The sequence below is a fragment of the Theropithecus gelada genome, chromosome 1, assembly GCF_003255815.1.
Source record: "Theropithecus gelada isolate Dixy chromosome 1, Tgel_1.0, whole genome shotgun sequence".
In the NCBI taxonomy this organism is placed as follows: Eukaryota; Metazoa; Chordata; class Mammalia; order Primates; family Cercopithecidae; genus Theropithecus; species Theropithecus gelada.
Genome location: NC_037668.1, coordinates 138,972,813 through 139,116,991, shown reverse-complemented (window position 1 = coordinate 139,116,991; position 144,179 = coordinate 138,972,813). Strand labels below are relative to the sequence as shown.

The 144,179-nt window shown below is 46.7% G+C and overlaps 1 protein-coding gene and 1 pseudogene across 1 annotated transcript; one reads left to right on the top strand and one right to left on the bottom strand.

Moving 5' to 3' along the window:
- Positions 1-29,310: 29,310 nt before the first annotated feature.
- LOC112613665 lies at positions 29,311-29,659 on the bottom strand (annotated as a pseudogene).
- Positions 29,660-87,452: 57,793 nt separating this feature from the next.
- Positions 87,453-143,750, top strand: STUM (stum, mechanosensory transduction mediator homolog). Its single transcript, XM_025355712.1, has 4 exons — positions 87,453-87,654; positions 138,405-138,584; positions 142,262-142,270; positions 143,599-143,750. Exons 1-4 carry the CDS (start codon positions 87,453-87,455, stop codon positions 143,631-143,633), a joined length of 426 nt encoding a protein of 141 aa, XP_025211497.1. The 3' UTR covers positions 143,634-143,750.
- Positions 143,751-144,179: the final 429 nt, after the last annotated feature.

The following is a 144,179-nucleotide window of genomic DNA, read 5'->3' as shown; positions in this document are numbered from 1 at the left end:
TGCCTAGGATAGAGCAGAATTTGCCAACCTTGGCAAATTGACATTTTGGGCTGGATGATTCTTTGTTGTAGAGGGCTGTGCTGGGCATCGTAGGCTGCTCAATAGTATCCTTAGCCTTTACATATTCAGTGCCAGTAGGGTTCCTCACTGCAGTGCTGATGGTAGGAAAATGTTTTCAGACATTGCCACCTGCTCCCTGGGGGCAACATCACTTTGATTGAGAAGCACTGGTACAGAGTTTGGCTCGTAGAAAGTGCTCAGCAGATAGTAACAATTATTATTTACCGAATGAATGGGAGGCAGTAGAGTATGGTGCTTAGAAGCTTGTGCTTGGGCCTCTGACTGCCTGGATTCTAATCCAATCTCTACCACTTACCAACCCTGTGACCTCAGTTGTGTTATTTAACAACTCTGTGCCTCAATTACTGGTATGTAAAAAAGGAAATATAATAAGATGTACTTCATAGGGTTATTGTAAGGATTAGATGAGATCATCCAGATAAAGCATTTAGAATAGAATCTGCCATATTGGCCGGGTGCAGTGGCTCACACCTGTAATCCCAAAGCTTTGGGAGGCTGAGGCGGGTGCATCATTTGGGGTCAGGAGTTGAAAACCAGCCTGGCTAATATGGTGAAGCCTCCTCTCTACTAAAAATACAAAAATTAGCTGGGCGTGGTGGTGCATGCTTGTAATCCCAGCTACTCGGGAGGCTGAGGCACAAGAATCACTTCAACCTGGGAGGCAGAGGTTGTAGTGAGCCAAGATCATGCCTCTGCACTCCAGCCTGGGCGACACAGTGAGACTCAGTCTCAAAAAAAAAAAAAAAAAAAAAAAAAAGTCTGGATTATATTACTGAGAAGAAGGGGAGCATGGGTGCTGGGAAAGGCAATCAGCAGATCTTGTCCTAGAGGGTTGAGTAAGTTTTCCAAGACAGGGGCAGTCTCTACTACTAAATACTGTGATTTTACAGAAGAATTTTGAAGTCCAAACTTGTGAACCAGAGGAGGTACATCTAGGAGATGACTGGGGAGCAGATGGTAGAAGGAGAGTAAGTGAGGCTGTCAAGCTGTCCATATACTCTCTAGCTAGCCATTAGAAATCGACATTTCCCCCGTCTAACCTCAGACCAATATCAGATTAATACCCTATCCAAGCATCCCTTCCTTAACACTAACCCTAATCGCAATCTCACACCAACCCTAATTTTCTTTCTTTCTTTCTTTCTTTTTTTTTTTTTAAGACGGAGTTTTGCTCCTGTTGCCCAGGCTGGAGTGCAATGGCGTGAACTTGGCTCACCACAACTTCTGCCTCCCGGGTTCAAGTGATTCTCCTGCCTCCGCCTCCTGAATAGCTGGGATTATAGGCATGTGCCACCATGCCTGGCTAGTTTTGTATTTTTAGTGGAGATGGGGTATCTCCATGTTGGTCAGGCTGGTCTCAAACTCCCGATCTCATGTGATCCACCTGCCTTGGTCTCCCAAAGTGTTGGGATTACAGGTGTGAGCCACCATGCCCAGCACACCAACCTTAATCTTAACCTGATATCCATGCTGCCCCTGGGCCTGTGAAGATAACATCCCTAATGTGGTTTTGTACTCTCCTCCCCATTGTGCCAAGGCAAGGATCCTTCAATCTAATTGGTATCCTAACCTTAACCCTAACCATAGTCCTAACCCCAACACTAACCCTAACATTAACCGTAACTGACTCCAATCCTAATCCTCACCCAGACTCTAACCCAAATCCTGACCTTAACCTTGATACCAACCCTAACCTCTAATTCCCCTTCAATAATAACCCCATCTCTTACCTCAATTTTAACCTTTTTATCCTATTTTTTTTTTTTTTTTTTTGAGACGGAGTCTCACTCTGGCACCCAGGCTGGAGTGCAGTGGCCGGATCTCAGCTCACTGCAAGCTCCGCCTCCCGGGTTCACGCCATTCTCCTGCCTCAGCCTCCCGAGTAGCTGGGACTACAGGCGCCCGTCACCACGCCCGGCTAGTTTTTTGTATTTTTTTAGTAGAGACGGGGTTTTACCGTGTTAGCCAGGATGGTCTCGATCTCCTGACCTCGTGATCCGCCCGTCTCGGCCTCCCAAAGTGCTGAGATTACAGGCTTGAGCCACCGCGCCCGGCCCTTTTATCCTATTTCTAATCTTAACTGTAATTCCAATGCTAACTGTAACCCCTTCCTTAACCCTAAATTTAACCCTAAATGCAATCACAACTCCAAATTCAGCCCAAATTCCAACACTTATCCTAATCTCCAAAAAGAGCCCATTCTCCCTACCAAGGCAACTTTACCTCCACAGATGGGGTGTCTAAAAGGGCCCGGTTGGGTGGTGGAGAGAGTCTAGACCTTGGGCCTCATCCAGCCACCCTGCCTTGGCTCACTGGGGTTAACAACATTGGCCATGCAGGAATCACATTGGAATGTTATCATCTCAGACCCAAGACTGAAGCGTGAACACTGGTGGGAATTGCTCTATAAGATGGCAAAAACCTGGAATGCCATTTCACCAATTTGGTCTTCCCATTGAGTTTAAATATAATTGCAGCAAATTGTGCTGATTTGTATTTCACAGGCTTGGATTTACTGGCTTTTGAATTCATCATCTAAATGTGTGTAAATTATCCACTCTGGCCCAGAATCCAACAATTTTTATAAGAGGACTATAATTTTTGTAGGAGGGCTTTAAGCCACCTCCTACTAGCACTGACTAGCTGGGCATGAGGCCAACTGAAGATTAAAATGAAGCATGAAAGAGCATTACTGAAATTCATAGGAACAAGGACCGCTTTTTAGAGAGCAGAAGAAAAGCAATAGATGTTCTTGATTCTATACAATGCAACAAATGTTGCAGTGTAAGGCACTGGGATTGGCACTGCAGGAAATCAAACACAGGAAAAGATTGTTATTAGGCATCCGGCATGGGAAACGTGGGGAGGGGAAGCAAGACCCACGCAAACCATGTCTCACTCCATCAGCTCTCTGGCTTAATGTTACAGTACAAGAAAGGCCATCTTGTGCACCTCATAAAAAATGACCACTGTGCTGCCTGAGTCACGGTCCCACAGGAAACAGAAGGTACGTTCCATAGGGATTTTGAAGAGCATTCACGAAGAGGTGGGAGAAGGAAAAGGCAACTAACTAGGGACACTGAGGCTCCCAGGAACCAGCATCATTGAGAAGTCATTCCCAATCCTGGGCCGGAAGGGTAGGAGAAGGGCATGGTGTATGTGCATCTAGTTGCAACTGAATGACAGAAGAGGCTCTTCTGGATAGAGCTGTAATCCTAGAGGGATGCAGCCCTGCCTGAACTGAGGGTGGGAGTAAGTAGGGAAGACGCTCCTGGATCTCCCTCTCCTCTCACCAGTGGTGTATTGGAACTGACCCATACTGGTTTATGAGGACTGATTGTATGCAGCACATTCTAACTCCAGTGTCAAGTTGGCAGTTTGGAGTCTCTCATAGTGGGAGTATTTGCACCATAGAAATGGGCAAATACTACAAATCAGGACATTTTTTTCCCTGGAGAGCTGGCTGATAAGCATTGACTAGTGCACCACTGTGTCCAATTCACTCATCTCCTCTTCCTGCCTCTCACTGGCTGAATCCAACAGGAAGTTAGAGGGCAGGGGAGCTTCAGCTAAAGTCATTATGGGTCAGCACCTGCGGTCACAGAGCTCAGAGGCAGGAGAATGGATGGGAAGGAGGGGCAGCAGATGGAGAATAACCAACACGCCCCATTGGCACTTTTTAATTTTCTTGCTCTGCTTTAATTTTTTTAGGAACTTATCACCTTCTGCCATATTGCAGAGTTAATTGTTTACCATCTCTCTTCCTCACTAGAGTGGAAGCTCCATGAGAGAAGGGATTCTTCTCTAAGGTGTCCCTGGCACTTGGAGCAGTGTCTAACAGCTAGCAGATGCTCGGTAACCTGTTGAATGAAAGACTACAAGGCAGAATTTGTTGAATGGCTTAAGCAAAATTGGAAGTGCTGGGTTATGTGGGGGAGAGATTCCCTGCAGTGTGGAATGTGAGGTTCCCATGGAACACCCAGAGATAGATGTCTAGCAGACAGTTGGAAATGCAGAGATTGGGGCTGAAGATACAAGCTTGAGCAGCTGATTGTAGAGGACACCAGTCTGCTAGATGAAGGGACTGTTGGAAGAGAAGACAAATGACAAGGATAGAGACTTCAAGAATTCCTATACCTAGGAGGGAGCAGGAGAAGAAGACCCAAGGCAGCACACAGAGAAAAAGGAGAATGAGGATGAGGTGCGGAAGTTAAGGAAGGAACATCTCAGGGAGAGGAGGTGAGTAATGCCAATGGGAATTGGCATTCAGTCAACACTCGGTTGTTTGTGCTGAATGAGGTTGAAATGAAGCTTGAGAAATGGCCACTAGACTGTACGATGACTTGTGGCCAACACCAGGGTCATTTCAGATGGCTTAGGTGTGTTCAGGGTGGCATGGCTGTAGACAGGGTCATTTCAATCAAGTGGTGGGTTCAGAAGCATGATTCCAGTGAGCTGAGGAGTGAATGGACTACTTGAAAAAACATGATGCTGAGTGTCAGCAGCAGACGAGAAAGATCACATATTGTATGATTTATTTACATGAAATTTCCAGAATAGGCAAATCTAAAGAGACAGGGAGTAGAGGAGTGGTTGCCCAGAGCTGGGAGCATGGGGTGAGAAGAAATGGGGAGTGACTGCTAATGGGCAAAGGGTTTCTTGTTGGGGTGACGAAAATGTTCTAAAATTGATTGTGGGATGGTTGTACAACTCTGTGAATATACTAAAAACCATCAATTTTTTACTATATTCACACTTTAAATGGGTGAATTGCATGGTATGTTAACCTCAATAAAGCTTTTATTTAAAAATTAATTATGAAGTACTTTGTATATATAAATATATACCCTGTATGTAGTCTTCTCTAAGCTACCATTGACTGGGTGTCAGAAGTATCATTATTTTATGTACCACAAAAAGAGATAACACTCTACGAAATAAACTAAGGCTATTTTTTTTTCTTATCACGTTGATGTGAGATGCATCCCAATTTCAGAGAGGTTAAATTTAAAAAATGTGTACCTTAGAACAGATGAAATAAGGTGCATAGCATATATGTGTGGTTATGGAGGAGAAGGTGGGGCTGGATATAGGTGGTGAACTAAGCAAATATCAAAGAATGAGCACCCAGGATACCAATAGAATGTGCAGCAGTATAGCTGTAGCCCTTCATGTGTCCTTCCCAGTTCTATCCCTCCCCTGTGGTGGCCACCATTCTTGATTTTGTTTCCTTAAATGTGGCATAAGTATGCATAACAGAAAATTCACCATTTTAACCATTTTTAATTGTGTAGTTCAGTGGCATTAAGTCTATTAATACTGTTGTACAAGCATCACTCTCATCCATTTCCAGAACTTTTTTAGCTTCCCAAATCAAAACTCTGCACCCATTAAATAGTAACTTCCCCTTCCTCCAGCCCCTGGCAACCATCATTCTACTTTCTTTCTCTGATGTGGTTTGAATGTTTTGTCCCCTCCAAATCTCATTTTGAAATGTGACCTCCAATGTTGGAGTTGGGGCCTGGTGGGGAGTGTTTTGTCATGGAAGCAGATCCTTCATGAATAGCTTGGTGCTGTCCTATGAGTTCATGCGAGATCCAGTTGTTTAAAGAGGCTGGCACCTCCTTGCCCTCTGTCTTGCTCCTTCTCTGTTGCTGGCTCTCACTGTGTCATATGCAGGCTCCTCTTTTGCCTTCTACCGTGATTGTAAGTTTCCTGGGGTCTCACCAGAAGCAGATGCCAGCATCATACTGCTTGTACAGCCTGCAGAACTGTGAGCCAAATAAACCTCTTTTCTTTATAAATTACTACGTTTCAGATTTTTTTTTTATAGCAACACAAAGTAATAGTTTCTATGAATTTGACTATTCTAGGAACCTCAGATAAGTGGAATCATATAACACCTGTATTTGTCCTTCTGTGTCTGCCTTACTTCACTTAGCATAATGTCTTCATCACATTTTATCCATGTTGCATTATGTGACAGAATCTCCTCCCTTTTTAAGGCAGAATAATATTCCATTGTATGTATAGACCACATTTTGTTCATCCAGTCGTATAGTGATGGACGTCTGGGTTGCTTCCACCTTTTGCCTGCTATGACATTGTGTAAGGCTGGGCACAGTGGCTCATGCCTGTAATCCCAGCACTTTGGGAGGCCGAGGTGAGTGGATCATTTGAGGTCAGGAGTTCGAGACCAGCCTGGCCAACATGGTGAAATCCCATCTCTACTAAAAACACAAAAATTAGCCGGGTGTGGTAATCCCAGCGGGTGCCTGTAATCCCTGCTACTCAGGAGGCTGAGGCAGGAGAATTGCTTGAACGTGGGAGGTGGAGGTTGCAGTGAGCTGAGATCATGCCACTGCACTCTAGCTTGGGTGACAGAGCGAGACTCCATCTAAAAAAAAAACCAAACAACAATGACAAACAAACAAAAAAAGACATTGGTGTACAAATAACTGTTTAAGTTACTGCTTTCAATTTTTAAAAATTATTATTTTTTATAGAGACAGGGTCTTGCCATGTTGACTAGGCTGGTCTCAAACTCCTGGTCTCAAGTGACCCTCCCACCTCAGCTTCCCAGAGTTCTAGGACTACAGGTTTACACCACCATGCCGGCTTCAATTTTTTGTGTGTATATACCCAGAAGTGGAATTGTTGGAGCAAATGTAATTCTACATTTAATATTTTAAGGAACTGCCATTCAGTTTTCCATATGGCTGCACTATCTTGCATTCCCACCAGCAATGCACAAGGGTTCCAATTCCTCCACATTCTCTCCAACACTTTTATTTTCAATGAGTGTTCTTTAAAATACTAGTCATCCTAATGGGTGTGACTGCCATTTTGAACACACAGTTCCTTTGTTCTTCTTCATGATTTTACTAAATATATGTACCTCTAAATAATACATTGTTTAATTTCACAAGTTTTTGAACTTTATTCCAAGAACTCAATTCAACAAATATTCACAGAGCGTTTGCTGGGTGAAGGCAATGGCAGTGAATAGGATGGGTGGGTGAGTCCCTGCCCTACGGGGCTGGTGGCCTGGTGAGGACAGTGCTGTTCCTATAGGGAATTACGAGAAGGATGCAGTTCCAAAGGAGGTTTGCAGGAAAGAGTTGCTGGGGGTTTAACTTAGTTCACAGGGTCAGAGAGGGCTTTGGAAGAATCACATTAAGTTTGATGATAAAGAATAGGAACCGAATAGAGAACAGCTGTGTGGAGGGGAGGCTGGATCAAGAGGTCTTTGTTTTTGGAAGAGGAAATCTGCCCAAAAGAACAAGAGAGGGGGAGTGTGAACACACCCTTGTGTTGCCCACGTCCAGAGGAGACAGGCAGGTGGAATGTAAGTCACTGACCACATGGCCGGCTGCCACCTTTCTGCAGGGTTCTTAGAGGAGTTGGAGAGGTCGCCTCCCAGAGACACTGATTCTAAGGCCTGAAGGGACAAGCTCACCCCATAGCCTCACTCCCAGAGGCCTTTGCAGGATCTCTGGGAACATGGAAAAGCCAGATTCTGAATGAAGCAACTCTGTTCAAGTGGGCTGAGGGGTTGGGAGGAGGGAAGGGGAAGTGGGGTGCCGACAGCAGCAGAGTCTCTCACAACCACCCAAAGCACGATTGAGAGCCACTCCACCACCCCCTGCAATCTGCCGCGGCGGTCACCTTCTGCCTGGTTCTATTGATAGGCCCAGGGCACGTGTTCCCCTTCAGGATAAAAACAAATTGGAGATCATTAAAAGATCCTCTGTGTGCTGTGAATGGGGAGCTGTGGGGTAGGAAGGGCTCATGCCTTGGGGTTCCTGCCCTTTTCCTTTAACCTTTTCTCTTCCATGACCAATGTGCTGGCAGTCTCACAGCGAGTCCAAGGTTCAGGCCCTTTTCCACTGTGCTCCAGAGCCTGTGGGGTGGAGCTGGAAGGGAAGGGAAGGGAAGGTCAAAGATGTCTTGGTGTTGAGGAACCCGGGACCCCTCTGGAATGACCAGGACCTCTAGGGGAAAGCTGCACACTGCAGCATCAATTGGTTGAACTGATTTTGCAGCCAGACTTAAGTTCGAATCCTAGCTCTTCCACCTCTCAACTGTATGACCTCTGGAAAGTTACTTAACTTCTCTGAGTCTTGCTTGCCTCAACTATAAAGTGGAGATCACAGTTCTTCTCTGCAGATCAATTTGAAAATGAAAAGAGATAAGATATGTAAACTAATTGGTATAGTGCCTGGCATGTAGGTAGCACTTAATAAAAAATAGTTACATTCATATAATAGGATACCACTCAATAATAAGAAGGACTGAATTGCTGATATATGCAGCAATGTCAATGAATCTCAAAATAATTATGATGAGTGAAAGAAGCCAGACCAAGAAAGAATACAAACTGCCTGATTCCATTCATATGAAACTCTAGAAAATGCAAACAGCTCTAGTGACAGAAGGCAGATCAGTGGTTGCCTGAGGATGGGAATATAGGCCTGGGGAGGATTACAAAGGGTCCTTGGGAAGCTCTTGGGGGTGACGGCTATGTTCATTATCTCGATTGTGTTGATGTTTTCATGGTGCGTACATGTGTCAAAACTTACAAAACAGAAGACCTTAAATACGTGTGGTTTATTGTATGCAAATTATATCTCAATAAACATTTTAAAATCAACTCAAATGTAATGATGAGGGTGATGATCTTGTTGAATTATCCTTCCCCCACCACCCTCTCCACCCTCCATACCTAGAGGATCACCATTCTCAAAAACCACAGAACTTCTCCTGAGAGGAGGGGCTGACATAGAAACATCAGCAGAACTCCTCCAGATTCCTAGCAGGGAAGAGATTTGGAGAGAAAGAGCCCCAGGGGAAATTCTATGGGTTTCTGGGATGTGATCCCTTTTCACTGAGAACTACGGGCAGGAGGAGCCATGAGTAGGGGCTCCTGTACCTCTTGGGAGCTCACTCATCAGTTTATGGGCAAGAGGCTGTTGAGGGGGGATGCAAGGGGGGCACTTCTACCCTTTAACTTGGGGGCTGTGGACCCACAGATGACAGCTCTGGAAGTTCCCTGGGCCCCTTTAGAACTGTGCTTCTCTTCTGTTGTTTGTGCTCTACATATTTGTTAGATAATAGTGGCCCACTATGGCCATGATTGTAAGTCTGGAGCTGAACCTCGAGTGAAGGATCATTGGTTCTCATCAGAGTAGGTGTGAAGTGGAAGGACCAGATCCAATTCAAGTGCCGCACCCCCCACCTTTTTTTGAGACAGGGTCTCACTCTGTTGCCCAGGCTGCCGTGCAGTGGCACGATCATAGCTCACTGCATCCTCTCTCTCCCCGACTCACATGATCCTCCCCGCTCAGCCTCCAGAGTAGCTGGGACTACAGGTGTGCACCACCATGCCTGGCTAATTTTTTTGATTTTTAGTAGAGATGGGGGTCTCCCTATGTTGCCCAGGCTGATCTTGAACTGAGCTCAAGCAATCCTCTTACCTCAGCCTCCCAAAGTGCTGGGATTATAGGCACGAGCCACCATGCCCAACCAAGCCCATTTTTGCTCAGGGGAGACAGAGCCCCAAGGAAGCCAGGAGATTCTAATTCTCATGACCAGCTCCTCCTGCTCCTCCCTTGTATAGAGGCTGAGCTGCCCAGTGTCAGGCGCTGTGCTTGGACACAGGCTTCTCCCTGGCAGCCATCTGCGTGGAGCTCCTCGCTCCCAGCTGCCTAGCTCATGTTTGCCACTCTCCTTGCCAGGCTGGAAGGGCAGCCAGCCCATTGTCAGGTTCAAGGACTCAGTCAGGGACGCAATATCCCTGGGGTGCTTCTTGAGCTTGTGTGTGTTCATAAGGGGTGGTGGGACACAAGGAGACCTGAAAGACTCTGCCATGGCCAAGTTCCTAATCCCTGAAGGTGGCAGGATCCTGGTCTCAGAGCTATGCCAGGCCCCAGGCACAGGGTGCAGACTGGTGAGAGGCCCACAGGCTGATACAGACTGATTGGGTCTGGTCTACACATGTGTTTCTTTTTGTTCTAATTACTTTAGCCGCGGCATTAATCAGGGTTTGCCAGAGAAACAGAAGCACTGGAATAGGTAGATGGATGGATGAGAGAGGATTTGCTAAGGGAACTGACTCCTGCAATGATGGAGGCTGAGTGCCGCACACCATAGGCCATCTGCAAGCTGGAGAATCAGAGAAGCTGAGAGTGTGGCTCAATCCAAGTCAGAAGGCCCCATAACCAAGGAAGCCAATGGTGTCACTCTCAGCCCAAGGCTGAAGGCCTAAGAGTCCCTGGGAAGCTGCTGGGGTAAGTCCCAGAGTTCAGAGGCCAAGGACTGGGAGTTCTGATGTCCAAAGGCAGGAGGAAAAGGGCATGTCACTTGGAAGAGGGAGAAAGCATTCATCCTTCTTCTGCCTTTTTGTTTCTTCCAGGTCCCCGGCTGATTGGGTGATGGCCACCTAAGTTGAGGGAGGATCTTCCCTCTCAGTCCACCCACTCACACTCCAATCTCCTTTGGAAGCACCCTCGCAGACACAGCCAGAAACAGTGCTTCACCAGCCATCCAGGCATCCCTCAGTCCAGCCAAGTTAACACCTAAAATTAACCATCACAGTTACTAATATGGGAAAATTGGGGGACTACTAATAAAACTCAGATTCTCAGCTTCTTTGGATGATTGGAAGATCTGACATCACTGTGCCCAGCCAGCTGAATGACAATAGTTGTCTGGGACTGAGTAACAGCTGCCCTGCTAATAGTAGGAATAATAAGGATGGCAAGAGCTAACACAGAGCTCTGACGATGTGCCAGCACGCTTCCCATGCAATTCACTTACCATGGCCTCCTAGGGCCCACTTCCCTACTTAGGTCTCAGCCCCAGCATGTAGGAGGCTCCAGGTGTTAACCTCTGCTCCAGAGGAGGAAGGAAACCCTGGAGGGAGGAGCCCTGGGCCCCAGTTGGCCTCCAGGTTGCTGCCCTGGGCTGAAAGAACAGATCTTCTTACCACTGTGCCAGTCACTTTTCAGATCCATTTTAATCTTCTCAGTCCTGCCACTTGGCAGCTGCCGTCATACTTTACTCTCCACCTGCTGCCTGCTACCACTGCTCCTTGTCACTTCCAAACACCATCAGCCTTTTGATCTGGCTTTCAGGAGGGCAGAGGAGCTCCTTGATTGGGGCCAGACCCGTTCACCACATGTGACGGTTTAGGCAGAACTTGGGAGTGAGCTTGCTGGACTCATGTTGGTTTATTACTTAGGGAGCTTGGGAGGAAAATCCTTGATGAAATCTCATGCGGGGATGTAGCCTTGATTTTAGCAAGGCATTTGATGAAATGTCTCAAGTCCTGCAGCCAAGCTGAAGAAATGTGAGCCAGCTGGTAGCAGGATTTAAGTGGATTTTTAACTAGTAGAAAAACTGCACCCAGACAGATGAGATGATTGGATGCATGTCAATGTGGCTCACTGGAAAGAAAACAGAAAATATGTTTGCCACATGTTTAGAGAACAAGCCTTGACACACCGAGGTGGAGAGTCTCCATCCAGAGACAGCAAAACCCCCTTGAAATACCAGCTCTGCCACACACTGGCGGTGTGGTTACGGGCAGACTTCCTCTACCTCCTGGGGGCTGGTTTCCTCATCTATACAATAAGGATAATAGCAATACTATCTCCAAGGGGTGCTGTGAGGATTAAATGGTTCAATGCCCAGGGGACGCTCAGAAAGTGTCAGTCACTATGGTAGTGATCACGTTTGCAATGACAGGTTGCTATGGAGAAACTGAGACAGAGAACTAGGCTCTGAGTTCTAATTTTTCTCCTAGTTAAGTTAGGTAGGTATGTGTCTACCCCACTGCTGCAAACGCTAAACTCTGTTGTCCACCTGGGACAAAGGTAAGTGGGAAGGATACTCACAGGTCTCAGACCCTGTTGGGCACACAGCGACATGACTGAAGCCCAGATGATCACTGGGTGAGAGGGAGAAAACAAATTGTAACTAAGAATAAAATGGAAGCTAGGAGAAAGGGGACAGAGAAAGATGAGTGACAGCAAGGGAGGGAGACATAGAGGGGCTCCCTAACTTTGTCTGTTCATGGGGGAAGGTCTTACGGTTTGACAAACAATGACCTTGAGAGGGCTTGGCAGTGTCTCAGAAGGTATTGATGAGGTTCTATTTATTTATTTTTTTTACTTTTTAATTTTAGTATTATTATTTTTTTGAGATAGTCTTGCTTTGTCACCCAGGCTGGAGTGCAGTGGCATGAACATGGCCCACTGCAGCCTGGAACTCCCACTTTCAAGCAGTTCTCCTGCCTCAGCCTTCTGAGTAGCTGGGACCACAGGCGTGTGCTGCCACGCTCGGCTGTTTTTTTTTTTTTTTTTGAGACAGAGCCTCACTGTCACCCAGGCTGGAGTGCAATGGTGAGATCTTGACTCACTGCAACCTCCACCTTCCAGGCTCAAGCAATCTCTTGCCTCAGCCTCCTGAGTAGCTGGGACCACAGACACGCACCACCGCTAATTTTTTGTATTTTTAGTAGAGACAGAATTTCACTATGTTGTCCAGGCTGGTCTCAAACTCCCGGCCTCAAGCGATCCACCTACCTCAGCCTCCGAAAGTGCTGGGATTACAGGCATGAGTCACCATACCGGGCCCTGATGAGGTTCTAGAAGGGGTGGGTGACTGTGATAAGGTGGGTGCACAGCTGCCAGGGCTGCCCCTCACTTAGATCCACTGGAAGGTAGGACTTGAACACCGGATAATTTCCCAAATCCCCAAACTTGGAGGATGCCGCTGCTGCTGAGCTGTCTGTTCTCTGAGGGGGTCAGCAGCCCATTTCTCTGCTGAGTGTCTGGGAGGACTGTGCTCATGTTTGAACTCATACATGAAGAAGGACAGGTGGACTATTTTGCCTGAAAAGAGAAGTACTCCTTTTCTCAAAAGCCCCAACCTTCAAGCACCTGACACATAGTAGATGCTGGTTAAACATTGAGAAAAGGAAACAATGAAGCCTAGAATGGAAATAGGGGTGGCAACTCAAAAGGGACTTGAAAGTCTGTTCTGATGGTGGTGAGGACAAGCAGGGTTCTCAGGTAGCCAGCATCAACCCCTGCAGAGATCACAAAGCCCTTTTTTATAGCTATCAAACTATGATGTACCATTTTTTTTTTTTTAAATCACAGGGTCCTAAAAGACTTAAAACAAAAGCAGTAGATCCTTGCACTTTCCTGTCCCACTCCATAGAGACGACACTATTATGACTCCCCTCAAAGATACTTATTCCTGCATTGTTTGTAACAGAAGAGGTTTGAAATGAACTAGATGTCCACAAAAAGGTCAATGAATGCTATGCAGCAGCAGAAAAACAATAATGAAGAATCTATGCACCGATGGAAAATGATCTTGCTATATATTACCTGCAAAAAGCAGGATGCAGACGAGTTTGCAAAGTGTGCTACCAGTCATGGGAAAAAGGGGGAGAAAGATCTGTGTGTTGCTACTTGTGCGGAGCACTCACAGGAGGCCCAGGCAGCAACGTCACACTTGAGCAACGAGCTGAGAGAATGCAGAGTGATTCATGTGTATGGGCGTATGCATTATATACATTAAATCATTTTGTTAGATTATGAAAGAAACCCATCATATCTGTTGCCTCCCAGGCGAGAGAACAGGCTAGGAAACAGGGTAGGAGGGACTCATTATACTCTTCTATGTACTTCGGATTACTTAATTATAAAAAATAAAAGGTTAATAATCTCATTGTGGCCAATAGGCTTTAGGGTGGTCCCAAAGATCCCCCTATCCTGGTGTTTATGCTCCTTGAATGAGGACAGGATTTACATGGTAAAGGTGATGGGATAGTACTTCCCTGATTATGTTATATTTTACACAACTCCATCTTAGCAGAAGCAGACTGGAGGCTCTCTTGGGTGAGGGTAGGAGGGGGCATGATAAAGTCAGTAGCCATGTTAGAGAAGCAAGGAACTGGGGGTGGCCTTCAGGGACTTTGGGTGGCCCATAGACCTGAGGGAGGCCTCCAGCCCACTGCCAGGGAAAAGCAGGCACCCTCAGTCAAGCAACTACTAAAAAATGAATTCTCGGCTGGACATGGTGGCACACACCCATAGTCCCAGCTACTGGGGAGGCTGAGACAGGAGGATTGCTTGAGCCCAGGAGTTTGAATTCAGCTTGTGCATCACTGTGACATCATCTCTAAAAAACATTAGGTTAGTACTAAAGTAATTGCATTTTTTGCTATTATTATTTAATATTTAAAAAAAGAATTCTGCTAACAATCTGCTGAGCTTGGAATAGGATTCTTCCTCAGTTGAGCTCGGAATAGGATTCTTCCTCAGTTGAGCTCTAGATTAGAAAGTGGCCAGGCTGATGCTCTGATTTCAGCTGGGGGAGGAACTGTGGAGGACCTCACTTGAGCTGTGCCCAGACTCCTGACCCACAGAAACTGCGAGACACTAACTACGTACTGTAAGTTGCTAAGTTTGTGATAGAAAACAGATACCCTCTTTGAGCTGTTTCTTCTGGTATTTACCTCTGTATTTCAAAATAATGTGTTTATATTGCTTTTCTTCATTTATCAAGTTTAAAAATTATCAACTGATGTCCTGTTATGGCAAAGAAGGGTGTGTTCTCTTCCCATCCCACTCCCTCTGCTACTGAGCAAAAGAGGCTAGCTGCCTAATGTGCTAGAAACCAATGCTAAGACACCGGGTTTTTAAGAAAAGCTTTTTATAGCAAGTTGACTAACAAGGAGACAGGAGTCCTGCTCTAATCTGTCTCCCTATGCTGGCTCTAAGGCAGTGATTTTATTCAAAAAGGTTTATGGGTGGGTTTTGGGATTAGCAGTGATTGGATGGAAGGAAAGGGGAGGACTAGAAAGGCATGCATGCTTTAGATCTCCCCTTTCCTCCATTCCACCAATCCCTACCAGTGCAAGGAAAGGGTAGGTCCTCGGATGTGCACAGTTATCTCTTCCTGCTACTTCATGGATTGCATGTGTGAATTTGGGGAGCGTTACGCTGAAACACAGTGAATATTCAGGCTGTGACATCAACAAGTTCATTCTGTGCAAACTCCAGTTGGCCATATTAGTGCCCATCAATTTCAGCCAGTTTTTTTTTTTTTTTTTTTTTGAGATGGAGTCTCGCTCTGTCACCCAGGCTGGAGTGCAGTGGTGAGATCTCGGCTCACTGCAACCTCCACCTCCCGGGTTCACGCCATTCTCCTGCCTCAGCCTCCCGAGTAGCTGGGACTACATGCGCCCGCCACCACGCCCGGGTAATTTTTTGTATTTTTAGAAGAGACAGGGTTTCACCGTGTTAGCCAGGATGGTCTCCATCTCCTGACCTCATGATTCGCCTGCCTCGGCCTCCCAAAGTGCTGGGATTACAGGCATGAGCCACCTCATCCAGCCAATTTCAGCCAGTTTTAAAATCTCACAAGTAGAGGGAGTTTCAGCGTGTCAGCAAGTTATTTCTTTTTCTTACCTGCCATCCTGCAAACTCAAGAATTTCTGCTGGTCATTGGTTTCCTTAACTCTTTGGGCCTGGTTTCACCTCCTCCTACCCTCCTAGGATAGTGACTTTAATATCTTAATTAAATCAGTGGTCAGTGTTTAACTATTACAACAGTGTACATATTGTTTATGACAGACCAAGTCATGTGCAGTGATTGTATTTCCTTTCTTCCTTTGTTTGTCCTAGGATTAAGAATGGCCTCATCTAAAAGTTTATTTAGTGTTCTCTGTACTTTGCCTTATCTTTTCTCCAGTTGCTCCTGTAGCTTGGGCAGATGCCTGATGATCTTGTTTCTGAATGGCAAGACCTATCACTTCATGTACTGATCCCATATTCCCCCCGTGATCTTCCTCCTGCTCCAAACTGAGCAGCTTGCTTTTGAGGGCTGAGCACAGCTGTCATCCAAGGACTTGAATTCAATGCTCTGCTGACTCCCACCTCCTGTTTCCTGAGACCCACCTTTTCTTTCTTGGTCTACAGCCTAGTTTTAGTGGTGTATAGTCTCCAGCAGTTTCTTAAGACAGAGTGCATGAGAGGTTGGTCGATTTGTTGTGAGTCCCTGCACATCTGAAAAACATCTTTATTCTACCCTTGCACTTGCTGACAGTGGCTGAATGTAGAATCTCAGGTTGAGCAAAACGTTCCCTCCCTTTAGAATGTTGAAGACATTGTTCCCTAGACTCCTGGCTTCTAGAAAAGCCAATGCCACTCTGATTCCTGGTTTTCTTCCTGTGCCCTATTTCAGCTCCCCAGAAGCTTTTTGGATGTTTTCTTCATCCTCGGTGTTCTGAAATTTCAAAATTGGGGTAGGTCTTTTTAAAATTTGTAGTGATGGGCCCAATTTCCAATTGGGAAATTCATTTCTGTTCTAGGGATACTTTATATATATATTTAAAAATTATTTCCTCCTGTGATGGCTAATTTTAGGTGTCAACTTGACTGGATTATGGAATACCTAGAAAGCCGGTAAGGTATTATTTTGGGGTGTGTCTGTGAGGGTGTTTCCAGAGATTAGCTTGGGAGTCTTAGTGGACGAAGTGGGCAGATCTGCCCTTGATGTGGGCAGGCACCACCCAATCTGCTGTGGGTCAGAGAGAACAAAAACAGACAGAGGGTGAGTGTATGGAGCTGCCTGCTGGAGCTGGGAGGCACTCTTCTCCTCCTGTCCTTGGATAACACTTCCAGGCTCCCTGGCCTTTGGACTCAAGGACTTAAACCAGCACCTCCACTCCCCGACCTCACCCTGGTTCTCAGGCCTTTGGCCTCAGGCTGAGAGTTGTACCATCAGCCTCCCTGGTTCTGAGGCCTTTGGACTTGGACTGAATCATGACACCGACATCCCAGGGTCTCCAGTTTGCGGATGGCCTGAGTGGGATTTCTCAGCCTCTGTAACTGCATGAGCCAATCCCTCTAATAAATCCCTCTCCTGTCTGTCTCTCTACAGACATCCTATTGGGTCTGTCTCTGGAGAATCCTAACTAATATACCTCTCTCTGTTTTATTTTTCCTCCTTGTCTTTTAGTTCTCTTTTCTGGCAGATTTCCTTTTATTGAATGTTTATTTCAATGGTTATGATTTTAAAAATGTCCAAGAGTTCTTTCTTGTTCTCATATTATTTCCTTTTCTGTAAAGAGCAAAGTCTTCTTTGATTTCTCTGAAGAGTTCTCACTAGAGTTCCTTTTGAAATTTTTTTCTGGTCCTTGCACTGTTTCTGACATCCTTTGACACTCACCCCACTCCTGGCTTTGTTTGGATCTTTTCATGTTGGAGTCCTTCCTCAAATATCTGCTGATCTGTGACTGTTTGTGTTTCAGAGAGACCCGTAAAGCTGATCGGCAGCTCTGAATGCTTTCACAGAGCGTGAGAACTCATAGGGCTTTTGACACTGGAAATTGCCAAATGCTAGTAGGTAGAGATCTTGCTCTCTGGGGCATTCATCTACTCAAGAGAAGAACCCTTCTTCTCTTGGGACAGGGTTGATTCCCAACCCTTGCCTCGCGGAAGGTTGCAAGCAGCAGAAGCAAAACACGGGACTTTGGAATCCACTGTGAAATGTCTAGACTGCTGTCCTGAACCTAACCTTCCCCCTACCCTCTCCCCACCCACTCCCTGCCCCCTGACCCCCGCCTCACTTTGCCAGGTGTCCTGAAGTTGGGAGTTCTCTCATCTGCTTCACTGCAGAGCAAGCTTTGGGCTCTTGCCTGGGGCAGGGGGAAGAGAAAAGCCAGCTGCCCATCTGTGTGGGGTGAAGGAGGGAACTGGGGGCGTCTAGCTCAGCACACAGACTTGCACTTGAGCCCCTCTTCTTGGCCCTGCACTTGACCTTAACTTCCCCCTGTACCTGTTGCCTCTGAGTTCCAAGCCTCTCGGGCATTCTGCAGGGCAAATCAGTTTCCTGCTCATCTGGATCCCCCTTTGCAGGCACTTTAGCTCATATCTTCCTCTGCTAATGTTCCTCCTCCATCTGCTTTCTGTCTTCCAGACTTTGCTGAAATCTCTTATCTATAATCGTCTCCTCTTACATTCTCCTAGTCTTTGGATTTATGCTGTCAAAAATGCATTTGCTTTCATTTTAGTGGGGTTTTGGGAGAAAGGATAAACACAGGTAGTTACGTTTAGTAGGAATCTGCATTTCTTATTGCTTCAGGCTTCTCCCCCATCTCCTGATGGCTCCAAGCGGAGATTGTGCTCTCAAGGGTTATGACAGCTGCAGTCTCAATCCTGGAGCCCTCCCGGCACTCCTGATGGTGTTGTATCTTTGGAGTCTCATATCAAAAACTTAGAACTTGTAAGAAATAAAATGCCACCTTTTCTCCCACCCTGGGGACATTGTGACAGTGATGAGCAGAAGCCAGCAGCCTTTGCCTGTCAGGGCCACTTCCAGAGTGATGATGAGGCTGCTTGTGAGTGTCTTTGCCTGGACTTGGTCTGGCCTGGAGGAACCAGACAACAGAAGCTGCCCCCAGAGCAGGTGACGTGAAGGATCCTGGCATCTGATGACAGCAGAGGCTGGGGAGGCAGGGCTGGTGGCCCCCAAACACGCAGCTGTCGTGGAGGTGGAGGTGCAGACAGCAGGCACTGAGCACTGGGTCAGGAACATATGGTAGCAGGCAGGGCTGGTGGGCTGGGCTGACAGGCAGTTGGCCTCGAAGAAGTCCAGCCTCTGGTGGGGGGATTCAGCTCAAGGATTGGGGTCTGAATCTGGGGAAAGGGAGGATGCCCATTCCCAGGGGATGGCTCAAGGCAGGGATACGTAGACAGATGGTGGTAATACAGGGGACATTCTGGGGACTGAGACAGGAGCGAAGAGGGACAAAGGGACAGGCAAGGGCCTTGGCATCTGAGCTGGAATAACAGCAAGTTGGAAAAGCAGGCCCCCTGGGAGGGCCTTGGGACAGGGTTGATTCCCAAGCACAGGTCAGAATACTATCCTGAGCTGATGTCAGGTGGACACAAGGACTTGGAGGCAGGTGATTGCAAAGGAGCCTCCTCCTCCACCAGTACCTGAACTCGAGCAAACTTGCACCTCACAAGACGGAGGTTGGGGAGAGAATCAACTTTGGCATCTCACTAACTCTGGCAGGATGGGCAGGAGGGAGATGCACCACCCTGTGCTGGGAACCTGATCTGTTTGGTGGTGACACTGATGGTGTTGATGAGTTGAACTCAGGGAATGAGTTTTGTGGAGCAGGCACTTTACAGGCATAATCTCATGGAGTCCTCACATCAGGTCTCTGAGATGGTCTTGCCACCCCCGTTGTACAGATGAGGAACCAGGGCTCAGAGAGGTTGATCAGGTTGATCAGGATCACACAGCTAGAGAGCGGCAGAGCCAGGATTCAAACTGTGTCTGCCTGAAGCCAAACACAATCTCTTCTCGATCCATTTTACTGCCTCCCGAGAAGTGACTCACATTCCTTCAAGATATGAGTGGTTTCAGGATCTCTTGTAGAAACACCCAAAGCAGCCATTGACATTGCACAAGGCCTGGGATCAGCTGGGGGAAGGGTCTGCTTCTCTAATGACACAGCTCACCCTGGAACCCTGGTGTGTGACAGGCAGCTAAGCACAAGTGCTGTGTCTGCCTGAGGGTGTGGGAAGCACCCTCAGTTCTCTGGAGCCAGTAACAGGATTTAATTTGCAAGCCTGTCCTGAGCTCTCTTACGTCTGCCAAGTTAATTGGGTCTTGGGCATCTGTGAGCTGTGATGAAGTGTCTACATCGTGCAGGGAAGGCTGGTCCTGCTAGTCCTGTTAATGTGTCCAAAGCCCCAAACTCCAATCCATCTCCAGCTGTTGCCTGGAACCACGTCTGCTCAGGCTGTGAGGGAGATTCAGATAGAGGGAAAAGCTATATAGAGAGGTGACGATATAGATGTAGAAATAGAAATAGATATATGGATGTAGATGTAGGTATAGATACAGAGACAGATATAGACATAGGCATGGATATAGATATAGAAATGTGGATGTAGATGTAGTTATAGACATACATGTAGACATAGATACATATATAGATACATAGAGATCACCAGAGACAGCCCAGGCAAAGGTATACTTTGAAAATAGCTACCACTTACTGAGCTCACTTAATCCTCACAGCAACCCTGTGAAGTAGGATTTTGTTTTGTTTGTTTGTTTTTGTAGAGGGGATCTCACTATGTTGCCCAGGTTGGCCTCAAACTCCTGGCCTCAAGTGATCCTCCCACCTTGGTCATGCAAATTGTTGGGACTACAGGTGTGAGCCACCATGCCTGGCCAGATAGGAATTTTTATCCCCTTTTCTACAGATGAGGAGCTAGGGCTCCCAGAGGTTGAGTGACTTGCTGAAATCACACAGGGATGGAGATTAGGAAGGGGATCCTGATGGGTCCAGGTGTCATTGCATGAAAGCCTCATTTGCGGCCATAGCCTCCACTGCCCCCAGACCTCCTGCTCTCAGCCCTGCCAGCCTTGCTTAGCCTTCCGGGGCAGCAGAGAGGCAGCCCAGACTCCATCCTCCATGTAGCCTCAGTGAGGGAAGAAATGAGGTCCAAGGGGGGAATGAGCAAAGTAAACCATGGGGAAAAAGAGTTCCCAAAGGAGAGCATGTCCTAGCCCAGTTCTGCTTGTCACCCCTGCCCCTGTCTCCCCTTATTCTTTGGTTAAAGAACTGTTTTTCAGCCAGGTGCAGGAACATTCAGGATAATGGCATTTCCCAGCTTTGCTAGCTGTGCTGTAACTGAGTTTTGGGTTGATGGGGTGTAATTTGCAGTGGTTTGTGCAAATTCTAGGAAGTATCCTTAAAGGGAAGTGTCTTTTTCTGACCCCTTGTTCTTTTAGCTGCCTGGCATGTGGATGTGATGGCTGGTGCTCAAGCAACCATGGAAGCCACGTGTTGAGGAGGGCAGAGCAGTAAGAGAGGAGGGGCCTGGGTCCCTGGTGATGGTGCGTTGGCATACTGCTCCAGGCTGCCTGTTTCCATGAGAGACAAATACAGTCCTACCTTGTTGAAGCCTCTGGGTTTTCTGGCACAGTCAGGCAAACGAATCCTAATATTCAAACTGTTTAATTCCTTTCACTAAAGCTTACATCCCTCATTACACAGGTCCCACTGTTGTCCTCTAAATTTCAAATTTGTCTGTTTCAGATCTTCTCTACTTTGTAGGTTAAGTGAATGTGTTCAGGGTGGGTAGAGGTGGGTAGGAAGAAGAAAAACGAGTTAATTTTAATTTGGGAAAGCCAATGTGTGCCGTGAGGATGCAGGAGGAGCAGCCAGAAGCAAGGGGTGCTCAAACTCCATCAGCACCTGCCTGATCCCGGGTACACCTATGGCTGCCTCTCAGTGGCGAATCTGCAGGCGCTCTAAAACCTTCCTTGGCTCTGGGCAGGAAGCCTGTGAGGAAGCCCACCAGCTCAGGACTGAGCTCCGTGCTCCTTGCTGTTGTCCCTTGGCTGGTGGCTGAGCTGTGCCTGGCACAGGGTGTGTGCTTGGTGGTTATCTGTTGAATAAATGAGTGAATGTGAGGCAGCCAAGTAGAAAGGGGTCGCTGGAGAACCTCCTACTGGCCCACACGCCGGAAGGAGTGCACACTGGGATGGAGCCTCGGGAAGTTCCGCCATTTGCAGAAGGAGGAGCCTGTCCTCTCCTGTTGTGGGGTGGAACCTGGGATTCAATCTGTGAGGCAGGAAACTTATACTAGCGGGGCTTTCGCTACTTGCGCACAATGTGTGGTGAGCAAATCAGGGTAACTGGGATAGCCATTGCCTCAAAATTTTAACTTTTATTTGTTAGGAACATTTGAATTATTTTCTTCTAGCTATTTTTAAGTAGATAATACATTATAATTAATTATAGTCGCCCTCCTGTACTATCAAACACTAGATCTTATTCATTTGATCTAACTGTATTTTTGTTCTCTTTAATCAACATCTCTTAAACCCCACCTTCCCCCTACCCTTCCCAGCCTCTGGTAACCACCAGTCTACTGTCTCCATGAGATCCTCGTTTTTAGCTCCCACATGAGTGAGAACATGCGATACCTGTCTTTCTGTACCTGGCTTATTTTACTTAACATAACGACCTCCGGTTCTTCATGTTGCTGCCAATGACAGAATTTCACTCTTTTTTATGGCTGAGAAATATGCCATTGTGAATAGGTATCACATTGTCTTTATCTATTCATCTGTTGAAGGACACTTAGGTTGATTCCGTGTCCTGGCTGTTGTGAATAGTGCTGGCAAAAACATGAGGATGCAGTTATCTTTTTGATATATTAATTTCCTTTCTTTTGGATTTATACCCAGCAGTAGGACTGCTGGATCATATGGTAGTTCTATTTTCAGTTTTTTGAGGAACCTCCATACTGTTTTCCACAGTGGCTGTACCAATTTAACATTCCTACCAACAGCGTGTAAGACTTCCCCTTTCTCTGCATCCCTGCCAGCATCTGTTGTTTTTTGTCTTTTTGATAAAAGCCATTTTAACTGCGGTGAGATGATATCTCATTGTGGTTTTGATTTACATTTCTCTGATCACTAGTGATGTTGAGCATTATTTCATATACCTGTGATTCATTTGTATGTTTCACGAGATGTCTATTCAGATCTTTTGCACATTTAAAAATCAGATTATTTGTGTTTTTTTGCTGTTAAGTTGTTTGAGTTCCTTATATTTTCTGGTTACTAATCCCGTACTGGATGGATAGTTTGCAAATATTTTCTCCCATTCTGTAGTTTGTCTCTTCACTTTGTTGTTTCCTTTGCTGTGCAGAAGCTTTTTAGTTTGATGTCATCTCATTTGTCTATTTTTGCTTTCCTTGCCTGTGCTTTTTGAAGTCTTACCCAAAATATCTTTGCCCAGACCAGTGTCCTAAAGTGTTTCCCCAAAGTTTTCTTCTAGTAGTTTTATAGCTTCAGGTCTTAAATTTACATCTTTAATCGATTTTGATTTGATTTTTGTATATAGTGAGAGACAGGGGTTTAGTTTTATTATTCTGCATGTGGATATCCAGTTTTCCCAGCACCATTTATTAAATAAACTGTTATTTCCTTAATGTATATTCTTGATGCTTTTGTCAAAAATAAGTTGGCTGTAAATGCATTGATTTATTTCTGTTTTCTATATTGGTGTCTGTTTTTATGCCAGGATTATACTGTTTTTGTTACTATATCTTTGTAGTATATTTTGAAGTCAGGCAATATGATACTGCCAGCTTTGTTCTTTTTGCTCAGGATTGCTTAGGCTATTAGAGGTATTTGTGTTTCTGTACTTACTTTGGAATTGTATTTTCTATTTCCATGAAGAATAGCATTGGTATTTTGATTGGGATTGCACTGAATCTGTAGGTCACTTTGGGTAGCATTGACATTTAACAATATTAATTCTTCCCCTTCAAGACCATGGAATATCTTTCCCTTTTTTTGTTTCCTTTTCAATTTCTCTCATCAGTGTTTCAAATTTTCCTTGTAAAGATCTTTCACTACTTTGGTTATATTTATTTCTGTGAGCTGGGTGTGGTGGCTCACACCTGTAATCCCAGCACTCTGGGAGGCCAGGGTGGGCGGATCACTTGAGGCCAGGAGTTGGAGACCAGCCTGGCCAACATGACAAAACCCTATCTCTACTAAAAATACAAAAAATTAGCCAGGCATAGTGGTGTGTACCTGTAATCCCAGCTACTTGGGAGGCTGAGGCACTAGAATTGCTTGAACCTGGGAGGCAGAGGCTGCAGTGGGCTGAGATTGCACCACTGCACTCCAGCCTGGGTGATGGAGTGAGACTCTGCCTCAAAAAAATATACATATAGTTCTATGTATTTTATATTTGTTGTAGCTTTTGTAAATGGGGTTGCATCTTGACTTTTTTCCAGACTGTTTGCTGTTGGTATATATAAATACTACTGATTTTATTATGTTGACTTGTATCCTGCAACTTTACTGAATTTGTTGATCAGCTCTAAAGGTTTTTTGGTGGAGTCTTCAGGTTTTTCTAAATAAAAGATCATATCACCTGTGAACAAGGATAATTTGACTTCTTCCTCTCTGATATGAATCCACTTTATTTCTTTCTCTTGCCTAATTGCTCTGGCTGGGACTTCCAGTCCCCAGCTCTTTATTCCCCATTTGCCTCACTTGGGGCCACTGACTGTACTTCCTCTTCTCCCTTGCCTTCCTGTGTTGACTCAGCCCTACTCGGCCCTTTGCCAACTACTGAATTCAGGCTGAAAGAATTTAAGTAGACTTGTCCCAATATTCTGTGACTCAGTATCAGGCCATTATTGGTGGCAATCAGTCCTGATTTGGGGCCCCACTTCTCATAGGTGGGCTTCACCTTGTTTCCAAGACTCAAACCCTCCTCCAACAGAGTCCCATTTTGGAGCGCTGGACTCCTGTTTTGTTCCTGGGACCTGAGTCCCACCAGGGTGAGTGGCCTAGGCTGGGAGGCCTCTGCAGTTTGTTCCTTCCTTGTTCTTGGCAGGTCCTCCTCCCTTGGGAATGGAGTCCCGCTGCCCCCAGAAGCCCTCCCTGCCCTGGACTCCCTGGCATCTGGCCCTGTCCTTCTCTTGGGGCCTTTCTAACACCAATAGTTTAATTTAAACCATTCCTTTATTAATGTAGCTGAGTCATTTCTACATATCAGGAACTTCTGTGGGCACTGGTGATACAGCAGAGTATAAGACAATGTGGTCCCAGCCCCTGGGGAGCTTATAGACAGCAGTGCAGAAATAAATTAAACATAATGCTGTATGGTGGTCAGTGCCATGAAAATCCTGAGGGCTGTGTGCATGACCACACTTCAGGTAGCCTTGACAGAACCAGTTCTTCCTCCTTTCTTGCTTGTATTTCTCAAGAATAACTGTAGAAAGTGCTGGGAATGCAACATCCTGAGATAAGGAAGAACTGACCAGAACAGCCCAGGATCTGTTCCTGGCCTTCCTAGAATAGGATGCCCTACAAAACTTTAGCCCAGCAAATCAGGTTGCTGGTGGGGTTTAAATCTGCTTTCTGAGGTTCTGTAGCTGTAGTGCATGTGAGGGACGTGTAGACAAGATTCCATCCACCCTGGACAACTTTCCTGAGCCTCTGGGGACTGGTTCACCACAAATCTCAGGTTCCTACTGTCCCTTGCTGCTTGTGAGTGATAAACTTGCTTTATTTAACTTGCTGTGTGAGTAGTCTATTTCACTTGACTCATGCAAGTGGTAGAAATTGCGGCCCAAAACGTGGTGGGCTGAAGTGGTAACCAGAGCACAGCAAGCCTGCTTTGCACGGTGAGAGTGTTTTATAGGGGAACCTGGGCAGGTCTGAGGGGATCAGGGAAGGCTTCTCGGAGGAAACGATGTGAAAGTTGAGGTCTGAAAGAAGAGCAGAGGCTAGCTAGGTGGAAGGGGAAGGTGTTCTCAGGAGAGGTAATGGCATGGGCAAGGTTCTGAGGCAGGAAGGTGGGTGGCAGAAAACCTGAGAGTTTGAGCACAATCATTGAGGGGAAGAAGGGTGCATGGAAAGGCTGGAACCTGGGCAGGGCCTTCTGATGGCCCACAGGGCATGCCTGTCCAGGCCTCCCCCTGGTGTGGGCCTGAGCCTTGCCCCTGCACACCCAGGTAGATCCTATCCAGGTCTTGCCACTTCCAGTTGCCCACAGGTAAGGGGCCATGCCTTGCTGGGTCCCAAGTTCTCACATCTTATCTCTCCCTCCTCATAGACCCTTTCCTGTTGCCACACAAATCTTGGCCACACTCAACACTGCAGGATCCCGGGCCATTTTTTAGAATCTCTTTTAGGAGGGTCAGCTGCTTGCCCTTAGAACCTCAGGACGAGAGAAAAAAAAACCCAAAAAACAAAAAAGGGCAATCCCCTTCAGCTATACTTCAATGATAGGGACAGAAATTCTGGGTTTGATCTTCCCTGAGTTTTGTGGTGGCCCAGAGACTTGGCTGTGACTCAGCCCACTGCCTCTGCTACCTGTGAGCTGCCCACACTGAGGGGTGAGTCACCTGAAGCCCCCTCGTGGGCGCAAGCCTTGTGGGGAGAAAAGCTCAAAGAGAAAACATGAGAGGGACGTCATCACCAGGCCCTGCTGGGAGCTTCAGTACATCCTGCAATTCTGGAACCAGATCGGCTCTGTTACTTCCTTTGATTTAAACTTCTGTTTTCCCTCAACCCACTGGATCCATCTTTGAGTTATTTAATTCCAACTGTAATAAAAAATCCATTGAACCGCACACTAATGCAGTATGAGACTGGGAAGCAAACAGCAGGCCTGGGAGGGTGGAGCTGAGCAGAGCGGAGTTTACAGGGCTTTGTCCTTTTTATGGGATCTGCTACATAAAATCTGATCGCATTTTGACTCAGAATGTGGGGATGGGAGACATATTCTATTTAAACTGGGGACTTTATGGGTGGGAGGAGAGATCTGTGCTGTCCTTGCTGATAGCAAAGATTTGTCCTTTTCCTCAGACACAGCTACTCTCCTTGTAGCTTTTCAGGGTGTGCCGGGTCCTAGGCCTCCACCCACCTGTGTCTTAGGGACTGCTGGCTGTGTACCAGGCACCCTTACACTATTTACATCTTTAAATTGGAATCACAGGCTTTGACCTACTTCCCAAAAGTCAAATTGTTCTTACTGTCCTAGCTTCTGCCTTTGAGGCTCACTTCCCTCTCTCTGGCCTTGCTGCATGCCACAGACAGCTTTGACTTCTGACTTTTTGACTTCTGATCCCTTCCATCCACTGTAGAACTCTCCTCTGGACCTTTCTTCCAGCCAGTCTGGTTCACCAGAGTCCTGTTACTCGCCGTAGGCACGAGTGGTGTTGCCTGGCCTGGTTACAGGAGTCACTGAAAGAGAAAAGGCTGCCCCATTGAGCCCCCTGCTTTGGGGCCCACTGCTTCTGTGCCTGTAGAGCCTGACCTCACAGCCTAGCCCAGATGCAACTTTCCTCTGGGGTCTGGTTAAGGAGGACTGCCTCATCCAGGGTCCCAGGAGCTGCTTTCAGACCAGAAGTTTCCATGAGAGGGCTGGACCCAAAAGGAATTTCAAAACAATGAAAAACTGGCATGCCTGGGAGTGGGCCAAGCTCCAGGCCATCTCGCGAGCCCCTTGCAGGGCCAAGCGTTAACTCTTGAATGTGGGACTGGGGAAGCTCCTGGATTCCACTGGAGGGTCCTGAGTGGTCAGGTTGATGGGGCCTAGGAGGGGAGATGTTAGGGTAGCAGCTACTTGCTAACTTGTGGGAATATACTTCAACATTTTATCCACAGGTCAGCTGTACAGGTGCACACCAGCCTATGGGCAGTCCTGGTTGGTTCTGCTGAGCGTTCGTTGAGTAGAAAAACAGGTCTCATTTCTAGAGCTGCTTTCTCATTGGAACCGCATCCTCTTGAGGCTTCCCAGGGGCTTGTCAGGTCGCTGACCTCAGATTCCTGTCCTTATTTGTTCTTTCTTTTTTTCTTTCTTTTTTTTTTTTGTGGTTATAAGGAGCGGAGAGTTTAATAGGCAAGAAAGATGGGAGAAGGCAGAAGATAGAAGCTCCCCCATACAGAGACAGAGGGAGGGGGCCTCCAAAGCCAAGAGAGGGAACCCCAAGTGGGGCAGAAACCAGCGAGGTGTGTATATATAGAGACGGGAGGAGGTGGTGTCTGATTTGCATAGGGCCCAGGGGATTGGTTTGACCAGGCATGGCATTCATGTAGCCTGCAAAAAAGCTGGACCTCCCACCCTAGCCTTTTACTATGCAAATGCAGGGCGCCAAGATGTTCTACACATGTGGGGCTATGTGGGGGCGGCCATGTTGCCAGGAACATGTGGGGCAAGAAGGCGGAGGGAATTGCTATGTTGGGTGGACTCAGTTTCTAATGGACTGCATTTGCATATCAAAGGTTGCCAGCCTGGCTATAAGAGCTGCTGCTTTACAAGAAACTTTTCTGGAAATGCTTTAAAAAATGAAAACTTCCCAAGGACTCCTTTCCCTCTCTATCTGCTTAAAATAATCTCTTAATAACTCCTACCACATTCCTCCCTGTGGCCATATCACACTAACTGCTGTTACGGGGTTTTGGATGATGACTCTTTCTGGCTACTTCCTGCTGAAAAGGGGTGTTGAATGGGGAACAGCAGCTAGTGCTTCTCCTGGGGTGGATCTAAGGGTCCTCGAAGAATGGCATGTCCATGTGTGGTTCAGTTTGCAGCACCATTTGGAGTTTGATTGCTTCTGTGAGTTGGGTGATCCTCAACTCTTGAGGTCCCCAGATAAACTCAGAGCTTCCAGAGCTGTTAGAAAGTGACATTCTTTACTGACCACAGGTTAGGAACCCTGTGCAGGGATTTGTAGACAAGATATGAGGCCAGTTCTCCCCAAGGGGCTTTTATTGGCTCTGCATGTCCGGCTTTATTCCTTAAAGGGAAACACACCCTTTCAGTCAAAGCCTTGGTAAAATAGCCAGTTTTTCCAATTGTGTCCTGTTGACAAACAAAAATGATTCTTTTTTTTTTAAATTTAAATTTAAATTTTTATTTTTTTGAGATGGTGTTTCACTTTTGTCACTTAGGATGGAGTGCAATGGAGCGATTTCGGCTCACTGCAACCTCTGCCTCCCAGGTTCAAGCAATTTTCCTACCGCAGCCTCCCAAGCAGCTGGGACCACTGATGTTCACCACCATGCCCAGCTAATTTTTTCTGTGTTTTTAGTAGAGACAGGATTTCACCATGCTGGCCAGATTGGTCTCGAACTCCTGACCTTGGGTGATCCACTCACCTTGGCCTCCTGAAGTGCTGGGATTATTACAAGCGTAAGCCACTGTGCCCGTCCCAAAAAGGCATTTTAAACAAAAATTCTGACATTTGAAAACTGAAAATATGAGCCCAGGAGTTCAAGGCTGCAATGAGCCAATACTGCACACTTGTACTCCTGCCTGGGAGACAGAGTGAGACTTGTCAGTAAGAAAAAAAAAACAAAACTGAAAATAGAAAAGAGGGCTTTTACAGTGTTGATGAACTCATCTTAGAGTGCATGATTTATAAATACGTAAATATCCATGTATACTTTCACAGTGATAACTACTGGAAAAATGAGAATGTTAAAAAAGCCAATCTAAACAGAATCCTTCTAATTCTACCTGCCTCTTTATGTTGGTAATACCAGCTCTTAAGAGAGCTGCTGTGGTCTATGTCACATTCATCCCAGCCTCCTTTCTAATCCTGTAGCTGATGATAAAAATGTGATAAATCCTCTGGCTTAGCTTTGATGTTTTTTCATTAATTCACTTCTGGTAACAAATTGTGGCAGGTCTTCCACTTTCATCCCACCAGCCATTTCCATCACCTTCTAAAAGGGCTTTATTGTAACTGCAGCCCAGGAAGAGGTGGTTGGCCCAGACCATGGAGAGGGACAGCAGCTGGTCCAGGCAGCCACCACCATTGGGTGGGTCATGGTAGTCGGGCAGGTGGAGCAGGATGAATTCCATGAGGGCCTTCCATTGCTTCTCACTCTCTAAGTAGGAGCGAAACTGTTCCATGAAGTTGGCTGCCTGCCGTACCCCCGAGACCAAGTCCTCCACCGCAGCAGCTGCCTCGCCACCAATCATGGTGCCCACCATGCCAAGGACTGGATAGCCTGCCGCCATCAGAAAAATGGATTTTTATTGCACTGATGCAAACAGCTATATTGCCATAAGTTAAGAGTACTCACAAATAGTTTCCAAATTCTAGAGGAACCAGGCAGAGAAAAATAAACATCCTCCAAATTTTGTAAATAGTTTAAAACAATTTTCCTTGACTCTGAAAAACAAAACAAGGATCAGCAATATTCCAAACAAAAGTCAAAAAGTTTGCTTTCACTTTCTGAATGCAGTCCACTTAGTTAATTCTTGTTTTGCTTGATATTTGTGAACATGTTAGTTCTGTATGAGTCCTGTACATTCTTTCTCTATTCCAATGTTACAACCTTCAAAGCTATTAAAAACTTGCATTTGAGAGCACCTGTTAAAGTCCTTAATATAGCTTGATTATAAACCATCTTTTGAGAAGGAACAAAACAAGACAATTATCTGCCAATGGCAAAATTCCCGGCTAGTTACAGTTAAAAACAAGACTGACAAAGAAGTTTATTTCCGTGGTTTACAATAACTTTACCCTTAATTATGATTGATAGCACATACTTAGACATTAGCATTTTAGAAATCCCATACAATTTTGGAACATATATTAGTATTATTCACCAAAATATAACTTAAAGAAGATTGGAAATCATTTTGGCAATCTAATGTGACTAAACATGTCAAATAATCCTGTTTACCTCTTTTCTGAATGTTTCAGGGGCCCTCTGAACCATCCAAAATCCAGGCATCAGGAAGGATAATTTCCAGATTGTCATAAGTTATTTTGCCACAATGATGACTCAAAAGGCAAACACCTTTCATTAGCCTTTACTAGGACATGAAAGTTCTGTTCAAAGCCAAATTTTACCCTTGCTTTAGTTTGTTAATGTTAACCTCAATTAGTTAAAATGAAAGCAATTTGACCAGGAGGTGAAGTCTTTACAAACCTTTTATGACCCTTTTACTAAACAGCAGATTAGTGTCTTAAGACCTCCTTGCTATGCTTTTATTTCAATGCTCAATTTATGAAAAGATCATATAGATACTATGGGAGAAAACAGTGTAGTGCTTCTACCACGTGTTTCATTATAAGGCAACCCAAAGCCAATTGGCTTATTTTGTAATCAGCCCATCCCTGATGACAATCTCATCTCCCAGTGAGGGGTGGGCATGTTTCCTTATCTTCCAGGTGGCCAAGAGCATGCTTCTCTCATTTATAACTACTATTAGCCATAGGTTACAGTGCATTTTCTACCTAGTTATTACACACCAAAGCTCTCATAATGTGAAGTAATTTCTGATACCCCCAAACTCAAAACCATCAGTGCAAAACAGAACAGAGCCTTCGATTTTGAGAGAGATCCTTTTAAATCCTGGGGTTTCATGAGGAAAACAGAGGTTTTTTCCCCAAATGGGGTCTGTGGTGCCTCCTCTGTTTTTCCTAAGGAGTCCCATGCTACCAGAAGTTATCTTAGGGCCTCTCATGCATGCCTTAAGAGTGGTAAGACAAAAAAAAAAAAAAAATGGAGAAAAATCATTCAGTCGACTGAGAAGAAAAGAGCCTTTTTCCAGAAAAACAAGATCGAAGAAGAGAAAAACATAAAGGCCTTTTAAATATACCTGTAACTTGAATATCCACTTTTAATTAAACTGACCACTCTTTAAGAAAATCCTTTTAAGTTCCCTTGTTACTTGACTTGAGCCACACCAAGCAGTTAAGATTTTCAGCTTCTGAACTTTACAAAAAATAACCATACAAGTGAAACCAACAAGCCTTTATCGGGTTATGACTTAATGGCGAGTGTACAAGGTATTTTTAAAGGAGTGATAGGCAGCTTTTGAAACTGTTATTGCAAAATTGTGACTGAGACAGTGGAAGAGATTTGACCCAAACAGCTCCATTTTGTTTCTAGCCCTCAAGTTCTCCTTGCCCATCCCTGGGCGTAGGCTGAACCAGCTTTGGGAGGAGCCAGGTTTACAGTCTATAGTCTAAAACAAAGACGGTAACAGCCACTTCCCAAGGTATACTTTCCTCTTGCCTGGGGACCAGGCCAAGAAACTAGCCACAGGATTAGAAACCGTGGCCCAGGAGCCATGCAGCTGAAGGCTACAAGATTTTGACCCTCCCTAAACTGCTCTCAAGATCAATGCTTAAGATATTTTGTAAACCCTGCCCTTGAAGGATTAGCTGGAGTCATCCAGATTGACAAACTGGCTTGTTTGATTTTTGTGGCCTTCACTCAGGAACTGACTTAGCACAAGAAGACAGTCACCATTGTAAAATGTCAGAGACTAAAACAAAGTATTGCCACGTGGTTACAGGTCATGTTCCCAAGGACATGAAACAAGATGGAGGCCTGTAGCTAAGATTGTTACTGACAGTTTTGTTGGGCTGGCTTGAACAGCAGGCTTATGGGGTCTTGGGCATGCATCCTAATCTAAGATACTCTTTCTTTGACAGAACCATACAGAAAGACATGCAAAGCACACCAGATTGTTCACGGCTTAAGATCAACTTCACAAATCCTTTTTCATTAATTATAAATTTACAGAGAATATAAGCAATAATCCTTATTATTCCTTTTACTGGTTTGCACAGGGAGAGAGAAGTCAAAAGCCCAACTGGTAAGAAATGTTTACCCTTTTGCTGGCATATCAGGCTTCTGGGTTCCCTTCCCCTTAGCTCAACTCTAAGTCAAACATTTTAAGGTTTGGAAAATTAACTTTCCCGAGGTTGGAAGAACATTACAAAAGAGATAGAAGCCATTTTAAACCGCAAAAGAAGGAAAAACACTACAGAAAGGAATTCCAATTAGGGTTCTTAAGAGGTATTGCCTCTCTTCCTGTTGGGAATGGGGTTTCCCCTATTTCTTTGCCTTCCCTATTTTTTCTTTTCTTTAACCCTTTTGGACTATTATAGGAGATACATTGTTTATCTCCAAAATTCTCTTCTGCTTGCAGAGCTGCCTGTTTTAGCTGCAGTGAGGGTTTGACTTACCAGCAACATAACATCCCTCCGTGTGAGGTCAAATATCTGAGTGAAATGTTGGAAAGCTTCTATATACCTATCAGGGTCATCAGAAAATTGGCTTTAGTTTCCCTTTACTTGCCTAAGGTCCCGCAATGAGAAGGGAATTTGAAGGGCCCCAAATAAGGAGGACTGTCAGATGATTTCCCTGAAAGCTACTGTTTTTAATTTTGGGGAACTACTTTCCCTGGACCTGCCCAATGTGTTGCTAAAACAGCTGAGTTGATCTTACAACGCTTGCAGAGGTTTAGTAGAAATGCTATGCTCTTGTGCAAAATAAAATGAGTTGTTTTCTTTAAAGTTCTGAGGTTAAGGAAGTTCCAGTGTTTCAGAGTGCACTCCAGAGGGGTGCAAGCTGAAGATAATTTATTATCCATTTAGAAAAAGAAGTGAAAATAAAAGCATCCTCTTAGTCTCCTTCCTTTCCACATGACCCAGAGTAGAGGAGAAGACAGGGAGCGTCTTCCGAATGTCTTACCTACTCAGTTTCTGGATTCTGGAACTTCTAAAAATATGCCCCCACCATGGTTGTAGGCGTGGTCCTCCAAGTCATGGAACCAATGAACTAAGTGATGGGGCTAACCACATGTACCCACGCAGCCTTAGTTTATCTGCCTTGTGTGATTTCCCTTTGCATTCCTAGAACCCATGTGATTTGCCTGGCTTCCTCCAGAGAGACTGTGCTGCCTTTGGGCAACACTCCTTTAACAGAGGCAATGTGCTAGATTGCCTGCTATTACAGCCCGTGCTAAAGCACTTACCCTTAAAACAGTTCTGGTTAACTTCTGAACTTAAAATTCCCTTGCTAATTAAGTACTATCTTAATCCGAGACAAAATAGATGCCTTAAAACAACGTAGGAATCAAATGGCCGTTTTCCCACTGATGGGACAATATGGGGACTAAAATCTGGCTGCCAAAGACGTTTTACTCGTAACTGTTAAAAGCAGAAACTTCCCATTTTCGGAAGAGGCCTAGAACCTGATTTCTACTATGTGGCTTAAAAATACCATGTGCTCGCCAGAGAAAACGTAGGGAGAGTTACTGAGTTACTGCCTGCCACGATTCGCGATCTTTTCTAACAGAGCTGTTTCCCTGAACTGTAAAGATTCCTGCACATTAGACACATAGAGAGAGGGTAAGAGACCATGGATAAAAAGAGAAAGAAAGTTTGGTGACAGGGTAGCTGGCAGAGAGCCTTGAGATTAAAGGACAGATTTAACGTTGAAATCCGCTCCATATTCACCAGTCTGATGACTGAATTTCCTTTCCCAGCCAATGCACCAAAATGATACGGCTCTGATGAGTGGAGGAACACCAGGGCTCTTGTCTCACATTGAACTGGAAAAAATGACACGGACACACGTGGAGTGTTTTTAAGGAGCAGAGAGTTTAATAGGCAAGAAAGATGCGAGAAGGCAGAAGATAGAAGCTCCCCCATACAGAGACAGAGGGAGGGGGGCTCCAAAGCAGAGAGAGAACACCCCCCCATTTGGTCTTTCTTTTCTTTCTTTCTTTCTTTCTTTTTTTTTTTTGAGACATAGTCTCGCTTTATTGCCCAGGTTGGAGTGCAATGGCACGATCCCGGTTCACTGCAACCTCCGCCTCCCATATTCAAGAGATTCTCCTGGCTCAGCTTCCTGAGTAGCTGAGATTACAGGCATGCACCACCATGCCTGGCTAATTTTTGTATTTTTAGTACAGATGGGGTTTCACTGTGTTGGCCAGGTTGGTCTCAAACTCCTGACCTCATGATTTGCCTGCCTTGGCCTCCCAAAGTGCTGAGATTACAGGCGTGAGCCACCATGTCCAGCCCCTATGTGCTCCTTCTAAGAGGAGGGGAAGGGAAGGAAGAGAAGTATATGATGGTCAAGAACTCAGGTGTTGGGGTCAGACTATTCTGAGTTTGACAACTGGCTGTGTCACAAGCTGCGTGACCTTGGGAATGCTGCTGAACCTCTCTGAGCCTTGGTTTTCCCATCTGAAATGTGGCACTGATAATGCTTCTTTCACTGGGGGCCTATAAGGGTTCAGCTGTTCAAAATCTGTAAAACACCTGGCATAAAGGATGCCCTTAATTAATGGTAACTAATAATATTGTAATTAGTTTGACTCTGATGGCCCAACCTGACTGGTTTTTTCCCTCACCTGCCTGACCATGCTCATATTCAGCCCCAGCTCCTCCTGGGACTTACCCTATGCCACACAGTGTGCTAGACACAGGTTCGGAAATGAATACCACCAGTTACACATTAAATGCTACATGGAGCTTTAATAAATGAACAAGGTATTTGCAGATTACCACCCCCCTCCCCTCTCATATACCAACACCTCATCTGTCTTACATGCAGACGCTCCTAACTATAATGACCCATTTCCTATATTTCCATAGAGAACCCAAGAGAAAGAAGGGCCTGTGCCACACCAGGCCTGTGCCCACACGAAGGCAAGAGTCTGCTAGCACAGGGAGAGGCCTTTGGGGCAGAAGCAGCAAACAGTGTGGAGTGGGACAGCAGGGTTCCCTGAGCCAGGATCTGGAACAGGACTCCCAGTGACCAGGGCAAGGCAGGATCCAGCCCAGACAGGGAGGATTGGAGGGCGCGCTCTCTGGGCCCTGGGCATAAGGTGCTTACTTGTGGTTTCTTTCTCAAGGTGAGTCAGACATTTACTGCACTGAACAGGGCTTGTTTCAAATAGTCCACCTATATTAGAGTAGATATGCTTTATTTAATAGTTCTTCAAAGGTATGTAGTTTAATAGACTATCCAGTTAATCTGAGTTTCCATCGAACAACCTATCTTGTGTTGAATCAGAGATCATGTCTCAAATCTGGTCTCCCAGCTAAAACTGACAGCACACAATCTGCCAAGCGTGGATGGAGAAAGAATAGAAACCTTATTACTGGAAGCATTGTTTACACTTATAAACTCAATGCTACGAATAAGAATGGTGAAGAGTCCTCAGGCTTTTGAAATGGAGATAATTGATTGATTTTCTAATATTGATCATTTGCAAAACAATACTCATATATATTGCCTGAGACTGATGCCGCAAGTCAAAGTGATAGTTGGCCACATCGCTTTAGAGATACCCCTCATCATGCCCAGTACTGTTCCCTGTTACCTGCGCATTTGCCATGCCCTTGGTGTGACGCACCTGCAGGAAGGCGAGCAAGACAGCGCAGATGCAGAGCCCATATGTTTCTCACATTAGGAACACAAAGAGGTGAGGCTGCATTTCCTACTTGTCAAGCACTCAAGCTTAATTGGGCCAGAAATACTCTCTGGTTCCTGCTTCTGCAAGACAGATCTCGGCTGTCACTAAGCATCTGTGGTACCCAGAAGGGACAAATGGAGTTCTGTGGGCTGGAGGCTTTGAGAAAGAGCAGATTTTTCCCTCCATGCCAATTATGTGTGTGGGATTTGGTTTTCTTTGTGTATCCCAATCTTTGGCCCTAGGGCTGACATTCTGAGCATGCCTCTGTCCCTGGCACTCTGCTCCCACCACGATGCGTGGGAGGCCAGCTGAACCCCTGGCACTGCAGGTGTTAGAGCAAGAGGGTTCCAAGCAGGGAGGTGGCTGCTCAGGGAAGTTTCCAGAGGCAAGGGAAGTGGAACCTGAAGGGGTGAAGAGCATGGATGGAAGGGAAGAAGGGAGGGCAGGCAGGGGAGCAGTGGGAGCAAAGACAGGGTGGTAGCACATTAGTGCATTCACTTGTGCAATAGTATTTATTGAGCACTTACTGTGTGTGGCAGCGATCAAAGCAGACCCTGTTCCTGCTGTCAGGGAGAGAGAGGCAGACAACAAGCAAATGACCAGGTTTGATAATATCTGCAGTGAAATGTGCTCTGAAGAAAAATGGTGCAGAGTAAAGGGTGAGGAAAGGAGCAGGGGGTTGGTTATGGATGGGGCAGGTGGGGCAGAGTAAACCAGACCAGCAGGGCATTTGGAGGACCAGGCAAGGGAGTGGCTGGCGAGATGCAGGCTTAGGGACCATGATGTAGGTTAAAGAGTGTTGGTGGGACCTGATGGGCAGTCATTCTTGATGGTGCCCCCAGGGGCGGGGAAGGGGACTACTAGATGTTTGCGCTAAGCCCTCTGCTCTCTGAAATAATTCATTACCTTACTCCACGCAAGTCCTTCAAGCCAGCACAGAGGTGTCAGTATGTGGGAGCAACCAGTGATCCCACCACCATTTAACAGAGATGGGAACCAAACCCAGAGCAGGGATGTGACTCACCCAAGTTCACTCACCCAGAGCGGAGGCAGGAACTCGGGTCTCCTGACAGAGCTTTCTCTTCCCAGAGAGTGGGAGGGAAGGGTAGCACTGGCCTGGCTGGCCTTGCTCAAGAAGGTAGAAGGTGAGGGGAACAGGCAGGCCCTGGAGCCTCCTGTGGAGGCATGGTGTGGCATTGCCACCTGATCAGAGAGCAGAGGCGCTGCCCTGGTTCCCTCCCCATCTCCCATTTGCCTTCCCTCTATTGTTGCCTTTCTCTTCTCTCTAAAGCCCTTCGTGTATTTTCCAGGCAGGGCAATACGTGTGTGATGCAGGGGCTCAGACACGGGACTGGGCTCCCTAGGCCGCCTCTGATGGAAACTCCAAGATGCTATGACTTCCCTGAGAGCTCGTCTGCCAGGAAATGCCAGCCTCAGCCTAGAGCAAAGAGGAGCCTGACCCTGTGGGGGCAAGTCTGCGAGGAGCCTGACCCAACATGCGTGGGTGCTGCAAGGGGCGCTCCTGAGGTCAGAGGTTGTGCATTTTCCAGGCGGGTGCATGACTTGACTTTCTCTGCTCATTGAGCCAAGGCCTGGCTCTGGTGGAAACTGCCCACGTCATGAAGGGCCTACTTATTTCATCACAGGCCCGAGCCAGGCCAACACTGGCACTGTAGCTGCCTGCTGGAGTGATTCTTCAATCCACATGAAAGCCTGAAAGCCTCTCCTTAGAGACATTAATTAGCCCCCGATTAATGCTGGGCAGAAGCTTACCCTGATAGAGAGCAGGATTAGCTCCAGCTCTGGAGGCTGCCACCCATCTATCTGTAAATTGCCCAGCAAACCATGAAGAGGCTTCGGTCCTTTCTTATCAAAGCAATGAAACAGCTCAGTGTGGAAATTACAGGGTCTTTGGAGGTTTGCTGATTTCCTTGGCCTTTCATTGAGGACTGTCCCCAATCTGGCATCCCCAGCTGTGTCTCTGGCTCTCTCCCATTCCTCACCAGGGCCTAATCGCAATGCCCAGAAAACTCTCTCAAGAGCATCTTTGGAATGCTCAGGAGGGTGCCTCCATCAATGGAGATGCCAAGGTTTCCCTAAGACGTCTTCTCAGCAGGCTGTGCAGGAGTTTCTGAGGTGTGTGATGCTATCATGGTGACCCCTCATCCCTCTGTCCCCAAGAAGAGGACCTTGTTGTTCAGGCAGCAGGGATTTGAGTGGGGTTTGGGGGTAGAGCAAAGAGAGGCAGGAGAGGAAAGCAGGATGTGTGTGGTTCAGTGAGTGTGGGTGTCATGCCACAAGCAGCGCCCAGGCACCCACACTTACTGCCCGAGTACTTCGAGGATGAAATGTTGTGTATGGCATGTGCCTGGTCCTAAGGCTAACAGCAGAGGATGGCGGCCAGCCCCTCACACTGCAGGCAGAGAACCACAGCCGAGCCTCAAGCTGTCTCCACCCCAGGAGGAAAGCTGGACATTGGCCAGATCACTTAGCCCTCCTTTTCTTTATTTCAGCCCCAGGCACGCGCTTTCAGGAGGCCAGTATCCCAGGGTCTGTCCAGGGAAGAGAAGCAGGGGCAAAGGGCCCTCTACATTGCGGGCAGATGGTGCGAGCTGATGGGGGTCCCATGCATTCCGCCCCAGCAAACCCCAGACCAGGAAGATTCTCTTGAGTAGGGCAGGGCGGGGTGGGGCAGGGCAGGGCAGGGCAGGGGTATCTTTTTTTTTTTTTTTTTTTTTATATACTTTAAGTTCTAGGGTACATGTGCACAACGTGTAGGTTTGTTACATATGTATCCATGTGCCATATTGGTGTGCTGCACCCATTAACTGGTCATTTACATTAGGTATATCTCCTAATGCTATCCCTCCCCACTCTCCCGACCCCACAACAGGTCCCAGTGTGTGATATTCCCCACCCTGTGTCCAAGTGTTTTCATTGTTCAATTCCCACCTATGAGTGAGAACATGCAGTGTTTGGTTTTCTGTCCTTGCGACAGATTGCTCAGAATGATGGTTTCCAGCTTCATCCATGTCCCTACAAAGGATGTGAACTCATCCTTTTTTATGGCTGCATAGTATTTCATGGTGTATATGTGCCACATTTTCTTAATCCAGTCTGTCATTGATGGACATTTGGGTTGGTTCAAAGTCTTTGCTGTTGTGAATAGTGCCGTGATAAACATATGTGTGCATGTGTCTTTATAGTAGCATGATTTACATTCCTTTGGGTATATACCCAGTAATGGGATTGCTGGGTCAGATGGTATTTCTAGTTCTAGATCCTTGAGGAATTGCCACATTGTCTTCCACAATAGTTGAACTAGTTTACACACCCACCAACAGTGTAAAAGTGTTCCTATTTCTCCATATCCTCTCCAGCACCTGTTGTTTCCTGACTTTTTAATAGCTGCCGTTCTAACTGGTGTGAGATGGTATCTCATTGTGGCTTTGATTTGCATTTCTCTGATGACCAGTGTTGATGAGCATTTCTTCATGCGTCTATTGGCTGCACAAATGTCTTCTTTTGAGAAGTGTCTGTTCATATCCTTTGCCCACTTTTTGATGAGGTTGTTTGATTTTTTTCTTGTAAATTTATTTGAGTTCTTTGTAGATTCTGGATATTAGCCTTTTGTCAGATGGGTAGATTACAAAAATTTTCTCCCATTCTGTAGGTTGCCTGTTCACTCTGATGGTAGTTTCTTTTGCTGTGCAGACGCTCTTTAGTTTAATTAGATCCCATTTGTCTATTTTGGCTTTCGTTGCCATTGCTTTTGGTGTTTTAGTCATGAAGTCCTTGCCCATGCCTATGTCCTGAATGGTATTGCCTAGGTTTTTTTCTAGGGTTTTTATGGTTTTAGGTCTAACATTTAAGTCTTTAATCCATCTTGAATTAATTTTTGTACAAGGTGTAAGGAAGGGATCCAGTTTCAGCTTTCTATATATGGCTAGCCAATTATCCCAGCACCATTTATTAAATAGGGAATCCTTTCCCCATTTCTTGTTTTTCTCAGGTTTGTCAAAGATCTGATGGTTGTAGATGTGTGGTGTTATTTCTGAGGGCTCTGTTCTGTTCCATTGGTCTATATCTCTGTTTTGGTACCAGTACCATGCTGTTTTGGTTACTGTAGCCTTGTAGTATAGTTTAAAGTCAGGTAGTGTGATGCCTCCAGCTTTGTTGTTTTTGCTTAGGATTGTCTTGGCAATGTGGGCTCTTTTTTGGTTCCATATGAACTTTAAAGTAGTTTTTTTCCAGTTCTGTGAAGAAAGTCATTGGTAACTTTATGGGGATAGCATTGAATCTATAAATTACCTTGGGCAGTATGGCCATTTTCACCATATTGATTCTTCCTATCCATGAGTATGGAATATTCTTCCATTTGTTTGTGTCCTCTTTCATTTCGTTGAGCAGTGGTTTGTAGTTCTCCATGAAGAGGTCTTTCACATCCCTTGTAAGTTGGATTCCTGGGTATTTTATTCTCTTTGAAGCAATTGTGAATGGGAGTACACTCATGATTTGGCTCTCTGTCTGTTATTAGTGTATAGGAATGCTTGTGATTTTTACAAATTGATTTTGTATCCTGAGACTTTGCTGAAGTTGCTTCTCAGTTTAAGGAGATTTTGGGCTAAGACGATGGCGTTTTCTAAATATACAATCATGTCACCTGCAAACAGGGACAATTTGACTTCCTCTTTTCCTAATTGAATACCCTTTATTTCTTTCTCCTGCCTGATTTCCTTGGCCAGAACTTCCAACACTATGTTGAATAGGAGTGGTGAGAGAGGGCATCCCTGTCTTGTGCCAGTTTTCAAAGGGAATGCTTCCATTTTTTGCCCATTCAGTATGATATTGGCTGTGGGTTTGTCATAAATAGTTCTTATTATTTTGAGATACGTGCCATCAATACCTAGCTTATGCTTATTTTAGCATGAAGTGCTGTTGAATTTTTCAAAGGCCTTTTCTGCATCTAATGAGATAATCATGTGGTTTTTGTCTTTGGTTCTGTTTATATGGTGCATTACGTTTATTGATCTGCATATGTTGAACCAGCCTTGCATCTCAGGGATGAAGCCAACTTAATCATGGTGGATAAGCTTTTTGTTGTGCTGCTAGATTCGGTTTGCCAGTATTTTATTCAGGATTTCTGCATCGATGTTCATCAGGGATATTGGTCTAAAATTCTCTTTTTTATTGTTGTTGTTGTGTCTCTGCCAGGCTTTGGAATCAGGATGATGCTGGCCTGAAAAAATGAGTTGGGGAGGATTCTGTCTTTTTCTATTGATTGGAATAGTTTCAGAAGGAATGGTACCAGCTCCTCTCCATACCTCTGGTGGAATTCGGCTATGAATCCGTCTGGTCCTGGACTTTTTTTGGTTGGTAGGCTATTAATTATTGCCTCAATTTCAGAGCCTGTTATTGGTCTATTCAGCAATTCAACATCTTCCTGGTTTAGTCTTGGGAGGGTGTATGTGTCCAGGAATGTATCCACTTCTTCTAGATTTTCTAGTTTATTTGAGTAGAAATGTTTATAGTATTTTCTGATGGTAGTTTGTATTTCTGTGGGATCGGTGGTGATATCCCCTTTATCATTTTTTATTGCATCTATTTGATTCTTCTCTCTTTTCCTCTTTATTAGTCTTGTTAGCGGTCTGTCTATTTTGTTGATTTTTTCAAAAAGCTAGCTCCTGGATACATTTATTTTTTGAAGGTTTTTTGTGTCTCTATCTCCTTCAGTTCTGCTCTGATCTTAGTTATTTCTTGCCTTCTGCTTGCTTTTGAATGTGTTTGCTCTTGCTTCTCTAGTTCTTTTAATTGTGATGTTAGGGTGTTGATTTTAGATCTTTCCTGCTTTCTCTTGTGGGCATTTAGTTCTATAAATTTGCCTCTAAACATTGCTTTAAATATGTCCCAGAGATTCTGGTATGTTGTGTCTTTGTTCTCATTGGTTTCAAAGAACATCTTTATTTCTGCCTTCATTTCATTATTTACCAAGTAGTCATTCAGGAGCTTCAGGTTGTTCAGTTTCCATGTGGTTGTGCGGTTTTGAGTGAGTTTCTTAATCCTAGTTCTAATTTGATTGCACTGTGGTCTGAGAGACAGTTTGTTAAGATTTCTGTTCTTTTACATTTGCTGAGGAGTGCTTTACTTCTAACTATGTGGTCAATTTTGGTATAAGTGCGATGTGGTGCTGAGAAGAATGTATATTCTGTTGATTTAGGGTGGAGAGTTCTGTAGATGTCTATTAGGTCCGCTTGGTGAAGAGTTGAGTTCAAGTTCTGGATATCCTTGTTAACTTTCTGTCTCGTTGATCTGTCTAGTGTTGACAGTGGGGTGTTAAAGTCTCCCATTGTTATTGTATGGGAGTCTAAGTCTCTGTGTAGATTTCTAAGTACTTGCTTTATGAATCTGGATGCTCCTGTATTGAGTGCATATATATTTAGGACAGTTAGCTCTTCTTGTTGAATTGATCCCTTTACCATTATGTAATGGCCTTCTTTGTTTCTTTTGATCTTTGTTGGTTTAAAGTCTGTTTTATCAGAGACTAGGATTACAACCTCTGCTTTTTTTTTTTTGTTTTCCATTTGCTTGGTAGATCTTCCTCCATCCCTTTATTTTGAGCCTATGTGTGTCTTTGCACTTGAGATGGGTCTCCTGAATATGGCACACTGATGGGTCTTGACTCTTTATCCAATTTGCCAGTCTGTGTGTTTTAACTGGGGCATTTAGCCCATTTACACTTAAGGTTAATATTGTTATGTGTGAATTTGATCCTGTCATTATGATGTTAGCTGGTTTTTCCGCTCGTTAGTTGATGCAGTTTCTTCCTAGATTCAGTGGTCTTTACAGTTTGGCATATTTTTGCAGTGGCTTGTACTGGTTGTTCCTTTCCATGTTTAGTGCTTCCTTCAGGAGCTCTTGTAAGGCAGGCCTGGTGGTGAGAAAATGTCTCAGCATTTGCTTGTCTGTAAAGGATTTTATTTCTCCTTCACTTATGAAGCTTAGTTTGGCTGGATATGAAATTCTGGGTCGAAAATTCTTTTCTTTAAGAAAGTTGAATATTGGCCCCCACTCTCTTCTGGCTTGTAGAGTTTCTGCTGAGAGATCTGCTGTTAGTCTAATGGGCTTCCCTTTGTGGGTAACCCGACCTTTCTCTCCGGCTGCCCTTAACACTTTTTCCTTCATTTCAACCTTGGTGAATCTGACAATTATGTGTCTTGGGGTTGCTCTTCTCAAGGAGTATCTTTGTGGCATTCTCTATATTTCCTGAATTTGAATGTTGGCCTGCCTTGCTAGGTTGGGAATGTTCTCCTCGATAATACCCTGAAAAGTGTTTTCCACTTTGGTTCTATCCTCCCTGTTACTTTCAGGTACACCAATCAAACGTAGATTTGGTCTTTTCACATAGTCCTAGATTTCTTGGAGGCTTTATTTGTTTCTTTTTACTCTTTTTCCTCTAAACTTCTCTTCTCGCTTCATTTCATTCATTTGATCTCCACTCACTGATACCCTTTCTTCTACTTGATCGAATCGGCTACTGAATCTTGTGCATGTGTCATGTAGTTCTCGTGCCATGGTTTTCAGTTCCATCAGGTCATTTAAGGTCTTCTCTATGCTGTTTATTCTAGTTAGCCATTCTTCTAATCTTTTTTCAAGGTTTTTAGCTTCCTTGTGATGGGTTTTAACATCTTCCTTTAGCTCAGAGAAGTTTGTTATTACCCATCTTCTGAAGCTTACTTCAAAGTCATTCTCCATCCAGTTTTGTTCCATTGCTGGCGAGGAGCTGCAATCCTTTGGAGGAGAAGAAGTGCTCTGGTTTTTAGAATTTTCAGCTTTTCTGCTCTGGTTTCTCCCCATCTTTGTGGTTTTATCTACCTTTGGTCTTTGATGATGGTGACCCACAGATAAGGTTTTGGTGTGGATTTCCTTTTTGTTGATGTTGATGCTATTCCTTTCTGTTTGTTAGTTTTCCTTCTAACAGTCAGGACCCTCAGTTGCAGGTCTGTTGGACATTGCTGGAGGTTCCCTCCAGACTGTGTGCCTGGGTATCGCCACCAGAGGCTGCAGAACAGCAAATATTGCAGAACCACATGTGTTGCTGCCTGATCTTTCCTCTGAAAGCTTCATCTCAGAGGGGCACCCGGCTGTATGAGGTGTCAGTCAGCCCCTACTTGGAGGTGTCTCCCAGTTAGGCTACTCGGGGATCACTTGAGGAGTCAGTCTGTCTGTTCTCAGATCTCAAACTCCGTGCTGGGAGAACCACTGCTCTCTTCAAAGCTGTCAGACAGGGACATTTAAGTCTGCAGAAGTTTCTGCTGCCTTTTGTTCAGCTATGCCCGGGCAGGGGTATCTTTTACTACAGTTTAAGGAGACAGAAGTGGGAATAGGAGAGAAGAAAAGGTAAGGGTAGTGAAAAAAAGGGTATGTGAGGTGGACATCCTTCCTCTCCTGACTCCCGTCACCAGACATAGATACAGACAGAGGAAAAGGAAGGAGAGAGGGATCCTGGAGGAGGATGGAAGGACGCATGTCGGGATAAACACTCATTCCTTAATAATCACTCAAACTTGAACCACAAAGCAAATTGTGGTCCCTTATCACCGCTTTTGAAATACCATGATCATCAACAAACATTGAGAGTCTTCTCTGCTGGCTGTTCTGCTAAATGTTGCAGAAGCAAAAGCTGCCTTGGGCACACAGGCCATCTCTTTGGGAGAGAACTGTGCTGAAGTCAGTCCACATCCATGGTGAGAGGTGCACGAGGGACAAATTAGCCAACCAAGAACATGACTTTCATGATGATAAATGAATTGTCAGTATTACAATATTTTGGCATTAAAAAAAAAATGAGCTCTATTTTCCAATTGAAGTCTGAAAAAAGGTTTAGGTTTAGGTAGTTTCTTTGGGCTGGAAGGAACAGGAACATTTCCCAATCCATCATGACACAGCAGGTGCCCCAGGTCAAGAACCGGAGAGGGCTGGTGTGAGCATTCCCTGTCACCACCTTTAGGGTTCATAGTAGCCCCAAAGTTTGAACAGGCAAAGGGAACCACTTCATTTAGAGTGACCTAGGTTGTCTCTCATCTTGTAGCTGGGCAATTTAAGTCCCCACATTATTTCATCTCTTACGATATTGTCAGCATGTGAGGCATGTCCAAACCAGCTTCTTATGCTACACATTCTGGTCCCCAACACTTAGACCACCAGCCTTGCTGCTCAGAAGATGTAGGGTGCTGAGCCATGTGCCTCTTTTCCTGGCTGGACGCATTTCTACTTTTAAAAAGCTGGGAGCATATCATGTTGCTAGAAGCTATGCAAACAGATTGTTAAGTGAACACAGATTACTAATGGAACTTTAAGACCCATATATAACAAATTTATTCGAATACATATTCAATGATATAAGAAGTCATTTAAAACATAGTGTAGAATATTGTGAATAAGAAAGTTCATGCAAGTGGCTAGTCTTCATTGCTTTAACTCTTACCCTGGATATTGCTCTGTCCCCGTCATAGGCTCCTGCCATGCCCTGCCCTCTGGAATTAGTTGGTCCTGTCCTGGGTTCAGGGATGTCCAGAGCATAGCCCAGCCTTTGGGGTGCCAGTGCAGTAGGGGCCCCTTCAACCTGAATCTAGAGTCTGGAGCCTGTTCCTGCTGTTCCTGAGCCCAGGGCTCCCCTTGCAACCTGATTTAGTGAAGAAATCTTTATGACCTGTTGACTATCAGTCGTTCTAGGGAGGAGGACTTTCCTAACTATTGGCAGCTTCCTGTTTTGTCCCAAACCTCCCTTCCCCTCTATATTAGTCAGGGTTCTCTAGAGGGACAGAACTAATAATATGTATATGTATATGTGTATATATATAGATATACACACACATATGTTTATATATATATATATATAAATATATATAAAGGAAAGTTTATTAAGTAGTATTAACTCACGTGATCACAAGGTCCCACAATAGGCTGTCTGCAAGCTGAGGAGCAGGGAAGCCAGTCCAAGTTCCAAAGCTGAAGAACTTGGAGTCCGATATTTGAGCACAGGAAGCATCCAGCATGGGAGAAAGATGTAGGCTGGGAGGCTAAGCCAGTCTAGCCTTTTCACATTTTTCTGTCTGTTTTATATTCTGGCCATGCTGGCAGCTGATTAGATGGTGCCCACCCAGATTAAAGGTGAGTCTGCCTTTCCCAGCCCACTGACTCAAATGTTAATCTCCTTGGCAGCACCCTCACAGACACACTTAGGATCAATACTTTGCATTCTTCAATCCAATCAAGTTGACACTCAGTATTAACCATCACACCCTCCCCTCTCCCCTCAGGGCTGAGATCCTTGGCCAGTGGAGGACAGGTTCTCTTCCCCAAGGATGTCCAAGTGTTGCTTGGTGTTAGGCTCTGTCTCTTGCCAGAACCCCACTTACCTCCTGATTCTAATCCCATGACTGGATTACCTACCACCTGTTTGCAGTGACATTGCCTTCAGCTTCTTGGGATCCACCTGCTAGGCTGGGCTTCTATCTGTGGCCGGCCACTGAGCTGGTCTCCTTTCTCTTTCTGTGTCCAGCCACTGGGCCTAGAGCCTGGCTCTCTTGACTGGCACCTGACTTGGCTTTTGGAGAATAAGATGCCACCTGCCTTACTCCTGAGCCCTCAACCAGGGTCCGATCATGATGATGATGATAATGATGACAATGATAGCTACCACTTATGTACACATTGCCTTTATTAACTTTTCTTTTTTAACTTTTTGTGATGAAAAAATGTCAAACATATACAAAGAAAGAGAGAATAGTAAGGAGCCCTCATGTATCTATCCATCACCCAACTTCAACTATTATCAACTTTTAGCCCATCTTGTTTTCTCTATTCTACCCATTTTTGTTGCTCATTCATTTGTTTACTGGAGCATTTTAAAGCAAATTCTAGATATCTCACCTTTTGGTTATAAATGCACAAATATCTTCAGGTCATTTTGAATTGATAGTAAACATATATATATATATAAACCACCAAGCCATGATCACACCTAGCATAAACTCATTTTATTGTCTTTATGGAATTATCTTTTATCAGTCAGTTTGTCCAAATCAGGTGTCAAAGTCTATAGGTCCATTTAATTAAGTCTCTTAAGACTCCTTCATTCTTTCAGTCTGTAGTAGCCTGCTCTCTTCTTTTTCATGCCTATAATTTGCTAGAGAACCTGAGTGATTTGTCCAGTAGAATGCTCCACATTCTGGACTGGGATAAATGCTTTCTTGTGATGTCATTTAACTTGTTCTTCTGTATTCTGTATTTTCTTTTTAGCTGTTATTTAGGTCAAGAAACTTGATCAGATCCAGGCAGTCGTATCAAGGATGGAGAAGCACTGGAAACTGACATCCTGGAGGGAAGGGGTATTTTATCAATGACATTGTCTAGAACTGCTGGTGCACAGCGATGATAAAAAGCAGACTGACGTTGAATTGGTTTCGTTATTGCTGTAGAATTCTCTGCAAAATACCCTGCTATTGCCTATACACAACTGGATCAGTATCTCCCCTAACCCCTTCTTGGTAGGCTGCTGGATTCAGACTCCATGTTTAGGCAAGACTGCCGTGTAGGTGGTGCTGTGTACCTCTTACTGCATTACAGCATGAGACACAGGATGTCTGCTTTGTCTCTCTTTTTGTGATCAGGTGGGTTCAGGTCCTGCCAACCTGATGGTTTTAGCAGCTCAGATTCATTATTTTCTTAGGGATTGCAAGGTAGTGATATTTCAATTCTTTTAAGACAAGGTTTTACTCTGTTGCACAGGCTGGTGTGCAGTGGTGCAAACACGGCTCACTGCAGCCTCAAACTCCTGAGCTCAAGGGATCCTCTTGCCTCAGCCTCTCAGGTAGCTGGGATCATAGGTGCATGTCACTACTCCTGGCTCATTTTTTGATTTTTTTGTAAAGATGAGGTCTTGCTATGTTGTCCAGACTGGTCTCAAATTCCTGGCCTCAAGCAATCCTCCTGCCTCAGCCTCCCAAAATGCTAGGATTACAGGCATGAGCCACCAGTCTTCTGACTTATTACCTGACCATTATTTTCTATAAAGAATAAGTTTCTCTGCCGGGTGAGGTGGCTCACGCCTGTAATCCCAGGACTTTGGGCAGCTGAGGTGGGCATATCACAAGGTCAGGAGATCGAGACCATCCTGGCTAACGCAGTGAAACCCCGTCTCTACTAAAAATACAAAAAATTAGCCAGGCGTGGTGGCGGCGCCTGTAGTCCCAGCTACTCAAGAGGCTGAGGCAGGAGAATGGCGTGAACCTGAGAGGCTGAGGTTGCCGTGAGCTGAGATCGCGCCACTGCACTCCAGCCTGGGCGACAGAGCAAGACTCCATCTCAAAAAACAAACAAACAAACAAACAAAAAACTTTCTCTCCTTGCAGGCATTAGCTTGCTTGCTTTCTCTCTTTTCCTTCTTTCTCTTTGTTTGTTTGTTTCTTTCTTTCTTTTTCTTTTCCTTCCTTCCTTCCTTCCTTCCTTCCTTCCTTCCTTCCTTCCTTCCTTCCTTCTTTCCTTCCTTTCTCTTTCTCTCTCTCTCTCTTTCTTGTCTCTCCTTTTCCTTTCCTTTCCTCTTTATTTCTTTTCAGATGGGGGTCTCACTATGTTGACCAGGTTGGTCTTGAACTCCTGGTCTTAAGCAATCCTCTCACCTTGGCCTCCCAAAATGCTGGGATTACAGGCGTGAGCTGCCAGACAATAGCTTCCAGAGAAGGAGTTGGTACCCTAGCAGCCTAAAATATTGACCTATGCATTGTATTGCTTTTAATATCATTGGGCACACAGACTTTTATGTTTGATTATGCTATATGTAATCTCACATTTTTTAAAGTGAGAAAAATTATAGGTTTGTACCAATGCTTTCAATTCAAATTTAAGATTACAGGGTTTTCACTTAACTTGGTTGGGTATACACTTTCATTTTTTTTTCTTTGCTGAAAAGCGTGGTTTTAAACAGTTGTTACATAATTACTTATTTACCTTATTCTATAACTATAATAGTTTCAAAATAGCTAAACGAATATTGCTGCTAACAGTAAGATTACTGAATACAGTGTAAGATTTATTTGCGACTCATTTTGTCCTTAGAACATACCCTGCTAGGATTGTGTAATCGAAATGTGAAGTGATTATTTTCTTCGTGTTGTTGTGCCATTGACTTGATGTGCAGTTAGGTACATTTCTTTCCTCTTACTTTCAATTTTTAAGACTTCTTTTCTGCCTTTTTGATTTTTTAAAAATTTGTATTCAAAGTCAAAACTATCTAACAAGATATATTCAGAGAAGTCTAGCTCCTATTCATATCTGCTCCATCCTTTTCTCTCTCCCTTAATAGGTGGCCATTTTTATGAGTTTTTGGCTTATTCATTTAGCAATTTTTAAAAATGTAAGCAAATTTGTATATATTCCCATTCTTTCCTCCCATTTTGTAGCTAATGATGGTAACAATTTTTTGTCACTCTTTCCAATGAGAGATGCAGTTTCTTTCTTCTTTTCTTTTCCTTTTTCCCTTCCCTCCCCTCCCCTCTTCTCTCTTCTCCTCTCCTTTTCTTTGTTTTCTTTTCTTTCAACAGATTCGCAATTTGTCACCCAGACTGAAGTGCAGTGGCACAATGACAGCCCACTGCAGTCTCGACCTCCTGGCCTCGAGTGATCTTCCCACCTCAGCCTCCAGAATAGCTGGAACTACAGGTGCCTGGCACCATGCCCAGCTAATAAAAAAAAAAAAAAAAAAGGTTGTGGAGATGGGGTCTCACTATGTTGCCCAGGTCTCAAACTTCTGGCCCCAAGCAGTACTCCTGCCTCAGCCTCCCAAAGTGCTGGGATTATAGGTATGAGCCACTGAGTTACAGATGAAGTTTCTTTCTCCTCCCCTTAAACTGGGTTGGTCCCAACTGTTTTAACCACTAGAATGCAACAGAAACTGTGCTCTGCCTGTTCTAGGCCTAAGAGGACTGGCAGCTTTTGTTTCCTCCATGTTATGCTCACCCTTGAGATTCAGGATTCATTTGCCAAAAAATAAAGCCCAAGCCATGTGGAGACAGAGCAGTCCTAGCCTCTCAGCCTTGTCTGTCCCTGCCAAGGCACCAGACATACAAGTGAGTCATCTTGGATGGTTCAGACCAGCCACCATTTGACTGCAGCAGCATGTTATGTGATAGATAAGAATTCAAACAACAAATTAAGAACTGATTTTAAAAGCATAGGAAAAGAGAGTGAGAACTGACTCCCCAACATTAAAATAGTTCAGGAGAATAATTTTTAGAGGAGACTTTGCTGGAGGATGAGAAGGACAGCTCTTGTACCAAGAATGCTTTGTTCAACAGCTTTTTATCTCTATCTTCCTAAATTGGGAAAAATTAAAATATGTTAAGTGAGGGCATAGGTGTTTGCCAAAATATAACATCAGTTGTCGCTGAGTAGTGAAACTATGGGTAATTTCTCTCTTTTAAAATCTTTTCTATACTTTTCTATGCTTTCTCTGAGTATTTATTGCTTTTATCATGGAAAAGAGAAACATTACAGAAATGTTTAGGGATATACTGGGTCATTCTCTTTCCCACCCTTTGTTTTTGGTCTGATGAAGTCTGGTCAAAGAGACCACAAAATAGCACCCAGAAAGGAAAGAGAGATCCTCAGGGGCAAAATAAAATCCAAGGCCATAGGGTGGTTGGGGTAACAGGACAGAGCATCAGCCAGGGTCTATCCAGGAAACTAGGGCCCGTTAAAAAATATTCCATAGAAAAAACTCGTCCAGCTCATCAAACACGAAACAGCCATGGGGACCGTGCATTCAGCCATCCCTGGGATGTGTGCATGGGGCCCATGGCTTGGCAGTGGCTTGGTGTAGCTCCCATCTCAGGGATGGAGTGTTCCCAGTTAGCTGCTGACTGTTACTGGCTTCAACCCACATGCTCAGTTTGCCTGGCTCTCAGGGCTTTCCCCATTTCCTCATGTTAACCTGGTCAACTACTGAATCCATTTCCTATTTTCAAGGAAATTGAAAGATGTGTGGCTCCCTCCCACCTCCTCTCTCTCCTCTTTCTCCTTGCCTTTCTTCTTCCCTCCCTTCTGTCTTTCCTTTCTTTCTTCTTTCCTTCTAGTAGGGAAGGAGAGTAAGGGGATGTATTAGGGTTCTCACGAGAAAGAGAACCAATAGAATGTGTGTATGTATGTGTGTGTGTGTGTGTATTAAGAAACTGGCCTATATGATTATGGAAGCTGAGAAGCTCCAAGATGTGCAGATGGCAAGCTGGTGGCTAAGGAGAGATGGTGGTGTAGTCCTAGTCTGAGTCTGAGTCCAAGTCCAAAGGCAGGAAAAGAGTGGTGTCCCAGCTCGAAGATAGTCAGACAGAGAGCAAACTCTCCCTTACTCACCTTTTTGGTTCTATTCAGGCCTTAATTGGACTGGATCAAGCCCATCCACGTTGGGAGGGCATCTGTGTTACTCAGTCCAACAATTCAAATGATAATCAGAAACATCCTCCTAGACACATTCAGAATAATGTTTAACCAAATATCTGGGCACCCTGTGGCCCAGTCAAGTTGACACATAAAATTAATCATCACAGGTAGAAAAAGAAGAGGCAGGAGAAAAAAAGTACTAACCCTTTCTCTTTAGGTGACCAGCCACCTTATCTTATGATCCCTCTGATTCAGGCCTCAGAAATTCCTTGGGTCTTGTAGAGAGTCACTGTGTTTAATTCAAAGCGTTGCCTGGTTTGGCTTTGCCAACAAAACTGACCTAATTATCTTTCCATGATGGAGCCAGGAGGGTCCCTATCTGGTGATTAGGCAGCCTGTCTGGCTCAGGCCTGTGCAGCCAGGACGCTGTGCTGGGAGGGCACTGGGCGGAGGTGTTTTTCAGCTTCTGAACTCCACAGCTGGACTTCTCTCTGCTCTGAAGGGTTCTGGAGCTCACTACTCACCAGGGGAGAGTTGGGCTGGGGGCATGAGCAGAGCATATTGATGGAGGCAAGGCTCTGCTGCAGTGGGAAAGCTAGCCACAAGGCACTCCTTCAGATAATGACAATGATGCCTGGTTCCTAACTGGTGCTTCCTGGTCTCCAAATGCTCTCACATTTGGTCGCCTGCCCAGAAGCAAAGCTAGAAAGTTCTGTTTAAATGGTAACAATAGCTGCTTCACCGAGGAGCTCATAACTAGGGAATGCCTTTGATGTACAATTATTTTCTTCTAAGAAGCTCAAAGTCCCACATGCTGTGCACAAATCCATGCATCAGACACTAGCCAGCTCTTGGGTTTCTTAGGAGCCACTTCCCAGGTTATCACGTGTTGTCAGAGATGTGCAGATGTGTTAGAAGCACCATCGTTGGTCAGCTCTGAGGAATTATGGTGAACAGGAAAGGTGCTGGAGGATTGGAGCTGGGCAAACTTACTTAGATCTTTATAAAGTGAACAAGACAGATTTTAATATCTACCTTCTGGTGAATATGTCAACCCATAAGAAATGCTACAAAAATTATTAATTTTAAAATACCAAGGTAAAAAGCAGTCCTTGCTAGGTGTCATTGATTGTTTTTTAAAAACGAGCTCCCAGGGATTTCTCTGCAAATATAACATATTAAAATTGGATTACAGCATCTTCCATTCCCAAAATTGATACCATAACCAGACAAAGGATTTATGAGAAAAAAATTTTAGGCCTATTTTACTTATAAATATTGATGCAAAAACACTAAATAAAATATTAGCAATTAAAATACCAACATGGTTATCTTTTGTTTTTCGGAATCTTGTTCTGTCACCCACGCTGGAATGCAGTGGCACGATCTTGGTTCGCTGCAACCTCTGCCTCCTGGGTTCAAGCAATTCTCCTGCCTCAGCCTCCTGAGTAGCTGGGACTGTAGGCACCCACCACCATGCTGGGCTAATTTTTGTATTATTAGTAGAGACGGATTTTGCCATGTTGACCAGGCTGGTCTCAAACTCCTGAACTCAAGTGGTCTGCCTGCCTTGGCCTCCCAAAATGCTGGGATTACAGGCATGAAACCAGCTTGGCCAACATGGTGAAATGCCATCTCCACTAAAAATACAAAAATTAGCTGGGCGTGATGGCTCATGCCTGTAATTTCAGCTACTTGGGAGGCTGAGGCAGGAGAATCGCTTGAACCCAGGAGGCAGAGGTTGCAGTGAGCCAAGATCACGCCACTGCACTCCAGCATGGGCGACAAGAGCGAGACTCCATCTAAAAAACAAACAAACAAACAAACAAAAAACCCCCCAAAACACCAAACTATATCTATATCTATCTCTTTATATCTATCTATCTATCTATCTATCCAGATATGTTTAAGACTGAATAGCGAAAGGTTGCTTAAACAAGAGACAAAAAAAATTGGCAATAATATAAGGGATAAATACATTTGACTACAATAAACTTAAGAACATGTGTTCTTCAAAAGCTACCTTAGGGAAAGCAAAAGTAAAGAAACTATTGCAAACTGAGAAGAGATAGTAGACAACAATAGATTGGTGTCAAGAATAGATAAAAAACTTCCACAAACAAATAAAAAGATACAACCCTATGGAAAAATGATCAAAAGACATAAATGGCCCAGGCATGGTGGCTCACACCTGTAATCCTAGCACTTTGGGAGGCCAAGGCGGGTGGATCACTGGAGGTCAGGAGTTAAAGACCAGCCTGACCAAGATGTGTAACCCTGTGTCTACTACAAACACAAAATTAGCCAGATGTGCTGGTGCATGCCTGCAATCCCAGCTACTTGGGAGGCTGAGGCAGAAGAATTGCTTGAAATCGGGAGGTGGAGGTTGCAGTGAGCTGAGATCGTGCCGTTGCACTTTAGCCTGGGCAATGGGAGCAAAACTCTGTCTCAAAAAAAAAAAAAAAAAAAAAAAAAAGAAACATGTATGGCTGATAAACACAAGAGAAGATGTTCAACATCTTTAGTGGTCAGAGAAACACACATTATAATCTCTAACATTTGTTTTTACCTCTGTTTAACTGGCAATTAAAAATCTGACAACATGAAGCTTTAACAAGATTGTAGAGCTACAAAACCTCTTGGCCGGGCATGGTGGTTCACATCTGTAATCCCAGCACTTTGGAAGGCCAAGGTGGGCAGATCACAAGGTCAGGAGTTCGAGACCAGCCTGACCAACATGGTGAAACCCCGTCTCTACTAAAAATACAAAAATTGGCTGGGTGTGGTGGTGCACGCCTGTAATCCCAGCTACTCGGGAAGCTGAGGCAGGAGAATTGCTTGAACCTGGGAGGCAGAGGTTGCAATGAGCCAAAATGGTGCCATTGCCTGAGTGACAGAGCAAGACTCTGTCTAAAAAAAAAAACCGAAGAAAGAAAACAAAACAAAACAAAAAATCCTCTTATACTCATAAGGATGTATGTTTGTGAAACACATTGGAAAAGGGCTTGGCTTTCTCCTCTAAAATTGGACATCCACATACCCTATTACCCAGCAATTCTACCATTAGGTATATATTCAAAAGAAACTCTCATGCACAAAAAACAGGAGATTTGAATAAAAACACTCCTAGCGGCATTTTTTGCATTAGCAAAACCTGAAAATAACTCAATCTCCATTAATGCAAAAGTGAATGGATAATTGTGGTCTACTTACACAGCAAAATATTAACCAGCAATAAAAATAAATGAACTCAACCATAAACAACAGTATGAATAATTTTAGCAATATAATACTTGGTGGAAAAAAGTAAGTCTGAAACACTTACATACAATATTACATCCTAATTTTGGGGTGAGGGGTCTCACTCTGTTGCCCAGGCTGGGATGCAATGGCATGATCATGGCTCACTGCAGCCTCAACTTTCCTGGGCTCTTATCTCAGTCTCCCGAGTAGCTGGGACTACAGGCACTACACCACGCCTGGCAATCTTTTTTTTTTTTTTTTTGTATTTTTTGTGGAGACAGGATTTTGCCGTGTTACCAAGGCTGGTCTCAAGCTCCCGGGCTCAAGCCCTCAGCGCACCTCAGCCTCCCAAAGTGCTGAGATTATAGGCATGAGCCACCATGCCTGGCCTCATTTTTAAAAAATAATTTCTAAAGTAACTAAAATTTTATGAAAACACATCTTTTAGAAGCACACATAGATATAATAGAACTTAGTTTGAAAGGAAGGCACAGAGCTGATGGACAGAGGATTAAGAATGATTATCTTGGTCAGTGGAGTCAAGAGGATGTGATGGGGTGGGATCATATGTCAAGGTTATTGTCAGGATCCTAGCTTTTGTTTGGATCTGGTGCATTCACAGGTTCTTATATTATTTTAAATAACTAAGTAAAAACAAGCCATGTATAGACCAATAGTCAGGATGTGTAATAAACCAAGGACAATACTTAGTCCAGTTCTGTGTACTTGAGTTCCAACAAAAGAACAAAAAGTAGAAATGGAAGCCGGACAAAAGTTAGGTGAAATTGTATCATTTTTTTCAGTCGATGTCATTTTGGTTCATTTACCATGTCTGTTACATCCCAAAGCACTCTGCCAAGCAGTAACAATGGACTGAAATTCTCCTGGAGGGAGATGTCAATAGTCACTTGGTAGGCTGACTTCTCAAACTTACAGATACCCAAGCTGGAAGGGAGAATCTTGTGGCAGAAATAGTCTGGGTCAGGTTCTGCATGCTTGAATGAATTAACTCTGTTGCTTCTGCCCATGTGGTCACTTGCTCAGGATCTAAAGTTCCTAGAGAGAGAGCACCCATATGTTCAAGCAGGGTTCTCATTTACTTTGGTGCTGCGGTGGCTAGAGGAAGAGCCTTGCTGGCAGTCTCCAGGAATCACTTTGGCATCTATAGTGAAAGAACAGATGGAGACATTTACTGTTATTACCACGATGTCACACCATGGGGAAGAAGAGACGTTAGGTGGCCGAAACAGAGCACAGACTCACTGGATATATTTAAACATTACATTATTAGTGGTAATAACAGCACCTACCCTTTATTAAGTGCCTACCATGCGTCAGTCTCTTCAAAGACATTACTCTCTATCTTGACTATAAGCAGCAAGAGGACAAGGCTTCTGTCTTGTTCTACACTATATTCCCGGCATCTGGATCAGAGCCTGGTACATTGCATGCATTTAGTTAATATTTCAGTGAAAGGCCGCCCCGCCTCCCGGCAGTGTTGTGAGGCAGGCAGGCATTATTCTTGAGAGAGAGGTTGAGTAAGTGTGTGCCCTTCCCATGACATCACTCACCATGCTCCACTGATTCTGCTTCCTCAGTACCTCTCAGGTCTGGTCTCTGGCAGCTTCTCCCCATTGCCCCTCCCATTCAGGCCCTTCTCGTGGTTTGCCTGGAATGTTGCATGATCTCTCGCTCAGCTTCCTGGCCCCTAGCTTCCACATTTACAGTCTATTCCTTGCGTTGCCACCGTAGTTCCTTTTTTTTTTTTGAGACGGAGTCTCGCTCTGTGGCCCAGGCTGGAGTGCAGTGGCCGGACCTCAGCTCACTGCAAGCTCCGCCTCCTGGGTTTACGCCATTCTCCTGCCTCAGCCTCCCGAGTAGCTGGGACTACAGGTGCCCGCCACCTCGCCCGGCTAGTTTTTTGTATTTTTTTTTTAGTAGAGACGGGGTTTCACCGTGTTAGCCAGGATGGTCTCGATCTCCTGACCTCGTGATCCGCCCGTCTCGGCCTCCCAAAGTGCTGGGATTACAGGCTTGAGCCACCGCGCCCGGCCGCCACCGTAGTTTCTTTTTAAAAACATATGACTCGCTGCTTCTATGGAGTAGGGTAAGTTTCCCAAAAGGGATAGGAAAACATGTGAGGTGGTCCAACACTATGGTTCACGACAGAAGGAAAGAGTTCTGTAGTGCTGTGTGCATGCCATGTGCATCCAATATATGTATTCAGGGAATCATTATTGGGATCACAATTTAAGAAGGAGGTTAATTAAAACCCTACCATTTATTGGTCGCATACTTTGAACCAAATGTCTTGCCTATACCATTTTATTGAATTCTCACAATAATTTTTTGAGGTAGGCAATTCTGGTTCCACTTTACAGATGAGTACACCAAGGCCCAGAGAGGTTAGGAAGGTACATGGTCACACAGCTAGTGAATGGTGGTGTTAGACTCCCCCACTCCCATCCCATCCCTGAGCTTTCTGGCTCCCAAGTCTCCTACTCACAAATAAGCGCATCTGGAAGAATGTGTTCATGGCACTGGAGGATGCATTGGAGGAAAAGGGCTGACTGGACCCAGAAAAGAAAGGAAGAGCTGCAAAAAGTGAGTTCCTGGACCCTAGGAGAGCCCCCCCACCTTCCCTGTGGAGTCAGAGAAGCCGAGGAGACTGCTCCTTCCTTGCATGAGAAGTTGGGGGAATGACTTACGATCCCCACCTACTTTATTTTTTGGACAAGGTCTCAGTCTATCACTCACGTGGAAACGCAGTGGTGTGATCATAGCTCATTGCAGCCTTGAACTCCTGGGCCCAAGCAATCCTCCCACTTCATCCTCCTGCATAGCTGGGACTATAGGCATGTAGCACCACACCCGGTTAATTTTTAATTTTAGTTTTTTTGAGATGAGGGTCTTATTATGGAGCCCAAACTCATCTCAAACTCCTAGGCTTAAGCGATCCTTCATCCTCAGCCTCCCACAGTGCTGAGATTCCAGGCATAAACCACCATGCTGAGCCTGACATATGGTTTCATAGCTCTTTCTTTTCTACCTCCTTCTTCGCCATTTGTTTCTGAGCCACTCAATTCCAGTTAGCACTTCCACTGAGGAAGGGGTGGGAGAAGGGAGAAGCAGTGACTAGAAAAAACAAATTAAATTAATTAAAGTTAGTTAATGAATTTATCTCTGAGTAGAGGGACAGAGTGACTGAAATGACCATTGCTGGGAGTGGAAGCCAGTGGTTCCAGTCCCAGCCCTGCTATGGGCTATGTGGTCTTAGTGGTGGCACTCATCCACGCACATGTCACCTGTGGAATGTGGGGCTCAGGTTATATACTCAGTCCTTCCCTGAATTGTCAGTAAGTTAAGGAGGAATGAGCATAGATTGGTGTTACGGTTTCCCTACATGAATGTTCATGCAGCTTTACTTCTAAGAGCAAAACATTTGGGGGGAAATAAGGGTTTATGAGGTTTTTTTTTTTTTTAGTAAAAATGATTAAAAATTGCCTAGGGCTGGGACTTGGAATTGGGAGCGACTGCAAATGGGCACAAGGGATCTTTTTGGGGTGATGGAAATGTTCTAAAACTGAATTGTGGTGATGATTGCACAACTCTGTAAATTTATTAAAAACCGTCGGATGCTATGTAAATTATATCTCAATAAAGCAGTTAAGATGACTATAAATGCTGGAGAAAAAGATCCCATATCACGGTGGTTGCCTTACAGATACCTCACTTTGTGGAAGGCATTCTGGAAGAGGCGATGATGAGCAAACTACACTCCTATGTTTCTACAGAGCTGTTAAATTAGCCCAGTGAGGAGAGGGGCATGAATACAAATTGTTCTATTGCATGAAAGCATGTGGTTAAATGGTACCAAAGAAAGAAAAATCAGAATCAGGAGGAGGAATTTAGGAGAGCTTGATGAGATCCAAACAAAGATGAAAATCGAGGCAGAATCTGTGAGTGGCTAAAGACAGAAAAAGGAAGGCTGTGTAGTCCACGCGCAGTTCCACTGAATATTGGAAAAGGGCGGTGGGATGGGGTGGGGGGTACAGATACTGCACCCAGACACCTAGTGACCAGTTGGTCCAGGATGGGCCCAGAGTGGCTGTGGGGAGAGGAGGCTGCTGGCAACCACAGTTATTCAGCCATGTGGTTGTGGTGAGTGCCTGCAAGGCTGGGCTTTGGAACTGGGGAGGACATGGCTATCAGCTAGAAAGTGGCAGAACCAGAATTTGGGCTCCAGAAGCCACATTGGCCCTCAACCACAAAGCCACATTGGCCCTCAACCACAATGCCACATTGCCTGCCTTACTGAAAAGGAAACTGAGGCTCAGAGGGGCTGAGTGAACTGCCTAAGGTCACACAGCAGGAAGTAGTAGGGCTGAGATTTAAATTCAGGTCTCCTGGTGCCAAAGCTGAAGCAGATCCAACCAGTCTTGCCTCTCCACTGCTAAGGAGGACACAAGCACACAGCTAGTCCTGCTTTCATCCTCCTGGGACTCTGCCTGCCTGGGGAGGGACCAAGGTATAGCGGGAGGGGTCGAGGTATAGAGGGAGGGCTGGGCTGGGGCTATTCTTTCAGCTGCAGTCATCTGGTTGGGGAGAGCCATATTGAGAAGGACTCAACATGGCTTTCTATAAAGAGGAGGCTTGGAGCTCCCCTAAGTTCTCCTTTTGGGGTGCTTGTCATTTGTCCTGGCAGGAAATGGCTTGACTAGATGCCTGCTCAGCATCTGAAAAGGCTGACAGCTGTGCACAAGGAGAGAGCACTTTGCCATGTTCACCCAAGGAGAAGGGAAGGGCAAAGTCTTTCAACTCAACCCCTTCGCAGTGTGCCTTTCGGCCTTATGATTTGCTTTAAGAGCTCTCATTATTTTACTTAATGCAATAACACACACTGAATTCTTACTAGAACCAGCATTCAATCACGGCTCACTGTCCAAATTTATCCCTGAGCTGGCGAGACTCCTGAGCCAGGTGTACGTGTGTTCCATGCAATGCTTGACTCTTTCTGGAGTGATCTTGAGAGGTAAGCCAGGGACAGTGTGGGAGGAAGGAAGGGGACACTGTGTCCTGGGTATTATCATCTCTGCTGCATTATGAGGAGACCTGGGCTGAGAGAAGGGAATGCATTCCTCAGAGGCTGGAATGTGGCTTACCTTCTCCTTTCCACTCCTGCCGACACCCCTTCAGTCCCAGGACAGCAGTTTCTGCGGGAACCACCTGTCCTGCCACAGGGGGAATCCCTGTGCCTCTGTAATTCCTGTGACTCCTGCCTTAGCTCCTGGTCTGCCGCCCATTCCTAGGGCACATGCTGAACCCTGTGTTTATTCCCAGAGCAGTTCCTCTTCTGAAATCTTCACTTCCAATGCTTCACCTTCTGACCACAGTCCCACAATTTGCCTTCATAGCTGAGCCCTCCTGGAGAAAAATCAAGTGGCCTGTAGATTGGCCTGGGGCCCAGCCTCAGCAGGGCATTTGGCGTCACCCAGCAGCCACTTGACCTGGTCCTCTGGATGATTCCCCTTAATAACCATCCACACCTTCACCACTTTCTTCAAACTCTTCACCTCAATGTTGCCCCCTCTGTCACCTACTTTGGTGAGCAAATTGCTGTGGGTTGGGTGCCCCATGCACTTGCCACGTGGGTTTATAACGATTTATTTATGTGTTTGTTTCCCCAAGTCGACTGCATCCTTCTTTGGGTCAGGATCTGTCTCCTACTCATCTTCCTGTCCTTGTTGCCTGACCCAGTACCTGCAACCTCCTGCGGCTTAATCACTGTTGCCAAGTGAATAATAATAGATCAAGGGGTCAAGGCAAAGGCTTGCAGCAGAGGCTGGCTCAGGGAGATGACCCACACACTTGTTCCTGTGAGCTAGGAGGAGCTCAAAGGGCCTCCAGGGACCTCTATGCTGCTCAGCTGGCATTTAAATAAGAGAAGACCAGTAACTGCTCTCTGCATTCTAAAATCCTATGTTGGGAGATGAAACGCAAAATCTGAGGTCATTCAGTCCTTTATAGTACGGTTTCCATGGTGACTGTGACTGGCCAAGGCCTGGATAGGGACAGCTGTGCCTCTTGAGACCAGGCCCAAGTCCCACCTGTGTATGGAAGAAGGGCACCCTCGTCCTTTCTGCATCGGGCAGGTGTGCACGGGTTTCCAAGTCTTTTCTCTCCCGCTTCACGCACCCCGAGCAGCAGTGGAGCCATGAACTTCCTGCAGAGTTGAAAGCTTGGGAGAGCAGGACAGGACAGCCTAACCCTGAAGGACTGAGCTGCACTCACACAGCCCCAGACTCCTCAGCCCACCCGCAAGTGCCACCATCCAACGTCACTTGACCTAGGTGGACTGGGAATGGTTCCACCTCTTTCTTCTGGGAGTGGGGGTTTGAGGGAGTTGTGTGAAGACAATTTTTGCGTGTTTCTCACCACTATCCTGCCCCTCTGGGATATCACTGGGCTTTATGACAAAGAACTTGTTCTTCTGGGTCTCAGTTTCCTCATCTGCACAATGAAAGGGCCACACTCAACGTTGGCAGGTCCTGGCCAGGCGCGGTGGCTCACACCTGTAATCCTAGCACTTTATGAGGCTGAGGGGGGCAGATCTCCTAAAGTCAGGAGTTCGAGAGCAGCCTGGCCAACATGGTGAAACCCTGTCTCTACTAACAATACAAAACTTAGCTGGATGTGGTGGCATGCACCTGTAGTCCCAGCTATTTGGGAGGTTGAGGCAGGAGAATCTCTTGAACCCGGGAGGCGGAGGTTGTAGTGAGCCGAGATCGCGCCACTGCACTGCAGCCTGGGCAACAGAGTGATACCCTGTCTCAAAAAAAAAAAAAAAAGAAAAGAAAAAGAAAAAGAAAAAGAAAAAAAAGAAAAGAAAAAAATTAGCAGGTCCTAAATACACTGCATTTCTGTGTCTGCCAGCTCCTACTACCTTCTCTCCACACCCTTTCTCCACTTCCCTCTCTCCTCCTCCCTCTCTCCACTCCCTTCCTCCTCAACCTCCTCCATATCTCCTCCCCATCCTCTTTACCTGTCTTCACCTGGTTCCTGGTGACCCAGATCTCCTCGCTCTGCCTGATGGCCTCTTGGTTTCTCTGGAGCAAGCTCCTGGGAGCCTCCTTGACTTTCTCCTGGGCCTTTGAACCCTGCCCTAGTCCATCCTTGAATAGAGATGGGAGGAGGGAAAGAAAGTGGCAGACCAGGCTGCTATGTGGCATGCTTGCCCCCACATTATGAAGCAGAGATCTCTGGGTCTGTTCTCCAGGTGCCCCCCGTGCCCAGCCCAGTTCAGCTATGCCTCTTTCTCTTGCCTTCCGGGACTCATATACTAGGCCTTTTCCCTATTGTTTCCATCACAAACTTTTTGCCTCTGCTTTTTCCTCAAGCTAATTTTGCCTCTCCTACCTTTCTGTCCTGGCTCTGCCTCCCAGCAGTCTGGCTCCACCTTTCCCTCCTTAAGATTCTGTGATTTGGTGGACAACCCACAACTGCCCTGAACTGACTCCTTTGAAGGAGATTTGAAGTCTACAAACTGCCAGACTCAATCACTTGACTCAGTTCTCATCCTTCCCATGCGGGTGGCATCTTGTGGTCATCACGGAACATTGTGTCACATAGTTCATTGAATGCTGGGAAAGTGTCCAAATGCTTTCTGGGGCCGGGCATGGTGACTCACATCTGTAATCCCAGCACTTCAGGAGGCCAGGGCAGATCAACTGAGGTCAGGGGTTTGAGACTAGCTTGGCCAACATGGTGAAACCCTATTTCTCCTAAAAATACAAAAATTAGCTGGGCGTGGTGGTTCATGTCTATAATCCCAGCTACTCAGGAGGCTGAGGCAGGAGAATCACTTGAACCTGGGTGGCGGAGGTTGCAGTGAGCTGAGATCGTGCCCTGCACTCCAGCCTGGGTGACAGAGCTAGGCTCTGTCTCAAAAAAAAAAAAAATGCTTTCTGGGATATTCTTGTTGCTATTCCATCCCAAGCTCATCCCATTCTTCTCTGCTTGTGGTTTTCACCAGGGCGTTTTCTCTAGAGAACCATGTTCTAGGAAACCTTGCTGGCTCAAGCCCACATAGACCCTCCCACGGACTACCAAGGCTCAGAGCAAGGACTTCTCATTCCCCTGTGCATCATTAAAAACCACTGCTTTTCCTGCCACAGTCATTACATGCTAAACTCTTCTAATTTTTTTTTTTTTTAACATCTTGGGATATATTTACATGGGCCAGAGTATTTTCTTTTTGTCTTTATCTCTTGCTTGATATTTTACTTGTATATATGTTAGTTATCAAAACAATGAATTAATTCATTAGTATGAATTGATAGCCTCAATTGATAGCCAGTTAGGCTCCTTTAAAAAAGTATCATTATGGACTCATGGATTTATATATATATTTGACCTGTTTCAATCCACCACTGTTACTGTCCTTGTTGGTACTCACATTGTCACATCTCTGGCCAGTGGGAGCCTCTTCATCCTGGCTCCTGAGACCATTTTACGACTCTATCAAATCAAATTTGTCTTTGACTCTTTCCTCACTATCTTCTGTGACAAGCTGCTCCAGGCTGTATGATTTTCAGGGGCTCTGCTGCCAGTGATGGTTGCATGGTTGGATGACAAGTATTTTTTTAAAGTTCCTTATATTATCCCTTTCCCCAAGGCAGGGAGAAAGTGTGGAAAGGTGGGAGGCAAATCTCTTCTGTGTTTCAGGCTTACCCAGGAGGATTGAGCTGGATTACTTTTGACTGAGGAAAATGACAAGTCTCCCACCCAAAAGGGGGCAAAGAGGGGTTTCCCCAGCAAAGGTGAAGGGTTAGGTTTGGGGGTTTCCAAGGGTGGCAGGGAACGAGCCATGTTTCCTTGCAGAATCTGGGAGCTGCCAGACCTCTGCTGGGGTGGTCTGCGGATGCAGGAGGAGGCCACTTTCAGCGAGTTGTGGACCTGGGCTCCTCAAGGGGATCCCTATTCTCAGGGTTATCTGGGCAGCAACAAAGCTGCCCGTGGACCACCCCAGCCTTGGCAACAGGCAACTTAGAAACAATTCCATGATGGAAGGCTGGAGGCCCTTCCTGGTTTTCTACAAGTTAGGCTCTCTAATCTTGCACAGCCTTTGGGAGAGGGAAGCTGACTTTGACACCGCGCTGGGAAGTGGGACCCAGAGAAGGTTTAATTTAGTTTAAGTGAAGTCATGAGGCAGTTCTCATATCCGATGACAGTTGTCTGTGGCCATGTCCCCAATTTTGAGACACACCCTTTAACTTAGGACATTTTGTTCCCTAGTCCTAGGTCTCTGGGGAACAGGAGGCTGTCCTTTCTCCAGATGTGGAGGATAGGGAGAGAAGAATCTGTTGTTTAAAGCCCTTTATAAAGCTAGCAATTATGATTTCTCTCTGTGCTCCACTGCCCAAGAACTCCAGGCTCACCTCTGCTTCCCTTTCTTGCCCCACTCACCACCCCCTCCTCTGTCACACACTTAATTGTGCTCCATCCACTCGGAACTATTTGCAGATTGAGGAATATGTCACGTGCTCTCTTATCTCTGGGCCTTGGCACATGTAGGTATATCAGTTAGTATTAGGTTCAGCTGCATATTACAACAACAACAACACAAATAAGTAGTTTAAATCTGACATTTATTTATTTGGCGTGTGAAAGAAGCCAAGGGGTGGCTCTCCAGGGCTGATATAGCAGCTTCACAGTTGTCAGGACGCAAGCTCTTCTTAACTTTCTGCTCTACCATACTTAGTAGTTGGTTTCCATCTCAAGTTTGCTTTATGACACAAAATAGCTGCTGGTGCTCCAGCCATCAAGTCCACATTCCAGGCAGAAAGATGGAGGAACTTGGTTGTATCTCCTAGTTGAGTCAGAACGCCTTCCAAGAAACCCTATAAACTTGTATTTATATCCCATTATTCGTTGCTAGCTACAAGGGAATCTGAGAAATGTAGTCCTTTAGATAGAAATATTGCCTAGCAGGATAAAATGAAGTTCTAATCATCAGGAAAAAGAGATAGATAGATATTGGGTAGGAGCTAGTAATCTCTGCAATCAATGAATGTCCCTTCTCTTTGTTCAACTTGCTCTATTGACCCTTTTGCTCTCCACCTAGATAGAGCTTATTTTAGGAGACAGGCCTCTTGTAGCTACTTCCCTTATCCCAGACTTCCTTGTTATCACACTGTATTGCACCTGCTGCTCCACCTGTCAGTCTCCTCCCTTGAACATGAGTGCCTGGAAGGCTGGGACTGTAGGTGCTCAATAAAGACTGATGGAGTGAATGCTGGGAGAAGGCTGGGGCAGCCTCATCCAGGAGCATTTCACACTATTTATCCCTGTTCAGAATGCTATTATAAACTCCAATTGATCTTGCTATTTTTTCATTTCTATGTCATTACCACAAATATGTACCCAAACCTTGTTTTTGAAAGAAAAAACATTTCTTCCCCAAACTACTTGGGATGGCCCATGATTTGTACCTTCACAGCTTTGGAGAATGGCACATAAAAAACAGCATAGCATCCAAACCTATCTGAACATGGTCTGTAGGACAATAAAATAAAAAGTAATTTATAAGTGGCAAGGAAGCATAATTTTATTTTGTGAGGAAAGCCAAACTGTTCCATATAATTTGTCATTCAGACAGGGCTCTCTGACTTGCTCAAGCCAAAGGCTCCTAACTCCTTCCCATCTCTGACTGACTCCTGATTTAATTCTAAGTGGCAGAGCTCCCAGTATCTCCAGTAAATATGTTTGCTGTCTCTTGGCTTAGGTAGGTTGTCTATACTCTTTGTAAATGGCTGATCGAAGATGAAAAATTTTGGCCGTATTATCCTAGAAATGTGCTCTTAGAAAAACTCTATCAGTAGTTTTCAATTCTCTATCACTGTTTACCAACCCATTCCAAAATTTAGTTGCTTAAAATAACAATTTATTATTTCTCAAGATCCTGTGGTTTGGCTGAGCTTAGCAGGGCAGCTCTTCTGTTCCTTGTGTATTGCTTAGGTCACTCCTGTGGTTGCCTTCAGCTGGGAGCTTGCTTGTGATTGTAACATCCAAAATGGCCTCCCCTCATACCTCATTTTCCATGATGTGATTATTCCACATTGCATGCCTGTGTCAAAACATCTCATGTTCCCCATAGATATACACATCTACTTGTTTTTGGTACCCACAAACATCAAACATAACAAAAATTAGGAAAAAAAATGGACTACCCTTCTCCAGGGCCTCTCTCCACATGGCCTTGCACCATTCAGCAGCCTAACCTGAGCTTCCTTCAGCATGGCAGCTGGTTTCCAAGGAGGAACTTTCTGAGGGGCGAACCCACATTTGCAAGTGCCTCCAATTCTTTATGCCTGCTAATATCCCATTGGCCAAAGCAAATCATGAGGATAATCCAAGAGCCAATGAGAGAGGGGAATACACAGTCCACAAACACTAAGCGACATGTTTCCTTGGCCACCAATATAATAATCTACACAAGTGCCCTCTAAGGAGAATGGAACAGAAGAGGAGAAGACCCTGGAGTGAGTTGCATTCCTTTTAGTGTAAGTTCCACGACTTCATGATTTTAAGCTCCAGAGGCAGAGCCAGTGGATGAGGGCTATAAGGTGGCAGGTTTGGGTTTTAATAGGAGCTGCCTAACAGTGAGACACCTGCTTTGTTAGATAGTGAATCACCCATTGTGGGGAGTATTCAGAGAGAATCTAGATTGCCTCTTGGTGGGGATGTGTAAGGAATTTTTGCCCGAGCTAACAGCTGGACTTAATAATGGATAAGCTTCCTTTTAACTCGGAGTCTATTTAAAGCTCTCCTTGGAAGGCCAAGAATATTTGTCTCACAGAAAACAAATTCGTCAAGCCACTTGCAAGGTGGGGCGGGGAACACAGACCTCCAGGTGGAGAAGATCCCAGCTGTGGAAGGTGACTCAGTGTCTGCGGACTGGGAACAATCTTTGTGCTCTCATTGATTGACAGCTGCCCTGGGATTGAGAGGGCGGGACTTCCTGTCCCAACCAGCCCTGAGGGAAACAAGCAGGAAAACGTGACTGGGTCCTGATCAGCACCTTCCAAACAAGCTTCCCAGAAGTACTTCCGCTCCACACAGCCCTTCAGGGGCTGCCAGGGAAAGAGAAGGCAGGGGCGGGGGAGGGTAAGGGAGACTGTCTGGGGAGAAGCCAGTGACCTCTTTGCACTCCATGAGAGCAGCTCCACTTTGGTTCTTGCAGACTGAGTTTTCTTGTGAGATTTTTGTTTAAGGAAAAGGTTCCAGGGCTAAAATTAAAAGCTTTAAAACTACTCAGAGCAATTTTATCCATGAGAGACATTAAGTCAGCCTAAGTGCCCTGCTGCAGGTGGAGACCCGGCGTAGTGGTGGAAGACGGGAGTAGGGAGGCAGCCCTCCAGGACTTTGGTATTGAGGGAGGGCAGTGGAGGTGCTCAGGGTGGGGCAGGGGTGGGGCCGGGGCCAGAGTCAGCTCCTGCACCGAGGTGCGGTCTTGGGGTACAGTTTCGGGGGGCTTGGCCCTCTTACCCGGGGGTGGCCCCAGGTCTATCTAAAGGTGCTAAGACGCCCACAGATGACAGAGCCAGAGCCAGGGACCTGGGACGACCACTCCTGGGAGCACTGCGGGAATGTGAGGGCACCAGTGCAGCTCCAGGTCTGACTGGAAGATCTAGAGCTCCCCTAGATTTGGAGCTCGCCCTGCACTCCCGGCAGCACCGTCTCTGGACAAGCCTGGGAGCCCAGATCCTTTTGCTCCAGAGCGCCTGGCACGTCCTCAGGGTGAGGCATCCTAGTGGCGTGCTGAAGGAGGCCACCCTCCCATCTCAGCTTCAGGCAAGCGTTCTTAGGGTTTCAGGTCCAAAACACGACCCCTTTCCACCTCCAGACAAAAACAGAGTGGGGCCAGCAAGGTGGTCAGGATGGAATCTTTTGGACGAAGCCAGTGCCCCCTGGAGTGAGAAGCAGACCACTGTGCCACAGCTGGAGCCTGTCTTCAGCACCTCCCACCTTCTGTTCCAGGACACCCTCCCCTCAACCCCTATATTAGTCTTCTATTGCTTTGTAACAGATTGCCACAAGTTTAACAACTTGAAGACATCCATTATTCTATGGCAGTTTGTGGGTCAAGAGTCTGTGTACGGCTTCACTGCATCCCTTGCTCAGAGTCCCTTGGGCTGTATTTCCCTCTGGAGGCTCACCTGGGGAAGAAGCCACTCCCAGATTCACTCAGGCTGTTGGCAGCACTCACTTCCTTGCAACTGTACCAAGGGGTGGGGTTGGGGAGGGTCCCCCTTTTTGCTGGCTTTGACTGGAGGCTTGCCCTCAGGTCCTAGGCTGCTAGCTTCCTGCCACAAAGGCCTGGCCACTGACTTCATCTGCCCTCAGGAGATGAGGCAGTATGGTATTTTTGTACATAAATACATAAAAGGCACAGTAAAAATATGGTATTGTAATACCACTGACAGTCTCTGCCCTCAGGAGGGACCCAGCCCCTCTCTTTAAGGGCCGCCTGCCTGATTAAGTCAGGCCCACCCAGGACAGTCTCCCTTTAGATGAACTCAAAATCAACCAATTTGGGTCCTAAATTACCTCTGAAAGTGACTTCATTTTTCCCACAGTCCATTGGCTAGAAGCAAGTCACAGGTCCCACCCAAGCTCAAGGGGAGGGGGATATACAGGGTGTGAAGAGCCAGGGGATGGGAATCCTGCGGGGTGTCTCTCACACCCCTCTTTTGGAAACCTCAGGATCCGGTACCATAATCCCTTCCCTCACTTGTGAGGACACACACCCTGCACCCCCCGCCCCCTGCCCCCACCATGCACAACTCTTCCAGTCCAGACCTGTTCGGACCAGCTCAATTTTCTGTCTTATCCTAACACAAATTTCTCCCAGCCGTCAGACAAGATAGAAATAATTGGATCAAAGAAGTTCCCAAAGAGGACTCTGCATGGTCTCTGGGGCTTCTGCCTTATTCCAAAGAAGTGACCAGGGAAGACATATTAGGGGTCCATGACTAGTGAGTCATAAAAATGGTTTACAGTCAAGCGTTGCTTAATAACAGGGATTCTGTTCTGAGAGATGTGCCACTAGATGATTTTGTCCTTGTGCAGACATCATTGCGTTTGCCTGCTACATACCCAGGCTATATGGCATATAGCCTATTGCTTCTAGGCTACTAACCTGTACAGCATGTGACTGTACTGAATACTGTAGGTAATCGTAACACAATGGTAAGTATTTTTGTATTTAAACATACCTAAACACAGAAAAGGTACAGTAAAAATACGGTATTATAATCTTAAGGGACCAGTGTACTACTTCGTGTGGTATGTTGTTGACTGAAACGCCATTATGCTGTGAGTCTTTACTATTTGGATGCTGGGAAGGTGACTCTTAATCACTTTGCTTAGATCACCACTTACTTTGCCACCCAATAGGGCCATCTTTGGTAGGATTTTGGGGTTATGTCTGCTCCTCCCACCACCGCAGAAGATGACTGATCTGATAAACCACCTGCACTTTGTGTGTTTGCATTTTGCAGGGACCCAGTACCAAAGGAATTGTTCCAGTCTCCTCTATAAAGTGTTCATAATAATGATCATGGTAATAGTCCTATTTATTGAGCACTTACCATGTGTTGGGCATTGGGTTAAGCACTGTACATGGTCCTCATATCAACTTTACGAAGAAGGTCCTATTTTAGAACTGTGGAAGCTGAGTCTCTGAGAGTCTAAGCCTCTTGCCCAAGGTCACAAAGTTGATGAGTGGCAGAAGTAGGATGGTCCCCTCCCTGGAATGTCAGAGTTCAAGCCCGTGTGATACTGCCTCTCCTGATCCGAACACTTCCTGTCCTCAGTTGTTGGGTTTCCATGCCCTGCACACCTCCCTGGGCACAGCCATAGCTGGGGCTCTCTGAGTCAGCCCTTGACTGGCCTGGGAGAATTTACAAGGAGGGGCTGAGCCTGGGGCGAAAAGAGTTGCCCCTGGGGTACAGGCTGAGGGCCTTCAGGGAGCGCTTTGTCACACGGCAGCCCAGAGCCTCCCCTGAAGCCTCAGAGGTACTGCCATAAGTGAGAAACAAACCAACCTACGCCCAGGAACCAAAGGCCAACAGAGACCAGTCTGTGGTGCCTGCCAGAATAACAGAGCTTCATGTCCCCACGTGTCATCACAGGAAACATGAGACCAGGTAACTAATGGGTGCCAAAGCATCCTGGACCCAGTGTCCTGCCTCATGAAGCGGGGACAGAGGGACTGGGGAGCTGGAGCCAGGCTAGCTGGGTCAGGGGTCCCAGGGCTGGGCCTCCCGCTTTTAGAGCCAGAGGAAGTATCATTGAAGGACTTGGAAACAGAACACTAAGAAGACACTGGATCTTTGCTTTGGATCCATCTTAGCTGATTTGAGGATGTCCAGGACTGATAGCACCCGCTTTCTTGATTGGCTTTGTTGTTGCTATTGCTTTGGTTTTTAGTTCATGACTTGTTTAGTTAAACTGCAGAGTAGGGAGTATAATGGCACATGACTCACCTCAGTGGCCTGGTAAAGATGACCTTCAAGGAAAAAGGCATGCTCTCTCTGCCTCTCTGTGTCGTGCTGTCTCTCCTTCTCTCCCCAAGTCCACTTCTCTCCTTTTTTCTCTCTCCTTTCCTGTTTCTCTCTGGATTCCTCTTGGCTTCTCCATCTTCTAGAGAGTCATCAGTTCTGGGACTCCCACTGCTTCCGAAAAGACATCAGTGAATTGGGGAATGTCTGGGACAGCTGAATAATAAAAATTGCACATGGATAGACAGGGATTGATTGGTGCCTGAATGAGTGGGCGAATTCAATTCACATTGATCGAACTCCCGGGATGTGCCAGCCTCTGTACTCAGCCCTGGATGTGGGCGTGTGTTGCAGGGAAGCGGAGTTGGGGGCTGGGGGAGGAAGCTACAGAAGCCTAACCCTGGCAGTAAGGATTCTTAGGAGGGCAGGAGGAAGAGTCAGCCTCTCTGCCTCAACCAGGGGTGCTTGCCCTAACTCCACCGTGGTCTCTGGAGAGGGGGAAGCAGAGGAGATTGATTTTCAGTTTCCAGGGCACTGTCATCCTCTGTCCTTCTTAGCAAATGCCTCCCCCACCATCTTTAGTCCACTCTGTCATGTTCACTGCTGCCTGCAGTCCCCTTCTGTTTCTGTCAGAAATAGCCCGAATCGAAGGCAGTCTCTCCAGACAAGTGAGGGGACTGACACCTCTCAGAAAGTCCTGTCCTCTCCCACTTCTATACCCAAGTGGAAGGAGAGAAACCTCTTGAAGCTGAAGGAGGGAGTCTCATTACCCAGGACCCAAAGGAGACCGGGTTTTCATGAGTGGGACGATTAGAGCTCTGGAGGTTCCTTGCCCACCTTATAGATCCCATTCTCTAGCCCAAGATTAGAGGTCTGTTCTGGTCCTCACACGCTTTGCCTTAGGGCTGGAGAGAGGACTGCAGGCAACCAGACATCTGTGGTCATGGCCTGGCCACATGAACCATGGGAGAGAACAGATAGGGCATTTTGAGGTAACCTCATGTTTTTTCTGCCAGTCAGTTTGGTTTATTGTTCAGATGTGCTGTAATTACAGAGAAACCCAAACCTAATCCTCACCAGATTTAATCAGGAGAGCTGATTTATAGATTGATTGTAACTTAATAGATTTATTAGGAGCTGAGTGGGGCCAGCGTGTAATGGGCTGAGTGAGGCTGGCCTGTTGCGCTGGGAGACAGAAAAGAATGAAAGCCAAAAGCCAGGGAGAAAGGGAAGGGAGTTAGGAGGTGAGCAGAGAGAGAGGTAGGGGAGAGAATTCAAAGAGAAGAGATGGACCTGAGACAAGCAGAGGGGAAGAAGCAAGGGGAATTGAGTGAATGTGGGAAGAAAGCCTTTGGGACCAATCTTTCCAGCAATTCTTAGGAACTAGGCAGGGCTCATTATTTAACTTTTCTGAGCCTCAGTGTCTTTATCTGTAAAATGGGTGTAATTAATACCTACCTCATAGGGTGCTTGTGAAGATAAAATGAGATTGTGCATGTGAAAGAACTGGACATGTTTCCTGATACCTGGGGTGTGCAGGGGTCAGTGGGATAAAAGGAAAAGGGAGGAAATAGGAGAGACAGAAAAGGGAAAGATGACAAAAAAGAGAATATTGGCAGAAACGGATTCATAGATTATATATAACTACCATGGAAGAAACTGCTACACGCCCTCCCTATCCATTCTCCCCTTCCTCCATAGTAATGAGCTTTAGATACTTGATTTAGATTTTTTTTCTTTGAGAGAGGGTCTCACTCCGTCACCCAGGCTGGAGTGTAGTTGTACGATCTTGGCTCACTGCAGCCTTAACCTCCCGGGCTCAAGTGATCCTCCTGCCTCAGCCTCCTGAGTAGCTGAGACTACAGCTATGTGCCACCATGCCTGGCTAATGTTGTGACTTTTTTTTTTTTTTTTTTTTGTAGAAACAGGATCTCATTATCTTGCTCAGGCAGGTCTAGAATTCCTGGGCTCAAGCAATCCTCCTGCCTCAGGCTCCCAAAGTGTCATTTAGATTGTTTATTTAACTTTTAATTTAGAATAAAGTTTCCTAGCCTCTTTTGTAGTTAGATGAGGCCAGTGGATATAAGTGGAAGAGATCTATGCAGGGCAGGTCTAGGGGATGCCTTTGAAAGGAAAAGATGCACTCTCTCCTTCACTCTTCCCGCTGGCTGGTGCGCCATCTTGAGCCACGCAGACAACCCTTTCTGGCATCCTAGGAATGTCAGAGTGTTGAGATAAAAGGATCCTGGGTCTGTGACTCTGTAGCCACCACAGGAGCATAGGCAGTCCTAATGACTCTGGGGAATTAAGCCATTTACTGACCTAAAATTTTAGGAAAGAAAAAAATCAACCATTATCTTATTTAAGCCACTTTGATGTTGCATCTTTTTAATATGCATCCCCACCTTGATTCTAACTCAGAGCTGTCCAATCAAACTTACTGAGATGATGAAAATATTCTCTATTTACATTGTCCAGTATGGCAGCCACTGGCCTCTATATGTGGACACTGAACATCTGAAATGTGGCCGGTGTGAATGAGGAAATGAATTTTAAGTTTTAATCAATGTTGACTAACTTTAAATTTAAGTAGCCACATGTTAATAACTACTAACTGAAAGACTACTTGTTCTTCTCTGGAGACAACCCTCTTGCCCTTTAAGCGGCTTCTCCTTGAAGGGAAGAGACTTCTCAGGGAGGGTCCCCTTGGCTTCCAGGTGTGGTTCAGAATTCTGCCCACGTTTCAGCAGTGCACAGTCTGGGAGTCCTTGGTTCTTGAGAGGATGAAAGTCTGTCCAAGTTCAGCTGCTTTTAGACCAGAGAGGCCTCTGCTGGCTCTCGTGTTCTCTCTTAACAACCTTCCCCATTTTTCTCGGTACCCTGGTCATCAGCCAAAGCCATATCCACTTTGGAAAAATGTAAATAAAACTGTTGGCATAAGAAACGTGACTTGCCAAGGTAAAGTGCTAGCTCTGAGTGTCTACTGTGGGACTCCTTAGATCCCTAGACAGTAATCTCCTCCTCAGCCTTGCTAGAGCTCCTCTCAGCCTGTTTTTCTCAGATCATCAACACTCTAAATTCAGTGTGGCAAAGATTCTTCCTTGGGTCCTTAAAGGCTGTATAAGGTTGTCTGACAGTGACCCTTGTTCTTACTCTGGGTCCTCGGTCCCATCTTCTCCCACTCGGAGTGCTGTGCCCAAGCTCACCTTCCTGCAGGTCGGATAGTTTCTGCTGCCCTTCATCCCTCCCTTCTGACTTCCTGGAAGCACGAAGGTTTCCAAATACTTCTGTCAACAGCTAGCATCTAAATCCAGATGCCTGACCTGAGTATTCCTCTACTGACAAGGTTGCTTTCCCTTTTTTTAAAAATTAAAAAAAAAGAGAAGACTTACAGAAGAGAGGTCCCTTCCATTAGAACAGAGACCCACCCTAAGTCTAACAGGGCACCCTGGCTCCAGCAAGCTTCTCAGTGGGAAGATGGGAGGAGGGGGGACTCATGCCTTCACTTCTCTTATCAATCTTGGCTTTAGAAGCATTCTTCTCCCTCATCATGTTCTTCTGCAAACATGATACTATTATGGCTTCAGGGAACCAGTGGGGAGGACAAATGTCACTTTAGGAAGGAGGAGGAGAAGCTGTATCCACAGAAGAAGCAGGAAATAAACCACCTGATCCAAAGAGCTGAAATAAAAGCACTATTCTAATTTATGATCTAATTCCACACTCCTGGTCCTTTGGAGTGGGAAGGGTGGGTGTGGAAATTCATATTAAACAAATGGAGAATAGAGACACAGAGAAATGACTTGCTCTGACCACAGTCATGCAGCTGGGTGGAAGTGAAGGTGTGAGTAGACACCAAGCTGAGGCTCTGTCTTTAAGATCACATTTTGCACAAGTATGTTGCATCCAGAAAAGGCAACCAGAAGATAGGTTCTGGAAGTCAGCATGTAGAGGGAAGCCCAAACACGAGGCTCATGTAGTTCAAGACCGGTGACTTAGAAGGTTCATTGCCAAGAGGTCCACTAGCTTCTTCTAGTAGACCTTGGTCATTACAGTTATGTTTGTCTAGCATGCATCCCTACCCCCCTTTTCTGGTTGCAGTACCACCTATTTCTTTGGGAGTGCTTCTATCCACTCCTTTAGGTTTGATGGAGGGTGTCAATCACAGAGTGCCACCCATGACAGACCATGTCAAACTCAGTACTCAATCATGGTACCCTGGCAACAGTGACTGATCCAAGAGGTGGACCCATTACCAAAGATGGAACAATGAGAACCACTTCCCTGTGAGAAAAAAGTCTCTTTCTGCTGGCCTTGTTTGGAAGGGTGTGATTTGGGGATTTTCAGAGGCCATCTTCCTCACCACAAGGAGAGAGTCAGTCTCTGCAGACTGAAGCCACACACAGAGGGGAGCAGAACTGAGAGCTGAAAGATGGGGGGGGGGGGGGGGAAATGGGGAAGGGTGGAGATGGAGATATATATCGAGAGATTAGAATATTTATAGACATAATTTGAGCCCTTCTATGGACTTCCCAGCCATGTAAGCCCATTGTATCAGCTAGGGTTCAACCACAGAAGCAGAACCAGTAGAATAATGTAGATAGGAGAGGGGGAGAGAGAGAGAGAGAGATGGACTTATAAGGAATTAGCTGCACAATTGTGGCTAAACAAGTCTGAAGTCTGTAGGGCAGGTGTTCTGTGCTGGAAATGCATGAGGGGAAAAGAAAAGATGCACACACGAGACTTTTTTAAAAATTTTTTTTTAGGCGGAGTCTTACTCTGTCACTAGGCTGGAGCTCAGTGGTGCGATGTCAGCTCACTGCAACCTCGGCCTCCCAGGTTCCAGTGATTTTCCTGCCTCAGCCTCCCAAGTAGCTGGGACTACAGGCACATGCCACCATGTCCGGCTAATTTTTTGTATTTTAGTAGAGACGGGGGTTTCACCATGTTGGTCAGGCTGGTCTCGAACTCCTGACCCCGGGTGATCCACCCACTTTGGCCTCCCAAAGTGCTGGGATTACAGGCGTGAGCCACCACGCCCGGCCCACACACAATACCTTTTAAGGGTAAACAACCTTTATCCCACGTATATGGCAATACAGATATAATAAGCAAATGATATAAAAAGCAAATTGCAGTGGAAAGGGGTGAAGGGAAAAGATATGTACATATATATTTACACACCACCAGATTATGGAGGAAGCATCACCAGAATGGGAAGCAACAGCCTGGGCTCCAGAGTCAGCCACTGGTCCGTGCACAGACGAGGAGAGGTCACACGGAGCTTCAGCGCCGCCTGGGACCCTAGCTCTTTTGTAACGAGTTGTTTGGCATGAGGCCCAGTCATGAGGGCCCTTCGAGACTGGGCTCAAGGAACACAAACAGGTCAACTTGTTTTTGTGATTGTTGTTTTTCACTAACCAACGTACAGGGGCAGATTTCTCCGAAACATTGCTGGATGAATATACCTCAAGGGGCTCATGCAACCTGTTCCGGGACTCGGTGACCATTGTCTATGTCCATGAGTTCAAATTTAATATTTAACTTTTCCTCCACATTCGGCCTCAATTCGATACTCAGTTGTAGGATAAAACGTGTAAAGATACATGGGGAAGGCGTAGTTGATATAGATTACAGATACAGGGTAAGCACAGGATAATTAAAAGCACAATTAATAAAAACCATACCCACCATGGCCAATGCCAATGCTAGTTGGACAGCCAATTCACAATGAGGTCCCCATGGTTAGATTCTAACTGCTTTGTTTTTGCATGTCTTGGGCAAGGAGAATAATATTGTGAGAATCGTCAGGGATATACACACAACATTTGGCATGCAGTAAGGCACAAACCCTTCCTTGGGCTGCTGTAAGCATGTCTAATGCCATTTGATTTTGCAACACAACAGTACGCACCTGAGCCAATTCATCTGATAACAGCATAAGTCCAGTGCTACTATCATTAAGAGCTTTTTCTACATGCAAGCTTAATATTTTAATTTGTTGTCGAAGCGGTACCAGCAGTGATATGGTACCACCGCCAGGGAGTCCGGCGCATTTGTAACCAGCAATATTTGTAAGCCACTAGATTACTGGGGAGGGGAATATTATCCCAGATAGTGAATGGAATTAATGGCCACCCCCAAGTGCATCTCCCTGTTCAATTCGGGGGCAGGTATCACCACCCACAGGACTCACATACCCAGAGGGCCCCCCAGGGAAGGGGAAGAGTTCTACCGCAATTGTATTGCTGTAATGTGTAATTTAAGTAACAAAGGTGCTGTGTTTCTTTGGGGACACTGTTATTGATTTGAAGTATGTGCTGATAACTATCTGGTGGGAGAAACCCCAGAGTGGCATTGGGGAAGCCATTTAAGGCCTCCCAGCAAAGGGGGGGCCATATGGAGTCCAGCTACCAGTATGACAGGTTCCCAGTATATTCCGTTCCAGGCATATCAGGTAGGATACAAAGGCTTTTGACTCATTGGAAGGGTGGATTTTGCCTTTTGTTGCACTTGGGCAAGAATAGACTGTTTGGTTTGGTTAAAAGAAGTTCAGGTTGTACTACAAGTGCTGTTCTCCCAACCCCATTGGTAGTGACACAGCCACTTGGAAATATTAGCAGAGATAATATTCTAAGGTAATCCATTTGCTGCAGCCTCTGGCAACTCGACACATAGCCAACACTGACTGCAGTTGACCTCTTCTGCAGCAGTGGCTACCCAGGTGATAAATTCATTCTCGGCCTCAGACACAAAGACACAGGTGGTGACCATGAGTAGAAAGGTTCATTCCCTGTAATAACAAAAGTGGAGGGGAACATGATATCGTTTTTTCATATTTAGGAAATTGTACTGTGCCTTCATTTTCTGCTCCCATAGCTACAAGGTCACCAGTCTTAGGGGCAGGATCTGATGGACGCTGTACCCATATTTTGGCTCCAGGATTTAAGCCACGTGTACCAGTGGATCTGAATACCCTGGTTCTGTATGTAGCCTCTGTTGGGGCAGAGATTTCCTACAGGGTTAATCGCTGACAAGGTACCACTAATAATTGAGCAACCGGTATCTGCAGCTCCATAGCAAAAGAATCTGGAGTGGTATTGTATAAAATGACCTAACTCTCCCTGGTAATCACTGTCAATTATACCACTGTGTACGGTAATACCCCACATTACAAGACCTGATTGGAATGTAATCCACCCATAATGTTTGCAAGGTATAATACCTATAATAACTCCTAAGCTGGTGGTTACTCTGTATGTACTTTGGGGGGAATTATCCCAGGCTTTAAACTATATAAGTCCAAACTGGCAGCTCCTTTGTCCTCCTCCACGGGAGTATAGCCTCTGGGTGGATTTTCCAGCATTTTAGCGAGAGAGGTTGGAGTACATCCGCACACTTAGCAATTTGTAAATGTGGGGTAAGCATTCGATTCAATGGGGTTTCCGATGTTGTTAATGACTGATTATTTAATATTTGTAGTATGTCAAACAGGTGATCCTTCCATTTTTCTAACTTACCTTGCCCTAACACCTTTAGCTGTTTTTTTAATAACCCATTCATTCTTTCGATTAGGCCAGCTGCCTGTGGGTGGTACGGGATGTGGAAAATCCATTATACGCCATGTTGGTCTGCAAAGGTTTGTACAGCCTTACCTTTGAAATGGGAGCCACTGTCCATTTGAATTTGTATGGGCACACCATAATATAGAATTAGGATGTTTAAGGTTGTAATAGTGTTAGTTTCGTTAGCATTAGCATAAGCGCAGGCTACTAGGAACCCTGAGTAGGTGTCTACAGAAGTACACGTATATTGGCACCCTTTAGAAATGGCAAAGGACAAGTATAGTCCATTTGCCAAATTTGTCCTGGCATTTTTCCCCTATGAATGCGCCCCATAACCCTCTGAGGAACTGGCTTAGTTTTTAACTGTTGGCATGTAGTGCATTGGGATAGAGTTGTGCGAACAACATCCTGGGGTAATGATATCCCTCTTTGCTCTCTCCAAGCCATGGTTCCTTGGATGCCTAAATGTCCTCACTGGAGATGCACCCATTGCGTGAGCGCAGCCCAGTCCGGTTCTTCCGGGCCTGAGTCTGCAGTAATAGTGGAAATTTTAGCTTGTTGGTCTGATTAGTCTGTCAAGAGAAAGCAGAGACACATGAGTATCAACATGGAAAATGGTGATAATGGTCGTGTGCACCAGGATTCAGATATCTTCCCAGTATTATTTTCCCCAAATCTCTTTATTCCCAATTAACCATTTGTTTTGTTACCACTGGGGCATCCAAGCAGTGAGATCATTTGCTGCTGACCAAGGGTCGGTATACAAATGACAAATCCTGAATAGCTCCAGCCTCCTCCTGAATAGCTCAGAGGACCGCCACCAGTTCAGTCAGCTGGCTACTCCCACCCCTTCCTTCAACAGAAATGCGTATGTTTTTAACAGGATTATGAACCACAGCCTTCCAACATCAGGTCCCACCAGTGTATTTGGTGGATCCTTCAGTAAGCCAAATGTGTTTCTGATTCTCTGGGTTTAGTTCTTTAAAGGATTTGCCCCATTGTGGTGGGGGGGTGGGGTGCGCTCTTTCCCTATCTGCAGGACTTGCTTGGTGGTGTCCTTTTGTACATCTTCATGTAAAAATGATACCCTCTTTGGCCCCGGCTTAGCCTTACCTTGTATGTACCATTTCTATTTGATGATGCAACCTTCTTGGGTGTGCCCTATTTGGTGAGTTTTGGGGAGCTCATGACCCAAGTCATAATAGGAATTTCGGGCCTCATAATGACATCATGGCTGAAGCAGGGGCACTCTGTTTCCAGCAAAGCTCAACAGCAAGCTAACAATTGCTTCTTGAAAGGGGTATAGGCCAGGTGCGGTGGCTCACGCCTGCAATCCCAGCATCCTGGCTAACACGGTGAAACCACGACTAACACGGTGAAACCCAGCATCCTGGCTAACACATGAGACCATCCTGGCTAACACGGTGAAACCCCGTCTCTACTAAAAATACAAAAACAAAATTAGCCGGGTGTGGTGGCGGGCGCCTGTAGTCCCATTTACTAAGGAGGCTGAGGCGGGAGAATGGCATGAACCTGGGAGGTGGAGCTTGCAGTGAACTGAGATCTCACCACTGCATTCCAGCCTGAGTGACAGAGCGAGACTCCATCTCATGCCGGCCTCTGGCAGTTTCCAAGTCCAAAACCCCAAAGGTACCCTCTTTGTGCCAAAGAGTTCAAATAGCATGTTGATCTAGGACAGTTACTTGCAGTTCTACTGGCCCATCCTGTATGGGCCATAGATCCAGGGCCAGTTGCACCACTTGTTTAGCATGTTCAAAAGCCATGTTCTCTTCCTCTCCCCAGTGAAAGTCATAGCATTTTCTAGTAACTGCATGCAGAGGTTGTAAAATGTTACCCAAGTGGGGAATATGATATCTCCAGAATCCAAACAAGCCAGTAAATTTCTGGGCCTCTTTTTTAGTGGTGGGGGTTGCAAATCCTAGTATTTTAGCCTTAGCCTTTGGTAAAATGGACTATTTCTCTGCATGCCATAGGATGCCAAGGAACTTTACAATTTGTTCAGGTCCTTGAATCTTACTAGAGTTAATTTCCCATCCTTGAGATAGGAGCTGGGTTTTTACCTGCTCCAAACACCGGCTGACTAGTTCTTCAGTTTCACCCTGAATTAAAATCCTCTCTTCCCCCGAGGGCATCCAATCGCCCAAGTCCTGTAGCTGACCTAGTTGTTCAGTACCTCCCGTGTGGGAGTATCAGTATGGGAAAAATAAGAAAGATGTTAACACCATTCTATAAGCAGGTGGAGCAATCTTTAAAATCTTATTGCGGATTTTAGGACTTACGGTGTTGTCTCTATGTTACCAGCCATTCCCAGCACCACAGTTGTTTTCATGGCCTTCTCCTTTAACTGCATATCAGTGAATGCCAGGGCTTTCCCTCATCTGGCCAGGCATCCTCTGTGGAATATTTCTGTCTGGTCACATTGATGGCCAGTTCCTACAAAGATATTTCATCTAAAACATTTCCTTCATCATTAGTAGGGTGGAGTCCAGTAGCCCAGTTTCAAAGAGCCAGCTGAATTTTGGGTACCCACGAGAGGGTAACAAACTTTAGAACATTCCCTGAGTCCACTCTAATGCCATTGGCACCCTGTTCATTGATTTGAACCAACCAAGTAATTACACTTTCCCCTCCCTTTTATCCAAAGGTTTGTAAAATGTCTGTTATTTCCTGCTGGGTAAAGTCTTCTACAGCATCTCTCCGGACCATCTGTCCCTCCTGCCCCTGCTGTACGGCCCGTGGCCGCCTCCGGAGTCTGGCCTCAGCAGTTTCCCTTTATTCACCAAGGGAGTAAGTGGTCCCTTCTTCATCATCATCCCGTACATCTCCATCCCATGTGTCTGGGTCCCACTCAGGGCCTGCTCGAGCAAGAGCTACCTATACTTTCGGCCTATCCACTTTGCCTTGCCTGTTCTTATACTTACCGGGCCACCCAGATAGCTGTTTTGTCAGCAATAGCCTGGTAGCTTTGGGCTTGATCAGTCAGGACATAGGCCTGGCATTGGGCCAATACCAGTCTAGAAATTAAGTCAGCATCTTCCTTTTCCAGCTTACTTTTTTTCCCGTAGCAACCAATCCCTATCTTGACACATTAACTTATAAGCAGTAAGCAAGCATCATTCACGCCAGATCTCCTTGGCATCTCTTTTGCCGACTGGAATCCCCTGCAGCACTTCACGCACAGCCAAAGGTTCAAATTGCACTAATTTAGATTCCCAGTTCTCACAAAGGCCAGTTCCCCTGGACCATGCAATTGCCATTGGGGAAAACTGGGGGAGTTCCCATCCTGGGATATGGGAAGTCCCCGAGCTTCCATCTCTGTCCTTACAGCCGAAAAGTGGCATACTTTTGTTTTCGAATCCTGTTCGTGATGCCAAAAAATGTTCTGTGCAGGAAACGCACTAGGGGAAAAGAAAAGACACACAATACCTTTTGAGGGTAAGCAACATTTATCCCACGTATATAGCAATACAGATATAACAAGCAAATGATATAAAATGCAAATTGCAGTGGAAAGGGGAGAAGGGAAAAGATATGTGTGTGTGTGTGTGTGTGTGTGTATATATATATATTTACACTCACCAGACTATGGAGGAAGGATCACTAGACCGGGAAGCAACAGCCTGGGCTCCAGAGTGGGCCACCGGTCCGTGCACAGACGAGGAGAGGTCACACGGAGCTTCAGCGCCGCCTGGGACCCTAGCTCTTGTGTAACGAGTTGTTTGGCATGAGACCCAATCGTGAGGGCCCTTTGTGACTGGGCTCAAGGAACACAAAAAGTCAACTTGTTTTTGCGATTGTCTGTTATTTTTCAATAACTAATGTATAGGAGCAGGTTTCTCCGAAACATTGCTAGATGAATGAATGCCTCAAGAGGCTCATGCAATCTGTTCTGGGGCTTAGTGACCATTGTTTGTGTCCACGTTCAATTGAGTTCAAATTTAATATTTAACTTTTCCACTACAGCAGGCAGCCACAAGGGAAGGTCACAAGTAGGCTGGAAGCCCGTGGCAAGAGCTGAAGCTTGATGATGTCCTTCAGCTGCAGTCAGGAAAAAAGTTCTAAGGAGAAAGGAGAGCAATTGTTGACCCAGCAGCTACTTGGAGGATCTCCCTCGGAGAAGGCCCTCGGAGAAGGCCCATTTTTAAGGAGCTTAAGTCAGGCCCACCCATGATAATCTCCCATTAACTAACTTTTTTTTTTTTTTGAGACGGAGTCTTTTTTTTCTTTTTGAGACAGGATCATGCTCTGTTGCCCAGGCTGGAGTGCAGTGCCACAATCATGGCTCATTGCAGCCTCCATTTCCTGAACTCAAGTGATCCTCTTGCCTCAGCCTCCTGAGTAGCTGAGACTACAGGCATGTGCTACCACACTCAGCTAATAAAAAAATTTTTTTTTTTTTTTTTTTGGGTAGAGATCAGGTCTTGCCATGTTGCCCAGGTTCCATTGATTAACTTAAAGTCAACTGATTGGGAACTTTGTTTTATTTATTCATTGTTTTGAGATAAGGTCTGGCTCTATCGCCCAGGCTGGAGAGCAGTGGCATGATCTCAGCTCACTGCAACCTCTGCCTCCTGAGCTCAAACCACCCTCTCACTTCAACCTCCCAAGTAACTGGGACTACAGGCACATGCCACCACACCCAGCTAATTTTTTGTATTTTTTGAAGAGATGAGATTTTGCCATGTTGCCCAGGCTGGTCTCGAACTCATGAGCTCAAGTAATCCACCCGCTTCAGCCTCCCAAAGTACTAGGATTACAGATGTGAGCCACCTCACCCAACCTAACTGGGAGCTTTAAATCACATCTGCAGAATTCCTTCACTGAAACACCCAGATTTGCATTTGATTAGATGCCTCAGGGAAGGTGTGTGAGTATTATAAAATGGCTGCTGCCTCCTTTCTGTCTTCCAACTCTTGAGCAAGAATATTCCCATTGGTCCAACATAAATGGAAACTAACTAGAAAGAGGAATCTGTGGGCTAGAGTTGAGCCTAGCCAAGCTGATACATTAAAAAGCCATTACATCCATACTTTTTTCCCTATAAACTAAATTTGAGTTGTGTTCCATCACTTGGCATGAAAAAGAGCTTCTGATTCAGTTGCCATTTACTTATTGAGTGCCTTATACATATTATCTCACTTAATCTTCTTATACACAAATGAGCTAGGTATTATTTGCAATTTTGAAGACTGAAGCTCAGAGGTTAAAAAAACTTTTTCAAAAGCTCAGAGCTTCAAACAAAGTTTGTCTTTCCATAGCTGATGCTATGATACCAATCTTTGCGAAAAAGGAGGCACCTGGTTGGAATATGAATTCCTCATGCAGTTTGGAAGTTGAGTTCAGCAAATTTTAATTTTAGCTAAAAAAAGTCCAAAACTTGATGTACTTTATTCATCTGATGACAGAACAAGGCTAAGAAATATATTTTTATCTTCATGACCCAATGCTTGGCCCAGATGTATTATTTGGCTCGTGTAATGAACTGTTTGGTCTGTTTCCCCTGTTGCGTTTGTGTCTGTGTTTTTGAGATGATCATTTAAGGTTTTAACATTTATTTGGAAGCCTCTTCTTCCCTGAAATACCTTAGATCTTCAACTTTCCTACAAACATCAGCTGCAATCACAACGTCAAGTAGATGCTGTATAAACCTCTTGCAAGAGCAGTGAGGAAAAAATGAATGTACAAATGAACAATATCAGAAATGAAAGAGGAGACATCATTATAGCTTTGACAGACATTAAAAAGATAAGAGGAAAGTAGGAAAAGTTTTATGCCAACAAATTCCATAACTTCCACGAAATGGACACATTCCTTGAAAATAGATATATAGCATGTGAGACATTTTAGCTGGGATCCCAGATAGTTAAATCTCCTAACTGCCAAATCTTAAGGGCACTTTTGGGATTTTACTTTACCCTTCAGTGAATTTGACACTGCTGACTGCATCCTTCTTAAAATCTTCCTGTTTTGGCTTCCATGAAACACTGTTAGTGTTTCTCCATGTAAACTTTGTTTCCCTCCTTCTTCCTTTCTGCTTAATTACAGAAATTCTATAACTTTTTATTTTGAGACAGAGTCGTACTCTGTCGCCTAGGCTGAAGTGCAGTGGTGTGACACGGCTCACTGCAGCCTCGACCTCCCCAGGTTCAGGTGATCCTCCCACCTCAGCCTCCTGAGTAGCTGAGACTAGAAGTGTGCACCACCATGCCAAGCTAATTTTTGTATTTTTCGTACAGATGGAGTTTTGCCATGTTGCCCAGGCTGGTCTTGAACTCCTGTAACTAGCATTCGTATGCTGATGGCTCTCAAATCTGCAGCCCCAATTGCTTTCTTGATTCTCAATTTGACTCAATGTCCAACTTTTATCAAGACAATTGTCTATGCTGGCCATTTAATCAATGAGTGCCCGCTACCTCTCGGATGTGTTCAGACCCTTCAAACTCATTTCCTCCTTGTCTGCTATACTACCCAGTTTTCATTTGGGAACTGTCCCTCCCCCATTCTCAGTCCTTTTCAGTCAGGAAGAGTCCTCCTCCCCCTCAGCCTCTACATAAGCATGTGATCTGATTTTATCCCCTCCAGCCCATCTTCCACACTGTGAACAAATATATCTCATAATGGTGGTGGTTTAAAAGCCTAGGCCCAAGTATTTGACACCCCTCCATTGAGAGGCGGGGTGTCTACCATGAAATCTGAGCAGGCTTGTGACTGCATTGACCAGTAAAGCCCTGCAGAAGTGACACTGTGTGACTTCCAAAGTTAGGGCAGAAAAGTCCACGCAGCTTCCACCGGTCCTGCAATGTTCATTTTCTGAGGGCCTCCTCTCAGGAAGTTCCCTCTCAGAAGCCAGCTGTCATATTGTGAAAAGTCCAAGTCACATGGGGAGGCCATGCGTAGGTGCTTTGCTGACCCATCCTAGTTGACCCACCTTTCAAGTTACCCCAGTCCAGGCAGGCTGATATTCCTGAGAATCTTCTCAGAAGTGGGTCCTCTAGCCCCAGCTGTTCCAACTGTCAGCCATTCCAGTCTCCCGAGCTGAGGCTCCAGATACAAGGAGCAAAGAAGAATTATCTCAATGTGCTCTGTCCAAGCTCCTGACCACAGAATTTGTGATCAGAAAAAAATGGTTGTGTTAAGCTGCTAAACTTGGGGGTAATTTGTGACACAGTGATAGTAACTGAAACACTTATGCCACAACCCTGCTTAAAATGTTCTAGTGATTCTGCATCACCACCACCGAGATGAAGTCCAAATTCCTTTGCCATTCAGTACTAGATGCCTGGCCACCCCACCAGATCCATCTCTGTCTGTGCCCACACAAGCCCTAGTGCCAGCCACACTGCAATTCCTGGAATCATCCCTACTTCCCTGGGCTCCCATGCCTTTGTACATTTTGTTGCTCTGCCTGGATGTCTTCCTGACATCCAAGATATTCAGCAAATCATCTGGAAAACGGGGGGATGCAAATCCACTGACTTCCCTGAAATCCTTTTTCTTCAGGAGGAATGATTGACTGGCCCTAAGACAGTTCAAGTGCTCTGCAAAAGAATATTCACAGAATGTGGGTTATTTCCTGGGTCTCCGAATAAAATAATGGTTATATAGAATTGATTCTGGAGCCAGATTGCCTGCATTCAGCTGCCAGCTCTACCACGGATTAGTGGGTAGCAGCCTGTTTAACTTCTCTGTGCTTCAATTTCCCCATCTGTAAAATGGAATAATAAATAATACTTTGTACAGTTATGGTAAGGATTAAAAGAGTTAAAATGTGTAAAGGGTTTAGAATGATGCCTGGCAGAGAGTGCTTGGATAAATAAGGGTTTGTTGAAAATAAAACAAATCTGCAAATAGTTAACTGTAGTCATTGCTCAAGTCCCTTTGAGTATCGCCTTCTTTGGGACACCTCCCTGAGGCCTCCCCCACGCTAGCTGGCTTCACAGATAGGTCCATGTTGTCGCAGCACCTCCGACACATCCCAGCTGCAACATTCCTCACTGTCTCTGTAAGTCTGTCTTTGTAGTTGTTAGCATCTCTCGGCTCATTTCTTAGATTCTTGAAGGCAGAGCCTGGATTTTACTCATTTCTCTCTCCCTGGAATCTGAGTCTTACTAGGCCTTCAATAAGTGTGTATTAAATGGAATCTTGCTTTGATTTTAATAAACACAGTAACTCCAGGCCGGAAAAGGCTAAGCGAGTTCTTCTAAGCCATACAGGTAATTAGTGGCTGAACAAAGACTAAAAATTTAACCCTGTTCTTCTGACTGCCAAACCTAAGCTAATGACTCGTGTGTGTGTGTGTATGTGTCTGTGTCTGTGTACACATGCATGTGTGTGTCCACCAGTATCATCACTAACCCCTGGTCATTTGCTTTTAAAATTATTTTATTCAGAGACTTATACAATAACCCTTGTTCTTTTAGGCTCTTCTGAGACCCTGGGTTGTTTATAATAATAGAGTCGATCACTATTATTCCTGAAGGGAGGATATTGCACCCTTCCAATTATTCAGACGATATGCTGGTTGTCTGGATAATTCTGAAGCCTTGAACCCCTCCCTAACGTTAGAGGCGGTAACTTTCATCCGTTTACTTTTCCCAGGTGCGGAGGCAAAGGCAGCCTTATTCAGAAAATCGAATTCAATACAGGACCTCAAGCTGCCGGCTGTTGCTTCTACCAGCTGCCCCATTATTAACGCCAGACGGCGCTGTGTCCTCACTGGCTCTTTAATCACCACGTCAGGTTCACAAAAGGCCCAGGTTTCCTCCAGCATAGTTCAGGGGATGGTGAACGCTTCCCAACATGCCTGCAACCGGCGCATTTCTTTCTGCTTTTGGTGCGTGTGTGTAGGGAAGTGTCCCATTTTTAACCAGTCTTGCGGAGACCTGGCCTGGTGTTTGAAAATCTGTTTCCTCTATTATCGATCCGATCCCAGGATTGCTTTTTCTCTGACACTTGAAACAAATTCACTCATTTTTTTTTTTTTAAGTGAAAAAAATTTTAAACCAAATAGAGCTGGGGAGGGGGGGGGTCTCGCTACGTTGCCCAGGCTGGTTTTGAACTCCTGGGCACAAACAATTCTCCCACCTTGGCTTCCCAAAGTGCTGGGAATACAGGTGGGAGCCACTGCGCTCACCCCAAACAAAATCATTTAAATCACAACGCACTGAAGGCCGACTAGGTGTTAGGCGCCGCGCGATCCCTTGTCCCCTGTCCCTGGCCAAAGGCATGCTCTAGATTAGGGGACTCCGCCTTGAGGCTTTCCCGACAGTGTCAGCCAAGCACACACTCCCAGTTCGCAGGGCTTCGTGGTCAGGGTTCCCCGTTCACCTGTCTGGAGGGCGAGGTGTGTCCACCCCTTCCAGCACCTGGGCAACCAGCTCCCCTTGCGGTTCTCTTCCACTGCCTTCCCTTCGCCCTGATTTTCCATTCCTTGTGAGTGGTGGTTTTGGTTGGGGGGAGGGGACGGGGAAGGGGCCTGGCGAGGAGGGGCGTCAGAGCGCTGTCACAGGGTGTCGCGCCGCCCTCCCCGCCCCTCCACCGGGCGTGTGGGGACGCCGGAGGGCGGGAGTCTCCGCGAGCCGCGCGGCGCACGGAGCACTGCGGCCGCCTGAGTTCGGCGCTGAACCCGGAGCCCGCAGCCGGCCGTTTCCTGCTCCCGTGCGCTGGGCGCCAGCTCCGGCCGTGCTGCCCGGCTGCTTGAGAGCACACCCGACCATGGAGCCCTCGCACAAAGACGCCGAGACCGCGGCGGCGGCGGCAGCGGTGGCGGCGGCGGACCCCCGGGGGGCGTCCTCGTCCAGCGGAGTAGTGGTGCAGGTCCGCGAGAAGAAGGGCCCCCTGCGCGCCGCCATCCCCTACATGCCCTTCCCCGTAGCCGTCATCTGCCTCTTCCTCAACACTTTCGTGCCGGGACTGGGTAAGACACGGCGGTCGCGACCCTTGCGACCTCGACCCCGCAGCGGGAGGGCGTAGGGGGACAGACGGGCGCTGCCGGAGACCTCCTGGAGATGCTGCGCGCTCCAGTGCTGCGACCACGCGCGCCCGCCGGCTCCCGGCGTCCCCTGGCAGATGGCAGAAGCTCGTGGAGTGGGCACCCTAGAGGGGAGAGGCTGCTCTGGGGTCTCCGACCCGCAGGCGGGGCCCCAAAGAGCGGAAACTTTGCGGCCAATGTTGGAGCCCGAGGCGGCGGCCGGAATGGCTCTGCCGGCTTCGGGGAAGGGCTCCAGTCCGGGCGTCCCGATTGCCGCTCCTCTCCGTCGCGCGCATCGGTCCGCGAGCCCATTTCTCCGAAAGGAATGGGGTTGAGGCAGAAGGAGATCTTGGGCTTCGGTGGCAAGGATCAAACTCCCGGGCGTCGAAGTCAGCTGAGCAGGGGAAAGGGGACAAACTGGGCTAGAGACACCCGCAGACCCCTCTGATTCGCGGGATGCGGACCGTGTGGGGACGAGAACTCTAGCCAGAGTCTCCTTCGCCTCATTCAGGGGTGCCTGCACTTCCGCGAGCACCCCGCACGGCTCCAGGGGGATGGGGGATGATTTTATTAGTTTGGATGCACGTGGCCAGAGATGAACCCATAGCTCCCCCGGATGCCTTCCGTTCCTGAGAAGTAGAGAGTGCGCCGATGTAATTCTGTGCAGGACCCTGGCAGCCGGCAGGGGTTCTGGTGGCATCTATGTCCCATGTTTTAAAGCGGAGGCCCCTTACAGAGATGGTGCGGGAGGGTGAACGGAGGCAGGGAATGAGAAGTTTTCCTGACCCTCCCTCCCTTAACTCCACCCCCAAGTCTCTGCCTGCACGCCCCTCCCCTCCTCCAGCTTGGCACTGGCTGCTCCTACGTGCTGGGAGGTGCCCCCCTCTCTCCCATGCCCGCCCGAAGAGGCAGGCGCCCTAGTGCCCTCTCCGGGAGAAAGCGTGCCCCTGTCGCCGAGCCCGTTGCCAGCGTATGGCTCCAAGTTCCCAAGAGCAGAGGCCAGCTGGAAGGGTTTTTCAGTTTGACTTTGGCCTTTCTCACGGTCTGCTCGCTCTTAGCCTGCTCAGCAGGGGCCTCTGCTGCGGTGATAGCCAAGGCCACAGCCACCCACGCAGGACCCGTTCACTTTCCCCTCCGAGCTTACTTGTCTTTCTACCCCAAAGGGCTGCTCCGCCAGAGCAGCCTATCTGAGCAGTAAGTTAGGTGGTCTTTAGTTGGGCTTCTGTCTCCTGGGATGCTTCCAGCAGTCTGTCCCCCTGGCTGGTGTCATCAGATCAGCTCTCTTTGCACATTTAGATACTGCAAGGAGACAAGCTGATGTTAATTTAGTTTTATCAGAAATTCCCACCTGCTGGAGTAAAAAGAGACTGCCTGCCCCTCCCTCTGGCGGATATGAAGATCCTCCTGAGCCAGCATGCATCTTGATTCACCTTTTTTTTTTTTTTTTTTTAAGTGGTGAGGTAAATGCCACCCTATGGTCTTTTGAGGAAACAAATGCATTGGTGCCAGGTGAGAGGGGCTGCACCAAGTCACTGCTGCACGAGGAAACCACCTTGTGGGAGACCAGCCCCAAGAGACAGCAGCTGCCCACCCATGGACCTAGGTGTGCCCTCCTGTGTCTCCCCTCACTAGGTGCCTTTCCTAGCCTTAGCCCTGCTGCATTGACAGCATCGGCTGCAGGGCATCGTCCATTCCGCTGACCCCTGACTCTTTGCCCTGGGGATCCAGCTTTTCCCTTTGTGAGATCAGAATCCTATGGGATTTTTGTGAAACAAACAAACAAACGAAACAAACCATTATAAGAGACCAGGAGAAAATAAAGGGAAGACATGCAAACTACAAAAGTAATAAAACAGGTGAGCTTTAGGTGCACAGATTTCTGAATTTTCAGTGACATAATCCTGGCTTTTTTTTTTTTTTTCATTTTGCTTTGGTTGCTATTGTACAGTTTCCTGGGTGCACAGGCTCCAGCTCCTCTCCACACAGAATGATCCTTAATGGTGGTTCTCATCTGTAAGTCAGGCACACCTATCTCTTGGCGTTACTGAGAGGATGAAACGTGATTACCTAAAGCCCAGTGTCTTGTGCATAGGAAGCTCTCCGGGGATGGTGGGTCCGTCTTGCTCTTCTGCAGAGCTGAGCACTGGTCCCATCTCTGGGTGGGGGTCGCTGCAGCAGGGGCAGCACTGCCCTCTGGACTACTCAGAAGCAAAGGCTCCTTGACTGCTTTTGATCTCTCTGCTCCCCTCTCCACCTGCAGTGGAGTCCCAGGCAACAAAGCAGCTCAGACCAATCTTGCAGGTGGTTTTATTGCTCTTCTCTCCCAGGAATGGTTTAAATGGCCCCAGCTCTTGGAAATCCACCACTTGGCCCAGATCCACTTCTCCAAGGCCTGCTGGCTAGTCTGAAGCTCCTGGGACAACTGAATATTCATAGCTGATTCTGCCCTTTGATGAAATGCAGCTTCTTTCAATTCACTCATTCATTTGACCAACACAGGCACCTACCACATGCCAGGCATTGACTGGGGTTGTGATGATGAATAAATCAGTCAGGATGTCATAGACTGTTGAGGAAAATTGATGCCAACTTTGTCTGAATTTGATAAGTGCTAGGATGGCAGCAGGAACACAGTGTTGTAGCAGAACTTAATTCTTCCTGGGTGTGAAGGAAGGGGGCTCAGAGAAAGCCTCCCTGAGGGAGTAGTGTTAGGTTAGACCTTGCTGAGAAGATCTATCACATGGCCTAAGCACTTGCCATCACACTAAACTCCCATTCTGGAAATTGCTGAGACCACTGGCCCAAAGATCTCTTCTTTTTTTCTGGAAACTTCCTTCCCTGCAAGTACTCTCTTTGATTGCAGATTGGATGAGAGGGCCGTCTTTGCTGAATGAAGGCTTGTTTATTTTTTTTCCTTCTGATGTAGGTGTCTCATGTCCATTCAGTCTTCAGGACCTGCCACGGAGAAGCCCCATCCTTAAAATTCCCCAGTGCCTTCTCCACCCAAGCAACAGTGCTCTCGGATAACACTCATATCATGAGTGGGATGTGCCCTCTCTTAGGGAGTGGCTGGAAAGGAGAAGTGATTTATAATCACTCCAACTCCTCACTGGAACAATGAAAAACAGTTTTTACAAATGGACATTAGTAAAGAGAGTCACCTTTAGTCCTACTCAGTGAAACTCTACTAATAAAGACCACCGTTGGTACTTTCATGTTCCAACAATTAGGGTGTTTATAAGTATATACACAATTATTCATACTTGTAATGAAAGTTCATTGTTACGCCCCCAAATGGCCAGAGAGTTTGTCCAGTGGTCAAGGGTATCGTTATACTTTTGTATTTAAAAATTATATCTATCTTGATTTGGTGAAACGAAAATGTTGATATCTCAGTGACAGGGAAAGTCAAAGGGAGAAGGACCTTCATTGACCTTTAACCACTCCACTGGACTCAGGACATCAGATAGGAAGAATCTATTCCTAACACACTGCCTACCTTTGATGCTGCTAAAGTCTTGCTTGCTAAATAAGAGCACCACAGGCTGGCTCTGCTTCTTCTCTCTCTCTTTCCTCTAGACCCAAGTCTCAAACTGATGATTAATCATGTCCCACCTCCCGGCATCTTTTGTATCATAGATTTTTTGTTGCTGTTTTGAGACTTTATTCTTTGTCTATCTAAGTAGATCTTAAATTCCTTGGGAGCAGCAACTGTTTTAAATGTCTTCTTGAAAGAGTACGTTATCCACAAATACATATAGACTTGACTTATACTCCTGGAATAGGCATTAGAGAACATCTGGTCCAAAGCCTTTATTCAATATAAAAGGGAAGTAGGCCTGAGGATGCAAGGACCAAGGAAGTTTACAGCCTACTAAACCTTTGGAAGGAAGTTCCTGAAGAGGTTTTTCAACAAAGTAAGGGAGTAAACCGAGAAAGGAGATACGAGATTCAGGAAACAGAGGATCCTATACAGAGTAGCCATGAAAAGCAACCCCAGGATGAAATTATTCCGCAGAACCAGAGAGTAGTTACTTTTCATTAGAGTGGAAGGAAAGAGGTCTCTGAAGGTGACATGAGAGAAGGACATTCGAGAGAGTAGAGAGTATTATTAGGACACTGCAAAAAATTAAGTTTGTAATGAAAAGCAGAAATCAAGCCAAAAAAACCACCCAAACAAAACAGAAGGCAATTAGTAATTGCAGTAAAGACAAAGAGCCATGCAAAAGCATTAAGATTCAAAAATGAGGCAGTTTGCCCAATCAGGTCAGAAGGACAGCAGGCTTCAAAAGGAAAAAAAGAGTCCAAACAATAAATGGAGTGGGAAGAAATTTGGAGGATATTAGGGATATGATGTAGAAGGCAAATTTTCTTCTATCAACAAGAAAAAAGAAACATAATTGGAAACTTCTGGAAAAACAAAATATTTCTTATGAAAGGGATAGCCCGAATATGAAGCAGTCCAAAATGTGGCCTGATTTTGAGCATGTGGTGGAGTGTAAGAAAGGCTCTAAGCACATAGGGTCTGTCATTGAAACAGTGGTGCATGATATGAACTCTTTGGCTCTGCAGTAAAGAATATTTGCTTAGTCATAATGTAAATGCTGCTTAGTGGCTTTCAACTTCTAAAATCAACAACAAAGCACTGAAGACTACTTAAGAATAGCTATAAAGAAGTATGTAAAGAGTTTCTGGCTTGACAATATAAAAGAAGTTGGAGAGTAGAAGAAGAGAGAAGAGGAATTGTGATAGATTAAATTGTTGTTCCCAATTATTCACTGTTCTCCCTGAAAGAGGATTTCACACCCCCACCTGATGCCATATGGCTTGCCTGCCCTTGTAGGAGAATATTTCCTCCCCTGTCCACTGATAATCCGGTTTGGCCACGTGACTCGCTTTGGCCAATTGAATGTGAGTGGAAATGACATATTCCATGTGGAACAGACACGTTAAGAGGCGGTGTGAGGTTCTGCCATTGTTCTTTTCCCTCTCTCATGAAAATAGCAGGTCTCAGATGGGGGATGCCCTTCAGCTAGTTCCCAGAATAAACAACACATCAGAAGCAGGCCATGGCATGGCATGTGAATCAGAAATCAGCCTGAGTTGCTGAGATTTTGTGGTTGTGGGTCTTGTTATTGTCCCAGCATGACATATGCAAAGCTGACTTACAGCAGATGGTAGGGTAGAGGCATGAATACCCTAATCATACAAAATGGGAGTCAAGAGATGCTGTCTGTAATTAATAGATCAAGAAATAAAAGGCACCAAGGTGACCAATAGACGAACTGAAATAGTTGATGTGTTGGGACAGTGAGATGATAGTGATCTGCTGAAATAATGTGGGAACAAGAGTAAAAGTACAATGAGGGGTGATATAAGCAAGCTGGCTTGTACGTATTACAGCAGAAAGTGGATAGGTGATGTCTAAAGTTGATAAAACATGAAAAAGCAATATAAGTGTACTCTTTGGAGACTGGGGAAGCACCAGAATTCCCAGTCTTTCTGGCATCATCAATTTTTCTGTCTATTGGCTCATTCCCAGCAGCACACATCCATGCTGAATTTGTCTACCTTTTAAAAATAGCCTCTCCTGATCCAATATCCCCTCTGACCTGTGCCCATTTCTTTTCTCCCTTTCACAGCAAAATTCCCTGAAAGAACTGTCTGTATTTGTTGTCTCCAATCCCTTCTCTCTCATTTTCTTGTGAACTCACTTTAATCATGTTTTTGCCTCCATCACTCACTTACACTGCACTTGTCAGGGTTGCCAGTCTCCTCCAGGTTGCTAAATCCAGTGTCCAGTTCTCTGTCTTCCTCTTCCTGGACCTATCAGCCGTGCCGGCCAAAGGGGCTCACTACCTCCTCCTGAAATGCTTTATTTACTTGACTTCTACAGCATCACTCCCTCCTAGTTTTCTTTTTACCTCAAGGCTCTTTCTCTGTTTCCTTTGCCTCTCTTGACAACCTTTAAACTTTAGGGCTCCCCAGGGCGCTTGGTCTTCTTGACCTGGATCTTCTCTTTTCTGCCTGTATTCACTCTCACAGTGATCTTGCCCAGTCTCTGGGCTTTCAATTGCATTTTTATGATGATGACTCCCCAGTTTTGACCCCCAGCTCAGGCCTCTTCCCTGAACTCCCGAGTTATATATCCAACTGCCTTCTCATTGTCTCCACTTGGAAACTAAAAGGCATCCTAGGCATAACACATCCAAAACCAAACTCCTGGTCTTCTTTCCCAGACCTGCTTCTCCCTCTTCTTTCCCCATCTCAGCAAATGGAGGACTCCCAGTGGCTCTGGCCAAAAACTGAGATTCAACTCTTTTTTTTTTTTTTAACCCCATGCCCAATCTGTTAGGAAGTCCTCTTGGGCTGCTTTCCAAGCCTGATCAGTATCTGACCACTTCTTACCACTCTCTGGTTCAAGCCTCCATGTTCTTCTGTATTATTGCAGTAGCTTCCTACATGGTCTCCTTGTCTGTACTCATGTCCCTTACAGTCTGTCCGCAACATGGCAACCAGAGTACTACTTTTTAAATACGAGTGAGTCAGACTGTGTCACTTTTGAGCTCAAAACTTTCTAATGGCTCCCATGTCACTCAGAGTACAAGCTCGAGTCTTTATTATGACCTGTAAGGACCTAAGCCAGAACTTTCCAATAGAAATATAATATAAGTCACATAGGGAATTTAAAATTTTTCTAGTACATACCTATATCATAAAAAGTAAAAAGGAATAGATGAAGTTAACTTTAACAATATGTTTCATTTAACCTAATATATTAAAAATATTACCAACATATAATCAATATAAACATTATTCATAAGATGTATTTTCTTTTTTGCATACTAAGTTTTCAAATCCGGTGTACATTTTACACTCATAGCACATCTCAATTTGGACCTGTCCCATTTCAAGGGTAATTTCAAGTGGATGTATTAACAGCATCTGAATTTCTTCTGAGAAATGGCAAGGGACCCAGCTGTCATGGGAGTGGTCAGTTAACAGATGATACGGTGGAAGTTTGTGTCTCAATGAAGGTTAGATAGCTTGCTAAGCAGAGGAGGGCTTGCTTCTGAGTGCCTTCAGCGGCATTTCACTCTTAACATGCTCCTACTGTGTGCCAGGTCTATGATCAGAGCTGAGGCACAAAGACAAAGAAGATGTGGTCCCTGCCAAGGAGCTGACAGTCTAACGGGAAGGCAGATGCTAATGAATACAGACAGTAGTGTGTGCTTTAATGGAGGAAAGGATGGGCCATTGGGGCCCATCTCATCCAGTCTGCAGTGGTGAGGCAATGCTTTCCTGGCAAACTTGACCATCTGGGAGATGAGCAACAGACTGAACAGAATGACCTCGATGGTCTAAATCAAATGCCGTTTCGAGTTCAACATTAGGTTCATGATGCCACAAAGCATCATGAAAAGGGAGGTCAACTAGAAGCCAGGAGGCGTCAGACCTAATTCTGGCTCCTCAGTAGCATGGAACCTTGAGCAGGTCACTTAGCCTCTCTGAACCTCAGTTTTCTCACTTATAAAATGAAAATCATAATCTCTACTTGGGCATCTCACAAAGTCATTATGCCCCGTTAACTGTAAAGCACTCCACAGTCAGAAAAGGTTATTGTTACCAATTAATATTAGCAAAATCCCCTTTGCGCTTTTAAATTTGTAAATTGACAATTTCTAATTATATAAATTTGTGGGGTACAAAGTGATGCTATAATTTATGAATACAATGTGGAATAATTACATCAAGCTAGTTAATGTATCCCTCATCTCAAATACTTAACAGATTTTGTGGTGAGAAATTTGAAGTTTACTCCCTTAGCAACTTTGAAATGTATGATACTCTATTATTAACTATATTTACCGCACTGTGCAATAGAACTCAAAAAAGGGGAAAAAATCATACTTCTCCTGTGATTTTGTACCTTTTGACCATCATCTCTCCATTTCCTTCGCCCACCTCAGTCCCTGGCAACTACCATTCGACTCTCTTCTTCTATGACTTTGATTCTTTTAGATTCCACATATATGTGAGAACATGCAGTATTTGTTTTTCTGTGCCTGACTTATTTCACTTAGCACAATGTTTTTCAATTCCATTCATGTTGTTGCAAGTGATAGACTTTCCTTTTTTAAGGCTGAAAATCCTCTATTGTGCATATATAGCCCCTTTTCTTTATCCGTTCATCTGCTGATGGACACTTAGATTGATTCCATAACTTAACTGTTGTGAGTAGTGCTATAGTAAACATGGGGTGCAGACATTTCTTGAATAAACACATTTCAAATTTTTTGGGTAAATACCCAGAAGTAGGATTGTGGGTCATATGGTCATTCTATTTTTAGCTTTTTGAGGCACCTCCATACTATTTTCCATAATTGTCCTATAATTCGCATTCTCACCAACAGTGTACAAGGGTTCCCCTTTTTGCCACGTCCTCACCAACACTTATTATCTTTCATCTTTTTAATAAAAGTCATTCTGACATGTCCAAGAAGAGAAAATTATAGGCCCATATTCCTAATGAACATAGATGCAAAAATCTTCAACAAAATACTGGTGAACCAAATTCCACAATGCATTAAAAGGATCATCCACCATGATTAAGATTTATCCCTAGGATGCAAGAACCGTTCAACATATGCAAATCAGTAAATGTGATACATCACATTAACAGAATAAAGGACAAAAACCATATGATCATTACATTAGATTCAGAAAAAGCATTTGACAAAATTCAACATCCTTTTATGATAAAAAAAATCTCACCAAATTAGGTATAGAAAGGTCATACCTCAACACAATAAAGGCCACATATGAGAAGCCCACAGCTAACATTATACTCAACGTGAAAAGTTGAAAGCCTTTCCTCTAAGATCTGGAACAAGACAAGGATGCCCACTTTTGCCACTTCTATTCAACATAATGGAAGTCCTTGCCAGAGCAATTGGGCAAGAGAAGGAAAGAAAAGGCATCCAAATAGGAAATGAATAAGTGAAATTGTCATTGCTGATGACATAATCCTGTATATAGAAAACCTTACAGACTCCACCAGAAAACTGTTAGAACATATTGGAATATAATACAATTAAGTCGTTCGATACAAAGTCAACACAAAAAAATCATTAGCAAAATCCCCTTTGTTCCCAGGATCATTCCTGGGGTATTTCTCTGAGTGGGAACTGGGGGTGGACAGGGTGACTAACAAGCACTTCCACCTTTTTTCAGCATCTCAGTTCCATGCAGCACATGGAGCTGAAACCTAGGAATTCCCACTGGGCACCCAACCAAACCTCCCACACGTGACGTGCTGGCTTGAAGGGGAAGGGCACACATCCTCCAGGGCTTAGTTCAACACACCAACTGGAAGCTTTCTCCACTGTACTCCCCAAACCCTGGGCCTGTGTGAGGGATGTGTCTCTGAGGCTAACTTTACAATTTGGTAAAAAAGGCTGTGGGGAACATCAAAGTGGTGACTGAGCGTGTGTGTGTGTGTGTGTGTGTGTGTGTCTGTGTGTGTGGGTGGACGTGCACCTGTGTGTTTATGTGCACAAATGTTCCATAGACTTTACCTATAGTTATTTTACAATAAAAATTAGAGCATAGTTTAGTTTCTAGGTCTGGATTTGAAAATCTCTGTGACCATATACCCTTGAGGCACACACTTGGTGGTTTATAGCATACTTGAAGCCCCACAGTCTGGGGCAGTGTGGGGTGGCAGGTGTGTCTTCAGCATGGGAACTTCGCAGTGAGAACCCATGAGAATTGGGTCCCAGGCCGAGCACATACTAGAAATGACATTCCTAGGGAAAAGTGGAGGCAATGGGAAGGAGACCATATTTTCCTAATCAAAAGGCAGGACACGGGGATTCATCATGCATTTATTTTATGACAGACCATAAATTACATTGATGAAGTAAATTTTCTTGAAAAGAATAAAATGAGATGAGGCCAGGACAGCCCCTGAACCTGGAATTTGTAGGGGCCATGGTCAGAGGCCCCTGTTGATCAGAGCACTCACTCCAGCTCTGGTCTCTGTTGTCTGAGAAGTTTGATGCTGAGGCCAAGAGCAATTTGCTGTTTGTGGAAAAGATCCTGTCCTGAAACCTCAACAATGAAAATGGTTCAACTTTCCAAGGGCCAAGGAACTTTAGGATGGCTGCAACCCCTTCAATTTACAGACAAGGGAAGAAAGGAGGCCACCTACTACATCCAAGGCTCTAACCCACAATCTCACAGTCAGTTACCCTGGCTTCGGGGCCTCCCTGCCTGTCACAGTGCCTGGCTTATCCTGGAGGGTTAATTCATATTTGTCCAGTTAACTGAACACACTGCTGTTGATGAAGACCTGGTGAGGACTGCAGAGAACAACTGCATAGCCACATGACCTGTTGGTGACCACATCAGTGCCTGCCATCAGGACCCTTCTCCTCACTGCTCCATCCTTGCCCCTCCAGAACAACGTTATTGAGATATATTTACATACTACACAAGTCACTCTTTCAAAGTGTATAATTCCGCCCGGACATGATAGCTCATGCCTGTAATCCCAGCACTTTGGGAGGCCAAGGCAGGTGGATCACAAGGTCAGGAGATGGAGACCATCATAGCTAACACGGTGAAACCCCATCTCTACTAAAAATACAAAAAAATTGGCCGGGCGCGGTGGTGGGTGCCTGTAGTCCCAGCTACTAGGGAGACTGAGGCGGGAGAATGATGTGAACCTAGGAGGCAGAGCTTGCAGTGAGCCGAGATCGTGCCCCTGCATTCCAGCCTGGCCAACAGAGCAAGACTCCGTCTAAAAAAAAAAAAAAAAAATTAGCCAGGCGTGATGGTGGGCACCCAGCTGCTTAGGAGGCTGAGGCAGGAGTATCGGTTGAACCTGGGAGGTGGAGGTTGCAGTGAGCTGAGATCATGCCACTGCGCTCCAGCCTGGGTGACAGAGTGAGACTCTGTCTCAAAACAAACAAAACAAAAAACCACGCAAAGTATATGATTCAATGGCTTTTAGGAGATCTATAGCCTTTTGCTCCTTCCTCAGCCCTGTCTTCCAACCTCACTACTTGACCACTTTTCTTCCAGAACCTTGGAAGTTTAATGAGACAAGAACACTGTAATCCAGGTGCCCTTGGGGAAGGGTAATCGTTTGGAAACCCTTTTGCTGTTGCTGTCTCCAAGTTCTGCCAGTGCAGGAATCCACATCTCAGAAGACAAAGCTCACATTAGTGTTGCTGTTTGGCAAGACGCGAGCAGCCTCCAGGCTATGGAACATTGTTTGGGAGATTGTCATCTTCTATTTTCTGTTTCACTTGAAAAAGAAGCTTGTCACCAAGCAGAAAACATTCTCAATGAAAATGGAATAGCACAGAGCCAGTGGCACAAGTTGGAATGTGGGGCATGTTTGTGATGGAGTGAGTCACTCTCTCTGGGATGGATAAGTTCTGGCCCTGGTTGGGGATGTTGCATAGGTTTCAGAAGTGTCACTCTTAGGCCAAGCTGCAGAAGGGAGCACTGACAGCAGATCAAATGGAAATGGGTTCCCTGGGTCACATCTCAGAATGGCTGTGGTATGATGCTCTCATTTTGATTTTCTCTGTTAGCAGATTAAGCACATTTCTATTCATGTCTCAGCTCTGATCATTGGATCCTCCTCCCCTGAAATTCTTCAGGAGCTCCCTATTGTCCATTGAGCCAAGTTCACATTCCACATTGGACCCACGAGGGTCCAGCGAGCTTCACCCCTTCTTTCCCTCGCTTTATGTAGGCCTTTATCTGGGAACACTGTTGCTCCTGCTATACCCTTTGCCTAGTACACCTTCCTCTATCATCACTGTCTAACTCCTACCCAGCCTTCGAGACCCATTTTAAATGCCCTCTTCCAAAAGCCTTTCCTGACCATACCAGTGAGGTGGGCTCTTCCTTCTTCAGAATGGTCAGGTCACTTAGGACATTCCTCTTGCTCTCCTTGAGAATCTGGCTCTTTGGTTATCTTAATCCTTTTATGTGAAATCATCTCCTTGAGGGTAGGGGCTGTGCTTTACTTATCTTCTGTTTCCAATCGCAAGTAGCACCTTTCTAGTAGGTGTTTGCTGAAGTGAAGGTACATTTGATTTGCATATTAACTACTGGTAGGAGAGGTGGAACCAAGAGCAGGTCCTTGTTCTTTTAACCTAGTGGACCCTTCTCCAATGAACACAGGCTTTCTTGTCACTTCTTGGCCTTCCTAGCTCAGAGTTCTCAGGGCTTCATGCAGAATAGGGCAGATGTGCTGTCCTGCAGCATGTGTGTCTCTGAGGAGTCCTTGGTCCCCTTGGTCTCCAGGAACTGGAGCAGAGGAGAGATGTTGCTGGGACAGATGGCCTGGTCTGTAGGGGACTTCTTGGAGCAGTTATGATGTTACTGAGAAGAGCGGGGCCACTGTCTCTAATTACCCTGTGAACTTTCCAATTGTGTAGCTAACCACTGATGAGTGTGAGAAGAGTGGTGGAAGGAATCAATCTTAGTAAACCTCGTTAATAAAGATTGGTTTGGTCAATAACCATCAAATCTAAGTCTAGGGGGAAGTTGAATGAGGAGCAGGATATTTATTTGCATGACTGTAAAGTGTCTACCCTTGGAATGCTTCTAATTTACACGGGGGAACAAGACAGAGTGGAGAAACCAGAAAGCATCTTGACTGGGTGAACACAATTATCATCATCTGAACCCTGACAAAACTGTGCTAGGTGAAAGAACTCAGTCACAAAAGGCCACGCATTGTGTGATTCCACTGATACGAAATTTCCACGGTGGGCAACTCCATAGAGACAGACAGTATGTGGGGTGGGAGGTGAGTTTGGGGGGAAATGGGGAGTGACTGTTAATGGGTATGAGGTTTCTTTTGAGGGTGATGAAAATGTTCTAAATGTTCTAAAATTGATTGTGGTGATGGTTCCACAAAGCTGTGACTATACTAAAAGCCACTGAATTATTAAGTGGGTGAATTTTATGATATGAAAATTGTATCTCCAGCCTGGTGCGGTGGCTCACTCCTATAATCCCAGCACTCTGGGAGACCTCACCTGAGGTCAGGAGTTTGAGACTGGCCTGGCTAACGTGATGAAACCCCATCTCTACTAAAAATACAAAAATCAGCCAGGTGTAGTGGTGCACGCCTGTAGTCTCAGTTGCTCGGGAGGCTGATGCAGGAGAATCACTCGAACCCAGGAGGCGTAGGTTGCAGTGAGCTGAGATTGCGCCACTGCATGCCCTCTCGAGCCTGGGCGACAGAGTAAGACTCCATCTCAAAAAAAAAAAAAAAAAAAAACAAAAAGAAAGTTGTATCTCAATAAAGCTGTTAAAAAACTAACATCATCAACAAGACATCATGTACCTCCTGGTATGATATCCTGAGAGGAACACTATATCGCTTTTGTAGTCTTCTAGCCAGGGGTTCATAAACTGGATCTGCTCATGGGGAAACATCAGACAAACCCAAATTGCGGGGTGTTCTACAAGGTACCTGGCCTGTATTCTTCAAAAGCATCATTGTCATAAAATATTAAGGGAGTCTAAAACGCATGACAGCTATATACAAAACATAATCTTGGATTACATCCTGTACTGGAAGAAAAGAGAATCACAATAGGACATTATTGAGACAATTGACAAAAATTAGAATACAGATTGCAAATTAGATGAAATATTGTATCAATATTTAGCTTCCTAAGTTTAACTGTGCTATGAATATATAAGAGAATATCTTTGTTCTTTGGAAACACATTGAAATGTAAAGAAATAAAGAGCCATGATGTCCGCAGCTTATTCACAAATGGTTCAGAAAGAAACAAATAAGAATGTGGAGAGAGAGAGAATGGCAAGACAAATGGAGTGAAATGTTAAAAGTTGGGAATCTGGGTAAAGCATAGACCAGAGTTCTTTGCATTATGTTTGCAACTTTTCTGCCAGTTTGAAGCTGTTTTAAAATAAAAAGTTGAATTTTTTGGCAAAAAAGCCAGACACACTCATGCAGTTCAGACATGGTGATTGCACCTAAATCCAAACTACTGTACTCTAAGCCAGTCACATCCTCTCTCTTATCACTTCCATAAGGTCTACCAGCCATAAGGAAGTCAGGGGCTATCTGGGGACCACAGGAAAAAAGTCAGGGCACAAGGTGGCATTGATTTGCAAGGTACAGACCCCAGAAGGAGATTTTTCCAGAGATCCTTACTATTAAAACCCTAAGGGCACACAAAAGTTTATTGCAGCCATTTGGGAGTATGAGGGGTTTCTCTGCTCCATCAGCATAGGCTTGATGAACTAACTTAGTTAAAGTGAGTTTTTCGGGAGGCTGGGGTCATTGTGCACACCCGATTCCCTTCAGTGGCCCATGGATCTGAACAGGCTGCCTTTGCAGGCTTCCTTTGGAGCTGATCAGGAATCTGAATGCTTCAGTCAGAGCCAGAGCAGATCCCAATGCCGCAGAGCTATTTTGGAGAAGTCTTCGTTTTCTTCGTTATTCCTCTTTTTGACTTAGTGTGGAGTCCAGAAGTTGTCCATGGACCTCAAAGAAACCACCTCAAATCAACAACCAGTGACTTTGCCATGCCAAGAGGGCATGGGAGAACTGCCCCTTTGCCTTGGCTGCTCTGAGAGGTCATGTGGGTTGAACACGCAAGTGGAATCCTTCCAGGAATTGCCCTGTGGCCTGACTCAGAAGGAAAAAGTAAACATTACCATCTTAGGCCCAAATCACTGGGGTTCTGAGGCTCAAGGCAGAAAGAGTGGCAGGCTCTGATGCACTCTCGCTCACGGGTCAGGCTTGGCCAAAAGGCTTGGGTGGTCTTGGGTCTGACTGCCCATGGCTGAACTCTGAGGCTGATACATCCTGAGAACAAGGGCCTCAGTGCTTGCGAATTGATTTGGGCTATAGAGAAAGAAAACTCAGGAAAGTCTTGAGTCTGGGGAGATACCCAATTACTTGGGCCCACTCTTGGGTGGGCCCATTGTGTGGTTTATTTTTCCTTCTAGTTTCCCTTCTGCTCCCAATACAACTCATGCCCCAGGATGTTCTAGATCTCTCTGTGTGAGTTTCCCTGAGGAATTAGGAGCTAGGTTACCCTGTTTCAAGATGTAGGTCCTCAAGAAATGCTTGGAGGTCAAGCAAAGCACTTCTTGAAGGAGGACTCAGGGAAGGGAGTGGGTTAGTGGCTATGTCTCCCAGGCTTATTTCCATCTCATTGTTTCTTATTCTTCATGGGGTTCCCTGCTCAGCATCATTGGACTGGCACTGCCACCAATCATGGGGGGGAAATAGTGTGATTCTTCACATGCATCTGAAGACAGTCAGCAATGGCTGGGGTTGGTGGTTGGGTGATGGGTAGAACGGGTAGAACATGCATTAGAACCAGGCATCTACTCTTGGATTATCTGGTCTACCTGCCACTCTAATTTTGAGTTTTCTAACTTAGCATGTGGGTTAGTTTTATCTCTCTGATTATACCTTTTTTGTGTGACTTCCTCTAGTGGAGGGCCCACTGCAGAGCACCCAGTAGAATCCCAGCCCTACTTGCTGAGTGATAATGTGCTGGGAAATGTGCCCCTTCCTCAAGGAGAGTGTAGCTTCTGCTGGCTGAGATCTGGAATCCTGGCTTCTCATTCCAGCTCATCCTGTTGATGGGAGCCTCAGCGCTTAGCCTGATGCATCTCATGCTTTTCAGTTCTGAATGAATAAGAAGCCTTACCCTAGCAGAGGTGGGCAGGGGAGGAGGCTTGACAGGTAGGCTGGTGGCTCCCACTCCCTTGCCCTCCCCCATGCATTTTCTGCTCTTCCCTATCCTGCTCTGGACCCAAGGGGGCTGACCTCGACGGCCTGCATCACCAGCCCCCTTGCCCTCTGGCTTCCAGGTGTCTTAGCCAATGGGAGGTTCTTGTAGGGATGGAGGAAAAGAGGGACAGTTTGGAGTATTTGTTTCCTGTTCCTTCCAACTTCCTGTCTATGACCACGACTTCCATTCTACAGCCGCCTCCCACTACCCCAGCCCCCTCCGCCCAACAACAGCTTTCCTTCTCCCTGCCCCTCAGGCCCAAAGGTGGGAATGGCCTCCTACTGTTGCTGGGCACCAGCATTTCAGCCTCCCATCCTGCCCAGACCTCCGTGTATAGTTCCTTCATGAAGACCCTGGGGGTGAGAGCCTTTGCTTCCTGCTGGGACCCGCTGGTCACACAGAGATGTGTGTTTTTAGCACCCCTGACTAGACTGTGGGGTCCTGAACCACCAACCTTGGCACTACTACTGCTCCCCCACCCTCACTCCTCATCCCCACCCACCTCCACCTGGTTTTCCTAAAGATGTTGGTTTCTAACCCAATCTTCCTCCTAGAAGCTCTGGAACAACCAGTACATGGAGCCAGAGCTTCCTGCTGTCTGAAAAGTGTGGGTGTCCAGCTTGCAAATGGCTCTGGTGCTCAGGAGATGCCTTAGTCGGGGGAGGGGTGGAGACTTGAGAAGGTGCTAGGCGTGACTCCCTGCCCAGCTCCTGCCTGGGTAGTTCTGCATACCCCCCATCCTCCCCTTTCCCGCCCACACTTGGCTCAGAGATCTCTGGGCTGCACCTCCTGCCCAGAGGATTCCCCAGCAGCAGAATCCTGGTTCTGTCTGCTCTCCTCCCAAGAAACCCAGATGGCTGGAAGCATCACTGCCTTCCCAGAATGTCATTTCCCTCTTTCACCTGGAGCCTTCATTTTGGAAGGTGCAAGAGTTGCCCAGCCCATTGCTTGTGCCTGGGCTTACCAGTGATTCCTCCTTACTCTTTCTGTGATAAACAGAAAATATTGAAAGCAAATTGCTACTCAGTCCAGCATACTCCCCTCTCCCTAGGACCCATCGTTTTGCATTTTTGTCCCCCACTACCCTTTCTTCTGTTCCTCTTCCCTTGGAGAATGACACCTGCTTAGGAATGGAATCCTCAGTTGCGTGGTTTGATTTCTCTTCCTCCACTCACAGAAAGAACCTCCACTGTTTGAACTGTCAAAGCCCCCAATGATTTCTTGTTATGAGAAGTCATCAAAATACGCCTATTATGTTTTAAGTCTTTACAAAAGACACCAAAAATTAGTGCATCATCTACTTAAAAGAATCCATTTTGATAGCCATGCCAATTACATTTTTAAAAGGCATAAAGGTTCTAGTAGGGTACTTCTGATTCTTCCCCCCTCTTGTGTGATTTGTGTGCAGACTTCTGAGAAGCAGGTTTTATAACAGAGATTCAGCCAGGCTAAATCACAGCGGCAGAAGCTTATGCAACTGCTAAAAACCTATGAGTTAAAAATGGAATAGTCTTGCAGAGTATGGAAGGTAATAATATGAGTGATGAGAAAATAGAAAGTAATAAATTAGTATTTCAGCAATTCAGGTCTCTTACCCACATTTTTTTTTTGTACCAGAAGGTCTTGGTGTCATTTTTCCAGAATAAATTCAAAGTGCAACCTCTTAAAAAAAAAAATCAAACTTTGCTTTCACTAATTCAACTCTCTGTCCCAATTAATCCAGGATCAAGAGCCCTTTTAACTGACTTTTTGTCACCATATCACAAAACATATCTTATATTTGCTGGACCTTGTATGATCACTAATTCCTGTGAAGGAACAGATTTTAGATTTTTATAAGTGGGTTTTGTTAATTTGCTATTTTAAAAATACTTGTGAGACCTTTACAGTTGCCATGGCAATATAATTTCCATAAACATGATTTTTGTGGGGATTTTTGCACATTGAAGGCTGAGGTTGATATGCAGTGTTGGGGGGAAGGTAGGTGGTGAATTTGGCAGCAACCCCATTGCTGCTTCCCGCAAATGCTGCAAATAAGATTCCAAGAGTCCATGTTATGACAGAGGCCTGGATTTCTAAACAGTACACGACACAAGGGGCTTCTTGGAAGTAGATCTGGTCGGGGAGAAGGAGACCAGCCTGTTCCTAGGGTGAAGCCAGTAGGGTGCTGAGGTCAGGGCACCTGCTCTGCTGATCAATGGTCCTGTCCAGGCCAGACTGATCTGAAATATCTTCCCAAACCTTGCTCTCAAAAAGCCTTTGAAGACTGTCCGTCCTGGAGCTATCCAAGGGGTGGTGAGGGCCCCGAGGGCTCTTTTCTCAAACCACATTTGTTCAAAAATCCCATTTACCACACTACCCTGCTAAAATGCTGAACATTTGCAGTGGAGAAGAACAGAAAGTAGAAACACAATAATATTAGCTATTAAACAAAACAAGGAAACATTGAATAAGAAATAGTTTTATATTCATCCTGAATGCCAGTGGTTGAGGGAAAGCAGATTTAATGAGAAGAGGTAGATGGTCCCAATGGCCCTAAACAGCATCATTTGTATCAGTGATGCCAGACATTTGTTACGGCTCACAAACAGGGGTTTGCCAGTAAATTTTATTTCCCAGAGAATGAGCTATACAAAGAGATCGAGGGAGGAGATGAATAAGTAAGACAGAGAATTTTTTAATAGCCAAACACACGTTGGAGAAGAAATGACAGGTAAAAGCAGTTAAAAGTGGAAGCGTGCCAGCATGAGATGACTCTGCCAAGGGGTCTCTAGTGAGCAGGTCAGGCATTTGGCGCCAGGCACTGCCTAATTGAACACAGCCGAGGGGCTTGAATCATACAGAATTATGAATCATAAAGAATTATGAATTACCAGAAAGCCCTTGTGTTAACATTATTATTTATGTATTGTCAGAAATGCGAACAGGGCACCCCGAGGAGGAGGTACTGGACTACCTGTCTGGCTGAGCACTGATCTCCATTCCTTGGAAGCCGAACCTGAGATGCCCGGGAGAGGTCATGTACTTGCCTGGGAGCCTGCGCACTGGCATCCCACACGTGCCTAAGACAAGTCCACATCCAGAAGTTTGCACAAATCAGAAAAACTCAGAGCACCAGCTCCGCTATGCATGGTCTCTCGCTTCACACTAGTGGGAAAGGCCAGGAGACTATCCAGTCTGCAGACTCTGCAAAGGCCGGCAGCTGCTGCTGATTTGCGATTTCTCAAGTGTGTTTATTGAAAAAGAAAGAGTTTGTGCTTCTAGAGTAGTGAGATTTGGGTGGGCCTCATTCTGAGGGTGCTGAGGGCTGTGAGTCCCACTGCGGGTTCGGGGCTGCCGTCAACCCTAGGCGGGGTGGGTTGTTCAGGGCCTATCAGCGCTGCTCCTAGGGCTTCCCAGGCATTTTTTTCTTTGCCCTGAAATAGCCCAGAGGAATTTGGCAGGGACAGTTTCAGGAATGTGGTTCATCGCCCCATCCAGAGTGGGAATTGGAACCAGAACGCTGCCTGCAGCGCAGCTCCAGCATCTTCCCTCAACACACATTTAATTTTTTTAAAAAAAAGTTTAAAGCATCAGTAGCAGGCAGCTTGACTGAGGCTGGTGGGTGGCCAGGAGGAGAGGGAAGGAGACTGCTGAGCAAAGAACGGCCAGCTGCCTGCTGCCCCCTCTGGCGGCCACTGTCCCAGCTGTGGGGAGGAGCAGGCATGTCCCTTGTCCCTTGACTTTGGCTTTGAAAGGAGGCCCAAGGCATGAAATGCAATAAGGAGCTTTGCCCCTGGGACATTGCTCTCTGGAGGACACCTCATTGCTTCAGGGACAGACTTTGTTCCTGGTGCCAGGAATGAGGGTGGCCTCTCTCATTCTCTAGAAGCAAGGACAAGCAGAAGCAGAACCGCCAACTACACTGTTCAGAGGAGGTGGGGTGGGAGGCAGAGGTCCTTGTGGTGTCCCCAGCAAAAGGGTATTTGAGGGTGGGCAGTCAGGTCCCAGAATGCTGGTGTGCTGTATGTGTGCCCACACGTGCATGCTTCCCCAAGTTTTGATGTCCCTTTTCTGGGGATAACTTTTTTTTTTTTCTTCTGAAGGAATACCTCCTGGATCCCACGCTATCACATGATGGCTGTATGACCTTAGGCAGGTGACTTAACCTCTCTATGCCTCAGTTTCTTCATCTGTAAAATGGGATAATAATTGTTCCCATCTCATAGGGCTCTCTTGAATATTAAAGGTTATTACATATAAAGTCCTAGAATAGCACTTTGCACATATATATAGCGAGGCTTACATATTGTCCTTATTATTATTATCCTTAGAATTTGTCCTGGGGTGAAGCCAGCCCTCCCATTCCAGCTATGAGGGCCCAATGCCCTGTGATCCATCAGGGCCACTAGGCTGTGGGCCTGTTGAGCACAGGTCGAGTCTTCACTCAACTCCACACTTCTGTGGCTGGTACAATACCTGGCTCGTAGAAGGTGCTCAGTAATTTTGGGGCCAAATAGCCTGTCAGGGACATGGCTGATGTGCGGTCCCACACTACAGTTCTCAGACCTCAGAATCCCCTGGGAAGCTTGGTAAAAATGTAAAACCCCAGCTTCTATCCTCAGAGATTCTGACTGAATGTTAGCAGAAATGGAGTGGAGCCAGATAACTTGCATTGTTTGAAAAGCATCCCATTTGAGAAACGCTCCTGGGGAAGCTCAATGTAACGTACCCCCAAAGCCTGGGACTGAGGGACAAGAGGGAGAGCCAGGAGTGGCTACTTCCAGCCATGGCCTGCCTGTGTGCCCCTCTTCTGCCTTCAGGACTGGGAGGGGATGGTGGGATCTGCACTGTCTGGTAAAAATACTGAAGAGGGTTAGAGCCTTGCAGGGAGAGAAGTTGGGGTTGGATTTGGTTTGAAGCATTTTTAATCTGGAGCTGCTCTGCAGTAAGATGAGGTCAGTGGTTCTTAGAAATACTAAAAGGGAGCCCTCAAGACAGGCCCACAGCTCACTGGTCCCTCGGGGTAACTGCCACACATCAGTGCTCCTCCTTTCCTCAGCTCTGCCACCAACCTGAGCCCTGCCCCTCCCTGGAGGCCCTCCTTCACAAGCCCCCTGCTGGATGTTTGCAAGGCGCCTGGCTGGAGTGATGCCCTCCTTTCTGCTCAGGGCTGTCACCCGGAGCTCTGGTGGCTCCTCTGGGTAAGCAGAACAGTCAGTGAGATTTCCTTGAGGTTCAAAATGTGGCCTTTGGAAAACAGCTGTTAGTGTATCCCAGCAGCCCAAGAAAAGACATAATGGAGTTGAGTCAGGAGGCATGTGCTTTTATGGAGCTGTGTGTTTAAAGATACATTTGAGGTTTGTTTCTTAGCAACAGGGATCATCCAAAGCACATTGGCAGTGTCAGAGCAGCCAATGATGCCCAAAACCACCCTGTAAAATACAATAGAAATCTACAGAGTAGGAGAGAAGAAGCTAAGCACAGTTCCTCTAACAGGTGAAGAAACTCAGAAGGTCGAACAGATGTAGTCGCCATTGTTTTAGACTACACAGCATCAGGGTGAGAGAAGTTTCTACCCCACAGGGGCCAAGCCACCTCCCTCCACCTGGCTTCCTTCTGGCCAGAGCAGCCTTTTCTTCAAGGAGCATCACACAGAGAGCTCTTCCCTCCTTGGGCTCCCTGCTTCCCCAGCACCTGGAGCCACAGCATCCAAACAAATGATCATTTATCCTTCATATGTGAAGGGATGAGGGCTGAACCTGGGAGGAGATATTAGAGACCTAAATCCAGAGGTTCTTAACCTTGCCTTTGTGCCATTGGACCCTTTAGCGGTCTGATGAAGCTTTGGACCCCTTCTCAGAATAATGTTTTTTTTAAATGCATTTTTAATGCATTTAATACATAGACTTTAAAAGCCCCAATGATATTGAAAAAGACTTCCTGTAATCCCAGCACTTTGGGAGGCCGAGGCAGGGTGATCACGAGGTCAGGAGATCGAGACCACCCTGGCTAACACGGTGAAACCCCGTCTCTACTAAAAAAAAAAAAAAAATCAGCCAGGCGTGGTGGCATACACCTGTAGTCCCAGCTACTGGGGAGGCTGAGGCAGGAGAATAGCGTGAACCCGGGAGGTGGAGCTTGCAGTGAGCGGAGATCACGCCACTGCATTACAGCCTGGGGGACAGAGCAAGACTCTGTCTCAAAAAAAAAAAAGACTTATTAAAATATTTTTAAAAACAAATTTGTAGGCCGGGCGCTGTGGCTCACACCTGTAATCCCAGCACTTGTGGAGGCTGAGGCAGGAGGATCACTTGAGGACAGGAGTTTGAGACCAGCCAGGTCAAAATGGTAAAACCCTGTCTCTACTAAAACTGCAAAGATTAACCAGGCATGGTTGTGGGCACCTATAATCCCAGCTACTTGGGAGGCTGAGGCAGGAGAATTGCTTGAACCTGCGAGGCGGAGGTTGCAGTGAGCCAGATCGCATACTGCACTCCAGCCTGGGCAACAGAGTGAATGAGGCTCTGTCTCAAAAACAGAACAAAACAAAACAAAAACTACAGAAAAAAATTTGCATATAGAAACACAGTGCTTCTGTATTGATGTATTAAATAAGAAGATCCAGTAGAGGGTCTAAGAAGTACCATAACTTTGAAATAGTGATAAGTGCAAATGATATTTTGAGAAATCAACTTCTTGACCGTAGCAGGAATGTCTATGGTTTCCATTTGGTGATGAAGACCAGATTGTGTTAATATTACTGTGGTTATTGTCTGCATTCATAATGAGAAGGAATGCTAAAATTGAGTTCAAGGTTAGTGAAAATTAAGATGCAAATTTTTTTTTTTCAGTTATAGTTCATGGATGCCCCAGGGGTTTTGTGAACCCCAGGGTTACCCCTTGGGACCTTCTCCCTTCTTTTTTTTGAGATGGAGTTTCACTCTTGTTGCCCAGGCTGGAGTGCAATGGTGTTATCTTGGCTCACTGCAACCTCTTCCTCTGGGGTTCGAGTGATTCACCTCAGCCTCCTGAGTAGCTGGGATTCCAGGCATGCACCACCACCCCCAGCTAACTTTTGTGTTTTTAGTAGAGATGGGCTTTTTCCATGTTGGTTAGTCTGGTCTCCAACTCCTGATCTCAGGTGATCCACCCACCTCAGCCTCCCAAAGTGCTTGGATTACAGGCATGAACAACCACACCTGGCCCCTTCTCCCTTCTTTATTCTCCTACTTTGCACTTCTGAGTGCCTGGAGGCCTCTTGAGCAAAGTTGCTTAAAAACCTGTGTTGTCAGAGCTGCTACACTGGCATGGACAGGCGGTCAGAGCAGAGAGGCAGCGAGACACTGTTGAACAAGCACAGTCAATAAATAAGAATTAAAGGGCATGACGATGATACAGGCTGCTGTCAGAACCTGTTACCCTTGTTGTCAAAGAAACGGGCACCATCACCTTCCTCCACAGAGGGGCATTCACAGCACAGGTGTCCTGGGTCAAGGTCATTGAAATGTAATTTGACCTTGGAAAGATGAGAGCCATTGACTCTGAGATTCTCAGGGCTTTTTTCAGTCTGTTTTTCTGATACCTACCGTGTTCATTTAACAACTTTCAACAAGTATGCGTTGTTGAAAGTAGGCACTTGACCAAATCCTGGGTCTACAGTGATACTGCCATGAAGCTGGGCTTCATTGGAAACCAGGAAACCTGAGGTGGGAGAGGCTAAGAGTCCTGTGTGGCTAGATGCCTCGGGGAGATGGAAAGGGGAAAGTGGAGTTGGTCACAGTTTTACCATGAGCAGACCGAGCAGAGGGAAGCACCCTTTATCTAAGCACTCCTAGAGGGCAGGGCCTCCTGGTGGATTAAGCAGGCCAAGGAAGCCTCCTGAGTCCCCTAAGTCCCTGAGTCGGCCTTTGGGCAGCATTCCTGGGACTCAGGTACTCTGGCTGCTCTGCCTCAGGGAAAGTGCCCCAACCTCTGGGGAAATGCCTGGAAGCCCCTCAAGTGGTCCTGCCTTGGCATTGAGCAGGAAAGTCCGGGTCCATGGTACTAGTTCTGCCAGAATGGTTTCACAGGACCATGAAAAGTTAGAGCTGGAAGGATCCTTGAGGAACACACAATCCAAGCCTCTCATTTTACAGACATGGGCACTGAGGCTCAGAGGCAAGAGGGACTGTCCCAGGTCACATGGTGGCAGAGCCAGGGCTAGAACCCAGGCCTCCTGACCCCGATCCCCAGACGGAGGTCACATGGGAATCAGTAGGACGAAGATCATGTCTGAGTCCTGGGCCTGCTGCAGGTTTGGGGTTTGGTTTGTTATTTTAATCCAACTTTCTGGAGTTAGTCCAGCACCTGCAGTAGTGTTATCTGGGCACCTGGATCCCTGCATATGTTAGTTACCACATACAGCAGATTTTCCAAAGTAGTGCATCAGTCCTGCCATTCCTGACCAGCTCTTTCTAACCTTGGCCAGGTCAATTAAGCATTTTGTGCTTCAGGTTTGATGAACCTGATGTTAGTAGTACCTACTTCACAGGCTTGTTGCCGTAAGTGAGTTAATGCACATAGAGCTTTTGTAACAGATGGTGGCAGGTTAGTCATGACTCTTTCAGTTAAAAGTGTTAGAAAACCAACTCAAGCTGGTTTAAACAGAAGATGGGATTCATTGGTTCACAGAACAGTAAAATCCAGGGCACAGTGGATTTCAGGCCTTGCTGGATCCAGGTGCTCAAATGTGTCCTCAAGGCTCTGTTTTGCTTTCTAGCTCTTGGCCCAACTTCCATTGCTCTATATTGTTTGATTTTTAAGTAGACTCTTTTTACACAGTGACTCATAGTGATCCATCATGGCAATGTCTTTTTAACTAGCAATTCCAGTAAAAAGAGGGGGTTTTATTTATTTTTAATTTTTAAAATAAAAATTGTGTATATTGAAGGCATACAGCATGATGTTTTGATGTACATAGTGAAATGAATACTACAGTCAAGCACATGAACACATCCATCTCCTCCCAGAGTAACGTTTGTGTGGATGTATGTGGTAAGAGCACCTAAAATCTACTCTCCTAGTGAATTTCCAGTGTACAGTATACTTTCTTTGTTTTTTTATTTTTTTGAGATGGAGGCTTGCTCTGTCACCAGGCTGGAGTGCAGCAGTGTGATCTCAGCTCACTGCAACCTCCACCTTCTGGATTCAAGCAATTCTCCTGCCTCAGCCTTCCAAGTAGCTGGGACTGCAGGCACACACCACCATGCACTGCTAATTTTTTGTATTTTTATTAGGGATTGGGTTTCACCATGTTGGTCAGGCTGGTCTCAAATTCCTGACCTCAAATGATCCTCCAGCCTCGGCCTCCCAAAGTGCTGGGATTACAGGCATGAGCCATGGCCCCTAGCCTGCAATGTACATTTATTTATTTATTTATTTTTTATTTATTTATTTATTTATTTATTTATTTTGAGACAGAGTCTCACTCTGTCGCCCAGGCTGGAGTGCAGTGGTGCGGTCTCGGCTCACTGCAACCTCCATCTCCCAGGTTCACACCATTCTCCTGCCTCAGCCTCCTAAATAGCTGGGACTACAGGCACCCACCACCACGCCTGGCTAATTTTTTGTATTTTTAGTGGAGACAGGGTTTCACTGTGTTAGCCAGGATGGTCTCCATCTCCTGACCTCGTGATCCGCCCGCCTTGGCCTCCCAAAGTGCTGGGATTACAGGCGTAAGCCACCGTGCCCGGCCTATACTTTTATTAACTATAGTCCCTATGCCATATATTAGATCTCTAGGCTTGTTCATCTTATGTAACTGCAACTTTGTACCCTTTGACCTCTGTCTGCTGATTTCACCACCTCCCTGACCCAGGTAACCACCGTTCTACTCTCTGTTTCTGTGTATTTGACTTTTTTAGATTCCACGTATAAGTGAGATCATGCAGTTTTTATTCTGTATCTGGCTTATTTCACTTAGCATCACATTTTCCAGGTTCACCCACGTTGTTGCAAATTACAGAATTTCCTTCAAAAAAGGGCTGTTTTTCCCTAATTGTCCTGTAAAGCTCCTGAAGTTGAATCTCATTGGCCTGGCTTGAGTCATGTGCCCTTCCCTATGTAATCACTGTGATGGGGCAAAGAGACGCTTGGATCGGCCAGACCTGTATCACGTGCCCACCTTGGGAACTTGGGGCCAAGGTCAGTCCCACCCAAACTTCATGGCCTGAGCATGGGGGAGAGGAGGATCCCAAAAGAAGCTATGGGCACTGTTTCCAGAAGAAGAGAAACTGATGTGAAATAGGCCAAAGTGACGGGTGACTAGGCCTGTGAGAGATGTCGTAACCTCACATAAACATGTGCACCTCAGGGAGCCCGAGGTGGGGACGTTACCGTTGCCAACTCTCAGAGTGGAGAGAGCTTTGCAAGAGAAGTGACAGGACTCCTGAAGCCCAGAGGACATGTCTCGAGGTCAGCGGGGCCCCAGGGCTGTGGGTCTCACGGCCCCTTAGGGAAAGGCCCACCCCAACTCATGGGGAACTGCAGGTGTGGACCGCGGTCAGTTCCGAGCAGGGCTGAGGTCACATGCCTGGGCTCCCTGCTGGCCAGGCCGCTGGCTGCATCCCGGAACTCTGCATATGTGGACTCACAGGCTGCTCACAGCAGGCCTGTGAAGTAGGCGCTAGCGGGAGGAGAGCCTTGGGCGCAAAGAACTTGATGGACCTGCCCAAGTTAGGAAGGGGCAGAGCTGGTGGGCTCAGGCAGCCAGGTACCAGGAGCAGTCGCCTGACCACTGCCCTGCACATCACAGGGATTTGTGAGGACTAGATCAGGCTTATACAGAATGGGCCCGCACAGCAGAAGCCCTCAATAAGGTGAGACTCACGCTGCCCTATTGCAGATAGATAGTGTGGTGGGAATGCAGAAAAGTGACTTCTCAACCGAAAATTGAGAGTCAGCTCCAGCTGGAGGCTGAAGGTTCCCAGAAAGACAGATTGGCCTGGTCTGATGCTCCAGCAGGCTGCTCTCCAATCCCTGCCGGCGGGCACCCAGGGTGGGTGAGGCAGGAGGCAGGCGATGGTGGCTGACCAGGTCCATGGACTGGGCCGCAAGGCCTGGCTGGGCTCTGGGTTGTGGGGAACAGAGTGGGGGGTGGCTAAGTGGCAATGGGGACTTTCTGAACAGGGTTGGGGAGAAGACGGGGCAAAGACCCAGGCCAGGGCAAACATGAGTGTGCTTCTTGGTGTTCAACAGGACAAGATTTCCTAAAGTGCTGTTTCTGGGAGGACAAAAATAATCAACACCATGTCATATCTGGTCACCCATTTTTCAGCTCCTTTTAGGCATGGGGAAGCCTGCAGTGAATAGTCTGAACCACCAAAATATCAAAGGCAACTGCACTCCAATAGATATTCAGGCTTTCACATCCACAGAGCCTTCTTTCCCTAATAGGAAATGTCTGCTGGTGACTTTCTCCCCAGAGCCTGCATTGACATCAGGCCAAGGGCTGAGTCCTGCCCTCCCCATCTCAGGGGCTGCCACCTATTTTCCTGCTTGTTTAGACTGCTGGAAAGAGAACTGCCCTAGGTTGCAAAGCCTCAGTTAAGTATCCCTGTACCTAATGAGTTCTGCTTTGAAAATCCATCAGCCTCAGACACAGCTCTGTCTGACCCTGTGATTCTCTCCTTGGCTCAGTAATCAGACGGGGATCACCAGAATGGAGCATGACTCCTCTTGCGGCCGCTCCCTGGCAGGTAAACTTACGGTCTGTCCTTTCTGCAGGTTGCAGGAGCGGTTCGTTAGAGGAAGTGACAGTCTCTCGGAGCTCCTGACTGGGGCGGCTGCTGGGCAAGGGGCTAGGGAGACAGAGCTGGTATTATGGGCCTGGGATGGCCAGGTATTCTGGGGTTCCCAGCCAAAAGTCTCCTGCAAGGCCAGTAGCCCTCATTCACAGCAGAAAAGAAAAAGAAATTCTCCCCATTCTCGAAAAGCCGTGGTGAAATGAAGTTCATTTGTGGAGAGATTCCATGATCCAGGCTCCCGAGTGGCTGCTGTGTGGAGTGTATGTGTCCCAGGTAAAGACCCATCTCTTGCCAAGGTTGCCAATGACTAGTGAGCTAGTGGACATCCGGAAGAGATTTCTTTTTTATTGTGGTAAAATGTGCATAACATTTTATACATAAATGTAATATTTACCATTTCAGCCATTTTTAAGTGAAGAGTCCTGTGGCAGTAAGTACATTCACAACGTTGTGCAACCATCACCACCATCCATCTGCAGGACATTTTCATCTTCCCAAACGGAAACTCTGTGCCCATTAAACATGAGCTGCCCACTCCCCCCTCCCCCAGCCCCTGGCAACCACGAGAGTACAGGGCAGCAGAAACCCACAAACACAGCTTGTCTAGTTCCGTGGACACACAGCTCTTTGGGCCTTGTCTGATGCCTCTCTGGAGATCTATTCATTTAATAAACCCTTATGAAAGGCTTGCCATGTGCTAGGCATTGCACTGGTGCCTAGACTATAAAGGGGAGTAAATGCAGCCCTATTTTCTACAGCAAAAATAGCTACACACACACTTTCCTAGTGACCACCGCTGCTCCCTCCAGTTCTAAGCACCTGTTACCCCCTCTACTGCTCACAGCCACACACAGAGATAGGCATTACTGCTCTCATTTTCAGGTGAGGAAACCAAGGCATGGAAAGGTTAGGTGACTTGTCTAAAGTCACACAGGTAGGAAGTGGCAGAGCTGAGGCTCAAACCCAAGCAGGCTGGCTTCAGCATTGGTGTTGGGTCTTCTTAACCTCTCGGCTGTGCTGCCTTGAAGGACTCACAGCCCGTGCAGGGAAGAGAGTGTCCCTTCTTGAGACTGCTCTCCCTTCAGGAATTGTCATCATTGTGTCTGTGTGACGTGATTCTAGTAAACAGGAAAGCAAAAAGCAAAGCAAACCCGGTTGAAAAAAGAAGTGAAGCTGTACCCAGAAGTCTAGTACAGCTCGAGACCATGGAGAAGATGGGGAATGAAGCCTCGGGAAGGAATGAGCCTGTGGGAGGCTCTCTGCTATCTCACTCACCCTGCCAGCTCTTCACACAAAACAGGATCTCACACACACACTCACACACTCAGGCACACACTCACACACACTCACACACTCAGGCACACAGACTCATGCATGCATGCACGCCAGGGACTGATGATGATGGCTGAAAGTCCTCTACCCATGGTGCCCTTAGCTGCCAGAGGGAAAGCTGAGACTCCCTCGGACCCCAGGGCCATTGTCTTCATGGGAGTAAGGGCAACTGAAAGGGAGAGGTGGCCAGCAGCAGCCGCTCTTACTGTGACAGCATGCACCGCTTTCGGAGGCTTCAGTCAGATTCCGACTCAGGGGCTGCCCTGCGGTCTTCTCCCCAGATAGATGGGTTGTTCTGCGGGGGATGGTTGTTCTATGGGGTGAAGGAATCAGAGGCTGCACAGAGGAGACAGTAGGGTGGGAGAGAGTGAGTGCAAAAACTCAGTCACTGCCTTGCTTCCACCACTAGCCCGGGGAAGGTGGGAGGGCCTGGCCTACCCTTTTCTTTGGGGGAGGTCTGCCCCCGTGGCCTCTTCCCTGACATGCAGCCTTATTTTTTCGTTGTAATGAGATGTGAGAGGTGGCCCCAGACTGCCCTCCCTGTGGGTCCAGGACGCCGGACCTTGTTGGACCTTGGTGGAGGATGATGCTGTCAAAAAGACACTGCTGTTTGCCACCTTCTCCACATCTCACCATCTTGCTTCTATGTGCTTTCTCAAAATGTCTTTACACATCATCATGGTCATGTAGTCTCTTTTCAATTTTTTCTTTATTTTTAATTTAAAAAATGTTTTTTAAAAAACTGAGATAAGGTCTTACTATGTTACCCAGGCTGGTCTCAAACTCTTGCCCTCAAGTGATCATCCTGCATTTAGTCCCCCACACCTCTCCCCAACCCCCAGCTTTTTTTTGAGAAAGCATCTCGCTTTGTCACCCTGGCTGGAGTGCAGTGACGCAATCACAGGTCACTTGCAGCCTCGACTGTCTCGGCTCAAGTGATCCTCCCACCTCAGCCTCCAGAGTAGCTGGGACCACAGGCATGCACCACCATGCCTGGTTAATTTTTAAATTACTTGTAGAGACAAGGTCTCATGTTGCCCAGGCTGGTCTTGAACTCCTGGGCTCAAACACTCCTCCCACTGTGGCCTCCCAGAGTACTGGGATTATAGGCATGAGCCACTGCACTCAGCCCCAATCACTTTTTAAAAAAGGCAGCCATGACTGGGCTGAGTCTGACTCGGTGAAGGCCGTTTAAAGTCCACAGCCACCCCTGTAGTGGCTGCTTCCCTGGGCAGAGACAATGAGTGCAGCTGGGCCTTGGAAGGCCTCTCCCCTCCCATCCCTGAGTCTTGATCAGCTGCCCCTCATACCCCAAGGTTTTCTCTTGCTGATTTCTCTCTCAAGCAATGAAATAAAAAAAAGTCACACTGATGTATTAGGGATTTAATTGAAGATAAATTTGCATTTTGAAGGAGAATCTTGGGGAGCTAAAAGTTCATAATGGCAAGAAGTGAGTGCTGCGGCTGGAATTTCCTGTTCCAGTGGAGCCCATACCTCTGCATGAGGAATCTTCTGCGCATCCCTAAATTTGATCAGGTTCATGATGCACTTGACCTATATGGATGGTGAGTTCTCGCCTGGCCCATCCCAATGCATTTTCTTAGGGTCTGCAGCTGTGAAGCCGGCTATGTGCACTAATTCTTTGAGAGAAGCGTGGTGTCCTAATCTCACACTGCCTCTTTGGCAAATGATAGAAGGAAACTATCTTATCTTGGCAGCATGGTGGAGAGAAGCCACTGTGAGGCATTAGCTGAGTAATGGGGGAAGGATGGGGTATGGGAATGCCAGGCCATCATGATAAGGGATGCCAACTCCCAACACGTGAGTGCAGCCTTCATTCAGTTCTGTGCCAGGTGCTGGGCTACGTGCTGGGAATACAGTGGTATCAGCAAAATTTACTTGGTCCCTGTCCATGTGGTGCTTCCTGTCTCTTAGAGGAGATAGACATTACATCAGATAATCCACCCACAAGTGTGAGATGAGGAGGTCTGTGAAGGAGAGGCATTCAGAGCTAGGAGAGTGAGGGACCGTGGAGGCCTCCTGAGGAAGCCTCACTGGCCAAGAAAGAGTGCAGTGAAAAACAAGGCTGGGGTGGGAGAGACCAGGGAGACCAACTTGGGAAGGCCTTATATCTTTTTTTTTTTTTTTTTGAGACAGGGTCTTTGTCGCCCAGGCTGATGTGCTGTGGTGCAATCATAGTTCATTGCAGCCTTGAACTCCTGGGCTCAAGCCATCCTCCTACCCAACCTCCCTAGTAACTGGAACTACAGGCACATGCCACTGCCCCTAGCTAATTAAAAAAATTTTTTTTGTAGAGATGGAGCCTCCCTGTGTTGCTCGGGCCTCAAGCAAGCCTCCAGACTCAGCCTCCCAACATGCTGGGATTTGGGATTACAGACATGAGCCACCCTGCCCTGCCCCTTTGTTTTTATTCTATGAGCAATGGGAGCCACCGAAGGATAATCATATCTGCGTCTTGAAAACATCCCTGCAGCTGTTGTAGACAGCACAGCTGTGGGAGACCTGTTAGGAGGCAGCAGTCCAGGCAAGAGTTGATGGGAACTTGAACTAGGAGGCAGCGTTAGCAGAGACAAAGTGGGTGGAAGTAAGAGACATTTAGAAGTAAAAATGACAGATTTGGTCTCAGATGGGCTGTGGGGAGGAGGAGCCATAGGGAATCCTGGGTTCTGGCTAGTGCAGGTGATGGGAGTGGGTGTGGATCTCTGAGATGAGAAAGGGCAAGGCTTAGTGCAGGGACAGGTCAGGAATTTGTTCTTGTACTTGTTTCTGAGAGGGTTTTGAAATATTTCAGAAGAGTTGTCAAGTAAGCCATTGTCAGTGGTCTGGAGCTCAGAGGTGAAGTCTGTGCTGGAGAATGAAGTCTTCAATTAGGTGCCCTGGGTGGAGGGGAGAGGATCTTAGGAGAAGCTGTGTGCTGGGGAGAGGAGAGGTCTAGGGCTGAGGCTGAGGACTTCAACATTGCATGGTTGATGAAGGGGAGGGCAGAGGAGGACAAGTCATACCTTGAGTATGCCCCACTCTCCCTGGCATATATCACTTCTTTTCTACTTGGAACATTCTTCCCCTTTCCTAGACTCCACACTCACCTGAGATCTCTCCTTCCTCTTGGAAGCCCTCCCGTGCTCTTATGCCTGGGTCAAGGGCTGCTGTTGCCCCACTGCTCCCCATGCTGCCCCCTCACAGCCTTTATCACCTTGACCAGCAAATACCCAGCTGTGGGTCTGGATCCACCACTAATCTAAGGGTTATATGTCTGGGCCACCATTGTGCCCCCAGCACCAAGCATAGTGTCTGGTGGGTCTGTAGTTAGAGTAGAGGCTCAGCTGCTATAACAAAGAGACCAGAAACACAGTGACTTAAATGCATTGGAAGCCCTTTCTCTCACGTCAAGCTATCTATCAGGCTGTGCCAGGCTGGCAGGGCAGCTCTCTTCTAAGAGGTCATTCATTGGAATCATCTTGGTGAATAGTCTTCTGCCAAGGCCCAGGGTGTGGCCCTAGTTCCCATGGTTGAAGTTGGGTTACCGCCGTGTCTTCTTTCCAGCCCATAAGAAAGGAAAAGAGCAAAGTCTAGGGAAAGCAGCTGGATTTAGTTTGGAGATGACCCAGAAGTTTCCTACATGTATCACTTTTGCTCATAGCTCATTGTCCCAAACTTAGTCTCATGGCCTCTCTTGGTTGCAGAGGAGGCTAGGACATGTAGATGCTAGATGAGTGGCTAAATGCCCAGGAGTCAAAAAGAAGGGATTTGGGGGACAGCTAGCAGTCTTCCTACTCAGTGGGCAATGAATACTGAATGGATGGACAGACAGTTGGTTTGTCGGAGTCTTAGTCCATTTTCTGTTGCTATAACAGAATCTCACAGACTGGGTAATTATAACAGAAAGAAGTTTATTTAGCTCACAGTTCTGGAGGCTGAAAAGTCCAAGAGTATAGTGCCAGCATCTGGTGAGGGCCTTCTTGCTGCATCATTACATGGCAGAGGGCATCACATGGTGAGAGGGCAAGAGTGTATGAGCTTAGCTCTCTCTTCCTCTTCTTTTTTTTTTTTTTTTTTTTGAGATGGAGTCTCACTCTGTTGCCCAGGCTGGAGTGCAGTGAGCAGGAATACACACAGAGATGATGGTAGGGGAGGATGGGCAGCCAGGTAGTGGGTGGGGAGAAGAACTAGAAACCAGCAAAATGAGCTGAAAAGAGTCAGTGGATGGGAAGATGGGCATATCAGGGAGGAGCCGGTGGTGAAGGACCGCCATCCTCTTAGTGGGTTTCATCCTGAGCCAGGCCTGGCCTAGCCGGCTTGTGTCACTGAAATGCTCTCATCCTTCAGGGGGACCCATTCCAGGGGCTTCCTGCACCCGTCCACTGTGGAGTGTTGTAAGTCCTCTCTGCAGCTGCTGCAGTTTATCTGAGGTTTGACTAAAATCTTCCTTTCTTCTATTTCTAACTGAAGGCTTCTGCCCTGCTCCTCATTCACACGTCTGGCCCTCCCCTTCCAGTTCCCCCTCACTTAGTCACCCTGCAACCATGCTGCTACCAGAGCTGTCCCCAGCCTCCTCCTGGAAGCCCTGGTCCCGGGGATCCTGACCACAGCTCCACTGATACGGAGGTGGACGCTGCTGCTGTTGTGACAGCCCCCGCCCTGGGAAAGGTCAGTGCCATCCTTCACCATTGGAATGACTGGTTTTAATCCTTGGTTCTTTCCTGAAATTAGTTTTCTTTTAAAAAGTAGGTTTTTCAAATCCATATGGCTCTTTGCTCTTTTAAGACATCAATATGAGCCAGGCGCAGTGGCTCATGCCTGTAATCCCAGCACTTTGGGAGACCAAGGCGGGTGGATCACCTGAGGTCAGGAGTTCGAGACCAGCCTGACCAACATGATGAAAAGCCATCTCTACTAAAAAGTACAAAAAATTAGCTGGGCGTGGTGGCAGGTGCCACCATTCAGCTACTGGGGAGGCTGAAGCAGGAGAATTGCTTGAACCTGGGAGGTGGAGGTTGTAGTGAGGCGAGATCGTGCCACTGCACTCTAGCCTAAGCAACAAGAGCAACATGCCATCTCAAAAAAAAAAAAAAAGACATCAGTACGTGGATCCTGAAGGGTCACTCCAAAGTCAATCTCATCTGAAAGCCAGTGCACAGGAAGCCAGGCCACTTTCGTTTGACTCTCAAAGTCCTGAAAAGATTTTCCACAGTCCCAGGGTAGGCTGTATCCTAAAGCCCCAGTAACCCCTTCCCCTCTTGTTCTCTGATGAAGCTGAGGGGCCACAGACCTCAGGCGTCTCCCTCTCCTTTCCCAGTAGCCAACAAGTTTGTGAAAACAGGCCCGGGCGGTCTCAGTTAGCTTTTGCTGCATGACAAGCCTCCCTAAAACTTAGTGGCTTAAAACAATAGTGTTTATGGAGTTCACAATTCTGTGGGCTGGGCTCAGGGGGGCATTTCTTTGGTCACGCTGGGCTTGGTTATTCTTAGCTGGGATGGCTAGATGGCTGCAGCCATCTGCATGTGGTATCTCATCCTCTAACAGGCTGGCCAGAGCTTGTCCATGTGATGACAGTGCAGAGCTCTGTGAGTGTGGCCTCAGCTCAGGAGTGGCACAGCACCACTTTCCCTGCATTATATTGGCCAAGGAAAGTCCCAGGTCCAGCCTGCATTCAAAGGATGTGGAAGCAGATTCTACTTCTTTTTTTTTTTTTTTTTTTTTTTTTTTTTTTTTTCTGGCTCGTTGCCCATTTCTGCCCGCGCGGGGCCTGGGGGCCGATGTCTGTCTANGGGTTTACACCATTCTCCTGCCTCAGCCTCCCGAGTAGCTGGGACTACAGGCGCCCGCCACCTCGCCCGGCTAGTTTTTTTGTATTTTTTAGTAGAGACAGGGTGGATTCTACTTCTTAATGGGAGGAGCAGCAAAGTCACATTGCAAAGGCTATGGATACAGGAAGTGGAGAACTGGGGCCATTTCTGAAATCCACTGCCGTTGGTTAATGTACCATTCATTCTAGGCCTGTTCTTGTCTGTAAAATGAGAATAAAGACTTGGGATTGTTGTAGAAATCAAGTGAGGAAATATGGTAAAATGCTAACTTCTAATGAGTGCTCAGTGCATTACAGATTGATTATAATGATAATGGTTTTACCTTTTGCTAGACAAGCAAGCACACATGTCTATCCTACAGGACAGCATAAAGCAATTCTGTTTTTCCTCCCCAGTGCCTTATTAGTCCATTCCTGTCCACCTAGAAAGGTCCTCAGGGAGCTACTCCTCACTAGCCTCTTCCTTTTTCTCTTTCCTCACAGCTCTGTGTCCACTAGAATCCTCCTCTCTGTCACTGGCTATCTTTTGATAATCTTATGTACTTCCTGTAGCATGGCTGCAGTGCAGTGTTATCCTAACAGACTCTCTGACTCTTGTCAGTTGTCCTGACTTGGTAGGGCAGAGCTCTGGGAGGGGCGATGGGAGTAATCGCCCCCTCTGCCCAAGAACCAAGCAGTACAGGCCTTTAGGATTCTAGATGCTAAATGATTGCTGTAAAAACTAAACATCCTCGCCCACTTCTTCTACTCTTCTTCCCCCTCCATTGACATGTTGCCCAGTGACGTTCTTGTTCCAACTATCTATTGTTGTATAGAAAACAATCTCAAAATTTAGTGGTGTGAAAAAAAAGCCATTGTATTATGCACATCACTTCTGTGGGTAGGAATTTAGACAGGACACATTCAGGATATCTTGTCTCTGCTCCATGATGTGTGGGGCCTCAGCTAGCAAGACTCAAAACCAGGGTGACTTGATGGTTGGGGACTGGAATCATCTAGAGGCATCTTTACTCACATGTCTCGTAGCTGAAACTGGCCATCAGCTGGAACCTCACCTGAGCTGTTGACTGGACCATCTACATGAGGTTTCTCCCTGGAGTTGCCCACATTAGCTAGTTTGGACTTTTTTACAGCATGGTGGCTGGGTTCAACAGTATGCAGCTGAAGATGCAGGAAGTGAGATCCAGCAGTTTGTTAAGGCCTGAGCCAGGAAACTGGCATAGTGCCACTTCTGTTACATGCTGTTGGTTCTTAGAGAGTTCAGTTTTAAGAGGAAAGTATATGGGCCCATCTCCTGATGAAAGAGTGTCAAAGAATTGGGTGCCAAGTGTTTTTTTGTTTGTTTTGTTTTTGTTTTTGTTTTTGAGATGTAGTCTTGCTCTGCCACCCAGGCTGGGGTGCAATGGGTGGTCTCAGCTCACTGCACCTCTGCCTCCCGGGTTCAAGCAATTCTCCTGCCTCAGCCTCTGCAGTAGCTGGGATTACAGGTGTCCACCATCATGCTGGGCTAATTTTTATATTTTTAGTAGAGAAGGGGTTTCACCATGTTGGCCAGGCTGGTCTGGAACTCCTGACCTCATGATCCACCCACCTTGGCCTCCCAAAGTGCTGAGATTGTAGGCATGAGCCACTGCACCCGGCCTGGGTGCCATGTTTTAAATCCACTACACCCGCCTTTGGCAAAAGATGGTTCAATTTATCATTTCTATGCTTGATTTAATAATGCAGTTATCCCATTAGTGAATATTACTGATCACTTACCCAGCATCATTTTACCCTCTTCCTACTTCCCAATAAAATCCAGATTTTCACTCAGGAGTTCATGTCTCCTTTATGCCACCTGGGTTTTGTAGGGGAAGCTGACTCTATTTCTTCTGCCAAATCATTGATTCAAGAGTAGGCAAGTGAACTAACTAGTCCTATCTCAGTAAATCTCAGGACTCCTATTTGGAATGCTGAGACAGAAATGTTCTGTCTCCTCTGGAGATGTGGTGTATGGATGTGAACCTAGGACTGCTGCAATTATTTTGTCACCATGAGAGAAGTTGGCCTTGTGATGAAGCTCACACCTTGGAAGACAGAGCAGAGAGATGGAAGACATTGGGTCTCTGATGAATCATTGAGCCAAGGAATCAAACCAACCCTGAATTCCAGTTAACAATAAAAATAGCAAACAGATATTAGGTACTTAATATGTTCTAGGCATTTTAAACGCATAATCTCTATGAAGCCTCACACAAAATCCTAGATATGGATACTAGTATAACCCACATCTTACAGATGAGGAAATTGGGCCGAAAAGGTTTGATAGACCTCCAGAGGTAGAATAACTTGCCCAATTTCAGTCAACCAGTAAATGGTAAAGTCGTGAATAACACTCAGCAGTCTGGCCCTAGATTCCATCTTCCTAACATGATCCCACAGTGCCCTTCTAGTTTTGTTTTGTTTTGTTTTTTCCAGTTTGTGAACCAATTTCCCTTTGTTTTTGTTTTCTTGAGACAGAGTCTTTCTCTGCCACCTAGGCCTGAGTACAGTGGCACGATCTCAGCTCACTGCAACCTCCACCTCTCAGGTTCAAGCAATTCTCCTGCCTCAGCCTCCCAAGTAGCTGGGATTACAGGCACGCACCACCATGCCTGGCTAATCTTTGTATTTTTAGTAGAGATGGGATTTTACCATGTTGGCCAGGCTGGTCTCCAACTCCTGACTTCAGATGATCTGACTGCCTCAGCCTCCCAAAGTGCTGGGATTACAGGCGTCAATAAATCCCTTTGTGATTTAAGTCTGTTTGAGTTGGTTACTTCCAAATTAAAGACCACAAGGGACAACTCCTCCCTGCAAGTGTGGTATGTCCCCATGGCAGGAGTGTCAACGTCACCTCCCCATGGAGAAAGCCATCTTGAACTGATTCCATGTGCCCCAGGCAGGTAGTTGTCCCTAGCACTAGAGCATATACATGGGCCGCTCGGCAGGGCACAGTTCCAGGAAGGAGCACATGTGTCTGCCAGGCCTGTGGGGAAGCACCAGCTGACAGGGTGCACCTGAGCACAAGCCCCACACAGGGCTTCTTCCACCTCCTCTCCTCCCTTCCTGGTCCTCTGAGAGACTGGGCGCCAGCTCAGTCAAACCACCTCCTTTTCCACTGTTGTTGTGTCGTGGCTGCCTGAGTCTACAGTGGCTCCTGAAGGCCTCTTGGGACTGCAGTCCTTTCCTGGCTTCCAACCCAGAAGCCTCAGAGTCTGGCCTCTCATCTCCAGCAGGTGAACCCAAGCCTGCCATTTGGCTGAGAGCCCCACTCTGCCTGGTTAACTGGGAACAACACCATAGGATTGGGAGCTGCATTCCAGGGGTGTTCCTGGAAATTCAGGGGCTTCTGTCACAGTCTTGCAGAGTCCCATGGCATCACTTAATTTTTTGTGTTAGATATCTGCGTGCATCTGTCCCCTAGTTTACTCAACCACTCCATTGCCTTCTCTGCAGCTAGTGAGGAGCTAACTGATAGACATCCTTGAAGAGTTAGATCTCAACAGGTTGCCTAAAACCTTGTTTTAACCAAAATGAGAATTTGTTTTTGAAAAAAAGAGAAAAGCCACCTATAATTCCGCCATGGCAAAACCGTTTTTACAATATTTTGCTTAATACACTCCAGTCTTTGTCCACATACACACATATGTTAAAATAGTCCCCCACACAATATACTTTCTATTTGTGTAATCTCACTTGAAGCACTTGCCCATCTTGCTGTGTAGTCATCACAATGATAATTTTTCCTGGCTGTGTCACACTGCGGCATAGGGATGAGTGCCTAGCCTCAGGCTTCATGAGGCTGACACGGTGAACTTAACAATGATAATAATTTTTTTTTAAAAGGTGGAGTGAAGAATAATGCCATTGGCCACAAGTCAGTGTGAGAGCAGGATTCATTGAAATCTTCAATTTTGTTTTCTTAGTCATAATTAATAACTCCTATCTGCCAAGATTCTCCTCCAGCATTCCCTCCTCAGAGGACAGTCCCCATCATCTTCCTTCCTACTCAGTGTGGGGCCCTCCTCATGCCTCAGCTAGGCCTTATTGGTTTCATGCTGTGTTCTAAGTACTTTATATGCGTTAATTTAATCCTCACGTTTACCCTTGTCTACTATCATTACGCGTTTCATAGATGGGGAAATGAGAAATGCTATCATCTAGAAATGAGGTCTAGAGAAATGCCATCACTTGTCAAGGTTGCACAGCTTATCTGTGATGCAGCTGGGATTCAGACCCTGGCATTCTGATGCCAGAGCCCACCTTTGTATTCACAGTGTTATCCTGCCTGTCCCGCCTCAGTCCCTGCTCAGAAGACTGACCACACAGCATTGCGTTCTGTGGGTTATTTGCCTTTCTCACCACCCCGTGGGATACTTGAGGGCCTGGACACTGAAGCACTCAGCAGGTACTTCATAAATGCTAGCTGAATACATGGAAAAATGAATGGATGAAATGAATTGGGTATGATTTTAAGGAGGGGACATGTCTTAGTTCAGGCTGCTATAACAAGAATACCATAGACAGGGTAGCATAAATAGCAGACATCTATTTCTTATAGTTTTGGAAACTAGAAAATCTGGGACCAGTATACCAGTGTGGTTGGGTTCTGGGAAGGGACCTCTTCCTGGTTTTCTCACAAGGTAGGGAGGGAGAGAGAGAAAGAGTTTGGATTTCTTCATCCGTTTATAAGGGCATCAGTTCCATTGTGGTGACTCCAACTCCATGATCTCATCAAACTTTTGCACAATGGAATGCAGTCTTCAGGTCTAGTGACTGGAGTCTGCTACTACCTGCTATGTCAGAGGCCCACTGAGGCTTTTGCTTCTGAGGGCTCAAAGACTTAAGGGTTCAGGGTGCACTGTTCTCTCATATGCCCAGTGTGTGTAGCCACAGCTCAGGGCACCTGGAGACAGCTCTTCCCACCATTCCCAGGGGTCACCCACGCCTGGCTATGAGCTCCCACTGGTGCCTGGCACACTTGAGCTCACACACACTGGGCTGCCGAATGCCTGGGGCAGTCTTGTTCCCAGGCTTGCATTTGGTAAGGAGAGAGTGCCTCAGCTTTAACAAGCTCCATGCTGAGCACATGGTGGGCACTATATCCATGTTGTTATTTGGGCAATCAGATGAGGTCCGGGCATGAGCTTGGAAGTCTTAGCCTCGGTCCTGTGGATTAGTGGCACTATTATGGCAAGGGGTCGGCTCAGGGATCCCCGTTCTCAATTGCTGCAGCATCCCCACAAGACATCCCTTTGGGTCTCATCATGTTGTAGGCTCTCACTGCCTTTGATCTCAGAGAGTCTCTCTGGCTGCTGCAGCCTTGGGCAGAACCCCTCTCTGTTTTTAATCTCCGTATCTACCCATCCATGGAAATGTCATCTTGTGAGGTTGCAAATTCTAAGGAGATGGTAGCCGTGTTGTCTCCTATAACAAATGTCACCACTGCCGCCCTCACCCATCTTTCCACCAGACTGGCCACCCTTAACACCAACCTGCTGGAAGGTAGGAAGGACAAGGCTAAGCCCTCAAGGGCCACTGCATTGTCCTGGGCTCCCCTGCCCTGGCCATTACACAACCACCCTTCCCCATCCCATCCCTGTCTCCTCAGTTCACCCTCTATCACTGAAGCCTAGACTCTGTCATGGCAGGCTCGGAGTTAGGGAACTGAGAAATTCCATGTGGTTAAATTTCTCCTCCAGGTTAACATCCTGGGAAGACCCCTGAAGAGACCTATGGTGTCCAGTTCTGTAGCACAGCTCCCTAGCCCTGCCACAGAGTGCCCAGGCTCGGAGCACATCAGAGGTTTAGGAGGGGGCAGGCAGAGGGCAGAGGAGGTTTGTTAATAAGCACAAGGAAGCTGATGCACGCCCGGAGCCAGTAAAATTAATTATTAGCTCCAGTCGCCCTCACCCCCAGCAGGATGAGAACTGATGTCACAGTCAGGGGACTGAGGGGGATGAAGGAGGGAGCTGGTCTCATTTTCCTTCTGTCCTCAGAAGGAAGGACACTGGATGGGTGTGTGGCATCCAGGAAGGCTCCTGTCTTCTTTCCTTTATGCCACTTGGAAAATCAAAGGCACACAGTAACAGCTGCAGCCCACCTGATGCTGCAATACACCTGAAGACTGTGACTTACCAGGGTCTCACCTGCACACCCCTTGTCTGCCTGAAGACTCGTACCCCACTGTGTTCCCCTGACCCCGTCAACCTCACAATCCCAACTCATTTGCCCAAGACCCCTGAGCATTTACCCGAGACCCTGGGAGGAATAAAGAGGGTTCGTCCCAAGCTGGCACTTTCTGACTGGGGAGAGAATGGAGGGCCTCTGGATATGGGGGAGCAGCTGAGGCTAAGGGAGAAGTGGTTCAAGATGCCATACACCTTCTCTCTGCTGGAAGACAGAAGGTCACTGGTCCACTTTTCCCCATTCTCTTCCATGAAACCCATGCATAGAAAGATTTAAGTCATAATAAATTTACTCTCCCATCTCTAGTTGATCAAAGGTGGGTTATTGGCCACTGGGAACTGCTGATAGCAGGAAAGACCCCCTAGTTACTGCACTGAAATGATGGGATCCCAATGAAATGCTGGCAAATTCAGCTTTCCAGTGGGTGGTGTGACCTCACTAGGGTGTCTGTGCTTTCTCTAATGTTGAAAGCCACTCACGGACCCTTTGCTGCTCCAGGATAGAGGTATCAAGGGCACTGGCAGATTCTTTCTGAAAAAGTATGTGGAGGGTCAGGATGATGAGGATGCTGGAACTGTTTGTGTTTTACCCTGCACTATTCTAGATCGGTTTTATGTTCTGAGTCCTCCTTGCAAATTCCTTGCTGGCCAGGACATGAGGCTGCAGACAGTGCTGGGTCTACAAAATACTTTCTGGGTGACTGACTTGGTGTAATTCCAGGGGAAGACATAGCCCCTCCACAGACCTGCTCAGCCTCGAATGCTGCACCGATATGGCCTTTGGTTGACACCTTCGTCTCCCACCTAGTGTGGCCTTCTTGTGCTCTGTTCTGGAGTGACCAAGCTGAAAGGATGACATTGCCTTCCCTCAGCACATATGAGCACACGATATCCCAAATCTTCTGCTCCATTTCTTGAGAAAACAGAACCCAAAAGAGTTGGCACGAAGACCATCTGAGTGGCCCAGGACTCTGGCCTTGCTTTCTGCAGCCTCCTCTGGTTTACTTAGGCCATGGCCATATAGGCCCCGTTCACGTTCAAGGCTACGCTGATTCTGTGTCCCTGGGACTTTTGTCCAGAAGTATTTGTGAACTTGTAGTCAGTTCTCTTTCCTTTTCTTTCTGGTTGAAATAATTGCACAATGAGGCAAAGATGATTAGACCTCCTAAATCAGAATCTTAGGGTGACGGGACCCAGGAAGGTGTGCTTTTAGCAATCTCTCATTTTGATCCTGAACATAATCTTCCATTTAGCTTATTCTGGCCTTGAACTAGGCAGCCCTTGGCAATGGGTCCTGTTTCTCAGGGTGTGAAGAACCTGTTTCTTTGCTTTCAAAATCAGCTGTACATTTCCTTCCTGACCCCCAAAGCTCACATTCAGGGTAAGGCCTTGAAAAAGGCCTCGCTCAACCACCACCCCGGGAGTGAGGAAGGGTGTCCAGGTATAAGTCACAGCCACTGAGAAGCAGCACATCACAATGACTGCAGAGCCAGCTGGAGGTGACAACTGGGATCAAACGACTTGCTGGCCTAGGTCCCAGGGGCAGTTTTTACCCTGAAGTAGCTGCTTCAGAAGACAGCTCTGCCCTTTTTCCACCAAGTTCCAAGACGCTTCAAGATCCTCTCTCCAAACTCAGCACCTCCCAAAGCTCCCACGTGAGTCATGCGAAAAACTGAACCTAGTGAGAGCTCAAAGGATGCTTCCAGCTCCCAGGCTCTATCTTATGGGAGCAGAGCCGCCCCCCTCCTGATGGGAGACTGTACCAGCCCACTCCTGACTGCTTGCCTTCTCGTGCCTGACAACCAAGCTTCAGGAACTCTCCCCTGAGGACAGGCCCAGAGAATCTCTTTGGGGCTTCCAGGATGGAAGTGGAGAGACCCTTTTCTCTCCCCACTGCCTTGTCTTGGGGCTTGAGCCCTGAGCTCCTTGGGGAAGCTGCAAGCACAGAGACCACAGTGATGGCAGCCAGGGGGCGCTGTGCTTGCAAAGCTTGGCTCTTCTTGTGTTTTTGCTGCACCTCTCCGTGGGAGGACTTCCACAAGCCTCTGCTGCCTGCCCTTTTTCCCAGGATCATGGTAGGACGTGCAAACCACATGTCTGTGCCTAAGTCCCAGGTATCTTACAACACATTGATTTTGGTGGTTGACAGTACAGTCCATTACCATCATTTTCCCTGGTGCCAGTTAGTGTTCACTGGGACCTCCAGGAACAGCATGCCGAGGGCCCGCCTCAGCCTCCCTGTCCTTGCTGCAGAGGACCGTCTTCCCGCTCCAACCCTGAGTCATGTGGGCGAAGCCTCTGGACAGAGTGAAAAACCAGAATCATGGACTCATTTCTGATGAAGTTGTATGATTTTCTCGTTCTATATCTGCCAGGCTAATTCCTCCACCCATCAGAGGAATTGGTATCAGCTGGAGGAATGTTTGTTTTTTTTTTAAACAAGCAATTCCTAGATCCATCCCTGTGCGTGTGGTGCTCTAGAGTTGGGGCCTTAGAATGTGCATATGAACCTCAGTTTGAGACATCTGATGTACATACTGCTTTGGAAAACCATCAGGGGATAGTTCCCCTTCTCATTTTACCAAGAACCTTGATGTCCACTTATCCCCTACCTGGTTATGTCTTCACCCTGTCCCCTGCTCCCTCCTGGCAGCTTCTTCTCAGCAGATAAACAACCTTAAGTTTCTCCCACTTAAGGAAAAGTGGTCCTCACCCACACTCTGGAATCCACATCTCCGTTCTCTCCAAGCCCCCGACCTCCTGCTCTGAGCCCTGCCAGTCTCCTGACTCCCTGTGGAGCCACTCTTGGCCTAAGCAAGTCTGTGATTGCACGTGGCCCCTCTCACTGAACCTTGCTGAAGCAGGTGACCTGCCCCAGCACCTCTTCCTCCAGACAGTTCTCTCCTGTTTTTGGGATGCCCTCTCCTAGCCAGTCTGATTGGACCTCCCCTGTTCCCTTTGTGGTCTTCTTTTCCCTTGCTCACCCCTAAAATCTTGGTGTCTCCCAGGGTCTTTGAATTTCATGCCCTCCTGGGGTGACCTCATTCACTTTCAACCACTAGTTGAAATTGACACCTCTGGGGTCCTTGTTTCTGACTCAGCTCTCTTCAGTCGGTGGGCACGGCCCACTCTGGGTTTCCCACCCTGGTCAATGGCTCCATCCTAACCCTGTAGTGTGGAAAACCAGAACCCCAAACCCATCCTGTGCCCCTGTTCCTTCCCTACCCCAACATCCAGCAGGTCACTAAATCAAGGATGCTGCCTCCCTGTCCTCTGCAGGTCCTGTCTCTCCTACTGCCCTCTCCTCCCTTCTCACTGAGGATTTTGCAAGGCCTCCTCTCCCTGCCTTCCACCTCGCCGCTTCCGACCCATCATTCCTTAGGGGTCAAGTGTTTGTTCTCAAATTCAAACTAGGCCCGATAGTCCCCTGTTTAACCCCTTCCCAGGGCTGCCTGTTGCCTGGAAGAGGAAGGTGGATTCCAGAGCGAGGCCCTCAGGGCCCTCACCAGTCTGATCCCTGCCCACTCCAGCCTCATTTGTTTAATTTCTGAAATTTTTACAGAAGTCTGAGCCAGCCTCATTTTTCATCACTCCTCTACACATGCCCTGAGTCCAGCCTGTGCACCACTGGGCTCTGAACAGCCAGGTCAGCCTGTCTCCAGATGCTCTTCCCTCCTCTGAGTCCAGTCTATGCACCGCTGAGCTCCAGACTATGCACCGCTTAGCTCCGGACAGCCAGGCTGGCCTTTCTGCAGATGTTCTTCCCCTCCTCCTTTCCTCCATGAGTCCCCATCAGCTTCCCAGCTCCCTGCTCCATCGCCTGCTCTCCTGTGAAGTCTTTCCTGCTATGGCCAAACAGAATTCGTCACTGTTCCTGGTGTGACCCAGTGTCCTTGCCAGAGTGTGAGCTCCCGGGCTGGGGTGGCAAGTTCCCATCACCTGTCTGGGCTCCCATTCCCAGGACTCGGCATTGGCATATGGCTGGCGCTCAATAGAATAAATTAGAACCAACACATGGCTGTTGGGTAGAGCATTTTATTTAACTGGTAAGACTCATTTAAAACAATTAACACCTCTTCATAGGAAAATGTGCTAAAACCATTTTTAAAATTTACTGCTGAAGAGATTAAAACAGTTTTTATATCATAAATCCATTCACTTAATCTCTACCTTTTATGGCGTGTGGTACCTTATATGGCAAAAGGGACCTGTTGTCATAGTTTCCTAGTGATATCTGAGTTCACACAGCTGGACAATATGCGTGCCCATGGTAGAAGTCAGTATGTGTATAAGGTTATATTTTTACATGGCTTAGAGTTATCATGAGTGTGTTAACATGAGTAAAAGAAGGTGCAGAGACCAAAAACCCCTCCGACACCACACACATGCTAAGGTTGTCTCCTCCTTTAAATAAAGTGTGGGCCAGCCCAGCTTTTCCTAACATATAAGCCAAAGCCTTTGCTAGGGATCATTCAGCTTGCACAGCCCTGCTCATCTGCAGAGCACTGGGCTCACCAGGCCTTCCCTGCTCCACAGGGAATAGGCAGGTACTCAGCCCACTGGCCTCTAATCACTTTAGCAATTCCAATGAGATTTCATCTTTTGACAAGAGATGGGCTTGATGACCTTCTGACTCTAAGAATCTCTGAGTTCAAGGACAAAGTTTCCTTATGCTCAAAACTTTCATATACACATTAGGCTTTTATTATTCAGCTGTTCTTGACCTGCAGAAATGCCAATTTCATATGGTTCAGTCTAATAAAAACATGAAAGAACACGGACCACTGTTCCCATTTCCTAGGCTGAAAGAGTGAGGTGAGGCCACAGCCACAAAGAGAGGGTCACTGGGTCTCAGCTCCCACTGAGTCAGGACACTGTAGCCCAGAGATCAGAACACCATCCAATTCAGGGTCTTCCATAAAGACATAGGGAGGGGAAGGAGTAGGTTCAAGGATATTTGAAAACCATTAAGGATGAAGGTTCTTGCTTATTATTAATAATTTTTTTTTTTTTGAGATGGAATCTCACTCTGTCACCCAGGCTGGAGTGCAGTGGAGCATTCTTGGCTCACTGCAACCTCTGCCTCCCGGCTTCAAGCGATTCTTCTGTCTCAGCCTCCTGAGTAGCTGGGACTGCAGGCGTGCACCACAAACCCCAGCTAATTTTTGTATTTTTGGTAGAGACAGTGTTTCATCATGCTGACCAGGCTGGTCTCGAACTCCTGACCTCAGTTGATGCGCCTGCCTAGGCTTCCTAGAGTGCTGTGATTACAGGCGTGAGCCATCACGCCCGGCTTCTTTCCGTATTTTTTAATGTAAGGATGCAACACCCTAGACTGAAAAGAACTCAGCCTTCTTAACTAGACGGATTGACTTTAAGTCTGGGTTCTGCTATGAGGGCAAGTCGTTTAGCCTATCTGAGCCTCAGTTTCTGTATCTGTAAAATGGGGATAATAATAACTACCTCCAGTGGTTTTAAGAATAAGAGGTAATGTAGGTAGAGAGAGGGTTGCACAGTGCTTAGCAAACTATAAGTTTGCAGCAAATGGCACCTATGTTATTTTCACCTCACATTTTCCACACATATTCTTGTTCATCTTCAACCATCTTTCCACTTCTGCAGCATTCTCTTTTGTAATAGGTGCACTTGTGTGCATCTCCCGTCTCACATGCACGATGCACTGGCAGAAGCACAGGATGGTGGCACACACTTCCTAATAGTCCCTGAGTCCTCCACATCTTCCTGTGTCCACTACCAAGTGCTGAGCCCACATCTCCTCCATTCCTTAGCTGCTGACTTCTCATCCCAGTTCATCTTTCCCATCTCAGACACTTTAAATCCACCCTGCCACCTGGGCGCGGTGGCTCATGCCTATAATCCCTGCACTTTGGGAGGCAGAGGCGAGCGGATCACTTGAGGTCAGGAGTTCGAGACCAGCCTGGCCAACATGGGGAAACCCCATCTTGACTGAAAATACAAAAATTAGCCGGGCGTGGTAGTGCATGCTTGTCATTCCAGCTACTCAGGAGACTGAAGCAGGAGAATCACTTGAACCTGGGAGGTGGAGGTTGCAGTGAGCTGAGATCGTGCCACTGCACCCCAGCCTGGGGGACAGAGTGAGACTCCGTCTCAAAAAAAAAAAACAAAAAAACAAAAAATCCACCCCGCTGACAAATTAATTTTCTTAAGTCCCTGCTTCCATTGCATTCCTCTCCTGCTAAAAACTCTCTGTGAGAGCTCCATTTCCTGCAGGTTGGGGGCAAACTCTTACTCAGGCATTCAAAGCCTTCCACAAATGGCCAGAGTCAGTCCTCCCTCTTCATCCCCATCACCTTCCCCTTGTCACCACCCTGCCCCCTGCACCATCCTCTCCCTTCTCCTCCCAGCAAGAAGAGGCTGGAGCTGAAGTCCCAGCTTCATCACTTTTACCCTTACTGGATCCCTCAGCCTCCTTCTCCTCTGTCAGGTGGGGTGATGAGTTTGCCCAGTACACTGTGAGTTCTTGAGGGCAGGGGTCCAGTTAGGTTCCTGAATGAGTCTCTACAGAGACTCCAGAGTTGCACCCCAACCTCATCCCCCCGAAAGGAGGCTCCAGGCAACACTCTGTGCCCCTAGCTGGCTGTCCATCCCTTGCGAGTAGAAGAACAGCTTTGCTTCTCTGGATCTCCCACAGGGCCTCTGGGGCTCTGTGCCAGGGACATAGTAGGGTAGTTAGCGAGTTGCCTGATCTTGAATCCGTGGTTTTCACACTTTAGTGAGCCTTATCATTCCTTGGAGGGCAGGGGGGAAGCTTGTTGAGAAATGCAGATGCCGGATCATCCTTTAGACATTCCGTAGATCTCAGGTGAGACCCCACATTTTTAACAATGCCACAGGTGATGAGACAGGTGGTCAGAGGAGACACTTGAGGTTTGGTGTACTTCTTTGAATGCCCACAGGCCACCTACTGTGTATAAGGCACTGTGCAAGGGGCTCAAGGGATGAAGGTGAATGAGATGCCACCTGGGACCTCACATCGGTGGCAGTGGTTATGATGAGGAGAAGGAAAACGAGGCAGAGTTAGTTTCAGAAATCAGCACGTGGACTCAGGCTTCAGCCTTGGATCCGAAGCACAAAGGTGTGGGCGAGAGCAAAGGCGAGACCTGGAAACTGTAGGAGCCAGCGAGTTGGGCAAGGAAGGGCCTGAAACCAATGAGATGCAGCCTGGGACCTCACGTTGGTGGCAGTGGTTAAGATGAGGAGGAGGAAAATGAGGCAGGGTCAGTTTCAGAATTCAGCACGTGGACTCAGTTCAGAGTGGGAGGCAAAATAAAAAGCAAGGCAGCCTCAAAGAGCAGGAACTGACAGAATGGAAAGTGAGGAATGTGAAAATGGTCACCAGTCGTTTGGCCAATTTCCCAAATGCCCTGCTTTCTGGTCTGGGCTTGCTTTTAACAGGTCATCTATACCTGGGAAGCAGTGCGGTGGGGCGTGGCACTGGCATCTGACTCTGGTGGGTTCAATGCCTGCCTGTGATTGTGACCTTGGACAAGATGCTTAGTTCCTGAGAGGTATTAGTTAGGGCTCTCCAGAGAGACAGAACAAGTAGGATATATGGAAGGGTTTTTTTTTTTTTTTTTTTGAGACGGAGTTTCACTCTTGTTGCCCAAGCTGGCCAAGCTGGAGTGCAATGGCACCATCTTGGCTCACTGCAACCTCTGCCTCCTGGGTTCAAGCAATTCTCCTGCCTCAGCCTCCTGAGAAGCTGGGATTACAGGTGCCCACCACCATGCCTGGCTTTTTTTGTATTTTTTAGTGGAGATGGGATTTCACCATGTTGGCCAGGCTGGTCTCAAATTCCTAACCTCAGGTGATCTGCCCACCTCAGCCTCCCAAAGTGCTGGGATTACAGGCATGAGCCACTGCACCCAGCCCTGGAAGGGTGTTTATGAGGGGAAGTTGGCTCACGTGATCACAGAGGTGGAGAAGTCCCACGATAGGTTGACTGCGGGCTGCAAAGCCAGAGAAGCTAGTAGCTGGCTCAAGCGGGCAGCGTGGCTCAATCCAAGTCTGAAACCTCAGAACCAGGGAAGCCAACAGTGCAGCCCCCAGTCAGTCCTGAGAGGCCCCCAGGAGGCCTCTGGGGTAAGTTCCAAAGTTCAAAAGCTGAAGAACCTGCAGTGTGATATCTAAAGGCAGGAGAAGAAAAAGCGTCTCACTCTGGAAGGAGGAAAGGAAGCAGAGAGGACATTCCCCTTCCTCTACCTGTTTGTTTCTGCTGGGCCCCCGGCTGATTGGATGGCGCCCACCCACACTGAGAGCAAGTCTTCCTCTCTTGGTCCACTGGCTCACACATCAGTCCCCTCTGGAAACAGTCTGACAGACACACTCAGAAATAGTGCCCCACCAGCCATCTAGGAACCCCTCAATCCTGTCAAGTTGACATCTAAAATTAACCATCACACCGAATCACTCTGTGTGTGTGTAAGAGTGTAGTAAGCCAAACGGTGGCCTCTAAAGATGTCCACATCCATATCCCCAAACCTGTGAATATGCTACCTGATGTAGTAAAACGCATTTTGCAGATGTGATTAAATTAAATGGATGGGGAGAGTATCCTAGATTACCCAAGTGGGTTCTGAATGCTATCACAAGGGTCCTTACCACAGGGAGGCAGTGAGAAGATATAAAGACAGAAGCAGAGGTCAGGGAGAAGGTGCTACGCTGCTAGTGGTGATGATGGAGGAAGGGTCCACAAGCCAAGGAATGTAGGTGGCCTCTAGAAGCTGGAAAAGGCAAGGAAGTAGATTTTCCCCTGGAGCCTCCAGAAGGACTCATCCCTGAGAACCCATTGCAGACTCTTCTAACCTCCAGAACTATAAAAAAAAAATTTGTGTGGCTTTTAACCATGAGGTTTAGGTAACTTGTTACTGACACCGTAGGGAACTATGACAGACACAGAGAATGCTAATTCTCTTCACGGTTGTCATTAGGAGGGCTCAGAGCCCATGTAGGAAAGGAGCCTAACTCAGTAAAAGTAGTGATATTACCCATAGGGGCTGAGTCTTAGACAAGGTGAAGAATGTGACTGCACCCACCACGTTGCTTGACACCTTGTGGATGCTCAACAGAGCTTAGGCTCACTGTCCCTCCCCTTACAGGTCACGGTGTCTAGGGGAACCCCATCAGGGAGGGGCTCTGGGAAACCTGTCCTAGTCTGCACCCTCTACACTGTGCAGGCACCTAGGCTCTTGACTCCTGTCCCTCGGTGATCAGCATGTGTGCCAGGTGGTCATTTCCTGGCCCTTCACCTCTCCTGAATTTACCTCTGAGGTTGCTTCTCTGTTAACTCAGACACACCAGCTCCCACCTCAGAACTCTTTGGCCCTTGGAATCTTTGCCACATAAAGTTGCCCTTTCCAACTGCCTGCTGTCCTTGCAAGTGGCTTCCCTGTTGCTCCTTCCCAGAAAGGACTGCTTGTCATGTGATTTCCTTGTCTCTCCAAAAGGTTCCAAGACTGTATGGGGCCCCTGGCAGCCCCGTGCCATACCTGCTCCAGATGGCCCATGGACCTCTCCAGTATGGAGACGAGAGGTGGACCAGGGTCTGGGCAGTGGTGTCACTCAGAGGATAGGGTGCCAGACATAGGTGGCTCTTCTCTGAGCTCTCGGAGGGTGGACAGCTGGGCCCCAGGCCGGCAATGAGCACACAGACTCCTTTGTCTCCCAGCACCCTCAGAAGGCTGTCCCCTCTGGCCTCTCACAGGGACATTCGTCTCGGCCTTCACTGTGCTGTGCGGGGCCCGCACCGACCTCCCGGACAGGCATGTGTGCTGCGTCTTCTGGCTGAACATTGCAGCAGCCCTCATCCAAATCCTCACGGCCATCGTCATGGTGGGCTGGATCATGAGCATCTTCTGGGGCATGGACATGGTCATCCTTGCCAGTGAGTAGCTGCTGGTGCTGCGCCTCCTGGGGGTGGGGGAGTGACCAGGGACAGGAAGGACTTGGGAGGCCTTCATGGCTGGCTGAGGTCCTGCCCACCCACTAAGGACGGGCTCTGGAGAGGGCTTGCCTGTGCCCTCTTCACAACTCCCCGGGCTGCTTGGCACAAGGGACCCTCCCCACCAGGCCTGGCCCAACACCTGCAGGGAATTATGAGTTCATGGCAGGCAGAGTTCCATCATTTAATACAAACTTGATTCAGACACAGAATGGTTTTGTGAAAGGGTTTAAAGTTACAAAATCAAGTTTACCAAAGACAACTCAGTTATCCTTTCTAAAATAACCTAGCAAAATCTTAAAACAGACTCCACCCATTTTAAGCAGCTGTACTTGCCTCCCATACCACCATCCACGTTCCTTGTATTTTCCCACGCCTATCTACCTGTGAGGACACAGTTCCTCAATAATTGACCTCACCTCTCAGGCACTTTGGCCTCACTCCATACCCCATGCCCCTCATTATGTCCTATACCCCCCAAAACCATTCATAGCTGGGATCTTCAGTGCCAGAGGTAAGCTGAGCCTGGTGAGGGTGGCAGAGGCAGGAGGGGAAACTCAGGGTTCAGGGGCCCTAGAATTATGTAGAATGATCTATAGTCAACTCAGCCTCAGTTCAGGATCCTGTGAATATCCAAGACCAAGAGCACACATAAATGGCAGGACAAGGGTCAGTGACCAGTTAGGCCACCAGACCAGAAAAGATGCAGGTAGACACAGAGCCTGAGGGAGATGCAGTGGAGTGTGGTCAGATGGGCTGCCCAGAAGTGGCTCCTCCAGCAGCAGAGATCGGGGAGGAAGTGGGTCAGCTGCACTGCCAGGATCTCCCAGAATCAGAGCAAGCCAGCCAGATGCTGGCAACCAGGGGCAGCCAGAGCAGGGGAACTCCAGGCTGGACCAGCGGCTGAGCAGCAAGCTACCCCAGGGAGGAATGAGCTGGGAAGTGGCAGGGAAGCTGCTCCTTCTTCCTGGGAGGGGTGTGCTCAGGGCAGGGGTTGCCCTGTCAGAGAAATATTGTGAGGTAAGCCCAGCAGGCAGGCCCTTGCATCTCCTTCATGGGATCTCACCCTCCAGGCATGTCCAGGGGCCACTTTCATTTGTCTAGAGAGATGAAGAACATGACTGATAGGAAGGAAGTGCTGCCAGCCCTTGGGTGAGTCCTAAAACTGGGTCCCGACAATTCTACAGAGGAAATTTGCCGTTTCCCCAGGGGCCTGTGGTCTGCAGGCTCCTGACCCTGTTCCCAACTGGAAGCTGGGAGGTGCTTCTGCCTTTGGAAGGTTGAAAGCTGCCCAATTTGTGAAAGATGAGCCCCTCTTACTGGCTCATCTTCTCTCAAACTGAGCATCTGGCCAGGCACTGGGGACCTGAGTAAGGAACCTCTGCATTAAAGCGGAACATGACTGTGTCACAGGGTAGGTCTCAATAATGTATGTTGATGCCTCATCTGATCTCTAGAGCTTTCTGGTACACTTGTCTTTGATCTCCTTAGTACCCAGGAACCAAGAGGTTGGAACCTTAGAGATAACTTAAAGAGCTCCCTTCATCATGCCCTAGACGAGGCATTGAGGCCCTAGAAGTGCAGATGGGGGTCCAGTCACTTCCTCACTTTCCATTGCCCCAGGCTGCTGACTTGGCCAGCAACTCCTCTGCTGTGGCTGGTGTGGGGCGCTAACTGGGCTGCAGGATAAGCAAGTGCAAGAAGCTGCAGCCCCCACCTTTGCCACGCAGCCTTCACTGGGGGTCAGTGTCAGCCCCTTTGTTGTCTGCACACTGTTTCCAGGGCTGCTGTCTTTGCATCAAACTTTTGAGAATGCTTTTAGGGATGTATTAGTCCATTTTCACACTGCTGATAAAGACATACCCAAGACTGGGAAAAAAAAGAGGTTTAATGCACTTATAGTTCCACATGGCTGGGGAAGCCTCACAATCATGGCAGAAGGCAAGGAGGAGCAAGTCATATCTTATGTGGATGGCAGCAGGCAAAGAGAGTTTGTGCCAGGAAACTCCCATTTTTAAAACCATCAGATCTTGTGAGACTCATTTACTATCACAAGAACAGCACAGGAAAGACCCATCCCCATAATTCAATCATCTCCCACCCAGTTCCTCCAACAACACATGGGAATCATGGAAGTTACAATTCAAGATGAGATTTGGGTGGGGACACAGCCAAACCATATCAGGGGTATAGACTTGAGGGCTGCATACAAAAACCAGTCACACCTCATTCTTGCCCACTGCCTGACTCCCAGACTCATTCACCCATCTCAGCAAGGGAAGCCTTTGCATTTTTTTTTCCCACAACTAATCCCACCCCCAAAGGGTGAATAGTTGCCACTCATAAGATGGTGCTGCAGGTGGGATTACTCCCAGCAACCATGGAACTTGTGTGTCCGAGAATGAATCCTTTGAAGGGAATAAGTACAATGGACTTTCCTATCCTAGAAGACAGTTGGATAAGAGACTCTTCTTTCTGGTGTCACTCCAGCCCCTTGCTATAAAAATGGAGGAAACTTTTCAGTTGTAACAATACACCTTGGTTTTTCACATGGCATTGCCTGGGGTGTCATCAGCAAATACACCATCATGAAAAACTCCTAAAAGGGGAGTCAGAGAAATCTAGATGAAAGTGGGAGCTAAGATCAGGAACTTGCAAGCATGTTGCTTGATTTATATGAATAACAACAAATAACAATCAACAACACCCTGTCAGTAAATACTTGGTAGCTTTATGGTGGACTCTTTCTACTGCCATGCCCATGGCAGACATTGCTAATCAATCATGACACTTTCTGCTGACCAATCTCACATGTTCTCAGCACAGGGCTTCAGGCAGTCACTACTAATTGATCCAAGAGGTCTGAAAGATAAAACCTGTTTGCCACCCTCTGGCCTGGGTCTTCCCAAAATATTTTTATATATGTGGCTCCTCTCCATAGAAACAGCTAAGCACATAGCTCAGACAGAGCCAGTGTGGGACCAGGATGAGACACATTGGCATCTTTAGATTGCTGTAGTCAAAGCTCTAGCTGTCCAGGAGCTGCCACTCATGTCCATCTGGAATTTATCTGGAGAAAGGCATGAGCTGAGGATGGAAAAAAAAAAAGGGCTGGGTGCTGTGGCTCATGCCTATATCTCAGCATGTTGGGAGACTGAGGCAGGAGGATCACTTGAGACCAGGAGTTTGAGGCTGCAGTGAGACATGATCATGCCACTATACTCCAGCTGGGCAACAGAGCAAGATTCTGTCTCAAAAGAAGACAAGAATAAAGAATGAAGGCAGCAGTGTGGGCATGGCCAGGATATGGAGGACTGGGGAGGCAGTGGACAGAGTTCACTGGCAGTGTGAGAGCCCCTCGCTGTGCCCCTAGCTATGCCCACACACCTGGTGGGCAGACTGCTGGTCACTGTGGCTGTCACCGTGAGCACTGAGCACCCCCTGCCTGGGGATTGGCATCTGAGAAACCGCTGGCATGGCCCCTGTCCCATCTCCTGGGCCTCACCATGGATCCGCTTTGTTTCCTGTGCGGAGCGTTCCCTATGGCTCTGTTTTCAGGCTGTGTTTTCTCTTCTTCTCTCTCTCTTCCTCCTGCTGCCTCCCACTCTGTGCTGCTGCAGTTTCCCAAGGTGAGTCTGTGGATGGACGTGCAGGCCTCGTGCTGCTGCTTGGGGCCCTCCCCTCCCCTGAGACCCCCAGTCCTACACACAAACACCCCACCCACTCTCCCAGTGCGTCAATGGGCTTTTATGTTTAGCTTTAACTTTTGATTTGGAAAATGATTAAACATAGAGAAAAGTAGAGCCCCTAGTAAAATGAGGCCCTAATGCCCACACCAGCCTCAACCACTATCAATTCATGGCCAGCCTCTTTTCCTCTGTCATTCCCTACATCTTCCCTACCACAGCATGGGTTTATTAGCACCCAAAATTGAGAAATACTCTGCAAAATGAAGAGAAAAAGCAGCTCAATACACTGAAGCTCCTCTTCAGACTAAGTTCACTGGCTAACAGGAATAACCACTCAGCAAATTCTGCTCATGTAATAGCAGCTGGGAATATTTCAGTAGGTGTCTTTTTTTTTTTTTTTTTTTTTATCTTTTGAGACAGAGTCTTGCTGTGTCTCCCAGGCTGGAGTACAGTGGCGCGATCTCGGCTCACTGCAACCTCCACCTCCTGGGTTCAAGTGATTCTCCTGCCTCAGCCTCCCGAGTAGCTGGGACTACAGGCACGTGCCACCATGCCCGGCTAATTTTTTGTATTTTTAGTAAGGTGGGGTTTCACCATGTTAGCCAGGATGGTCTCGATCTCCTGACATAGTGATCTGCCCGCCTCGGCCTCCCAAAGGGTATCTTCTTAAAAAAACAAACACAATACCCTTTCACACCTAAATAAAGCAGTAACAATTCCTTACTATCCGCAGAGCTCACTTTTTCCCTAAGGACTCATGATCAATATTTTAAAGGTTTAGCCTTCAGGCGCCTTTTCCTGCTGTAATGGTCCAGCAGGTCGGAAGCATACAGGGATAGCTGCTCCCCTCTGTGTGCCATCTTTCTCCTTTCTTCCTCCTCTCCATCCACCCATAGCAGATTCTTAACCCTCAGGGAAGCCTGCCTGGCACCTGCTCCCAAGGCTCTGCATTGGGAAATCACACCAGACCAGTCTATGAGTGGCTTCCAGATGTGGGTTCAGGAGCACGTCTTTAGCCTTTTAACTCCCACCCCAAATGCCAGCCCGACAAACATTCCCAGTAGACCCAGTACTCCACACTTCCTGATTATTTTGTTTCTCATTAGAAAGTCAAAGCCCTTGGGAAAAGCTGTGCTCTGATGGTAGCAGTCATTTATACCTTAGTATAAACAAGGCCTCCTGTGTGCATTCTGGGCTAGGGGCACCTCCTGGAGAAATCCTGAAGGAAGCAGGTGTCTAACCATCTCTCCTTTGCTTCTTCCTCACAGGCTACAAGGAGCAGGGCATCCCACAGCAGCTGTGAGCCCACGGGAGCCGCTGGGGAGATCCAGGGGGGCCCTGTGAGGGCTGCACCAGGCAGCTTTGGGCACAAGGACCTTTACATGTTCTCTTCTGCCATTTTCTGGACTGGGGGTGGAAAGGGGGTATTTTAAAAAATATTATTTATTTTGAAAACGCATCTGCTTTTCTCAGCAGGTTGTGAGGCCTGCCAGTCCCTCCCGCTCCGGAAAGCACTGTGGGCGCAGGCACCAGAGCATCAGAGAGCGGGGTGGAGATGAGAACGCCCACAGAGAGGCTGGGATGCTCCAGCAGGCTCCAACCGGCCTTGCTGTACCCACTGCCCACTGCAAGGGCACGCCACAGCAGCTGGGCCGGGCCACACCAGGCCCTGTCTGGGTGAGCAGGGGCTCACCAAGGGGACAGGACCGTGGTAGACCCATCCTCTGGGACCCCACCCACCTCAAAATCTGGTGCCCTCAAATCTGAGTGTTTACTGTGTGGTCTCCTGGGGGCAGCACCAGGGTGGGGGTAAGGATGGCCAGGCTCCACTCTAGCGTGGAAAGGCCCA

Coding starts and splice junctions, on each gene's coding strand:
- STUM (XM_025355712.1), top strand. CDS start 87,453: ATGGAGCCCTCGCACAAAGACGCCGAGACCGCGGCGGCGGCGGCAGCG. Junction 87,655..138,404: donor CACTTTCGTGCCGGGACTGG/GTAAGACACGGC, acceptor GGCCTCTCACAG/GGACATTCGTCTCGGCCTTC.